At 40.8% G+C, this 121,194-nt stretch overlaps 4 protein-coding genes, 2 long non-coding RNA genes and 1 other non-coding gene across 9 annotated transcripts; 2 read left to right on the top strand and 5 right to left on the bottom strand.

Annotated features, from left to right (window-relative positions):
* Window positions 1-18,809: 18,809 nt before the first annotated feature.
* On the bottom strand, window positions 18,810-52,908 carry trim46b (tripartite motif containing 46b). Of its 2 annotated transcripts, none has more exons than XM_034160557.1 (12): window positions 52,689-52,908; window positions 44,849-45,110; window positions 43,573-43,723; window positions 40,815-41,013; window positions 39,441-39,587; window positions 38,649-38,744; window positions 36,938-37,191; window positions 29,851-29,972; window positions 27,700-28,038; window positions 25,011-25,240; window positions 20,961-21,028; window positions 18,810-19,575 (listed from the first exon to the last, which is right to left on the bottom strand). In XM_034160557.1, the coding sequence occupies exons 1-12, from the start codon at window positions 52,734-52,736 to the stop codon at window positions 19,137-19,139; spliced, it is 2,355 nt and encodes a 784-aa protein (XP_034016448.1). In that variant the 5' UTR covers window positions 52,737-52,908; the 3' UTR covers window positions 18,810-19,136. The 2 variants fall into 2 exon arrangements, with proteins under 2 accessions (XP_034016448.1, XP_034016447.1); XM_034160556.1 differs by lacking the exon at window positions 52,689-52,908 and adding an exon at window positions 52,004-52,107.
* Window positions 52,909-57,875: 4,967 nt separating this feature from the next.
* On the bottom strand, window positions 57,876-60,914 carry LOC117501893. Its single transcript, XR_004558117.1, has 4 exons — window positions 60,784-60,914; window positions 60,584-60,608; window positions 58,518-58,686; window positions 57,876-58,168 (listed from the first exon to the last, which is right to left on the bottom strand). It is a non-coding gene; the product is annotated as an uncharacterized LOC117501893 (long non-coding RNA).
* Window positions 60,915-71,428: 10,514 nt separating this feature from the next.
* Window positions 71,429-74,440, bottom strand: LOC117501916. Its single transcript, XR_004558126.1, has 4 exons — window positions 74,310-74,440; window positions 74,110-74,134; window positions 72,070-72,238; window positions 71,429-71,721 (listed from the first exon to the last, which is right to left on the bottom strand). It is a non-coding gene; the product is annotated as an uncharacterized LOC117501916 (long non-coding RNA).
* Window positions 74,441-93,467: 19,027 nt separating this feature from the next.
* Window positions 93,468-96,221, bottom strand: LOC117501993 (protein S100-A1-like). Its single transcript, XM_034160972.1, has 3 exons — window positions 96,082-96,221; window positions 93,904-94,062; window positions 93,468-93,715 (listed from the first exon to the last, which is right to left on the bottom strand). The coding sequence occupies exons 2-3, from the start codon at window positions 94,042-94,044 to the stop codon at window positions 93,551-93,553; spliced, it is 306 nt and encodes a 101-aa protein (XP_034016863.1). The 5' UTR covers window positions 94,045-94,062; window positions 96,082-96,221; the 3' UTR covers window positions 93,468-93,550.
* Window positions 96,222-104,256: 8,035 nt separating this feature from the next.
* Window positions 104,257-108,051, bottom strand: LOC117501994 (protein S100-A1-like). Its single transcript, XM_034160973.1, has 3 exons — window positions 107,927-108,051; window positions 104,663-104,821; window positions 104,257-104,503 (listed from the first exon to the last, which is right to left on the bottom strand). Exons 2-3 carry the CDS (start codon window positions 104,801-104,803, stop codon window positions 104,339-104,341), a joined length of 306 nt encoding a protein of 101 aa, XP_034016864.1. The 5' UTR covers window positions 104,804-104,821; window positions 107,927-108,051; the 3' UTR covers window positions 104,257-104,338.
* Window positions 108,052-113,585: 5,534 nt separating this feature from the next.
* LOC117501786 (ictacalcin-like) lies at window positions 113,586-119,288 on the top strand. 2 transcript variants are annotated; one of them, XM_034160744.1, is made up of 3 exons: window positions 113,586-113,706; window positions 117,039-117,189; window positions 119,086-119,288. In XM_034160744.1, the coding sequence occupies exons 2-3, from the start codon at window positions 117,049-117,051 to the stop codon at window positions 119,227-119,229; spliced, it is 285 nt and encodes a 94-aa protein (XP_034016635.1). In that variant the 5' UTR covers window positions 113,586-113,706; window positions 117,039-117,048; the 3' UTR covers window positions 119,230-119,288. The 2 variants fall into 2 exon arrangements, with proteins under 2 accessions (XP_034016635.1, XP_034016636.1); XM_034160745.1 differs by having other exon boundaries at window positions 113,677-113,703.
* Window positions 119,289-119,771: 483 nt separating this feature from the next.
* Window positions 119,772-119,844, top strand: trnav-aac. Its single transcript has one exon. It is a non-coding gene; the product is annotated as a tRNA-Val (tRNA).
* The last annotated feature ends 1,350 nt before the right edge of the window (window positions 119,845-121,194 follow it).

Genomic DNA, 121,194 nt, shown 5'->3' with positions numbered 1-121,194 from the left:
TTAATTACTTTACTGATTACTCAATTGGAAAAGTAACTAAGTTAGATTACTAGTTACTTTTTTAGTTACTTTTCCCAGCTGCCGACAACAACCCTCTGCCACCTCAACATGACAACGATACTTGTTTTGCCAAAACTCACTTTATAGTCACCCTTTCTTGACTTCAATGAAAATAAATACTTGTTTTATAAAAAGTAAAATAATCTTTCTTGACCTCATATTTAACTGTTGACAGCACTGTAACAGTAAAACTTGCAATTTCTAACCTACATTGTTTATAAATGTAACTATTAAATTCTTTCTAACATTTTTCTAACATTTAAATTCTCTCTAAACATTTTACTTGTCAAAATTATTATTTTAAGTAGTATTAGTAGTTGTAGTAAAAAAAAAAAGGCTTCAAAACTGGACCTTTAATCTAGGGGTGTTGTGGGGGGGCACATCCCTGCCCCACGCCCCCATTCCATCTGGATTCGCCCCTGCTTTGGCGTTTGAGCACAAAGAATGGATAACATTTATTTATGCAGAAAACAGGACAGATTTACAGGTAAGAAAGTTTTATTGCGTTTTCACATCATGTGGTCCTCAGAAAGAGAGTTTAGGTGCATTTGAGTGGAAAACAGTGTTAGTTGTTGACGCGTCGCGGAGGATCATCTGTTTTTAACGACCCGATACAGAGCGGCTCAGCTCAGCTCTAAATAAAGGAGGGAAAAAAGTATAAAAATGTCTTTGTAAAGCTCAGTGCAGGTGTGCTGATCACCGCGCTTTAAGAGGTGAGGACGAGTCGAGCAGCTGCAAAAAACCGCGGATGAAAAGCTCACAGCTCACTTAAAGTGGGCAGTTCAGTCGAACCCCGACCTCCTGCCCACAGACCAAGTTTAATGCTGCTATCGACCCACAATGAAAAATAATAGTAACGCACAGTGACATGGAGAAGTAACTTTAATCTGATTACTGATTTGGAAAGATTAACGCGTTAGATTACTCGTTACTAAAAAAAAGTGGTCAGATTAGAGTAACGCGTTACTAAGTAACGCGTTACTAACCGGCATCACTGGTGGTGGATTTGGGTTTTTTTGTGTGTTAGAAGAATTAGCACCGTCAATTAGCTCCTTCAAATCATTGTCCGCCAGCAAAACAAACTCCGCTATGTTTAGCTAAATGCCGTCCCCGGTAGTGTGAGCGTTCGTGGTGATCAGGGCGTGCAATAGCACATTTCATATAGCACCAAAACTGCACACTAAAAAAGAACTATTGCACGGTCAATGAAACACAACAGCAAATGGCACGAATAATCCATGTGACATGACATACAACCAACCAATCAAATGACAAGGATCCACTCAGCCGTTATACAATATTAAATATCTTCTGCATGGTAACTTTATTCTGCACAAATACTACAGAATGATTGGCTTTATGTACAGATGATCATGAAAAACTGGGGTCTGTAGTTGTATTTGTCCAAACTTAAGAGTAGAACATAAAGTACTGAGCGTTAAACTGACCATTAATCCTGTTGTGATGTTGATTTTTATCCCCTGCTGGCCGCGCCCAGATGGGGGTAAAGAACCACACTCCACCTGTGCATGTATGCATCCATCCGTCTGTCAAGTTTTTCTGTCAATACTAGAATTTATGAACACGTAATCCAATTCATTCCAAAAATGATGTGCATAATCATATGTTTGGGACTTTGGGGCCATTTATCAGACAGGATTTTTTTACAATGGAGCTTCAAACACTTTGGACTCTGTACATTATTTTACTGTTGAACAATATCTATAACCTCTGATTTATTCCGAAATTTGTATGCATAATCATATAATAGTTTTTCCCAGCCTATGAAATTTTGGGACATCTAGAATCACATTCAGTGAGTTATACAAGAAGGATTCAGTTACTCATATGCTAAGACGCTAGCAGCTCCATTCTGAGCATTTTAATCAAAATATGAAATAATATAGTTTGCTGTGTAATTAATTGTACTAATGGATCATCTAAAGAAGATATGCTCCTGTATTGTCAATGAGTGAAAGTTAAGTATAATTTAATATATATGTGCGCACCGTTGCTGTTAGTTTGTAGATATTGGTAGCTAGCTAACAGCTACAGTGAGAGTACAACAGTTATTGATGCTATTTACTTGCTGGTCACAGATTTGAAACCCTTGTTAGATAACATCTCTGCTACGTCTTTATTTTATGTTAGCTATTAAGTATTTGTGTTATTTGTTTGGAAGTTCTGATAAATATGTTGAGTTTTACTCCATCATGTGTCCATGTTCCACACACAGGGAGAGCTCCCCCTGTTGGTAAGAGCCAGTAACATTAGAAATATGAGACTAAACCACACCCATGTTAACACCCACAAGGTATAAAAAGTGTTGTATGACTCATTTTAGGGGCCTTTCACCAGATGGACACTGTCTGTGAGGGTCCCAGGCCTGATTTCTGACGTGAGCTTGAATAAATTCAAAATGAGGAATACAATGGTTTGGTTTTTGGTAAGGGGTAGAATTTTACATAAAAGAACCAGGGAGAAATAACACCCTCCATTATTAAAGTCAGCATCAAATATGCATTAATCAATCACCCAAAGCTAATTTATGGCTTCTTTACCTCAGATTGCTTGGTAACGTTGAGATAGGAAGGGGTATTTGGGATTATTTGTGCCACCCTGGTTTTGCCTATGGTCCACCTCTTTACCCATTTTTGGGTTGTCCATGAGTTAGGCAGAGTCAGGCGTTGCCAAGATGGCAACACCCAAAACCAACCCTCTTAAGCATCCATTATATATAAGACAAGATCTTTCTTCATTAGTGATCCAAATGGGCAAATTTGCAGTGTCACAGCAGCAGTGAAGTGTGAAAATAGAAGGCAAACACAAACACCTAGACGTGGCAAACCAAGAGAATGAAAACTAGTGAAATACTATGTATAATTGTAAGTGGGACACAAATACAGCATATCATCCACGTGGCCATCCCTCTGTGATGAGAAAGATAGTCTCTTCATCTATTCTCGGTCAGGATATCTATGTACATCCAAGATCAAGCTGGAGATGCCTTTGCGTGGGTTTGTTTAACGTGGGAATGTCATTGCACGCCAACAAGCACACAGCCCTCGACAAATCCTTAACCTAGGGAAATCCTAGATGGTTGGGGTCTGAGGACCTGCTCCAGCCTTCATCTCCCTTCACACCCGTTAGGTGACGAGTCATCACCTTCTCCATCTGGTCCGGCACTGAGGACTTCTTGCTTCACCAGAACCTCATCAACCGTCTCATGTTCAGGGTTCTTGTTGGGCCTTCGTGGTTATCATAGCAACCATGGGGTACACAAGGTCCCTGCCATATTTCACTCCAATAGGCAATCCCCTACTTGATCTATTATCCAGGTGTCACGACATGGACGAGGGGTTGGATTTTCACACCCACAGTCCAGAGTGCATACAGTAAACCAGATTTAACAAAAGTATATGACTGGGAGCAGGGAAGATTGTGCAGTTTAGCAGGAACCAGAAAGAAGGACCTTCAATATGTCTCCTTTAGACACTTGGGGTGAATCAGTCTGTCGCTGAAGGAGTATACTGTCTATGTTATATTCTATAATATGGTAAATGGGAAGGTGTGTCCAAAGTAACTTTGACTGGTAGTTTATATAATATAGGATATTCAGTCTATGGTAATTTCACACCAAAATCTATACAATACAGCTAGTCCAAAAACCAGGTCAGGGGGCAACTTAGTGGGACATGCCAGACGGTCAAGGTCAGGTTGCTCTTGTATGCTTAAAGAAAAGCTGTAAAGCTGAACCCAGATGGGATTGTCGACATCATGCTGCAACATTAAATGCATCGTAGTGTGTGTTCTGTAACGCATCAGTATGAGCAGCTGGGTGAGCACGTGCGACGCTCAGTGGGAACAGGCACATGGGCTTTTTCTCAGTGTGTCTCGCTGCCAGCTCGTGTTTTGTTCCAGTACTCAGGAAACCTGCGCTCCAGTCAGAAAGGCCTGGCAGACACAACACAACAGCCTGCGAGCGGGAGGCTCATGGAAAGCAAGAAGAGGAGGAGAGAGAGAGAGCTGAGGATGTGAGCTCCAGCAATGAAGAGGAGTGACTCTGGACGAAAGAGGAGAGGGCAACTAAGAGGAGCGAAGAAGCAGACGGTGGGGTTGGAATCGGGATTTGCAGGTGCAGTTTGAACAACCGATGACCTTAATGGTGCATTAAATCCAGCTGTTGCTTATCCAGACTTCCCTTGATTCCTTCTAACACCTTCAAGTGTGCAACAGGCTGCGTAAAGCTTCTCGGTTCCCACAAGAAGAGGTGAACAATGCGAGAACAGTGAGAGGGATCGGCTGTGTGATGACGCTAAAGAAGAAAGTTGATCTTCACGTTCAGAAAAGAGGACAGACAGTGCAACTCCATCCAGAGGGACAAGATCAGAAGATAGAAACAGGAACATCAGTAAGGGACAATTGTTGACTCTGTCTTTCCACTTGTGTCAATATTAGTGGAGTGAAAAGGTCCTGATAAGGAGGTGTGGTATTAAAGAGCTAAATGAGGATCAAGATTCAGAAAGATAATGATTGTGTCCGTCTTCAGCTGTGTGAACCAAGATGGGGCCAAAAAGAAAGATGGAGAATTTGCTGTCAGTATGCTGGAAAAATAACAGTAGAGTTTGGATTTTAAAAAAACAGGAATCCTCTGTTTCCTCAGATACAGATCAGACTGTATCGAGTGTTTGGGGGTAAAAGAAAAGCTGAATAAATGTGCATCACTATGTTTCCTTTACAGGTGCACCCAAGGGTGAGAATGAATATTTTCCTATACTCCAGCTAGTTTCAATTTTGGTCTGGGAAGCATCAATTCAGATTAGTTCTGACATTCAATTCTCTTGTCCTTCGAAAAATACAAGGAGCGGTTTGTCACGATGAAACATCTCAAAATCACGGCAACAGCTTCTTAAAGTAGATGGAGGTCCTACGAGAACAAGAACCACCAACAAGGCTGCGTAATCGTAGAGTTTTGCTTTGGAATCAACAATGTTTAAGACCCGATTTCATTAATGGCCCCATTGTCAAAATTATAGTTCAACCAAACATATCAAGGCGCTTATGTGCATATATAACGGAGGCCAGCAGGTGTCGCTGTGCAGATGTAGTTAGAAAACCTCACTCCTAACAGCTCAAAAGGATTCTCTGGTCACAAGGCCAGAGCCCTGGGTTTTAGCCTTCTGGCTAGAGTGGGCGGAGTCAAAACAACGCAATGGCACTTGTTGACTGTCGCTATATAAAGACAAAAACATTCAACTCCTCGGGACATCCGCTGAGTCACACAAGATCCCCCTACAAAATTATGTCTATCAATCTTTTACTTTTTGAGATGTGTTCCATACTAGCAAAACAAACAGTAATCACGTAATCACCACCTTCGCCAGTTGGTTGTTGGGCATAACTAGTATTGTTGGCGTGGAGAGAAGTAAACTGCAAAAACTGATATCTAAGAAAGTAAACAATAACTTAACTTAACTTGTATAAAGAAAATCTGACTTCATTTTTGTATAAATCGAAAAATAATAATGTCAAGCATTTCTTACATAGGAAAAAAATGTCTTATTTGGGAAAAGTTTTTCCAGCTAATATCAAGTTTATTTAACCAGTAACAAGGAAAGGCAATGGATTTGAAATCATCCAAGCAAAGGAACGAGTGTTTTAAGACAGAGGCTAATCTTAAAATAAGAATTCTGTGTAGTTTTAAGGCACATTTTGATTATCCAGTGCCTTTCAAGAGTGCTAACCTAGTAAGTTTTTCTTTAACCCATTGGCGGATTTTTTTTTTTTTTTTTTTTTTTTTGCTTAATACAAAATAATTTGGCTAGATCTCGGATTATTTGGCTTATTTTGAGAGGCACAGTTTTTGCAGTGTACTATACAGAACCTAAGTGAACAAGAGGACTTCTCAGTTATTTATGTCCAACTTAAATATCTGTCCTTAGTAAACGTTAACCGTTGAGTTAACCGGAACTCATTAGGTGACTCTGAGTTTGTGTGTGGGCTATGGTAGCCTAGGAGGAGCCCCCTCACAGACAGACAGGAGGCCTGTCAGACAGGTGAGGTGGCTTCTTTTCAAATAAGATGCATCAGGATGGGACAAACTTGTCAAGAGTCTCCAATTCCAACCAGCACTCTTGAAAGTTTCATGCTCATAAGTATCTTCAAGCCCAAATGATTGAGGGGATCTGAGAGTGTGAAATTGATGAGATAACGGTTGCGGGACCCCTGTTCCATCGGGTTGATGTAATGAAGACTTGGTCTACGACAGTGGCTGTAAGTTCAGAATGTGGTGGGACCAGTCTGATCCATGCGGTTAAGAGCGCTTACCTTAACCCCCAATGCCTTGAGTGAAGACACACCTGTTTCAGATGCTGCTGTGATGGCCACAGTGAGGCAGCGGAGGAATGCGCTGGCCCGACCCCCACCCCACCCCCCGCCTGCTCTCTCTGCCTACAGAATCTCAATGCTGTATTAATGAATCTCATGACACAGCCTCAGTTTGTCCCACTCGTGCTGTTTGTTGACCTTTATAAGACGTCATCACACATTATCTTCGTAGCTTGGTAATTCTGCCCCATAACGGACCCCTTCAACCACAGCCCACAGTGTACATGTCTGATCAAACGCTTCTTGTCAGTGTAACAGCCATTAACAATGAGCAATGGGCATAGGTTTGATGAGCCCCCCCCATCTACCCTCTCTCACCCTGGAACAGAACGTCCTTTAGCATTAGCGGTATTGACAGTGGAACTAATTGGAACATGGTTATGAAACTTCCCTTGGGCCATTATAAACTGGACCACACAATTTCCTTCAACATCAGACAGACGGGTCAGTGCACGAGACCTGAGGAGGTATTGATTATAAATGGTGTTACTGTTTAGAGGGTGATGGTTAGCATAAGACCATGTTCGCTTTAACTCTGCTCAGACTGAATCTGCTGGCGAAAGTTGAACACAACGTTCATCTGCACGTCTTCAAAAAGATCTGCATCCATACTTCAGCTGATACATTTTGTCTTCATTATTAACTGTTGATAACTCTTCATTTAGCCACATGATGCGTTTATCTGAGCATGACCGAGCGTGCAAGTGCCGAAGTGTTAAGGATCGAAATGGCTGGAGAAGACCACGGGGACACTCACGTTTCACCTGGCTGTGGGAGGTTGATGGTTACTTTCAGGAGGTGAGGATGGACCTGTTTTCTGCCTGGGTGGTTACCATCCAAGACTCAGGGCAGTTCCCTGATGTGGTGGAGCAGCGACTCACAGCCACCAGTGCATGCTTCCAGACTTTACTTGCTAACTGCTATATAGCTGTCAACAAAGGTGGGCATGACTGCCATCATGTGGGCATGAGTGGAACTGGCACAGTTCACTGGGCACATCTGATGGATCTGCAGAACAGGTGGCTCTGTACGACACAAGCTACGCTACCAGTATGTAGCCAGGAGGTTGATTCCAGGTGTGTGCGTCAGGCAATAATCTGTATCCTTAAACAAAACACCTCGTCTGCACTGTCCCAGCCCCCCGCCCCAGCTGTAAATGGGTACACCATATGCTGGTCAAGTAACTTGTGATGGGCTGGCGTCGCATTTAGAGAGACCCGTAGACTCTCATGTGATTCACAGTAGAATTTTCTAGGGATAAACACCAACCCGATGGGCGTCAAGGCTGATATACGTTTTATTTCAAGGCAGCTGCTCCACAAGTTTCTTATATTTATTTACTGTTGGTCTTACTGTTGGTCTGGGCAAGGTCCCTTGAGCTTTTCAAGAATAAAATTTTCTTCAATTATAAAAGAACTCAGGCACCTTGATCTGAAATTATGCCCTTGAAACTCACAGTGGAAACAAATCTGTACAACATTACATAAATTAAAGCAAAGTATCAAAGGTAAAATAATGCAAATGATCTTTTTTATATCCAAGTGACTGATTATGTTTTTGACATCAGTTCCATCAGCCCTGGCCAAAATTACCCAAGAGAGCTGTAGCCTACTTTAAAATCTGAAACTCTTTTGTGGCCCAAACAAGCCATCTTCCAACCGCATTGCAAAGTGCCAAACACAGAGTACGAATGTCCCTTTTGGGCTACTGTACCAATATGGTGGTGCACCATATCAGCGAGAGTGCTAATAGCCTCCCTATATCCTGCACACTGTAGCTTTAAAGGGAGAGATAGAATCTAATTATGGTCACTGTCATTATTGTGTTAAAGGGTTCTGATGTTTATTTCACATATATATTTGAACAGAAACTTGTTCTCCGCTGATTGATGCTGCAAACGCTCCACTGTGCTGTATTTTTCACTGCAGTTATCATCGACTTTATGTTAAAAATGCAAAAGGTCAAGGATTCATAGATTATGGATTTGTGGTGGGCAGCGGGTAAGACTCTGAAAGCTGATTGCGGGTGCCTCAGGCGTGCACGGCTGTCTGTCATTGCACATAAATTAACTTGATTAGGTAAGACTGCTGCTCTGTGGGTCAGCCCATGCCCTGGTCTAGACAGCAGCCATATTGTCCTCTGGTCCCCCATTTGTTCCACCAAAGGGCTGCGTGTGCTTCACCTTTCAGAAATCTGACCCTCAGGCTTCTTGCGGCTCCCGGAGACACCTGCCAACCTTCCGCCCTTTTTACTGGGAGAGCATCTGGAAGGAGAGGAGGGACGAAGAGGGAGGAGTGGGTGGGCTGCTGGGAAATATTGACGTGGTAAGAGATAGGACCAAGAGTTATCAGACTTCAGAGACCTTGTTTTTCTTTTCCCACCTCCCCTGCCATCACTTTGCATTCATTCTTTCTCCTTTTTCACTGCACACTCCTATCACGCAGCCCACGATGTGTGCACAGCTGGTCTGGACAGAGCCGTCCAGGAAACGTGTGGTTTACTGATCCCCTGTTGACATTCTGATTTGACTTTCCTTTTGCTTTGCACAGACCTGGAATTTTAAGGGTGCACGATTTGTTATACACGGGGGGCGACGTGGGGGGGGACACCCAGAAAATGCAGAGGACAGACTGGCTTAAAGAATGGATATGTCACATAGAATATAAAGAAGAATAAAAATGACTTTCTCCCCCACGTGCACACCTGCTCACACCATCCGTTACTACAATTCTGTGTCATTAGTGTGACCAAAATGCTATACCACGTTTCAGCTTTATGGAAATGTCTATTAAGTTGCGTGCGGAGTGTAAAAACATTTATTGTAGCCCTAAAGTTACACTGTAGAGCCAAAAATGATTTGGTCCGCTTCACATCTTGATCCAAAAGGCAGGGATTTATGGTTCCAACAGGGACCTCGATCCTCCGTGTTCAAGGTTAAATCATTTTTAAGGTCTTGATACACACAGTTTTCATCTTTAGATATTTTTACAGTCAGTCAGCGTTTCAGTTTATATTGCTAGCTTTATATTCAGTTACTTTTCTTTTCAGTTAGCTTCATATTCAGTTAGCGCTACATTTACTTAGCTTTGCGTTGAGCTTCACAGTCTGTTAATTCAGTTACGTTTTCAGGTAGCCTTATAGTTTGCTAATTCTACATGAGTCAGCTTTATGTTATGTTAACTTTATATTTATTTAACTGTATATTAAGGTCATTTTAGGTCCAGTTAGCTCTTCACAGGGAGGGCCCACTAGACCTAGCATCCATGGGTCCTAACCTCTTTATATTATTTGATGGTTTATATTACAACCCCAAACTGATTTTAAAGTTCACAAATAAATGTAATACTTTCAGATAGCTAACAAACCAGATACAGTTTTGTTCAATTTACAAAAATAAAACATGTAAAAATAAAACACATGATTCTGTTAACATACACCATTAATCTCCTTGATTTGTACTGTCTATAAATCTGTTGAATTGAAAATCAACAAATAATGGTAATTCAACATAATTAAATGGGTTTGTTTTTGTAATTGTCAGGCTTTTGTAACATTACTTAATCTATTTTAGTGCATCATAGGCCTGTAGCCTACCGTAAATGTAAAAACAACTTCAACATGCTCTCCTTAATACTAGGACTAGTGGACCCTAGAACTAGTAGGAAGTTCCCGCTTTTCATTGAGATTTAGATTTAGTTAGCTTTGTGTTCAGTTTTAGCTCTTCACTTAGCTTTGTGGTATGTTATATTCAGTTCATAATACATTGCATTAGCGTTATATCCCATTAATGGTATAAGCAGTTGTAGATTAAGTTTTGTATTCAGTTTCAGATTTAACTTGCTCTTCAGTTAGCTCGTGGGTTTTATGTTCATTTATGTTCAGCTAGGCTTTGATGTATTTTGCTTTGTATTCATTTTAGTTTTGCATTCACTCATCTTTTCATTTAGCTTTACTGTGTTTTACTGACTTAATCTTATGTTCAGGTAACTTCATATTCAGTAGTATTTGATTAAGTTAAAATTTCCTGTATATTAATTTTGTAAATTGCATTTTAAATTGTCGGTAGCATGGCCCAAGCAGAGGGTCACCCATTTGAGGCTGGTCTGCTTGAGGTTTCTTCCTCAAATCATCAGAGGGAGTTTTTCCCTTACCAATGTCGCCTGTGTTAAGGTGTTAAGGTTAGACCTTACTTGTGTTAAGTGCCTTGAGGCAACTTTGTTGTGATTTGGCGCTATATAAATGAAAATAAGTTGTAATTGAAAATTAAGTTAGGTTTTTAGTTTGCTTTATTGCCTGTTTCATTCAGCTAGCTTTTCAGGTGGCTTTTTTTTTTTTTATTTCAAGAAAGAGCACTGTGATGTAGTGATTAGTTTTCTTGACTTATCACAAGAAGACCCTGTGTTTGGTTTCACTAAAATTCTGTTACTTCCTGACTTGAGTTTGCTTTTTCCCCTTGTCTGCATGATTTCATTAAGCATTTTGCTGTTACAGCCTTATTCCAAAAATGAAGTAAAGCCATTTTTCCCTCAAAATTCTGCTCACAGCACCCCATAATGACAACATAAGAAAGGTTTTATGATTTTTTTGCAAATTTATTAAAAATTTAAAAAATGAAGAAATCACCTGTACATAAGTATTCACACCCTTTGCTCAGTACTTTTTTGTTGCACCTTTGGCAGCAATTACAAATGCAAGTCTTCCTGAATATGATGCCACAAGCTTGGTGCACCTATCTTTGGGAGGTTTTTCCCATTCCCTTGTGCAGCACCTCTCAAGCTCTATCAGGTTGGATGGGGAGTGTCGATGCACAGCCATTTTCAGATCTCTCCAGAGATGTTCAATCAGATTCAGGTCTGGGCTCTGGCTGGACCACTCAAGGACATTGACAGAGTTGTCCTGAAGCCTCTCCTTTGATATCTTGGCAGTGTGCTTTGGGTCATTGTCCTGCTGAAAGATGAACTGTCGCACCAGTCTGAGGTCAAGAGCGCTCTGGAGCAGATTTTCATCCAGGATGTCTCTGTACATTACTGCATTCATCTTTCCCTCAATCCTGACCACCACCATGCTTCACTGTACGGATGGTTTCCTCCAAACATGATGCCTGGCATTCACACCAAAGAGTTCAATCTTTGTCTAATCAGACCAGAGAATTCTGTTTCTCATGGTCTGAGAGTCCTTCAGGTGCCTTTTTGGCAAATTATAGGCAGGCTGCCATGTGCCTTTTACTAAGCAGTGGCTTCCGTCTGGCCACTCTACCATACAGGCCTGATTGGTGGATTGCTGCAGAGATGGTTGTCCTTCTGGAAGGTTCTCCCCTCTCCAGAGGAATGCTGGAGCTCTGACAGACTGATCATCAGGTTCTTGGTCACCTCCCTGACTAAGACTCTTCTCCACCGATCACTGTGTTTAGACGGGCGGCCAGCTCTAGGAAGAGTCCTGGTGGATCTGAACTTCTTCCTTTTTCAGATGATGGAGGCCACTGTGCTCATTAGGACCTTCAAAGCAGAACAAATGTTTCTGTACCCTTCCCCCGATTTGTGCCTCAAGACAATCCTGTCTCGGAGGTCTACAGACAATTCCTTTGACTTCATGCTTGGTTTGTGCTCTGACATGCCCTGACAACTATGGGACCTTATATGTAGACAGGTGTGTGTCTTCAATCATGGCCAATCAACTGAATTTATCCCAAGTGGACTCCATTTAAGCTGTAGAAACATCTCACAGATGATTAGTGGAAAGAGGATGCACCTGAACACAATTTTGAGCTTTACTTTATTCTTTATTCATGAACAGAATTTTTTTTTCATGAACAAAAGGAAGATAAATCTTGTATTCTTTGTTCAAAAGATGTTCAATTCAAAAGAAAAATGAAATCCATTTGGCAAAGGCCGTGAATACTTATGTAGTTTTAAAAAATAATTATTAATACATTTGCAAAAATCTAAAAAACAAAAACAAACGTTTTTCACATTGTCATTATGGGGTATTGTGTGTAGACGTTTGAGGAAAGAAGTGAATTCCATCCATTTTGGAACAAGGCGGTAACATAAAAAAATGTGGAAAAAGTGCAGCACTGTGAATACGTTCTGGATGCGCTGTGGTTTCTGCTTTCCTCACACCACCAGAAATATGCACACTAAGTTCCAGGTGGGTTGGTGGACAGATTGGCACTCTAATGATGACAAAACAGGCACTAACATCTCTTCCCTGTTAGGATGCTACAATGCACAAATGTTGCATGTGTTCTTCAGTCTGATCTGATGTGCATAGTCTTTTTAGTCGTACAATAATGTTACATTTGTTGTTATCTGCACTCATGGCTGTAAGTATAATTCCTGGACCATGCGTCATCTGATTTATGCAATAGACTAGGCCTGCATAATCCTTCTATAATACTCCTTGCATCGCAACCGCTGAAAACAAAGCACAGTACACAAATCCAATACAGAATGATCTGCCTCTAGAGTGTAAATGTTAAAGTGAATTAGCCCTGTGTCTTTTCTCACAAATACAGTGCACAAGGTTACAGTCTGTGGCCATATGGGCTCCATCAAGCATTACTGTCACCCCTCATTTATTATAGCGAGGGAAGATGGCCATGCAATGCCCCTCAAATCCTCTTAGCCAACATTTAGCTGATTGATTTTTCTTCCCTTCAACCTCCATTCAGATTATCAATGTGATAAAAGCAGGAAGTTGTATATTATTAATGCTTTTCAGTCTCATGGGTGGATAGATGGATGAGAAAGAGACGCATAAATGTTTCAGCAGTGGCCAAGCCTGAAGAATAATATCAAGGTGCTATTATTGGACTTAAAGCTACAGTGTGTAGAATTTAGTGACATCTAGCAGTGAGGTTGCAGAATACATTATACCGGCACCGGTTACGATTTTGTTTCCCTTCACGCAACATGTGTGATCTTCCACATCCTAGAAATGATGGTTTTTAAACTTGTTAACCTGCACTAGGAACCCGTAGACAGTGTATAGGGGAGCAACCGCTGATTCTTCTTCATTTTTTCTTCTCTTACAGCTGTGCTCTAAAATGGAAAAAAAAGCAAGAAAAGTATGTCCCTTTTAAGCTACTGTATCAATATGGTGGTGCAATAGGGTGGTCACCACAAGGGGGCCCACTCCTTCGTATATATGCAAGATTCTAGGTTTGTTGAAAAAACATCAATTTTTTTACCTTGTTTCCGCTTAAAACTGACTTCAGAATGATTTAAGAGGTTTTAAATTTGTCATCTGATGGTTAATAATCACATTATTCCCTTTGATGACTTTGGGTGTAGAGAGTCTGACTCAGGGAGTCTGACTCAAACGTGCTGCTGTGGCGCTCTGATCGCTTCCTCCGTCTTTTATTATGAAATAATGTTGAATTTATGTGGAAACAATTGTTGTACAAAAGCTTCACATATCTGTCGCTGAGATAGATGATGACTTGAGGCAGTTTGAAGCAGAAACGAGGAGATAATCGGTGAAATGCTGCAAATGCTTCAAAATGACGCATGCGCAGTGAAGGCAGGGCGGACTGATTTTTAGGGGGGTGCCGTTTGGTCAGCGACATCAAATCCCACCCCTGCTACATTTCTACATGCAATGTGGAGTTGCATCAGGAAGGGCATCCAGTGTAAAACTTGTGCCAAATCAACGTGCAAATCCACCTTGAATCTGCTGTGGCGACCCCAAGTGAAAAAACAAGGGAACAGCCAAATGGACTTACTTTTTTTGGTTTGTTTTGTTTTACTGTAGCTTTAAATGCTGACTAAACCAAGTAATAGAAATGAATTATCTGAACCTGATTCAGTTCTTTTGACTGTTGCGTATGGCGATGTAGTAGGTTGCAGGGAAATTAAATTTATCACCTCATTTGATTGTACTGGTTTGTCTCCAAAGACACGAAAATAAAGCAGTGTGATGATGTGAAGGTAGCAGCTGTCAGATAATGTGCTTTCCACAAACACACTATATTTAAGTTCTTACCCAATCCCAGTCCCAGGCCTCCATCACAGCTATGTGAGATAATCACTCTGACTCAACAGAAGAGCATTTTGCAGGTTCCCCATAAACCTCGGAGTCCACTTATGGCAGGTTTTCAAAACAAATCAAGTCTTTTGAACATGTGGTTTGGCTTCATGGCTTTTAAGATGAAGGATTTCCAACATACTCTGTCCTACGTGTTCTCCAGATGGCACAGTGCGCCAACTCTGACAGATAGCTTTGAGATCCCTTAAATGGTTCCCATCCCCCCTTCATTCCCTCTGAACTATCCTAATTGATGATCATGGGATTATGTATTGGTAATTCCTGCCGGGTCTTTAAGAGAATGCCCATGCTGTGTGCTTAATACTCAGCGGTGGGATTATGCAGACCCCCGACATGTGGTGTTGTGGCTGCATACCTCCAGTCAGCCTAAACCCAATCTGTTACAGATTTGAAGTAAAGAACAGAGGTGCAGCATGCGCAAGAGGCAGGGTGGAGGGCTGCACTGTATTCTGTTTTAAACTACATTCCACTTCATCTATATCACCGGGGATCAGATCTAAACCTCCCAGTGGAGTCGGTATTTTTATCTGTGTGCTTTAGAACATTAAGAACCTTTTCTTGGGCAACGCTATGAACTTTATTATTTCTTTTTGTTTCTTCGTTTTTATTTTCCCTCTGAGGAAAACTCAAATCCCCTACAGTTTCCTCTTGAATGTGGGCCCAATTAAATGCATGTGTGTGTTTTCATACTGAAGCTCATAAAAGGTAATCTTTAGTGATCTGCATTTGCAGATTTACATAAGGAATGCTAAATAACTACACACGTGAGGTGTTAATATCACCATCAAAAGCAGATGGGCTTCACTATTCATTTAACTCAAAATGGATTAGAGAGGAAATCTGAAGACATATGTTTGATATGGATGAAACTGCAGAAGACGGGCAAAGATTTCAACATCAGATTTTATTTGGGATATATATATTATTTGGGCTTGAGACTATAAGATCCTCAGTTCAAATCCCAGCTTGACTGGAAAATCACTAAGGGCCCTTGGGCAAGGTCCTTAATCCCCTAGTTGCTCCCGGTGTGTAGTGAGCACCTTGTATGGCAGCACACTCACATCGGGGTGAATGTGAGGCATTATTGTAAAGCACTGTCGGCGTCTGATACAGATGGAAAAGTGCTACATAAAATGCAGTCCATTTATGATCAGTGCTGAATATCTGTTGGTTATCCATTGGTGTTTAACCAGTAGGTGGCATCCATTCTACACCATAAACAAATCCACTCCTAAAAGAGCACATGAACCTTTATTGACTTGGAATGCTTACATACGGGTCAGGTTTGGAAGCACAAACCGGTCCCTCACTTCACCATATTAGCCACACTACAGAACCACCTCAGTTCCTTGATGGCAACAACTCAGATCTCTTGAAAGTAGCCATCTTGCTGTTGCAGCCAGGTGAAATGAGGTGTCCGTTTGGTGCTTTTACAGTTGCTGGGCTCCTCGACAATGAAGCACCCATACATAATGGATTATGCCCAGAGAAACATGCCAAATGGCCATAATGTTGTAACCTCACAATGCAAGTGGTGTGGCTCATCTGAAGGAACCATTTATTTGACAAGTCGTTTCATCTGTCTTCTTAATCTTAGGTCACTACCTAATGAATTCCTAAAGAGACATAGTCGTAGTCTTCATGACTCCATAAGATCTCCCCAGGTGTCTTTCAATCTCAAAGGCACCAGAGATATGTCGGCGCTGAGATAAGTGAATCTCTTGACAAGTTCGACACTTTCGCCAAACACAGATAGAGCTTCTCATGATTGAGCCCAGGACCTCATTGAAAACCTGTATCTTAGTCTTGATCCAGAGAAAACACAAACCCAGACACTATTTTTTGCATTTATCCAAGTCTCTCAACTATTCAGTATGACATGAAGCACCAAAACCCTGAAGACTTGAACCTTGGTTCTTCTGCAAATGTACTGGCATTGACTAATGTAACATTCATGACTTCATAAGCAGTTAGAATTGATTTCCTGAAAATTGGTAGTCATCCATCATTCATGTTACTACCGTTGCGGCTAGGACGATTTTGAGGCATACCTGTACTTGTCTCCAATTGCTACATTTTTCCAGAAATGACTGGATGTTCCAGTGTGGAGCTCACTACTATTTTTATAAAATAATGTTTCATTAATATGGAGTGTTTCACAACAGGCCATATTAAAGAAAATACTAGTGTTAGCATATGCAATTATGTTAAGGTTAGTGTTGTTAGCACAACTGCTACCATAGTGGATATTAACCATGAGTGATGCTAACTTCAGATGTCACTGCTGGATAGCAATTTTTTCATCCTCATTCTAACTTGAGAATTACAACATCCTAGAATTTTTCTAAAACTGTAGAATCTTTAGTGGACTGAGAGATATGAGGATTACTTGTGCTTCATGGATGTTAATGAAACAAGTAAAAATTATCTAAATTTATGTTAAAATCAGTGCTGAATGCATGATTGTATGAAAAAAAAAATCAATGGAAAGCAATGATGGAACACTAAAAAGTAAAAACAGTTTCTAAAAAGTAGAGGAAAGAGTCAAATTAAATGCATAGAACTATAAATGTTTCAAAATAAGTTGACATGCACATTTATGCATTTTAAATATTGTGTGACATGTTCTTAAAATCTAAATCACTCATATCTGCAGGTTTGAAAATATTCCTTCGTGCATTAATCTTCATATCATCTGTATTATTAAAATGGAGGTGGAAAATGCATTTATGCTTTGCTGCCTCCTAGTGGTGAAATCATGTTAAGATATGTTGTCAAAGTTAAGGGATTTAAAATCCGATTGAATTCAATAAACAGACACCGCAGCCAAAGAAATCAGAAAGCATAATGATCATTTAAACAATTTGCATTTATTCAGTGACTTTTCACTCAATTTCCTTTTACTTGGATTGAAATCTGTTAATCATAAGAAGCGCTGCTCATTATCTTGTAATCAAGCAAGGTCACAAAAAAGAAAATCAGAATGTTGTTTGTAAGAAAACGTTTCCCTGCAGCCAATCATTTAATGGCGTTATCAGTGAAACCACACGTGTACAAATGTGCATGGAAATAAAACAAACACGTGCACATCAGATTCATGTGATGTAAAAACAGAACAGCAGAAACCTGTGATTAGCTGTGCAGTAGAGGTATAATTACAGCTTCTAATTATAGTTTTGCCTCATTCTTCCCCTCTACCTCCGATTTAGCGCATTTACATTTCAGCAAAACAACAACTTTGGTTTTAGTCCATGAGCCAAGCAGGTTTTTGATACTACTTAAGGTGATGAAACAACACTTAGATTCCAGCCTCAGTGTATCATGGCCTACACAAAAATGTGTGCCAACCATCCCAGGGTGGTAGCTGTAGCCAGGTAGGGTTCAATGAAGAATTACACAGAGGTCAAAATGTAAAAATGCTCCAATCATGTTAAATTATATCACATTATTTGTCCGATCATCATGATTCCAAAAAGGTATAGTTTGGACTATCTATGACTGAATGTTCTGGAGTTATGGGTTTAAAACAACAAAAATGGTGACAAAGGTCAGTTTGAGTTTGTACAGGGGTCAAAGTTCAACTTGCTCCAATTTCAGAAAAAAATTATGCAAATTATTGGTTGGGTTAATAGGGTTCATGAGGAATAGTTGACACCATGTATCATGCTTAGTTATCATGTTACAGGGTAACATATGTCACATGTCATAGAATCCAATGGACGTCAACCTTGTTTGACCTTTACTTTGGAGACCAAACATTCAAAACTATTTCATTTATTAATAATTTTATTTCAACCAATAATTTGCATCATTTTTACTGAAATTGGAGCAACTTTAACTTTTGACCCCTGTACAAACTGAAATTGACCTTTGTCACCATTTTTGCTAAACCCATAACTCCAGAACATTCCATCATAGATAGTCCAAACTATATCGTTTTGGAATTGTTATGCTCAGACAAATGTGATATAGTTTTCAACATGATTGGAGCATTTTTACATTTTGACCTCTGTGTAATTCTTCATTGACCTCTACCTGGCTACAACTACCACCCTGGGATGGTTATACATTTTTGTGTTGGGCATGGCACACTGAGGCTGGATTCTAAGTGTCATTTTGTCACCTTAGATTTTACCGATTCGGTCAAAACTGATGGCTGGCTCACCTGCTATTTGGATGATAGTAGGTGAACGAGTGACAGTAAACAAACGAGTGCAGTCGATTATTCAAATATTTAAGACGTATTTTACCCACATAATGTTGATGTCGCTGACACATACAAGACATTAAGCTCGATGAGGAGACGTCACAGAATGGACGACATTGCGGGGCGCCGTTTCTACGCTGGCTTTATAAACATATGCCACACAGCCTACAGGTGCAAGCTTCAAATATATACGTACATCGTATGTGTCGGATTTACCACACTCTATTTAAGCAATAATTCTTGCAAAACTGCATGTAACAAAAATGTAAGAAACTTAATTACATTGCATATTTGTTGCTATAGAAACATCTTCTTATATAAATCAACTTAAATACAAAATAAAACCACTGAGGTGTTTAACCTTCTGCTGTAGCCGAGTAAATACTTCACGATTACGGAATACATTCCAAATTTTCACGTAACGGCGGGTCACGCCTCATTTGTTATTCAAATTTGAAACCCGAGCTTGGATGGTTACTCTTCTCACTGGAGTCTGATCGGCGTTACAATTGGCCACCAGCTCCTGCAGCTGCAGCGCACCTCCACCGATAAAACAGAAAGCCGGACAAACGGGCCCGGAACAGTCGATGTGCCCCTCCCAGAGCGGCCGCAGAGAGTGGGCGTCGTAGAAGGTGACGCGAGCCTTCTCAAAGTCAAGGCACACACCAAGCCGGGGTGGCAGTGGGTATGTGAGGCCAGTGGGTGACGAGGGGCCGTTGGCCACAGGGTCTCGGATGTCGTTGGTGTGGCTGCCGTGTTGGTAGCTGTGCTGGGGCAGGTAGATTTTACCCATTCCCATTGTGAGAAAACAAAAGGGTGGAGCGGAATCGAGCGCATCCTCCGCCCCGCTATCGTGACCGCTGTCTGGATCATAGCTGAGGACAGAGAGAATGTATTTTGGCATCAAAATGATAGATGACTCTAGGGTGGTTTGTCCACGTGGCCGCAGCCAGTTTTGGCCACATTTAAAGTAGCAAAATAACACTTGGCCTTCGTCAACAAGTAACTATGTTTGTATATATGTATTTTAGCAACATACTGTATCTTCAGAATGCCTAAGCCAATTTTGATAAACTTTGGCAGGTACATTGGTCCTATGGATGGGAAGAAGTAATTTGACTTTGGTGAACATCACTCAAGGATCAAGGTCAAATTTCGGGCCCCGTGCTAATATACGGACGACCCCCCCGCCAATGACTGTGAGCTCACCTCAATAATGTGCTTTGTTTTGATGCTATTCTGGTTTTTCTGTTTCCTGTTTATTCAGCTTGGTAAAAACTTTGTAAAAACCTTGTAACTGTTAGAATTGCCTAAGCAGCTTGTCACCCCTCTGACTCTGGTCTGCTTGAGGTTTCTCCCTCAAATCATTAGAGCGAGTTTTTCCTTACCGCTGTGGCCTGTGTGCTTGCTCTAGGGGTTGGTAAGGTTTGACCTTACTCGCATGAAGCGCCTTGAGGTAGCTTTGTTGTGATTTGGCGCTGAATAAATGAAATTGATAGGCTATATGTGGCTAATTTTATGGAAATAGGTTCAGATGTTTTACTGTTGGTGAACGTGACTGTTTAAAAGGTCATGTGCTATATTTTATATTTTTCGAGACACCTGATACTTGGACTTGGTTCCTACCCTATAACTCAATAACCTTAGGCCATAGATTGTGTAAACTACTTTTTTCGGAAGATCCTCGCTATAGCTGCCACTCTGGGATGCTTATTGTACTTTTTTCTTTTTTTTTTACTGGCCACAGTATGTTAGACTGAAGTGTGTTGTTTTTCCACCTTAGGTGATGTTAAAATATTAATTTGGACGATGAGCTATTGGGGCATCGATATGTTGTTTCAACAGTTGTTTTTTATTAGTTCTACCTGTTGTGTATTGTATGTGTGAATTAATGATCTCTAACTACTTGGTATTTACTTTAAAACACATATTTGTGCATTGAAAGCAAATTTTGTCACCAACACCAAGAAAAAAACTGCTGGAGCACTGACGTGGTTTCTCCCCCACAGCACACAGTTAAGCTCCTAAAGTGAAGGACACAGTCAGAGCCTGCAGGTGCATGCTGCGCTGGAGCGACAGTGATGCTTAGTTGTGCTGCATGACGCCAAGCTTGCATGTTAAGAGCATGTTTAATATGTATGATTCAGATTTGGGACTGTCATCACAGCGTGACTAGAGTTGTGCTCCAGCCCGTTCGCTTTGTGTATTTCTTTCTTTAAACTTTAGCAATGAATTTCAATTTCACTGTCCAGAGACTCACCGGGGACTGGCCATGTCTTGCGGAAGGTGAAACCACTCCTGAAGTTTAGATTCCAATCCAACGCCCACCTGGAAAAGAAAAGGGAGGAAAATGTGCTGCATATTAAATGAATAGTCCTTAAATTAAAATGTTCCAAAGTAACTGATGACAAAGAGAGAAGAGCAGCTGCTCGTAACACCAAGGTTTCAGACTGTAGAAAACCAGTTTGACACTTTGACCTTAAACCTTAAAACTGCACAAAGCCACCTGATGCTAATTCATTTTCACTGGAACTGAATGCTGCCCAGATCCATATGAGATTATTCATATTTGCACAGATTAAAGTGCAAATGTTTTAGGCACCCTACAAATTTAATGCAAATGCAGCCTGTGGTTGTTTATTTCGTCCTCCATTTGTCAGCAAAAAGGTCTAATGTCAAACATTCTTGTTACAACAAAAATCAAATGTAAGACATTTATTCTGCTGCATTAAAGAGTGGATTGTCCCCTCTGGGTCAGCGGAGAGTTACTGCCCCAAGTGGAGGAGTGGGGGTGAACTGGAGTGTGAGATCGATAGATGGATTGGGGCGTCATCTGAAATCTTAGGGACGCTGTACCAGACCATCACGGTGACGAAGAAGCTGAGCCGGAAGGCGAGGCTCTCGATTTACCACTCCATTTACACTCCTATCCTCATGCTTTCCTCGTGAGCTTTGGGTAATGACTGAAAGAATAAAATCACGGATACAAGCAGCAGAAATGAGATTCCTCCATCGAGGATCTGGGCTTACACTCATGGACAGGGTGAGAAACATGACTAGCTGGGAGGGACTCTGAGTAGAGCCGCTGCTACTTGGCATCGAACGGCGTCAGTTGAGGTGGTTCGGGCACCTGATGAGGATGCCCCCGGGTCATCTCCCCAGGGCAGAGATCTTCAAATCATTCCAGAAAGGGCACAGAGGGTGCAGGTTTTCTTTGCAACCACCCAGAAAATCTGCATCTTCTCTGCCCTTTCTGGAATGAGTTGAAGACCTCTGCCCTAGGGGAGGTCCACCAGGAATGTCCAACTGGGAGGAGGCCCAGGGAAGACCTAGGACACAATGGAGAGATTAGATTTCCCAGCTGGTTTAGGAATGCCTTGGGATCCCCCCGGAAAAGTTAGGACTTGGCCGAGGATAGGGAAGTTTGGGATGAGCTGCTTGCTCTGCTGCCACTGCGACCCAGATAAGCGGTTGAAAATGAATGAATGAATGAATGAATGAATGTATAAAAGAAATTCATTTTTTCATTACCTGGTTCATGACAACTCAAACAACCGACAATGATCACTCAATTTTAAAAAGGGGGGGGGGGGGGGCATAAATTTTACTTCAAACCAGTTTTCTTCTAAATTGTATTAGATCACTGAAAAGAAATATGTAATTTAATCACATAAAATCAAGGGAAAGACTGGTAATACATTTTATTTATGGCTGGTATTTTGTGATTTTTCATTATTATTAAAAAAGGTGACAGATCTTACAACAGTACTGTATGTTTGATTGAAAAGCAAGTGATTCCATGTATTTCGTCATGAGAAATTTAAAATTTTAATCAGTCTTAATGGGCAATTTAGAAAAAGTGACCATTTTTACATTTTTGATCCACTGTAAAACTTAAAGGCTTCTTCTGAGGCTCCTGCCCCACCCCTCCAACATTAAAATTGCTCAAAGCCCCGCCCCTCCAACATTAAAATTACTCAAAGCCCAACCCCCAACATTAAAATTACTCAAAGCCCTACCCCCAACATTAAAATTACTCAAAGCCCCGCCCCTCCAACATTAAAATTACTCAAAGCCCAACCCCTCCAACATTAAAATTACTCAAAGCCTCGCCCCAACATCTAAATTACTCAAAGCCCCGCCCCTCCAACATTAGAAATACTCAAAGCCCCGCCCCTCCAACATTAAAATTATTCAAAGACCTGCCCCTCCAACATTAAAATTACTCAAAGCCCCACCCCTCCAATATTAAAATTACTCAAAGCCCCGCCCCTCCAACATTAAAATTACTCAAAGCCCCGCCCCTCCAATATTAAAATTACTCAAAGCCCCGCCCCTCCAACATTTAAATTACTCAAAGCCCCACCCCTCCAATATTAAAATTACTCAAAGCCCCGCCTGTCCAACATTAAAATTACTCAAAGCCCCACCCCTCCAATATTAAAATTACTCAAAGCCCCGCCTCTCCAACATTAGAAATACTCAAAGCCCCGCCCCTCCAACATTAAAATTATTCAAAGACCTGCCCCTCCAACATTAAAATTACTCAAAGCCCCGCCCCTCCAATATTAAAATTACTCAAAGCCCGCTCCTCCAACATTTAAATTACTCAAAGACCTGCCCCTCCAACATTAAAATTACTCAAAGCCCCACCCCTCCAATATTAAAATTACTCAAAGCCCCGCCCCTCCAACATTAAAATTACTCAAAGCCCCACCCCTCCAATATTAAAATTACTCAAAGCCCCGCCTGTCCAACATTTAAATTACTCAAAGACCTGCCCCTCCAACATTAAAATTACTCAAAGCCCCACCCCTCCAATATTAAAATTACTCAAAGCCCCGCCCCTCCAACATTTAAATTACTCAAAGCCCCACCTCAACATTAAAATGACTCAAAGCCCCGCCCCTCCTTCATTAAAATTACTCAAAGCCTCGCCCCTCCAACATTAGAAATACTCAAAGCCCCGCCCCTCCAATATTAAAATTACTCAGAGCCACGCCCTCCAACATTAAAATTACTCAAAGCCCCGCCCCTCCAACATTAAAATTACTCAAAGCCCCGCCCCCAACATTTAAATTACTCAAAGACCTGCCCCTCCAACATTAAAATTACTCAAAGCCCCACCTCAACATTAAAATTACTCAAAGCCCCGCCCCCCTTCATTAAAATTACTCAAAGCCTCGCCCCTCCAACATTAGAAATACTCAAAGCCCCGCCCCTCCAACATTAAAATTATTCAGACCTGCCCCTCCAACATTAAAATTACTCAAAGCCCCACCCCTCCAATATTAAAATTACTCAAAGCCCCGCCCCTCCAACATTAAAATTACTCAAAGCCCCGCCCCTCCAATATTAAAATTACTCAAAGCCCCGCTCCTCCAACATTTAAATTACTCAAAGACCTGCCCCTCCAACATTAAAATTACTCAAAGCCCCACCCCTCCAATATTAAAATTACTCAAAGCCCCGCCCCTCCAACATTAAAATTACTCAAAGCCCCACCCCTCCAATATTAAAATTACTCAAAGCCCCGCCCATCCAACATTTAAATTACTCAAAGACCTGCCCCTCCAACATTAAAATTACTCAAAGCCCCACCCCTCCAATATTAAAATTACTCAAAGCCCCGCCCCTCCAACATTAAAATTACTCAAAGCCCCACCCCTCCAACATTAAAATTACTCAAAGCCCCACCCCTCCAACATTAAAATTACTCAAAGCCCCGCCCCTCCAATATTAAATTACTCAAAGCCCCGCCCCTCCAACATTAAAATTACTCAAAGCCCCACCCCTCCAACATTAAAATTACTCAAAGCCCCACCCCTCCAACATTAAAATTATTCAAAGACCTGCCCCTCCAACATTAAAATTACTCAAAGACCTGCCCCTCCAACATTAAAATTACTCAAAGCCCCACCCCTCCAATATTAAAATTACTCAAAGCCCCGCCCCTCCAACATTTAAATTACTCAAAGCCCCACCTCAACATTAAAATGACTCAAAGCCCAGCCCCTCCTTCATTAAAATTACTCAAAGCCTCGCCCCTCCAACATTAGAAATACTCAAAGCCCCGCCCCTCCAATATTAAAATTACTCAGAGCCACGCCCTCCAACATTAAAATTACTCAAAGCCCGCCCCTCCAACATTAAAATTACTCAAACCAATACCAGTACACACTAGAGAAAATATTAAATCCTTCTCAGATTTAATAAAATTGATTTTATTCTAATGAAACAGCAAAAGTAATACTTTATATCTTTTTAAGTCCTTTTATATTCCATATACTCCATAACAGTTTTGACTCACCTTCACCAAGTAAGACCCGGGCTCCACAGAACACGCCCAGTAGTGTCGCCCCTGCGTAATAGCCACGTCCCCGACCAGGAGGTCAGAGGTCAGGTGACAGGAGGTGAGGGCGTGGTCAGCGGCCTGCAGTAGAGAGAGACCAGGGACGCTGCGGGCGCACCGCTGCTCCTTACTGACCACCAGGCGGTCGGCGTGGAGACCCCAGCGAGAGTCCAGGTAGAAGTTCAACACTGTTAGGAGACAAGGAGAGACGACCGGGGGGAGTGGCAAAGGAAAGGACAGAGCACACAGAAAAGGGAGTAGAGAAGGAGACATGTGGGTAGAGAGAATAAGACCCAAAAAAGACATCCAGGGTTTTTTCAAAGCGATAGAGGACGCAGGGAGGAAATAGAAGGAAAGGCAAGTGGCCCAGATTAACAGATCAAAGCATTAAGGAGAAGATCAATGAGGAGAAGCAGCAAAGAGGAAGAACAACAAACATGCACCTTCTCCCATCAAAAGAAGAGGAAAGACATATAACACACATCTAGAGGAACATGAAAAACACGAGCCCCTGGGCTTTTACACACGTTCAGTTTTTTAATGGCATCAAATTTAAAACAAAACAAAATAAAAAAACTATCAAATTCAGGCTTCTCTCTATTAAAAGTGATGCCATTTAAATTCACAGTGAGCACAGATTTCTACAAGATATAAATTACATAAAAATGTCAAAGCAAAATTATTCATATATATGGAAACTCTTTAGTTTAACAAATAAATCACCACTTTACTGGCAATTTTCTTTACACAACTCAAGTGACAGATACATGAACATTTCTAAGTCACTAAAATATGTCTTGGACTTCATTTAAGTCAGTAATGAATAAATACAGATAGTATGGTAAATCTGTGTGGAGTAGGCAGGTCTCAAACGCTGAATGACCATGCGAGAGGATGACTACTGAGGGAAGCCACCAAGACACCCATGACACCTCTGAGTATAGGCTTCTGTCGATGCAACGGGAGAAACTGCATCATGTATCTTATATATATGTTGCATCACTAGTCATGGCTACATGGTAGAGCGGAACAGAGAAATGTGATAAAAAAAAAAAAAAAAACAGGTCAAATGTAGGTGTCCATGTGTCTTCTGGCAAATTGTAGCTGAAATTTCTCTCTTTTTTTTTTTCCTTTTTTTTTTGAAAACTCTTCTGTTCTAACTCTACCATCAAGCTGTAACTGGTGATGAAAAAATGTGTCCTGTCTGTACAATCACAGTCACAGAAACCTGTAACTGTTTTTCTGCTGTAATGGGTTTCTTGGTGGCTTCCCTCACCCATCCCCTTCAAGCACATTTTTTTTGAGAAGTGCCTTGTCCAGACAGATTTTTCACAAAGTACCAGACTGTTTATATTTCTTAATTAATGATGGATATAAATAAAGTCAAAGACATTCAGTGGCTTGGAAATGTTCAGGCAGCTCATCTAAAGAAAAAAAACACCTGTTAAAAAATTTTTTTAGTTGTTGTACTAAAGAGCATCCATGCTTATTCACTCCATTACTTTAGCTTTAATATTTCTATTTAATTTATCTCATGTTATACAGGATAGATTTGGTTTTACTATGAGTTTAAAGTGTATCATTTTATAAATTTTAATTATTATTGTTGTTGTTATTAGAGAAAAATGATTAAATGTAAAATCCCAAGGGTGCCCAAACATCTTCATGCCACTGTATAAATATTAGGTTAAAAAGCATAAGGTATCAAAAAGAAGCCCTGACAGCAGGCAGTGCAGCTTTTCCACAGGAGGTTCGTACACGACAGCAGGAGGGGAAAAAAGGCCTACGAAGACACAAGGAGAACACTAACTACTCCAGTCAACTATGAAAAGCCCTGGATCTGAACCCGATCCATGCCGTTAAGGCTGATGTCTTAACAAACCGCAAACGCCATGGTTACGGGAGCAGAATGCAGCAGAGACAGATGCATTTTCTTACATTTACTAGAAGGAACAGTGGTTGGCTGCATGGGCGTAGCGCAGGAGAGGATGACAAAGCTGTGAAATAATAGATGAGGAAATAAAAAGCAAGAAAGTGAGAGTACGTTCAAAGTGGAACAATGTGAAAAAAAGCAGATGGGAGTGGCAGAAAAGAAAGACAATGGATTATTAATTGTTTCTTCATGTGAACATTCTAATGCTTCAACTGATAAATAATAGGCGTGAGGAGATGAATGGTTCTGAGGTGACAGCAGGTCTTCCATAATATATCAGAACAGTTCTTGTGCACATTCATGGAGGACAGGAATAGAAATGCATAAAACCAAGACATTTTTAAATATACACTGCTAAAAATAGTATATAGTGCCATCTAGTGGTGAGATTGCAGATTGCATTATGTCATTGTGTTTTTTGGCTTCTTTGGTGATGAAGGTTCATACTAGCTAGCCTGCACTAGCAACCAGGAGAAAGTGTAAAGGGGACGAACCACATATTACTCTTCTTTTTCTTCAGTCTTGTGGTTGTACTGCAAACGGTGGAGTAAGTACGTCCTTTTTGGGCTACTTTATCACCCTTTTATCTCTATGTTTTTCTTCTTGCAACTCTTTAATTTTGAAGTCCTTCATTAAGTACTGGTCACTGGGGGGAAATAGGGGATCCGATTTATACAGCAAGTCATAACCCAACGGTCCGGTGTGTGTTCTCACCTGGTGCGGGTGGGGTGTGTAGGTACACCTCCTCGCTATACTCTCCATAACCCGCCTTGTTGCAGCCTCTCACCCGCAGGACGTACACACTGTCCATCTCCAATCTGTCAATCACAGTGCTGGACCCGCTCACCTCATCCAATCGCTGCCAGCCCCAGCGGGCAGCAGACAAACCTCCTCTGCTGCCACCTCGGGACGCTCCTCCTGGTACCACGCCCCGACGGCGATACTCGACGGAGAAGTGCCAGGCGGGTGCGGAGTCCTGGGACAGGCGCCAGCACAGGAAGAGCTGGTCGTAGGCCAGGGTACGCTGGGTGTCGATGACCGGGGCAAAGGGAGCTGTTAACGGTTTAAATGAGGAGTGTCTGAGAATGACACACTTAAATACCAACTTTATTTATAAAGTACTTTAACACAGCCAGTGCTGGCACAAAGTGCTGAACACTAAAACATCTATTAAAACACATTTAAATAAATAAATAAAAGTCAAATTTAAAAACTAAGTCTCACTGGGGCGGAAAGTCAAGGAGAAAAAATTGTTTTTTGAGCGAACTTTTAAAATGGGCAGTGAAGGGGCCTCTTTCACAAACAAAGGCAAGCTGTTCCATAGTTTAGGAGCAGCAACAGAGAAGGTCCCGTCCCCTCTGAGCTTCATTTTGGATCTCGGTTCTTCCAGGAGCAGCTGGTCAGCTGACCAAAGAGACCGACATGGTACAAAAGGATGAAGAAACTCAGAGAGGTATGGTGGGGCAATAGGGGAAACCGGGCACACTACATATATATTTGCAGCAGTTCTGCCATATTTTTAAGTTACCACAAAATATCAATGATTTCAAGAATCAGGATGAAATTTTTCAAAGTGTTCAAAAATTTTTGAAGGCTTCAATAAATTGGATCCCGATTTCAGATCTGCTGCTGATGAAGATCGTAACAACTATGTATACCAAGATTGTTTAAGAATGAAAACAATGGTCCAGGAACTTACTACAATGCTTCAAAACATGTTCTGATTTACTATTCAAGATTAAACGGGAAGGAACGATGCGCTGAATAGCCATCTTACTTGCTTCCCCCCCCCCCCTACTCTGGAAATAGCAAAATTTAGATGAATAGACCGTTTCACAGATACCTCCATTTTGGATTTGGCGCGGTGCATGCTGGGATTACTTGGGGACATCGCAGATCGTCTGCCTATTCTAACGTGTTGTAGAAGTTGTGATCCTTCGGTGTTACGTAGTAACATGTCCCCAAGCACAGTGAATGTGACCCGGGTGCATGTGCACAGTGAGTCAGTTTATAAAGTGATTTACTAAGCCCCAGTATCAAGTGGATGACAAATATTACTTGTTGAAGCTTATACATTTATTTTTCCATGAATTATTTCTATAATTTGTGTACATAAACAACTGTTTTCACATTTGAACAGAAATTATGAGAGTTTATAATAGATTCTAAAGGACTTATATCACTATATAAGACACTCACACATTACATACGTAGCTGGTTTGCTGGATTATAGTTTGTATATGCATCAGCATATATTTAATAATGAAGAAGAAATCTTTATAATCAAGTGTTTTTTTCATTATATTATAAGTTGATTCACTGTGCCCCATACACTAATTCACGGGGCACAGTGTAAATTACAATGTAAATTACAGGTGTTTAAAATCGATTTAAAAATCGATTTTAAACACCTGTAATTTATATTTTGGGGAGAAATAAATAACACAGCCTTATAAACACTAACTTGCTGTATTAAATCCACAATAGAATGACCTAAACCTATGCATAATGTGTTTATGCTGCCACAAAACAAAATTCTGATTCACTGTGCCCCGGTTTCCCCTACTGTGAAGAGATTTAAAAACAGACATAAGAATTTTAAAATGTACCCTAAAACATACAGGCAGCCAATGAAGTGAGGCCAACACAGGAGATATATGGTTTCACTTTGGAGTTCCTGTCAAGAGTTGTGCAGCGGCATTTTGAAATGTAGAATTCCGTCATGTTAACATTCACTTGTTCACTTAATTTGATGTCTTCGCTTCATTAGACAGTTTAAGTGGAAACTCGTGGCTTCCTCTCATAGCTACCAAAAAGCACCTGCTTCTCCTGTTCCACCCTCACCCTTCCACCTTTAATCCTCACCCTGGATGAAGTTCAGCTCTGTGAGAAATTTCAACTCTTTGGAGACGTCCAGCTGGAAGTGTCTGAAGGACGGATCAGCAGCCAGAGAGAAATGCTGGAGATTATCAATCGCTTTATTCAACCTGGTGGTGAAACAAAGGGAGGAAAAAAAATAACAGGTGTTAATATGATGCTTCTATCATTGTGGGTATAACACGGTATAGCGTAGATGAGACAGACTGATAAAGACAGAACGGTTAGCTGTAAGTAGAAGGATGCCGATCTGATATTACGGCTCGTATTGGTCCAACATCGGCTAAAATTACTGGATCACATATTATAAATTTAAAATATAACTCAATGCTAAAATACCCTCGGCCGTATGAGCACTGTGCTCTTTATAATTTGCAGTTGTTTATTAAGCTTCTATTGTGTTACGTACAATTTATACATGTTCAAATCAAATCATTTGTTCGTTCTGCAAATCAAGGAATCGTTGTAGATCACCCCCTGTGTATTTGCACATATTAATAACGAGACAAATTTAACTCCTTGGGAAGACTCCCTCAGAGAAATTGAGGTTCCAACAGCATGTCTTAATATGTATATGTCGCAGACATGAACGAGTAAAGTTCTTCAGCATCTCACCATGTTATTTAGGTCTAGGGATGGCATCGATAAGATTTTATTGATATCGATGCCATTATCGATTCTGCTTATCGATCCGATTCCTTATCGACAGTGTTGTATAAAGTAAAATCACACTTAAGTAAAAGTACAGATACCCATTTAAAAAATGACTTTGGTATAAGTTCAAGTCACCGACTGAAATGCTACTCAAATAAAAGTCTTAAAGTATCTAGCATTTATTGTACTTAAGTATGACAAGTAATGTACAACTGAATGTACTCAAGTATTGAAAGTAAAAGTACAAGTAAATGTTAATAATCAAAAGCGGACTGATTTTATTTGATATTACAAAGTTTATCTAGGCTTGTAAATGACTGGTAGTATTAGTCAAAATACTGAAAATTGTGCACATCACACAAAAACACTTCAGAAACAAGGTTTCAAAACCTAAACGAGAGTAGGCTACTCACTAGGTGTTCACAGGAAACAGTTATGGATTTATTTATTTTCATTGTTACACAGTTTTATCTTTTCTGTTGTGTTTTGTTTCATTAGGTTCTTTTTGTCTCTTTCTCTAAAATTGTATTGTAACATTATTAGTCTATTATTGACTATTACTGTCTATTATGGAGACTATTATTGTTGTTGCTATTATTATTAATATATTAATAAAAATAAATTTAAAAATTCCAATTTGACTCTTTTACGACAACAAACGCTGAGCCATTAATTATACAGAAAACAAATCAACACAAACGTGCTGATGCGAACAGCTTAATGCTAACTTTAACACTGAAAACGCCATAGACATGCTAAAGTGTTAGCATCGGTCCCGTTTTTAAGTTATAAAATACATCTATCAACTCTTTCAGAAGACCATAACAGGTCGGTTTAACATAAAAATATTATATATTACTCACAGACATATGCTCTTCAGGGTTTTAGCGGGGAAAAATTAGGATAAAGGGAAAATAACAATGAATCCGCGAATCGTAGATCGAAGCACTGCTTCGACCTGTGAATCACTGCTTCGATTGGTTCAAGGTTCAAAGCAAAGCTGCGCTGCAGAAAAGTTGATTACAGACCCGGTGCAGGTCTGTAATCAATGTAGAGAAATTATCATTTTCCTGACAAACACCCCCCAAGTGTGCAACTGCAAAAAAAAGCCTACCGGACATGCCTCATGACAAATCGGCCTGACTTCGTTGCGGTCGCTAGTAATCAGTGGTGTCTCTGGGTGAAAACACGACTTTTTCGTGTGTTTTTTTTTTTTTTTCCTTTTCTTTTCTTTTTGTAACGAGTAACAGCATGGCGCATAGAAAATGTATCAGAGTAGAAGTATGCAATTAAGGTCGGAAATGTAGTGAAGTAAAAGTGAAAGTAAGCTGAATTAAAAAAAACTCAAGTAAAGTACAAAGTCTCCCAAAAAGTACTTAATTATAGTAGTGAAGTATTTCTACTTCGTTACTATACAACACTGCTTATTGATTCCCTTATCGATACCTCTTGTGAATTTTCTGTGTACTAAAAGTAGACTTTATAAGTTTTCTATGTCAACAACATTTTATTGAGTCTTAAAGTAAATAAATATGAAATTGGTCACTGTATCCTTGATCTCTGGACTTAAATAAAATCTACATGGTGGATCCTTGATCTCTGCACATAAACAGAAATAAACAAAATCTGTCTTTTTGACAAAAGCATTTCCTTTCAGACAGGGAAAAACACGTTTTAGTCGATTGTAGTTTGTTTGTATTACAATGTTTGGAAAGAGGTGCCATTTGATTTAAAAAGACACTTCGGGACCAAACCAGAGTTTTGAGATCTTCTAACCAGTGTGTGCTAGAGGTTCTGAGGTCCAGATACTGCCACTGGGGAGACCGGGCTTTCTCTGTGGCCGCACCCAGACTGTGGAACAAGCTCCCACCCCGAGATCCGCACCCAGTGGCGGCTGGCCCATAGGGGCACTGGGGCACTGCCCTTCCAGATGCGGAAGGGAAAAAAAAGATAAAATGTATATACACTCAGCAAAAATATAAACGCAACACTTTTGGTTTTGCTCCCATTTTGTATGAGATGAACTCAAAGATCTAAAACTTTTTCCACATACACAATATCACCATTTCCCTCAAATATTGTTCACAAACCAGTCTAAATCTGTGATAGTGAGCACTTCTCCTTTGCTGAGATAATCCATCCCATCTCACAGGTGTGCCATATCAAGATGCTGATTAGACACCATGATTAGTGCACAGGTGTGCCTTAGACTGCCCACAATAAAAGGCCACTCTGAAAGGTGCAGTTTTATCACACAGCACAATGCCACAGATGTCGCAAGATTTGAGGGAGCGTGCAATTGGCATGCTGACAGCAGGAATGTCAACCAGAGCTGTTGCTTGTGTATTGAATGTTCATTTCTCTACCATAAGCCGTCTCCAAAGGCGTTTCAGAGAATTTGGCAGTACATCCAACCAGCCTCACAACCGCACACCACATGTAACCACACCAGCCCAGGACCTCCACATCCAGCATGTTCACCTCCAAGATCGTCTGAGACCAGCCACTCGGACAGCTGCTGAAACAATCGGTTTGCATAACCAAAGAATTTCTGCACAAACTGTCAGAAACTGTCTCAGGGAAGCTCATCTGCATGCTCGTCGTCCTCATCGGGGTCTCGACCTGACTCCAGTTCGTCGTCGTAACCGACTTGAGTGGGCAAATGCTCACATTTGCTGGCATTTGGCACGTTGGAGAGGTGTTCTCTTCATGGATGATGCGAAGGAGATGTGTTGCACTGCATGAGGCAAATGGTGGTCACACCAGATACTGACTGGTACCCCCCCCCCCCCCCAATAAAACAAAACTGTACCTTTCAGAGTGGCCTTTTATTGTGGACAGTCTAAGGCACACCTGTGCACTAATCATGGTGTCTAATCAGCATCTTGATATGGCACACCTGTGAGGTGGGATGGATTATCTCAGCAAAGGAGAAGTGCTCACTATCACAGATTTAGACTGGTTTGTGAACAATATTTGAGGGAAATGGTGATATTGTGTATGTGGAAAAAGTTTTAGATCTTTGAGTTCATCTCATACAAAATGGGAGCAAAACCAAAAGTGTTGCGTTTATATTTTTGTTGAGTATATTTTTTTTTTTCAATGTCAGTTTTACTTAATTGTATGTGCCTACATGTAATCTGAATTATTAAAACAACATTTCCAACAACTGACTCTCATTCAACAGAAGCACAGAACGTATCATTTCTCTTCTTGGGCGCTCACTCATCTGCCCCTTGAAGTCAGAGAAATGACCAATTGTGTACGTTGCTAAGGAAATATAATAAATATTTGGCCAATCAGCATTGCCAAATTTAATGGCTTGGGTCGCCCGTGGATGTATCAAAGTGCTGTTCATTTTGGAGGAAACAGAAACCCCACTGACATTTGGATTACTTTTTTTTTTTTTTTTTGTCTCCGTGTGTATTGCTGGAGTAAAGTGAAGAACTTTGGGACTTTACGATTGCTGTGTGCTCCTGGCTGTTATGTCTCGGTGGTTTTCAGGTGCGGATTCGCCTTTGGATCCCGCTTCAGCTCAGGTGAGCTGACGAGCCGTTAGGATTTACTCCCAAATGTTGCTCCTGGTGTGGAAATGAGGATGAAAATTTAAAATAAAACAAAAGTGTTATGTTTGCTTGCTTGTTTGTTTTAGGGGGTCAAAGCTGTGATCTTTATTGGTACAGCGGACCAGTTATAACGGTTAGGGGGGACTGGGCCTGTTTGTAACATTGGACGGGCAGACAAAAAGCCTTTGCAATACCCGATGGCCATATTTTGGCCTCGGGTAAAAACAAAATCCAGTCTGAGCTTTCTATTAGACATATGAGTCATGTTGTGGGTTTTGTTTGTTTTTCCTTCAGGGGAGCAGAAAATTTCACATTTTAACTTGAGGTTTTGTCAGATGAAATGTGCAAAGTACATAACAGGGAACTTAGATACTGAAAGGTTCTAGTATTCATATCATGTTGGACATCAAAAAACACATCCCTATTATAGTGTATGTACAACCCCTGGCAAAAAATTATGGAATCACCGGCCTCAGAGGATATTCATTCAGTTGTTTAATTTTGTAGAAAAAAAAGCAGATCACAGACATGACACAAAACTAAAGTCATTTCAAATGGCAACTTTCTGGCTTTAAGAAACACTATAAGAAATCAAGAAAAAAAGAATGTGGCAGTCAGTAACGGTTACTTTTTTAGACCAAGCAGAGGAAAAAATATGGAATCACTCAATTCTGAGGAAAAAATTATGGAATCACCCTGTAGATTTTCATCCCCCAAATTAACACCTGCATCAAATCAGATCTGCTCATTGACATTGACCCTATGCCATGACATTGACCCTATGTGTCTTTTTGCAAGGAATGTTTTTGCAGTTTTTGCTCTATGGCAAGATGCATTATCATCTTGAAAAATGATTTCATCATCCCCAAACATCCTTTCAATTGTCCAAAATATCAACATAAACTTGTGCATTTATTGATGATGTAATGACAGCCATCTCCCCAGTGCCTTTACCTGATATGCAGCCCCATATCATCAATGACTGTGGAAATTTACATGTTCTCTTCAGGCAGTCAGCTTTATAAATCTCATTGGAAAGGCACCAAACAAAAGTTCCAGCATCATCACCTTGCCCAATGCAGATTCGAGATTCATCACTGAATATGACTTTCATCCAGTCATCTACAGTCCACAATTGCTTTTCCTTAGCCCATTGTAACCTTGTTTTTTTCTGTTTAGGTGTTAATGATGCCTTTCGTTTAGCTTTTCTGTATGTAAATCCCATTTCCTTTAGGCGGTTTCTTACAGTTCGGTCACAGACGTTGACTCCAGTTTCCTCCCATTCGTTCCTCATTTGTTTTGTTGTACATTTTTCGATTTTTGAGACATATTGCTTTAAGTTTTCTGTCTTGATGCTTTGATGTCTTCCTTGGTCTATCAGTATGTTTGCCTTTAACAACCTTCCCATGTTGTTTGTATTTGGTCCAGAGTTTAGACACAGCTAACTGTGAACAACCAACATCTTTTGCAACATTGCGTGATGATTTACTCTCTTTTAACAGTTTGATAATCCTCTCCTTTGTTTCAATTGACATCTCTCGTGTTGGAGCCATGATTCATGTCAGTCCACTTGGTGCAACAGCTCTCCAAGGTGTGTTCACTCCTTTTTAGATGCAGACTAATGAGCAGATCTGATATGATGCAGGTGTTAGTTTTGGGGTTGAAAATTTACAGGGTGATTCCATCATTTTTTCCTCAGAATTGAGTGATTCCATATTTTTTTCCTCTGCTTGGTCTAAAAAAGTAACCGTTACTGACTGCCACAATCTTTTTTTCTTGATTTCTTATAGTGTTTCTTAAAGCCAGAAAGTTGCCATTTGAAATGACTTTAGTTTTGTGTCATGTCTGTGATCTGCTTTTTTTCTACAAAATTAAACAACTGAATGAACATCCTCCGAGGGCGGTGATTCCATAATTTTTGCCAGGGATTGTAGTAACCTGAAAATATGCAAATATATAAGTCATATTACATTGCATTTTGCCTAATTTAATTGAAAGGGAATTGTGTGTGGGGTTTTTTAAGAGGACAAATTTTTAAAATGTGCAAAATAAATAAATTAAACGTTGCACACTATATTCCATCTGACTATGGAGCAGAGGAATCAGTTGAATTTAATTTTGGTGGCAAATTATATGTGGTATCCAAATTTCTAGACACACTAATAAAACTCTGTCAGAAACTGAAGTGTTAAAAAAGGTAATCCTTTGTTAATTCTATGGCAGAAACATTTGTAGTGTTACAGCACTAAAGGACATAATGTAAAAGGAATGAAGGATTAATTAAAAAGGGAGATATTTATGAATAACAGTCAAACAATTTTAAAAAAGAAAATCACAGATTTTGGCCTTAAAGTACTCAGAGATGCCAAGTTTATATTTGCTCCTATTGAGAAATTTATTGAAATACTGAAAAATTCATGTAGTAACCTCTGAACCCAATGAAATGACTCCTTTCAATAATAACTTAGCAATGCCGTTTCATTTTTTTCAAATTTCTAAGATAAATATCTAACAGCTGAATACCACCAGTATCTTTCAACTTATGTTAATTTAATGCAGAAAGCAAATGATTTTGCATGTTGAATTCTGCGTAATGTAATATACCATCAAAAAACTTGCATGCATTTCTACACACTTAAATTTCGACAAGACACCAAGAGCCAATTACATTATTGTCCTAACAGCGCCATCTTCTGGAGAAAGTTACAGATAGGACAATAGCTGAGTAAGTTTTAAAGCTCTTAATAACCCGTCTTAAGAAGAAAGGAAACCAAACAATACTCAACCTGAAAAAATAAAAAGTTAAACCTGTTCAGTCAAAACGGACGGCAACGCCAAAGATAAACAGACAAAACCTGTTGTGGATCTGGCGAGCCGCCTGCACAAAGCAGGGCGGGTCTGTTTCTTTCAGCAGCTCTTGGGTAAATGCCATGAGGCCAGCATGTTCCATCAAGCCTCGCCTCTCTGCTACTTGGGCTGCCAGGGCCTCGCCTCGTTTCTGCCGCGCCGCCTCCAGCGCCTGCATCAGGGAGGCGTGGCGCTCGGCTAGCGCAGCTGTCAGATCCCTAATGCTCTGAGCCAGCTGCTCTCTGGCCGACACGCTGTTTACCTGGAGGTGAAGAACACAGACTGATGACTTCAAACATGCACAAACTAACGGGCCACCCTGGTGATGGTCACGTACTGACTCAGACATGTTCCTCGCTGCTTTCAGCAAAGTTATTTACGAAGGTGGTTAACTGCTAACGAATGTCTCTGACCTCACAAGTGCAGGATAGACAGATTAGTGAGGCACGCTTCATCAAAACATGTAATACGAAATACATTTTAAAACCATATCTTGTAATTCACTGGAATCCCCAGTAAGTTGATGAAAATCACAGCCAGCCAGCGAGTGAGTGCTGTGCGGAGCCAGGGCAGAATCAGATTTGAAATGCTGGCGTTCCTCAGGGATGTGTTCTGGCTCCAACAGTGTTCAGTGCTTACATGGACCTTACCATTCAGAACCAGAACTGAGGCCCTGTTTGCATCAATATTTAGTTGAAAATAACAGTAATTTTTTTGAGAGCTGTAAAAATCCAACCACAATTTTCCCAAAAATGTTGTTTTTCTACATAAAGTTGATACATTGTGTGAAGAATGTTTTTCTGTCCATGCATTGATTGGAGATGGGCAGCACAGTGGCTTATTGGTTAGCACTGCTGCCTCTTTCACAGCAAGGAAAAACAAAAGGAGAAATGAAAGGAGAAAGAACGATGGATGAAGACTACAATTGGAAAAATCAAGGTTCATGAGCAGTTGAGACCTTCAAGCAATGACGGAAGCAGTGGCAGTGATCACTGAAACAAGGGTCTGCAAATTAGCTAATAGTAATGCTAGCCAAGTCATGTTCCATAGCTAATTAAAACTACTTTTGTTTTAGCTTGCTAATTTTACTGAGTTTGGACAGCACCATACAAATCTTTGTTGACTTTGACTGGAGTGTTTTCTCACAGTATTAATGTTAGCTAGTTTGCTAGCTCGGTGGTCCTAGCACTGGTACCATAGTCTCTTATACAAAGAGACTGGTAGCGTGTTTTTGAAAACATGGCTGTGATTGGTCCATCTGATACGTCGGCCGCTATTGGGTATCACGCCATGCTCTGTGATTGGCTGTGGCGTAACCACCAAAAATGTAAGTTGGTTCCACTCCTCCAGAGACTGTGGTGCCAATGCTACGTTGTAAATAAAGGCTGCAGCCAATCAGAATGGCGTGTCTCAGCCAATCAGCAAAATTTCAGAATCCTGACTGTCACGTGACCAAATGACCCGATGCCGACTCCTTTGCACTGGCTGGAAGAGTGGAACCAACTTAAGTGGTTCCAACTGAATAAGGGGACAAAATGTGGCTTGTTAGCTAGCAATATCTAGATAGCGACTCAAGCCTTTGTTGTATTTTCACAAACCAAGTTACATTCTGGTAATGCAGTTGATCTTATGAACTTAAAATAACTAAATAATAAAAAGCTGCATTAATGGAAAATAAAATGCTAGACTATTCACAAATTCCTGTCTGGCCACAGTCACCTCAGTCTGAGTGATGGAACTCTCCAGTTGGTTAATCTGAGCCAAAACTGTCTCCTGGTTAGACAGAATGTAGTTCATTTCCTTTGTAATCTTCTCCTGTCAAGAAATACAAAAACGCACCATGCAGACAACAATTACACAGCAAATAGTTTTAATTATTGAGCACGGCATTTCATTAATGTTGCTCACGTCCACTGACTGCACTGTTAACCTGTTTGTGATATATGTAAAAAATTTATGTTGTGTAGAACATATCCAGATAGATTTAGTGCACAGTAAACAAAACTTTAATTTCTTTCAAAATACTTAGAATCCAATATTGAATTATTTTCATGTGTATTGACATATGTGAGGAAATTAGTCCTATATAGACCCTGAGGCGCACTGGGCTGTTGCTTGTCTCCATATACGTAGCATGAAGTGGATGAGAGTCTACAACTCCCCCTGATGGAGGCATTGTCAGTCCATCTCAGGTTACTTCCCCAGCTCAGGCTGGTACCCATTTACAGCTGGGTGGACTGAGGCAGATCGAGTGTCTTGCCAAACCTGGAACTGAACCCAGATCTATTGTGTGGTAGTCCAACTCCTGTGGTAACAGAGTCACCTGTAAGTACTGTGTACTTTAAACAAAACATTGAAGAATTACCACAAAACTACATTTTACAGTGTAATAAAAATGTAAGACTTAACATTGCTCACATATTGGTGTAGTTTAATATTTAACCTACATTTTTAAGACTACAACTAAATCCTTTAATTTTACAGAAAGATTTTAGGAGACCAGAATCCTACCTTCAGGGCTTGATATGCTTGTGCCACTGGCAGGATTTTGTGTCCGGTGTGAATACGCCGTAATTTGCAGAGAGGACACAACAGCCGCTGGCAGGACCGACAATAGAACTGTAGTTTCTCCTGGTCGTGCTCCGGACAGATCAAAACCTAAGAAAGACACCCATATTACATTAAACTACTTGAATATTAGGCTACGTTAACTGAATCTAATATTATTTGAAAACAAACTGCTCAGAATATAAGGCTAACAAACCTAACTAATCCAACTAAATGACCTAAGATGACTAAAAACATGTTCAGTCTATAAGAATATAAAGCCACTGAGTCTAAAACCCATTGAATAATAACTTCACTATTGAGCTAACTGAATATAAAGCTAACATAGCATGAAGCTAACTGAACATTAAAACTAAGTGAAACAAAGCTAACAGAACTGAAATATAGCTGAATATAAACTATGTAGTTGTCAAATTTATTGAATATCAAGTTAACAGAATATAAGCTAAATGAAAGTGCCCTATTCTAAAACTATGTTAATAAAGACAACTGAATATATAGCTAACAGATGATAAAGCTAACTGAAAATGGAAGTGAGCTGGCAAAGACTAAAAGGATAATTAAAAACAAACCCTAACTGAATGTAAAGTCAGCCCTAAGTTAATAAAGAATTTATAACAAAAAAAATAAATAAATAAGTCTGATATTTTCTGTTCAGATTTGGGCCATGTCCGAGATGGGCCATAATGAGAAATCAGATTAGATTATTTTTGCTGGATAATTTCTTAAAATTCTTATATACTGAATGGGCCACAGATTAAAGTGCAGTGCAAATGTAACATTAATGTGGCATTTGATATTAGTTACTGCAGAGTTGTTACCAGCCATAAAACAGTGTAGCTTTCAAAACTTAATCTTTAATTTCTGCAACAAAATGTAAACAAAACAAATTATCTGACAAAAATGATTGGATTTCTCATTAATGTCTGCTGCAATGGGCCATCTAGGACAAAGCCCAAATTTACTCTGAAAATATCAGACTTTTTGTGTACACACTGCTTTGACACACACACAGATCTGTCATTTCAAGGAAGCAAAAAAGTAAGTACAAATCTTCTAACTTAAAATGTATTAATGTAATAGAATTATTTCTATAGTTTGTGTAATTACTAATTTCTTTAATATATGTAATAATCTCTTTTTTTGAAAATCATAAAATTAAGTTTAGCATCTCAGAGGCGTGTCCAGGGTGTACTGCAGGGATAGGCTCCAGCCCCCGACCTCACCCCACGCATGACCCCTAACTGAAATTAGCGGGTTTAGAAAATGGATGGATGGATGTTGTCATTAACAATGTGCCAGTTACCAAAGACTGACCTTTGGCCTGAAGTTCAGCGTGGGCAGGATGTGTTCGTGCTGAGCGCGCGGCGTCCCCCATGGGTGGTAGAGCTTGAAGCACTCGTTACAAAAATTGGCCCTGCAATCGGCACATCCCTTAGTGGCCTCCAGAGTGTGACGAGGTTTACAGAACTGGCACATCACAGCCACACTGCCCAGGCTCACCGTGTGTCGGTACCTGATAGTCACATTTGAGTCAGGGAACAGAGAGTAAAAAAAAAAGTAAGTGTTTCAGTGTAGATCAGAAAGAATTTTCAGCCTACTTAGTTTATTTGGCAGCAGGATATCTACAAAATACATGAATTTCCAGCAGTTCCATACTATTAGTGTGTTCAAACTAATTTTTAATCAATATGTGTAACCTCTAGGCTAATGAAATAGCCTTGTCTGTCTGTCTATGTGCAGACAGACATACAAAACACAAAACGGATTTTCAATCAAACTTGGTGGACAAACTCAGTGGGTCGTCCTTTCGTACCATAGGTCATGCCCAAGTCATTGGCCAAAGGTTAAGGTAAATTCCCAGGTCACAGTCTAAAATACATGGTGATATCTTCAAAATGGAATGAACAATTTGTCCAAAACTTGTTGGACAAACTCAGTGGATCATTCTCTCACAACACAGAGCAGGTTATGTCAACATCTTCAGTCAAAGGTCAAGGCCAATTCTGGGGCGAATAGTCAGTAATGCATGGGGATATCTTCAAAATGCCAAGAGCAATTTCAATCAAATTTTGTGGATAAACTCAGCACAACTTTCCCTTGCAAAACAGGTCACATCAAGGTCATATATCAAAGAAAAAGGTCAAATTAGAGGTCACTGTCTGAAATACATTAACGACCATATCATAGGTCCCCTTAGTACGAATAACTACAACTCAGGGCGACTCACAGTGAAACAGCTCATATGAGTGAACCACGTGAACATCAAGCCGACAGGCAGGCGTGCACGATCCCGGTGCGATGGTTTGTGCACGCAACAGTGTCTTTCGAACAGGAACACAGTGCAAGCAGATGCACCACATCACGCTGCTGATGTGGAGAACAATAACATAAAAACCAGCTGTATAATTAGTGAATATCACTGGGTTGATATAAAAGGGGGATGCAATACAGAACCCCGTGGTTAAATAACCCTGGTTTAAAAAAATGTTGCTTACAGGCTTCAAACCCATAAGCTCTGATTAACAGACAGAAACATTACCACTGTGCTCCCATTACTGGCCTGTAATCATTGTGGAAAAATGCCTGAAATCAACAAAGACATGGAGATGCGCTGTGTCCGGGTGCTGCAGCCCAGCACAAAGGCGAAAGATGTTTTCTATATTTAAACATGAGGACAGCAGGCAGAGACACGCACCTCACGGAGGAATGTTGTCAGTTCATGTACTTCCAAACACGGGACGTGTTCTCAAGCTGGGACATCCAGGAGCAGAGATCTTTACAGTCGCGGCTGTGTGCAGACACCCCCCCCCCCCACGTCCATTCAACACCCAGACCAACGTGTCACTCTGTGTTATGTGGTCATTCATTTTCATTCTTTATTATGTAATTGGGTATGTCGGTATTGTTGTAATTATTTATAGAACTGTCCTGGCGGTGGTGTCTGTGTTTGTAATGTGTGCACTGAGCTGCCATCCAGCTGTGATCAGCTGTCAGGCCCTCCCTGTGCTGTGTGTGATCAGACCTTGCTGTCCGGCCCCATGTGATCAGATCTGTACATATATAAGAATCTTATGGAAGTGTGCCCCCCCCCCGCCACGCCAGATGTGTTGGAGGGAGCAGTGGGGGGCCACGACACACATACCACATGTGTGTGGCTTTTTGCAACTCCACAATCGTGGGGCACTTAGACAAATTTCACATCCAGCTTGACAGTGATTGTCTGCTGACTGTTTTCGTGATAATAGAAAATGTGTGGCCATTCACACTAAGTGCCATACGAGCGGTGTTACATGTTTGTGTGTGTCAGCTGGAATTTGGCCGACATCTGCCGCAAGAGGGTTCGATGGGCTCTCACAGCGCACACCAGAGGTGGGACAAAGTCATGAGCAAGTCACTCTCAAGTCATGAATCGGCAAGTCACAAGTCTCAATTCAAGTCCCACATCATAATGACCACCAGTTGTTTGCAAGCTGACTTGAGACTTGTCAATTCATGACATAAGAATGACGTGACAGTGACTTCGTCCCACCTCTGGTGCATACGCTGTCTTTCAGCTGCTGGTGTGCTCAAATAGTTGTAGCAACAAGTGTACGAGGTGTTGGAAGCAGCTACGATTTTACACGTTTTGCATACGGTTCCTGCGTCATGCGCACTTCGACCAAATTCGCACTGTGTAAAGGGGCCCTTGGGGACTACATCAGATATCGAAACACATTTTCTGCAGAGATGCTGCTCTCCTGAGGCTAACAAATGTATCACATCTCTGATGTCAATGATATGACATGATGACATCAAGGGAAGTTGGAAAATTTAGCAAATACTCGTATGCAACTTCTTAGGCTTCTTCCACGTGGCCTATGCACTTGTCAGCTTAAACGGATGATAATATTACAGTGATACTATCCTATCACAAAGTCTTTGCATTTACAGTACAGAATCCCCCCCCCCCCTTTTTTTTTTGGTGCATTACAACCTGTAGTTTAAATCTGTAGTTTAAATGGATGGTCCATTTTGAAAAAATGAAATGGAAAATAAAAACTACTGAATGTTACTGAGTCAGTGTGGTGAATACCTCTCCACAATACGCTCCAACGTGAGATTGCGCAGACAGTCGGTGAGACCTTTCTCTCCCAGCTCCACATCTCGGCCACACGGGATACAAGGGAACATCATCACCAAGGGTGGGACCTCCTTACGCCGTCGCCCCGGAGACATCCCGTATCCTGGGAAATGAAGAGTGAAAATGTGGACATGCAAAAAGAACAGATCACCGTGAGAACATTTAAACATTAGACTGTGCACAAAAACAACGTTTATTTACTATTCCATATGTAGATAAATAAGAGCAAATAGTTTCACTCATAAAAGCAGTCAATCACATGACTTCAGCTTCTTCGAAAGCGTGTCAAAGTGCATTGCAAGTTCGGAACTTGTAATACAGCATTTTCCACCGAACTCCAAAAGTTGTCTGTTTACATTTTTAGCTCTTTGTTCTTTCATTGTGAGAGGGTTAGCCTTTTGATCTCTAACCTTTGATCCTGATCACTCAGCTTTTTGTGATTACTCATCTTTGACCTTTAAACATCACCAAAGTGATTATGTTTTGTTACTGTTACTGTTGTTGTTTTCTATATATCTTGCTTTGATCCTGTCATCAAAAATCCAATGAATCAAAGTCGCGATGCAGATCCCGAGCTTAAATCCTGATAGTCCTACAAGAATACTATGACAAAGATCAGGTAGGAATCATGTAGGATTCAAAATAATCTAGAGTTCCTTCATGATTCTATTTTTCATATAGAAATCTAGGATTATAGTATTTTATTTTTCATATAGGAATCCTGCTTGGCTTTGATATGGTATGATTGGATTCATATGAATTGCTACAGATGGAAAATCTGATAAGATTCCTATTGGTATTTCTCCGGGATTCCTTTAAACAAACTGCTGTGAGAATTACTATTGCCATCCTATATGGAAAAGTGTCCAATTTTTGATAGACATCCTAAAGGATTCCTAGGGGATAAAGTAGTTATTGAGAAGAGAGGGCTGAAGAAATCAGGATCAAAGATCAACAGAAGGATCAGCATCAAAGTAATCTAGATCAGAGGTCAAAAGTAAGATAGACTTCTTGATCTGGATCAACACCAAAATCCAAACAACCTTTTCTTGACACAAGGCATACCTGTCCATCAAATTTAACTTAAATTTGTTTATGTCCTTTTGAGATATCCTGATAGGTGGACAGACAAAAATACATACAAACATAAACATAACCTTCATGGTGGAAGTAAAAGGTTATTTTTTACCATGCAGAAAGTTCAGCCAGAGGAAGAATTACTACATACCTGCCCGTAACACACGGTCAAGGGGCCGCTGCTCAGCTTTGGGGGCAGGCCTGCGAGTCTGACGTGGTGAGCGGGTGTTTGGAGTCGAGGCCGGGGAGTTTGGCTCTGGGGGGAGATCTGGAGGCGGGTAGCCGTTGGCCACTAAGACCTCGGAGGCACACATGAGGCAGACACTGTGCTGACATGGCAAAACCACAGGCTGTTTTACGATGTCCTTACACACTGAACAATGCAACTCCTGCTCCAGGCTCTTCATGTTAGACTGTCAGAGACAAAGACATGATCTGTTAGTGTCCAAGGTCACCAAAGCTGTGATTAAAGCTGCAGGACAAATTCCACTTTTTAATCTCCAGCTGTAAAATGGACAATTCCAGTTCCATTTCTCAGTAATGACTGATTTAGGAAATATATTATTCCGTACATATTTACCGCAAAATGTACAAAAAAGGTTCAGTTATTTAAACATAACTTTAACTAAATTTAGGAATAAAATTCAACACATACAATAGGTTTCAGATTTGTTTGTGATTATATACTATGTTAAAGTTAATTGCACCTAATGAGGAATTTGCGAATCAATCCTCAATGATTCGGCATCCTTTTATGGTAGAACAAGTGTTGTGTGGGCCGCCAGAAGAGGAGGTACTGCTGGCCCACCACCAGAGGGCGCCCTGCCTGAAGTGCGGGCTTCAGGCATGAGAGGGCGCTGCCGCCACGGACACAACCGGGAGTGACAGCTGTCACACATCAACTCATGACAGCTGTCACCCATCTTCATTTCATCACTCCATAAAAGCCGGATGTCATCTCCACCTCGCTGCCGAGATATTATCTACCTGTGAAGGTAATATTCTCTGCTGTATCTAAAACTGTCATAGTCTGAACTCTTTTTGCAGCCGTTTTCCTGTGGTGTGCCTTATCTGCTGGATTGGCGTTTGGTGTGAACAGCGACGGCTTCGCTTCACACCCAAACCAGATAAGTGGTTAACAGGAGCTGCACGTGTGTGTGATTAGAGGTGGAGGTGACTTTCCACCTTCTGACTGTTTTTGTTACTGGGTGTGCACACACCCACATCTCACTGTTTGTGCTCCTCACCAGCAGTACCAGATCCGACAGTCGGGGACGGTGATCACCTGGGAATTCGGGACTTGGCGGCTCCAGTATTCTCCGGGTTCTGTGGCGGTGGAAATCGTGTGGTTCCGGCTCTTCTCAGGACAGACGTCTTCTATCCTCGAGCCTGCCCACACATCACCTTGGTGTATTGACTGCTGTCAGATTCTGTGATTGTCTGTATCATCGTTGTGCACATTCACAACATTAAATTGTCACCTTTTGGCTCATCTGTTGACCGTTAATTTGCGCCCCCTGTTGTGGGTCCGTGTCACTACACTTTCCCCAACAACAAGTTCCATTTTGGCCAGCTCTCTGTATCATATATGGGTCTATTATTTAATTTTCCCGTCAGACTCCAAATAATATTTTTGTGTGTAACATGAATTTGCAAGATTATGGATATGGATTATGGATCATTGTCATATTTTTGGCTTCCCTCATCCTAACTGACCTCATTTTAAAGAGAGAACCCCAAACAGATCCAGTAATGTGGCGCTTAGATGTTACATTAAAAAAGCTATTGCTTAACATCCCACTTTAGTTATGCAGAAAAGTTAAATTAACTAAACTAATGTTTATATGGCTCATCAGTTAAACTTAGTCCAGAACTATAGTAAAAATGGGCCCAGAGTAATACTGATTTAAACATTTTAGTTGTCTCATCACGTCTTCAATCGCCGACCGAACAGTCCCCCCTAAAAATCGGTCCGCCCTGCCTTCACTGCACATGCATCATTTTGGAGTGTCACCAGCATCATTTCTGAGCACCAGCAGCGATTTACTGATTATCACCTCATTTCTGCTTCAAACTGCACTCCAGTCAACATCTATGTCAGCGACAGATATCTGGAGCTTTTGTACAACAATCATTTCCACATAATTTCATGCTAAAAGATGGAAGGGCTGATCAGAGCAGCACGTCTGAGTCTGACTTGCTGCTGCATCAACGTCATTTCGGAGCATCAGGAGTAAATCACTGATTATCACCTCATTTCTGCTTAAAACTGACTTTAGAATGATGATTAACAATCACATTATTCCCTTTGATCACTTTACAGAGTCAAACTCTGAGTCAGTCTCAGACTCAAGTGCAGTGAAAGCAGGGCGGACCGTTTGATTGGCGATACCAGGTCACGGGGGCAACAGCTCCAGCAGGGAACCCGAAACTTCCTTTCCCAGGCCACATTAACCACCTCTAATTTGTGGGTACCAAGGTGTTCCCAGGACAATGTGGAGATATAATCTCTCCACCTGGTCCTGGGTCTTCCCCAGGGGCCCCTTCCCAGGTGGATGTGCCTGGAACACCTCCCCAGGGAGGCGCCCAGGGGGCATCCTTACCAGATGCACGAACCACCTCAGTTGGCTCCTTTCAACGCAAAGAAGCAGCGACTCTACTCTGAGTTCCTCACAGACAGTCGAGCTTCTCACCTTATCTCTAAGGGAGACACCAGCCACCCTCCTAAGGAAGCCCATTTCAGCCGCTTGTACCAGCAATCTAGTTCTTTTGGTCATGACCCAACCCTCATGACCATAGGTGAGAGTAGGAAGAAAGATTGACCAGTCGATCGAGAGCTTCACCTTTTGGCTCAGCTCCATTTTATTCACAACAGTACGGTACAGTGAATGCAACACCGTCCCTGCTGCACCGATTCTCTGGCAAATCTCATGCACCATTGTCCCCTCACTCGTGAACAAAACCCTGAGGTACTTGAACTCCTTCACTTGGGGCAAGACCGCATTCCCTACCCAGAGTAGGCAATCCATCAGTTTCTGCTGAGAACCATTTTAGTTGTTAAAATTATTATGATAAGTAGTAGTACTTTGAAAAATGTCTTCAAAAGTGAACCTTTAATCAAGGGGTATTCTGGAGGGCACCCCCACAACACCCTCTTTCTGTTTGGATTCGGCCCTGCTTTGCAGTCTCTGAGCAGGAACAATCAAGAATTTGTGTATTTATGTTGAAATCGCGGCCTGATTGAGAAGTAAGAAGCTTTTAAGAGAGCCTTTTATGTCATGTGTCTTTTAAACAAAAGAAATGTTTGAAAATGTGTTTCGAAAACTCTGCTCTCTGTTCGCTATGTCGTCACCGTGCAGAGACATGCAAACATGCAGCCCCCTCCTGCAGAGTGCAGAGAGAACACAGAGACTCCCTGCCAGGACAGGAAAAAAAAAACGTTATTCTAAAAATCTATTTTTGAACATTTTGAATGCAGTAAATGTTTTATATTGCGTTCAGCCTTGATTTTGCATCAGGACGGCATCAGCACGAACACTGTCTTTTGTCAGTCCAACTGACAGAAATCCATCATGGCGATGGAGAACTTTAATCCCTGCATCTGATATTGACATGATAGTCCTCTTGAAGAACCTCCATCTTTATGCTACAACATAATCAAATCTCAACTTTTTAGATCTGTTTTCCTGAGGTATACACCCCCCCCCCCCCCCCCCAAATCAAGCCAAAGCTAAATTAATATAAAAAATATTAGTGATTAGCAGTAGCTTCGGCTAAATGTTTAACTATTTAGCTAATTTTCAGTTGATGGATTAGCGGTTATCCATGCTAATGTTTAAGTTGGCTGTGCCGCCATTGCAACTGGATTGTAGCAAAGTGAACTTGTCTTTTAAAGGCTTTCACACGCTGACTTTTAGTTATTCTTCTATTTTTTTTTTTTTTTTGCACCTATATTCAGTGGCTTTGCATTACCATAAATGCATCATAATTTTCCAACAATGCACCGAGAATTTTGGCACGAAAATTGGTGTACATCAATTTCCGGTAAAGACGAAGGCAAGAAGGTGCCCTTTTTTTGAGTGGTTCAACCAAAATAACTGGTCTGAGAAGAAGGAAAGTGGTTCATATCGGTCAGACCTGGGCAAACTGTGGCCCGGGGGCCACATGCAGCCCTTTGCATATCTCTGTCCGGCCCTCATGAGGTCTGTGATTATTATTACATATATTAAAAATGTCAAGCTTGTGTGCTGCAAATCATTAGAGAGGTTTATTTAGGTATATTTAAATATTTAGTTATTATTACAATAATAAAAATTACCTATAAAAGCTATTAAATAGGTAATTTTTTGTAAAATTTGTAATGGGAGACAGCTGAGTTATCGATGGTGTGGCCCTCATCATAATTCAGGTTCCCTATTTGGCCCCTTGTAAAAATTAATTGCCCACCCCTGATATAGGTAGTTGTTGTGCTGCTCCATTATGCAGCAACTATTCTGTGAAGAATAAGGTGCTTAGGATACTACAGATTTCCACACAATCACAATGATTACAGCAATTCTCCCATCAAACTGAAAAGTGTCCCTCATGGAGCTTGGATGAAATCATGCAATTGAGATGTTGCAATATTTCGAAATGTGAAGCCACTGGAAAACCCTGTTCTTTTCCCCAAACCCGATTCCTCCTGCCTGCCTTGAACCCATCTCCTTCCTCATTTTGTTTGTGTCTCTTAACCTTCAGACCTGTTCAATAAGGCCATTGCAGATACTCGCTCAGACAGAGACCTCGGCCCATCTCTTATGTCTCTTCCAGAGTTGATCTTTTCTCATAGCTCCATCTTCTATTTGAGCATTTTATGTTGCATAGTACTGATATCATACCAACAATGCATTACTATCTCTGTGCGGTTGTTCACATTCTACAAAAAGTTACAGGAACAGATAGTAATTCGGGACTTGGTGGCTCCAGTATTCACCAGGTTCGGTGGCGGCGGAAATCGTGTGGTTCCGGCTCTTCTCAGGACAGACGTCTTCTATCCTCGAGCCTGCCCACACGTCACCTTTGTGTATTGACTGCTATCATATTCTGAGATTGTCTGTGTAGTCGTGCACATTCACAACATTAAATTGTTATCTTTTGGCTCATCTATTGACCGTTCATTTGCGCCCCCTGTTGTGGGTCCGTGTCACTACACTTTCCCCAACAATCTGTCCAGGCTCGGACTGATAATCTGTGATTTTGGGCATTTTCCCGGTGGGCCGCTGCACGTTTAGACGTGCGTGGGCCGGCCGTCCCATATTTATAGAGATTATGGAAATATACAGTGTTCTCGAACCGCGCGCTGGTGTCAACACGAGGAAAGTCCGTGATCGATGAAGCTACAGCATTTAATCAGCGCAGCTGCAGAACCACTTCCTGAATTTGTGTCAAAATAAAAGTTCTGTAGTGTTTCATACACGACGCAGTCTTATTCTAGGTTTCAGTTTTGTTTCCGTTTGATCACACAACGGAGACTTACATCGAGCACAATGATTGACATGACCAACAGCCAATGACAATGGAGAAGCATACAGGGTGGCCAATCAGATTGCAGGAAGAGCAGGCGGCCGCTCCCGCCCCTGTGAATGGATTGAGTCCTCGGCGCCTGGACTTCTCTCTGTTCTTCTACTGATACAAAGTTGGAATCGTTTCTTTTATCCTAATTAACTGTGCTTTACTTTTGTTAATCTTTAAATGCAACAGCTACGGACTTCAGCTCCATAATTTGCTGCTGTGTGAATCCTAGCAGTGGTTACACATTACCCCTCTCTCTCTCTCTCTCAATCTCTCTCTCTCTCTCTCACTCACTCACACACTTTGGAGACACAAAAACTTTTTTTCTGCTTGTGTGCTTTTGCTTCCGTTTTGTCAGACCCGGCACCAGAAAAAAAAAAATATATCACAGGGGTCGCCCCCCCCCCAAAAAAAGTGCGCACCGGAGGAGACATGCGCTCCTGGAAAGCTTGTGTATTTACGCTGCACCGTTGTAAGAGACTGACTAAGAGTGAAGAGTGGTGACAGTATTTTTTTTTATTATTATTTGAACGTATAGACGCTCGGTCAAGTGATCTCCTGCATTCCACACACAGCCGGTGTTCTGTCGAGATGAGATGCGCCAACCTTCGACACGCTGAGCTGTGACGTACCTTCGCATTGTCCAATAGGAACGACGCATCGGGCCAAAACATGGAAGACTCGTAGCAGAAACCACTGATCTCTACAAAATGGATTGGACCAATCCGACTGGTGCAGAAACCACTGATCTGTACAAAACATTAACGTGTGACAGGACTGCTCATTTATAGAGCAGTTTTCTGAAGAAAAATCATTGGAAATGTTTTTTTTTTTGTTGTTGTTACCTCAAAATTTCTGATTACTGTTAAAAAAAAGTTTAGAACACTTGTAATTAAAACAGGTAAATAAATCAATAAATGGTTCTTTAGAAACCTTTCATCTGTATTAAAACCGCCTGTTATTTCAGATTAGATCATTTCTTGTTTAACATAAGGAACCTCAGACATTTATTTTTAGACAAATAAAATAACATGGAAACTTGTATATTTTTTGAAGTCTGGTAGATTATTTATATCTTATTTCAACCAGAAAAACAAACACTAAATAAATACAAATGTTTATTATAAATGCAAAAGGAAATAATTTAACAATGACAGCAGTGTGATTGTAATGGAGAATTTCTGACATAAACCTCATGATGTTTTATATATATATATAGTCATTTAAACTTGTAATTTCGTCAAAATATGTAATTGCCTTTAATGTTATCAGGACTCCCCCCTCGTGGCGCTGGATCCGCGTTTTGTACTATGATCAAGGTGAAATGACAGTGAAAGTGTGTGTTTAGGTGTGTGCTCATGGTGTTTAGGTGTATAGTATTTGTTCATTGGGGGTTCGGTATGGACGGGTGGGTGTGCGGGTTTGGGGGTGGGCCAATAGTGGGCTGGTCCAGAGGAAAAATGCCAGGGCTGAAATTTGTTCCCAGTCCGACCCTGGATCTGTCTTTTTTGATCAGGCAGGAGAGTGCGCAAAACCTGGACATAAACTGGTGCCACGTCCCCCTCTGTCCGCTTATGATGTATTTCTGAGTCATTCTCCGGTGTCAGTCGCGGCCTCTTTCTGTTTCTCCCACAGATCAGTCACACATTCGCAATGAAGATCAATTATTACGCCTTATTTTTTATCCTTTTTCGCCGTGGGATCTGACACGCATTGCGCAGCCGGCACGCGTGGCGATGCGACAGCGCATCCTTACCTTCACCTGGAACCGAGGCGCCATGACAGCCGTGGCGCGCGTGCACGTTTCAGCATCAAGACAGCGACGTCTTCTTGAGGGGGAGGAGTTTCCACTAATGCACATCATCACGAACACACAGAGCAAGAGCATGAAAAATGGGAAATTTTACGCAGCTCGCCTTTGTGATACAGCGATCCATTTCGTGCACGCGCACGTCCACGGTCTGCTCTACGGAAATTACGCATAAAGTGGCGCAGCTGCAAACGGCCTATATTTTTTTCCTCAGCAGCCTTAAAATTCTGCATCCCGTCTCTATGGTAACCAATCATCCAAAGAGCCCAGAAAAATGATGCGCTTTTCTAGACCTCTCTCGCTGACATTTCGATAGTACGCGTATTTAATCCAGTTCGGAATACGTGTTCGCTTCTCCGTTTGAGTTTAAATTCGGTCACATGACTGAATAAAAGGTTGATGTTCTTGTAAAATGCGTTCTTAGCTCGGTGGCCTGCGCGGTGCCGATGCGTAAAATAAAACAGGCCCGCGCGACCCACAGGTGAAAATGTGGAGATGCTCGATCGAAACACGAGCTCGGTTCAAACACAAACACACACACACACACACACACACACACACACACACACACACACACACACACACACACACACACACACACACACACACACACAGCCAAGTGTGTACTCACGGTGATCCGAACCAAAGCATCCATGGTTTTAAAATCAAGCGCTGCCATTTTAAGCACATCTGCCGCCAGCTGTGGCAATCATCTGGATACAAACCGTGAGGAAATCAGGATAAAGTCCATATTAACAATGCAAAACTGATACGCAGCCTTCCCTTCATCGATGTTAAAACAGTGCGAAACGGTCTTGGTTTGTTTTAAGTGGATTCACATTTTGCGCACAGTGTGAAGGAATCGTTTAAACGTGCGCGCAGCACGCTGTGGTGGCTTTTTTTAATCCCTCCCATCTCGATTCATCTCTTCGAACCATAGGCGGAGTTTAATACTGGATGGGGGGGGCAGTCGTAACAGACATTACAATCAGATCCGGATTGTAATGATATTTTAAAGTATGGCCACAAACTTGAGGAGACCTGCAGAAGTTTGAATGCTAAAGAGCAAAATAAATAAATAACTGAAACTGTAAGTGACAAATGTATGAGTACACATATGTATGAGTAAAAACATAAAAAAAAAAATCAAAAATTATATGCAAACACCTCATAAAAAGAGCAATAACCATCAGATTTATTGTTTTTGACCATCATATATTCAGGGGCGTGTCTAGGCATAACTAAACCAACAAATAACTGGGGAGGCAACTAAGAATTATTTTTGTAAGCAGTCAATCTGTTGATTATTTTTTTTGTCAGTTCATTCGTTTATTAGTTTATCTTTTAGTTCAATACACTGTAAGGTGTATTGTTAATCTTAACAATAAATTATTCCAAAAACTTTCAACCTTGCAACCAAATATATCATCACCAAGAGTACTTATTTTGCAAAATTAAAAAAAAAAAACAACAACAACAAATGCAGGATATAAAGTGTCAAAAATTAAAAAGCAGCAGGGAGAAGCAACCTTTTTCTTTTCTTTTTTTGGGGGGGGGCTGCTGTTTTGTGTGTTTTACAGAAGATGCTGTTAAAATAAATAGTGTTGTCCTTTTTATTATCATTATTATTATTTGTCTTTTTCATGCATTTGGGGGAAGGGGGTTATAGATCTTGACTATGGCCACCCTGACCAGAGACAGTCCTGGGTATATTACTGCAAAACACACATCCAAAGAAAATGATGCATACTCTGTTTATGTTGTGAATTATAAATATGAACTTTGATGGCCCACACACAGTCGAACAAAGTGTGTTATTATGACTTCATCGTGAAGTCACCTATACCGGTGTCACAGATCGAACGGTCCACCCCTACAAATCGGTCCACCTTTTGCATCTGCACATGCATCATTTCAGACCACAGCAGCACGTCTGAGACGGAGTCTCTTCACCCAAAGCAATCAAGTGGATTAATGGGATTATTAACCATCAGATGATAAAGGTAAAACCTTTTAAATCATTCTAAAGTCAGTTTTAAGCAGAAATTCCGTGACGCTTTGAAATGTCCAACGCTCAGTGAACGCATCAGCTCATAGCTTGTTTAGCCGTTTAGCTCTGATCGCTTCCGTTGCCTTTTATGATGAAATAATACTGAATTTATGTGGAAATGATTGTTGTACAAAAGCTTCACATATCTGTCGTTGAGATAGATGATGACTGGTGTGCAGTTTGAAGCAGAAACGAGGTGATAATCTGTGAACCGTGTCATCAGGGGGGAAGGATTTTTAGGGGGACTGTTCGGCCTGCGACACCCGCTTTCATACAAAGTAATACTAATATTTGAAAATATGCACATTTTTATATTATCATTTTCTGCAAAATGGTGTTTTCTATCCAAATTCATCCAAACTTTTGCAGAAAATTTTCAATGTAGTTGAATTACACAAAATAAAGTAGAGCATGTTTCTAAAAAACGAACCCCAGGAAATAGTTTGAGATTTATTGCAGTGGCAGATCTCAACAGCTAGAGGATGCCAGGGCCCCTTAGCCCGGCAACTGGCCCTGAATTGGGCCAGATACTGGCCTCTCTCTCCTCGCCTGTGATTGGTCGGCAGCTGAGATGCTGATGTCAGCCTTACTTTGATAGGGTGTGAGCGCTGCTCTCCTATTGGTCGTTTAGGAGTGGGAAATCTCACTCCAACATGGAGGCCAGTATCCGGAGATTCAAATTAAAGTCCCTTTATTCAGACAGTAGCAACATGACAAGCCAGAAAAGAAACAGCCACGTGACTTGTGGTGCCATCTTGGGGCCAAAATAGTATTTGTTGTTAAGACGTCTGCGTATAAATCCAGCTATTTTATGTATTTATTCGCTGAAAATGTCAGGTTGCTGTGCATTTGGATGCACAAATAGACACAACAAGGGCTTCAAGATTCCCTTCAAATCCGAACAGAAGAAAAGTTTGAGAAAATAAAGTCAGCTGTGTGGGATGCAACTTCATTGTCAAATTTAGTGTTCAGTCCCATGTACAGTAAAACTCGCCTAAACCGCCATTGTATAAACTGTATGTTTTTCCATGTAATAAACACCGTATATAACTGATTTTGTATAACGGAATTTCACTCACATTGGATAAAATGTCCTGTCTGATCACAATGCATTCCCATTAAACAAAAAAACCCCAAGCAGTCTTGACGTGCACAGTAACAGAGGTACAAAACTGAAGTTCAGCGCTGACACTCACACATTCAAGTAAAGTGGGACTGGAGTCATTTCCGTGACTAAAACCCTGACTGTTTATCTTTTTCACACCGTGCTCAGACATGGACCCGCAACCTGACGTGCACCTGTTAAATCACAAAGGGCTGTGATGTTCTGGTTTCACTCTTTCCTTTCATATTTTAATAGTATTTGCAGTGCGCATGCTGATTACAAATCAGGGAAGTGATGGTCTAGTAGTTAAGCATTGGGCTTGAGACCAGCGGATCCTCAGTTCAAATCCCAGCCTGACTGGAAAATCACTAAGGGCCCTTGGGCAAGGTCCTTAATCCCCTAGTTGCTTCCGGTGTGTAGGGAGTACCTTGTGTGACAGCACCCTCACATCAAGGTGAATGTGAGGCATTATTTGTACAGCGCTTTGAGCGTCTGATGCAGATGGAAAAGCGCTATGTAAATGCTGTCCATTTACCATTTACAAATGGATCAAATCTGTTTGATAGAAAAGTCTACAAATTTACAACACGGAGTCAGAAAAAGAGGAAATTGTACACCTTACCTTTGAATTGGAAAGAAAAGCTTGGTGAGGGTCAAATTAATCCAGAATAAAAGCATAGTCCAGTGACAGAGCACTTTAAAACTGTCACGCACGTCGATGTCACTGTATGACACGCAGTTACAGAGCTGCAGAAGCATAAATCAGGCTTTAAACAAATTAAATCATCATAAAATGTAAATTTATATAAATGTGATATCTGAACTCTTTTTATATTTATTTTGATAGTACCTGGATGTGCTGCTGTATGTGGTTAACTGATTTTTGAAAAATACCAAATAAAGTAGTGAAGGGTCACCGCTCATCTGTTGAAAAGGTGCAGGATTTAGTAGAGGCTTCTAAGTAAAAAGGGAAAAAATCTGCACGCTTCAGGTCTGTGCAAAATAGCTTTACTGAAGCTGCAAGCTTTCGGTCTGTAAGACCTTCATCGGGCAGAGTGCATGTTACAAACAGTGCTTGGAGTTAATACACATTTTTTGAACAGAAGTTTGTTTTTAACCCAGATATAAACCCTTTTAGTCAAAAAATCCTTAAATGGTATCATTTCCTGGATGATGTTTTCTGTTTGTTTCAAGGAACAAGTGAAGAACTGTTTGCATTTGGTACATATCTGAATAGTTGTAACTCTGATTTAAAATTTACTCTAGAATATGATCAATCACGTGTATCTTTCTTAGATATGTGGATTATACTAGGTAATGGGAGTCTGACTACCACCTTATACAAGAAAGAAACTGACCGTAATACTCTTCTCTTAGCCACCAGCGCCCGCCCTAGAGCTTTAAAGAATAGCCTACCGAAAAGCCAATTCTATAGTTTAAGAAGACTCTGCCACTCTGACAATGACTTCATTGAGAAGGCAGTAGAAATGAAACAGCAGTTTTTAGAACGGGGCTATGTGGCTCAGTGTGTGGATACGGCATATCAGAATGCTCTTTCTAAGTCCAGAGTTGACCTTTTGAAAAAAGTGTAAAAAAAGAAAACATTTTTCAGTCTCTTTTATTACCACCTACACTCCCCAGGCCCACATTATCAAAAAAAACTATTAAGAAACACTGGCATATTGTAACCACAGATCCAGCCCTGTCTGAACTTTTTCAGGACCCTCCTCTCTTTGTTCACAAAAGAAGACCAAACCTCCGTAATAAATTGATTAGAGCTACCATCTTACCCCATCCAAAACAAACACTGTTAACTCCTATCAAAGAAGGGAATTATCCCTGTGGAAATTGTGCTCATTGTCATAATTCAGTGAGAACAAATACCTTTAAGCACCCTAGAACCGGTAAAAGTTTAAGAATCAGGGGAATAATCACATGCAATATGAAAAATGTTATCTATATGTTAACATGCCCATGTGACAAAATTTACATTGGTAAAACCACCCGCTCTCTAAAACAAAGAATAAGTGAACATAAGAGCTCCATTAGGAGAAAAGATGAAAAATATCTTGTTGCCTGTCATTTTAATGATCTGTCACACCCTCTTATACAACAAGTAACCCTACACAGAGGGGGTGACGTTGACAGGAAATTATGCCAACAAGAACTGTTTGTGCTTTGTTTTATGATGGCCAATGCCTGATGTGTACACAGCATGGACTTGTTCTTTTTTCCCTTTTTTTCTTTGTTTGTATGTTTCATGTCTGTCCTTCACTACATTTCCCATGATGCTCTACTGACTCAGAGTGCTTCACCACTGATTACAGGTGCCACTAATCAAGTGTATTAACTCCAAGCACTGTTTGTAACATGCACTCTGCCTGAAGGTCTTACAGACCGAAAGCTTGCAGCTTCAGTAAAGCTATTTTGCACAGACCTGAAGTGTGTAGAAAAAAATGCCAAAAACATAAAAGGTTCGTTCAGTGGTTCAGCACAATTGGCCCCAAAATGGGCCCACATTTTCAGTTGTCACTACTCTCTGTATCAAGGAACTCTAATCCAAGCTAGCTTTAAGGCAAACTACAGCAGAGCCACTGCAAAATGTCTGACAGAATATGTGACAAGATTAAAAAAATCATTAAAAAAACCACAAAGAAGAAGGCTTGAGCTAGAATGCACCTTTATTTTTTCATTTAAAAATATCTGTACTTTATTACATCTTTAGTTTCACAATTAGGTGTCGTGGCACGCTTCAGTGACAACGCTGTTGCATGCAGTCGCCTTTCTACTTCTGCTACGAGCAGACACCTTTGTCTTTCTTTTCCTTGTACGCTTTGTTCATGCTTTCACAAATTTCATTGTTGAGCATGGCACATGTGCAAAGCAGGCAGGCAAACTCGCAGAAATCCACAGACCCATTGCCGTCCCTGTCCACTGCTTTGAAAGCCTCGTCAGCCTGTGGACATGGACAGCAAACAACATGTGCATTTTGTTTATCTTTGTCATCTTGTTTTTCTGAACATTATTTTGGCAGTATGTGACATAACTCAATATTTATTTGACCTATAATCTCACTTTAAATATTTTCCAAAAAGTGGATTTTCCAACTTATTAGTCGATTCTGGATTCAATCTCTTTGCAGAATTCTAAGTCAACATCGGCATGTTTCTTATTCCAGAAATGTCTCAGATCTGTTTTTACATAATGCCTTGCTCTGTGCAGAGATACATCCTGGTATGGTATAACCGCTACATCAACACAAACCTATCTAATACAATGTTGCACATTATAATGAGTCCACTCACATTTTCAAACATAGGGATTTGCTCCTTCAGCATGGTTTCAAAGGCTGTTTTGCTCATCCTACAGTTGTCTTCTGAGTCGGCATAGCTATTGAAGACAATCTGCTGAATGCACAAGCTCATCTGCAACTCAGTCATCTCATCACACTCCATTTGTCTCAGTGTAGGTCAGCTAGAAAAAGAAACAAAAAATGTATATATATATATATATATATATATATATATATATATATATATATATATATATATATATATATATATACACTCAACAAAAATATAAACGCAACACTTTTGGTTTTGCTCCCATTTTGTATGAGATGAACTCAAAGATCTAAAACTTTTTCCACATACACAATATCACCATTTCCCTCAAATATTGTTCACAAACCAGTCTAAATCTGTGATAGTGAGCACTTCTCCTTTGCTGAGATAATCCATCCCACCTCACAGGTGTGCCATATCAAGATGCTGATTAGACACCATGATTAGTGCACAGGTGTGCCCTAGACTGTCCACAATAAAAGGCCAGGTATATATATATATATATATATATATATATATATATATATATATATATATATATATATATATATATATATATATATATATATATATATATATACGAGGCCTATTAGATAATAAACCGACACTTTTATTTTATTTTTTTAACTATGTGGATTTGAATGACGTGCGATTACACCAATCATGCTTGAACCCTCGTGCGCATGCGTGAGTTTTTTCACGCGTGTCGGTGACGTCATTTCCCTGTGGGCAGGCCTTGAGTGAGATGTGGTCCCGCCCTCTCGGCTGAATTCCTTTGTTTCACACGCTGCTCGAGACGGCGCGCGTTGCTTTATCAAAATTTTTTCTGGACCTGTGAGGAATATCCGAGTAGACACTATTCAAGAAATTAAGCTGGTTTTCGGTGAAAAGTTTAACGGCTGATGAGAGATTATGGGGTGTTTCTGTCGGTGTAAGGACTTCCCACAGAGCGGGACATCGCGCAGCGCTTCCAGGCGCCGTCGTCGGCCTGTTTCGACCTGAAAACATCCTCATTTAAGGCTTAATTCACCCAGGATGTCATGAGAGAACAGAGAAGATTCAGAAGAGGCCGGCATGAGGACTTTATGCGGACATTCCACTGTTTAAGGACATTTTGTAATGAAAGACGTGCACGCAAATTCTGTGAATCTGTGTGCGCCGCGACAGGAAAAACACCTCCGTGTTGAAAATCATTTGTAAAATTAAGGCGGCTTTTGATGGCTTTCAACAATTGTTTAACAGCTTGGGCATGTTCCAACTTGCCCGTTAAGGTTTCCAACGGAGGTGTTTTTCCTGTCGCGACCCCCCGCGGTCAGGTCCGGCCCGACATGCGACTATGCCCGCACGTTCTTTCATTACAAAATGTCCGTTAACAATGGAATGTCTGAATAAACTCCTCATGCCAACTTCTTCTGAAAGTTCTCTGTTCTCTGACGACTTACTGGGTCACCAGAGCCTGAAATGTGGAAGTTTTCAACTTGAAACGGCGAGACGCTGCCGCCTCGAAGTGCAGATCGCTGTCAGGCGCCGTGGGCCGTCCTTACGGCGACACTACCAGACCAAAATCTCTCATCAGCCGTTAAAATTTTTACCGAAAACCAGCTGAATTTATCGAATGGTGTCCACTCAGTTGTGCCTTACAGTTTTGAAAAAATTTTGATCAAACAAAGCAGCAGTCTCTGAGCCATTCCTAAACAATGAAAAAAACGACGAGAGGGTGGGCGACTCCTCACTCAAAGACTGCCCACAGGCGAATGACGTAACCGACAGGCGTGAAAAAACTCTCGCATGCCCACGAGGGTTCAAGCATGTCTGATGTAATCACACGTGATTCAAATCCATATGGTTTTTCAAAACAATAAGGTTGGATACAAGAAGAATAACAATAGCAGTAATAAGAAGAAATTTATAATAACAGTATCTCAAATAATAATACACAATTTACCATATGATACATTGCAGCATCATTTTGGAAGTTTGGTGTGATAACAATAAGATGTCTAGAATTTGTCAGTGTTTTTACATACCTGGTAAAGGAGAATGAATAAGTTCCTGAAATCAGAAATCAGAGTTCATTTAAAGTCAACTTAATGTGTAATTGTAGGTATTCGGTTATTCTTAAGCTAGAACACTTTCTGTGCAAGTTTACGACACCAAAACAGATATAAAGGTCACCAAAGAGAAATTAGCTGTTGACATAAATATTTGGGCTTCACCGTGTTCCTACCTTGAAGACAGGATGAGTCGACACAGAGGTGACAGTTAAACCCTGCAAGAGTTTAAATAGAAGAATGCTTTCCAGCACTGCCACTCCCTGTGTTTGAAGGTATCCAGTCTGACAAGTACAAGGGTGTGTAGTAACGCTCACGAGTTAGAACAAAAAAAATGTTGTTTTAGAAGAATAAACGCTTTGCATGTCCTCTTTTTAAAACTGCATTTGTACTCATTACTTTATTTCTGAATGTTGGAGTATTGTCTTCTTACTTCTCAGTTTCACCAGCAATGAATTTTCCTGCATTTAAAGTTATACGACTTTGCAAATTTCATGAAACTGACAAAGTTTAGTTTCTACAGAAATCCAAGCATCATAACACCGGTTTATTTTTGAAACATGTTTCAAAATTACAGCTCATTTTAACAACGAGAACACACTCACAGAAATATTTACTCTAACTTTTAAGATTTATGTAATTTTATTACATGACTAATTCCCATTTACTTTTTTAGATAATTTTAATACAAACATACCAAATAAACCTTACATGATGCATATTCATTACTGTAATAAATCATACATATTTATTTGAAATGCATAATCCTCAGCTTTATGTATTTAGTATTAATAAAATATAATTACTCTAAATCAATAATAATGACAGCATTTATTTAAAATATATAAAGTACATTGTCTGAATTGCATAATAATTATGTTACCCATACAAGATAAATGGCATAGGTAACATAATTATTATGCAATTCAAACAATATACTTTATGTATTTTAAATAAATACTGTCATTATTATTGATTTAGAGTAATTATATTTTATTAATACTAAATACATAAAGCAGAGGATTATGCATTTCAAATAAATGGGATTAATGAATATGCATCATGTAAGGTTTATTTGGTAGGTTTGTATTAAAATTATTTAAAAAAGTAAATGGGAATTTGTCATGTAATAAAATTATATACATCTTAAAAGTTGGGGTAAATATTTCTGTGAGTGCATATTTATTTGGGGGGATTCCATAAGGAGTATTTTATTTTCCTTTAACACCATCTGCAGGGACCGGAAGCTGACGTCTGTGAGGTGTCTTGTAAATCACTTCAGAGATGTTATCTGGTTACACAAACAACATTTTTAGATTTAGACGTGTTTATTTCTTGATAACTTTTACATAATATATGCGAAGCATGTTAGATTTATACAGACCCACAGGTGTTTCAGAGTGTTTTTCTGGCATATTTGACACCTGGCCAGCGAGAGACCAGCCAGCAGATGTCCCTGCGCTTCTCTACCCTGATTGGCTGTCACCTTGTGCTTCCCAGCATCCCTCGTGCAAGTTTGGGGAAGCCCTCACATGATCTGTGGTGTTGCTAGCATAGACTATATGAGTTGTGACCGTCACTGCTGTAAGTAGTTCAAGGCCATCTGCTCTTTTGAAATTTGTCCTTTGGGGGAACTTTTTATTCTTTTTTTTTCTAGACAAACTGAGTTTTTAATCATAATGGCAGCATCACTGTAATGTTGCCATTCCTTCTCACACCATTTGAAAGACATTTTGGCATTGAGGACACCAAACGATGAAGCATTTCAGGTGTTATTTTTGTCCCATTTCCCTGCAAACACATCTTAAGGTGTGCAACAGTACAGGGATGTCATTACTGTATTTTCATTTCAAAATTCTTCACACACTCTCTGCTGGGACAAGTCAGGAGTTGTCCCACCATTGCATTGTCTTGTTGAAAAATGCATTAAAATGCATGCTTTGCAGTGTCAAATCTCACGCGAAATCAAGTTCTCGCTGGGGAGGCCGAGATTTCGTTGTCAGCGTAAACAATCGTTTGCGGCAAATTGTAGGCAACATTGCGTCATTATGGAGGTGAGTTCAACCAAAATATGTATTTAGGTGTTTAACTAACATAATCGTGAGTCTTTAATGTGAGTTTTATAAAACGCATGTTGTTTTTACGGTTGCGTGTCGGGAACTGGTTCTTTTCGGGTATCCTTAAGAAATTATTCGATCCATTGACATCAATAGCCTTTTTGCTTAACAATTTTCTTATTGGTCCTTCAGAGTGACCGTTGGTTTGGGGGGGTGTTGATCAGGAAAATTATAATTTTTCTACGTTGATTACAGATCCTGCAGTGGGTCTGTAATCAACCGTTTCTGCAGCACAGCTTTGCTTTGAACCTTGAACCAAAGAAGCAGTGCTTCGATCTTCAGTCTGCTGCTTCATTAGTTCTTTGTTTTATCTTAATTTTTCCCCACTAAAACCCTAAAGAGCATATGTCTGTGAGTAATATTTACCTTTCTTATGTTAAACCGACCTGTTATGGTCTTCTGAAACAGTTGCTAGATGTATTTCATAACTTAGTAGGGAAGCTTGAATCTTTGACTGGACTGGGTTGTTTGACGTGAGGACGTTTCGCTTCTAATCGCAGAAGCTTCCTCAGCTAAAACTCTTGCTCTGGTAGTCTGACTTCTGTCTTGACTCGTGTAGAGAAGAATAACAGAAGCCAGCAAAAGCCAGCTGGAGTTAACTCCAGCTTTTTCATGTCAAGCAACCCAGTCCAATTGAAGATTCAAGCTTCTCTACTATGGAAACCACCTGGACAACTGACAGCCTTCACAGAAATATTTTATAACTTAAAATGGGACCGATGCTAACTCATTAGCATGTCTATGGCATTTTCAATGTTAAAGTTAGCATTAAGCTAAGCCATTATCAAACCTCCCTCCCCAGCGCGCAAAGGATTCTGGGATACTCTAAAACTGTGAATAGACATTCCTGGAAAAATGTTGTCTTGAAGGCAGCATATAGCTATAAAATGGTAACTTCCCATTTGGTCTTGTTCATTCTACCTGGTTGTTATTGTAATCCTGTCCCATACAAAGTCATAGTATTCCTCAAATGGAATTTATTCAAAGTCACAGTCTGGATTCCCAGACACGTAGCCCACACAGAGGCTCCATCTTGCGAGAGACCACAAGCAAAGCAAACAAGTAGTTTTTATAAAAGATCATGTAGGCAGTTTAGGCTACAGTGGATGGGTTTTATTCCCACAATGCCTAACCTTATTGGCTCACATAGACAGAGGGGAAACCCTGCCCCTTGTCTTCAGCCTGGCAGTTGTCTGGTACCTGGTGAAACTTAACTACTTTGTTGTGTGCTGAACTTCCTGATCAGATAAAAACCAGTTCAGACCAGTTGACATGCATACGCAAATAACTAAAACTAAAAAAAAAAAAAACATTTAAGCATAGCAAATACTTGATATAGTAAAAAATAAAACATAACAAATAAGCACACAGATATATCTAACAGTCTACTCCCATTTTGTCTATACCCAATTTGACAGTTTTCCCATTTCGTCTTTGTCTAAAAGTGCAGTTTTTATTATTTTATTATGTTTAATGCAGAACAAAGGTGTGAAAGCTTTCATCCTTTGATTAAGCTTTAAGTAATAATTAGATTAAACACATGGGTGTGACTGATAATTATCAAACTTTAGTAAATCACTTTACACGTCTAACAGCGTGTTATTAGAAAATTTCATGTGGCAATATCACTCCTCTTTGATTTATATATAAGTTCAACACCTGTGGTTAGTGGACAAACTAGAAGTAGACAATGTAGGAATAGTGGTCAAAATTAATGAAGATGAAATGGGTGTAAACCAAATGGGAGTAGAACAAAATGGAATTTTGCCTAGAATGAAATGGGAATTTCAGTGTTGAAAAATGGAATAAACCTATAAACATTTTTTTCTGATTTGGAGTTGTGGGACTTAATGCTGGCATATGTCTATTTAATTCAGTTGGAGTTAAAACCCAATGAATTCGTGACTGATAGTAGTAAAGATATCAAATATATGTGTGAGATTCTCCTGAAACACTTCAGTTCAACTACATGACATGCAGGCACTCAAGAATGTGATACAGGGTGTGTCCTCTTTAGGAATGTCTTTTTCACTGAGTTAAATCCTTTTAATCTGGTCTCACACTGCAGTAGACCTGCCCTACAGGTTAAATAAGTTATTATAAGTTATACCATATTGTTTTTGAACAACTTAATGTTGTGGGGGTTTTTTTGGGGGGGGGGGGGGGGGGGGGTTCTTATGGTAATTCTTTTCCATTTAAATTTTCATTTTTGTTGTTGATTCTAGTTTATATTTGTTTTCCATTGTTACCTATAGTCATATAAGTCATTTTCTGTTTCATTCTTGAGGACTACAATGAAAAACTGTTTTAAGTTTCACTGTGTTGTACTCAAAACTATTATTTACGGTGCATCAGAGTATTCACAGGGCTTCACTTTGTCAATATTTTGTTATGATACAGCCTTATTGCACAATGGAGTAAATTCATTTTTTACCTCAGACGTCTACTCCCAACACCCCATACTGACAACATGATTTTTTTATTTTTGCAAATTTATTAAAAATAAAAACCTAAGAAATTACACGTACATAAGTATTCACACCTTTTACTCAATACTTTGTTGATGCACATTTGGCAACAATTACAGCCTCAAGTCTTCTTGAATATGATGCCACAATCTTGGTGCACCTATCTTTGGACAGTTTTGTCCATTCCTCTTTGCAGCATCTCTGAAGCTCCATCAGGTTGGATGGGGTGTGTCGGTGCACAGTCATTTTCAGATCTCTCCAGAGATGGTCAATTAGATTCATGTCTGCGCTCTGGCTGGGCCACTCAAGAACCTTCACAGAGTTGTCCTGAAGCCTCTCCTTTGATATCTTGGCTGTGTGCATAGGGTCATTGTCCTGCTGAAAGATGAACCGTCACCCCATTCTGAGGTCAAGAGCGCTCTGGAGCAGGTTTTCATCCAGGATGTATCTGTACATTGCTGCATTCATCTTTCCCTCAATCCTGACTAGTCTTTCAGTTCCTGCCATTGAAAAACATCCCCACCACATGATACTGCCACCACCATGCTTCACTGTAGGGATGGTGTCTGGTTTCCTCCAAACATGAAGCCTGACATTCACGCCAAAGAGCTCAATCTTTGTCTCATCAGGTCAGAGAATTTTGTTTCTTATGGTCTGAGAGTCCTTCAGGTGCCTTTTGGCAAACTCCAGGTGGGCTGCCATGTGCCTTTTCCTAAGGAGTGGCTTCCGTCTGGCCACTCTACCATACAGGCCTGATTGGTGGATTGCTGCAGAGATGTTTGTCCTTCTGGAAGGTTCTCCTCTCTCCACAGAGGAATGCTGGAGCTCTGACAGAGTGACCATCGGGTTCATGGTCACCTCCCTGACCAAGACCCTTCTTCCCCAATTGCTCAGTTTAGACGGGCGGCCAGCTCTAGGAAGAGTCCTGGTGAACCTGAACTTCTTCCATTTACAGATGATGGAGGCCACTGTGTTCACTGGGACCTTCAAAGCAGCAGAAATATTTCTGTACCCTTCCCCAGATTTGTGCCTTAAGACAATGCTGTCTCAGAGGTCTACAGACAGTTCCTTTGAATTCATGCTTAGTTTGTGCTCTGACTTGCACTGTCAACTGTGGGACCTTATACAGTGAGGAAAATAAGTATTTGAACACCCTACGGTTTTGCAAGTTCTCCCACTTAGAAATCATGGAGGGGTCTGAAATTTTCATCTTAGGTGCATGTCCACTGTGAGAGACATAATCTAAAAAACAATCTGGAAATCACAATGTATGATTTTTTTAAATAATTTATTTGTATGTTACTGCTGCAAATAAGTATTTCAACACCTGTGAAAATCAATGTTAATATTTGGTACAGTAGCCTTTGTTTGCAATTACAGAGGTCAAACATTTCCTGTAGTTTTTCACCAGGTTTGCACACACTGCAACAGGGATTTTGGTCCATTCCTCCATACAGATCTTCTCCAAATCTTTCAGGTTTGGAGTTTCAGCTCCCTCCAAAGATTTTCTATTGAGTTCAGGTCTGGAGACTGACCAGGCCACTCCAGGACCTTGAAATGCTTCTTACGGAGCCCCTCCTTAGTTGCCCTGGCTGTTGGGAAAGTGTAGTGACACGGACCCACAACAGGGGGCGCAAATGACGGTCAATAGATGAGCCAAAATATAACAATTTAATGTTGTGAATGTGCACAACGAACATACAGACAATCTCAGAATATCATAACAGTCAATACACAAAGGTGACGTGTGGGCAGGCTCGAGGATAGAAGACGTCTGTCCTAAGAAGAGCCGGAACCACACGATTTCCGCCGCCCCAGAACCTGGTGAATACTGGAGCCGCCAAGTCCCGAATTCCCAGGTGATCACCGTCCCCGACTGTCGGATCTGGTACTGCTGGCGAAGAACAAAGACAGTCAAGTGTGGGTGTGTGTACACCCAGTAACAACAACGGTGAGAATGCCACCTCCACCTCTCACTCAGAATGCTGAGGTATTTACAGTGATCCCTCAGAGGAAAAGAGTGCCGTCCTGCACTCACTCAGCCTCCACAAGAAGAGGGACCAGTACTCCTGCAAACACTCACAATATACAGCTTATTAGAAACACAAATGCTGAGGATATTACCTCCAATGAAGTATGATATCTCGGCAATGAGGTGGAGATGACGTCTGGTCTTTATGGAGTGAGATGATGTTGAGTAGATGGGTGACAGCTGTCAAGAGGTAATGAGCGACAGCTGTCACCCCCGGCTGTGTCCATGGCGGCAGCGCCCTCTCGTGCCTGAAGCCCGCACTTCAGGCAGGGCGCCCTCTGGTGGTGGGCCAGCAGTACCTCCTCTTCTGGTGGCCCACACAACACTGGCTGTGTGTTTGGGGTCATTGTCATGCTGGAAGACCCAGCCATGACCCATCTTCAATGCTCTTACTGAGGGAAGGAGGTTGTTTGCCAAAATCTTGCAATATATGACCCCGTCCATCCTCCCTTCAATACGGTGCAGTCGTCCTGTCCCCTTTGCAGAAGAGCACCCCCACAGTATGATGTTTCCACCCTCATGTTTCACGGTTGGGATGGTTTTCTTTGGGTTGTTCTCATTCTCTAAACATGGTAAGTGGAGTTGATTCCAAAAAGCTCTATTCTGGTCTCATCTAACCACATGACCTTCTCCCATGCCTCCTCTGGATCATCCAGATGGTCACTGGTGAACTTCAAACAGGCCTGGACATGTGCGGGCTTGAGCAGGGGGACCTTGCTGCCCTGCAGGATTTTAAACCATGACAGCATCATGTGTTACTAATGTAATCTTTGTGACTGTGGTCCCAGCTCTCTTCAGGTCATTGACCAGGTCCTCCTGTGTAGTTCTGAGCTTTCTCAGAATCATCCTTATCCCAGAAAGTGAGATCATGCATGGAATCCCAGACCGAGGGAGATTGACAGTCATCTTGTGTTTCTTCCACTTTCTAATAAATAATCATAACAATTGTTGTCTTCTACCAAGCTGCTTGCCTGTTGTCCTGTAGTCCATCCCAGCTTTGTGCAGGTCTACAGTTTTGTCCCTGGTGTCCTGAGACAGCTCTTTGGTCTTAGCTGTGGTGGACAGGTTGGAGTGTGATTGATTGAGTGTGTGAACAGGTGTCTTTTATACAGGTAACAAGTTCGAACAGGTGCAATTAATACAGGTAAAGAGTGCAGAATAAGAGGGCTTCTTAAAGAAAAATTAACAGGTCTGTGTGAGCCAGAATTCTTCCTGGTTGGTAGGGGATCAAACACTTATTTGCAGCAGTTACATACAAATAAATTATTTAAAAAATATATCATACATTGTGATTTACGGATTTTTTTTTTTTTTTTTAGATTATGTCTGTCACAGTGGACATGCACCTAAGATGAAAATTTCAGACCCCTCCATGATTTCTAAGTGAGAGAACTAAGTGAGGGTGTTCAAATACTTATTTTCCTCACTGGATGTAGACAGGTGTGCGTCTTTCCAAATCATGTCTAATCAACTGACTTTACCCCAGGTGGACTCCAGTTAAACTGTAGAAACATGTCAAGGATGATCAGTGGAAACAGATGGACCTGAGCTCAATTGTTAGCTTCATGGAAAAGGCTGTGAATACTTATGTACATGTGATTTCTTAGTTTTTTTATTATTATTATTATTTTTAATACATTTGCAAAAATCTGGAAAAAAAAAAACCTTTTTCACATTGTCATTATGGGGTATTGTGTGTAGAATTTTGAGGGGAAAAATAATTTCATCCATTTTGGAATAAGGCTGTTACATAACAAACAAAATCCTGAAGAGCAATGACAAAGACCCTCAGAGTGTTGTATGGCTGGGGGGGCCTGGCTGCCTTTTTGTTTCTGTCTTTTGTCCTGTCTTTTGTTTTCCTTCCAGGTGGCTTGCATTTGGGACTGAGTGGCTGTGTAGCTGAGTTTATCAGGACCTCACCCTGATCACCTGAGGCTGATCACCTGCGGCTCGTCAGGACTCACAGCTGTGGTGCATCTACATGGATTGGAACATGGTGGCATTTAAGACTGGAGTACACAGTGTGTATTTGCCAGAGACTCGACCTTGTGACCAGACGGGTGAGATCGTCGTCTCAGGAGCCATCTCATCATCAGTGGATGCAGAGAACTTCCAGGTTTGATGCATGGTCTGTGAAAGAAGAGGGGGGAGGTCTCACGCTCGTCAGCACACTTCCTGAGGTACGTTAGATTTTGTGACTAACATTTATACAGTCAGTAAATGTGGTGTCCCTCACACCTTATTATATTGAGCTGTATGTTGGTCGTGTAATCAGCTCCCACTGCAGTGGAGTTTTGTGAACTGGGTGTTCCATGCCTGCAGGGTGGGAAGCTGATTAGTAATTAAGCCAGGAAGTGTTTGCTGTTTGTGCACCTTTGAGCGTTCTCTCTGTGTGTTGAGTGTGGACTCACATAATGATTCCTTCTTTCACAGACTCGGTTTGTCGCGGCCACCTGGGGGGTGTCGGCGGGGTCCTTGGGTCCGAACCAGTTCTGGCTCCAGACCGTTTTGTGCTGCTGGGAGCACACCGCAAATCCGCCACGCCAGACCGCGCACTTATTTGTTTGTATTTTTTCACATCACTGTTATGTTTATTAAACTCTGTTATCCTTTGTACCGTGCTCTGCTTATTTTATACTGGGTCCTTCAAACGCTGGTCGGTTCTCCGGGCTGCGTCCGACACACAACACAGAGGAGTAGAGGAACAAACAAACAAATGAACATTTCTCAAATTAAACTATAATTTTTAGCATGCTAAAATCATATTGTTTTTGTTTTTCCTGTTCTGGTTCTGGTAGGAATACTGAATTTCTTGAGGGTGACTACAGCCCCCTCTTCTTCCTCTCTTCAAGCCACCTATGGTAATTCACAGAAGTTAATGTCAGAATATCTCACTTTAATTCTACTGTGTGGTGATGGCCCCAGCACTCTGTATACTTTCTTCCAAAACAGAAGGTTCCTGGTTCAAGACCACCTGTGCCCATTCTCCATGTGCTGTGGAAGTGCTTCCAGTGCCAAATCAACATGCAGATACATGCCGGAAGCCAAAACAACTTACAGCCAGCTAAGTCTGCAAGATTACCTTAAAATCCACCTCCACCTCCAATCCACCTTTATTTGTCCAAAGTGCTGGACAACAGATAAAATATAAAAAAATAAAATAAAATAAAGTTAAAATACAGCAGATTAGAAACATATAAAAACAAAAGGAAGATATCAGATAAAACACTAAAAAGATAAAAACAGAGACAGAAGACCACGCAACTCTCATGCAGTATTAAAAGTCGTGGAATAAAAATATGTTTTTAAACGAGATTTAAAAGTATCCATGGTGGGGGGCATTTTAATATGAGTGGGCAGCTCATTCCCTAACTTGGGAGCCACCACTGAAAAAGCACAGTCCCCCCTGGTCTTTTGTCTGCTTTTTGGCACCACAAGACGGAGCTGATCAACGGCTCTCAATGCTCTTGTGGGGACGTAGACATGTATAAGATCAGCAATATACTGAGGTGCCAGGCCATTTAGTGACTTAAAAACAAACAATAAAATCTTAAAATTTATTCTAAAACGTGAACATAAGAGCTCCATTAGGAGAAAAGATGAAAAATATCTTGTTGCCTGTCATTTTAATGATCTGTCACACCCTCTTATACAACAAGTAACCCTACACAGAGGGGGTGACGTTGACAGGAAATTATGCCAACAAGAACTGTTTGTGCTTTGTTTTATGATGGCCAATGCCTGATGTGTACACAGCATGGACTTGTTCTTTTTTCCCTTTTTTTCTTTGTTTGTATGTTTCATGTCTGTCCTTCACTACATTTCCCATGATGCTCTACTGACTCAGAGTGCTTCACCACTGATTACAGGTGCCACTAATCAAGTGTATTAACTCCAAGCACTGTTTGTAACATGCACTCTGCCTGAAGGTCTTACAGACCGAAAGCTTGCAGCTTCAGTAAAGCTATTTTGCACAGACCTGAAGTGTGCAGAAAAAAATGCCAAAAACATAAAAGGTTCGTTCAGTGGTTCAGCACAATTGGCCCCAAAATGGGCCCACATTTTCAGTTGTCACTACTCTCTGTATCAAGGAACTCTAATCCAAGCTAGCTTTAAGGCAAACTACAGCAGAGCCACTGCAAAATGTCTGACAGAATATGTGACAAGATTAAAAAAATCATTAAAAAAACACAAAGAAGAAGGCTTGAGCTAGAATGCACCTTTATTTTTTCATTTAAAAATATCTGTACTTTATTACATCTTTAGTTTCACAATTAGGTGTCGTGGCACGCTTCAGTGACAACGCTGTTGCATGCAGTCGCCTTTCTACTTCTGCTACGAGCAGACACCTTTGTCTTTCTTTTCCTTGTACGCTTTGTTCATGCTTTCACAAATTTCATTGTTGAGCATGGCACATGTGCAAAGCAGGCAGGCAAACTCGCAGAAATCCACAGACCCATTGCCGTCCCTGTCCACTGCTTTGAAAGCCTCGTCAGCCTGTGGACATGGACAGCAAACAACATGTGCATTTTGTTTATCTTTGTCATCTTGTTTTTCTGAACATTATTTTGGCAGTATGTGACATAACTCAATATTTATTTGACCTATAATCTCACTTTAAATATTTTCCAAAAGTGGATTTTCCAACTTATTAGTCGATTCTGGATTCAATCTCTTTGCAGAATTCTAAGTCAACATCGGCATGTTTCTTATTCCAGAAATGTCTCAGATCTGTTTTTACATAATGCCTTGCTCTGTGCAGAGATACATCCTGGTATGGTATAACCGCTACATCAACACAAACCTATCTAATACAATGTTGCACATTATAATGAGTCCACTCACATTTTCAAACATAGGGATTTGCTCCTTCAGCATGGTTTCAAAGGCTGTTTTGCTCATCCTACAGTTGTCTTCTGAGTCGGCATAGCTATTGAAGACAATCTGCTGAATGCACAAGCTCATCTGCAACTCAGTCATCTCATCACACTCCATTTGTCTCAGTGTAGGTCAGCTAGAAAAAGAAACAAAAAATTTATATATATATATATATATATATATATATATATATATATATATATATATATATATACACTCAACAAAAATATAAACGCAACACTTTTGGTTTTGCTCCCATTTTGTATGAGATGAACTCAAAGATCTAAAACTTTTTCCACATACACAATATCACCATTTCCCTCAAATATTGTTCACAAACCAGTCTAAATCTGTGATAGTGAGCACTTCTCCTTTGCTGAGATAATCCATCCCACCTCACAGGTGTGCCATATCAAGATGCTGATTAGACACCATGATTAGTGCACAGGTGTGCCCTAGACTGTCCACAATAAAAGGCCAGGTATATATATATATATATATATATATATATATATATATATATATATATATATATATATATATATATATATATATATATACGAGGCCTATTAGATAATAAACCGACACTTTTATTTTATTTTTTTAACTATGTGGATTTGAATGACGTGCGATTACACCAATCATGCTTGAACCCTCGTGCGCATGCGTGAGTTTTTTCACGCGTGTCGGTGACGTCATTTCCCTGTGGGCAGGCCTTGAGTGAGATGTGGTCCCGCCCTCTCGGCTGAATTCCTTTGTTTCACACGCTGCTCGAGACGGCGCGCGTTGCTTTATCAAAATTTTTTCTGGACCTGTGAGGAATATCCGAGTAGACACTATTCAAGAAATTAAGCTGGTTTTCGGTGAAAAGTTTAACGGCTGATGAGAGATTATGGGGTGTTTCTGTCGGTGTAAGGACTTCCCACAGAGCGGGACATCGCGCAGCGCTTCCAGGCGCCGTCGTCGGCCTGTTTCGACCTGAAAACATCCTCATTTAAGGCTTAATTCACCCAGGATGTCATGAGAGAACAGAGAAGATTCAGAAGAGGCCGGCATGAGGACTTTATGCGGACATTCCACTGTTTAAGGACATTTTGTAATGAAAGACGTGCGCGCAAATTCTGTGAATCTGTGTGCGCCGCGACAGGAAAAACACCTCCGTGTTGAAAATCATTTGTAAAATTAAGGCGGCTTTTGATGGCTTTCAACAATTGTTTAACAGCTTGGGCATGTTCCAACTTGCCCGTTAAGGTTTCCAACGGAGGTGTTTTTCCTGTCGCGACCCCCCGCGGTCGGGTCCGGCCCGACATGCGACTATGCCCGCACGTTCTTTCATTACAAAATGTCCGTTAACAATGGAATGTCTGAATAAACTCCTCATGCCAACTTCTTCTGAAAGTTCTCTGTTCTCTGACGACTTACTGGGTCACCAGAGCCTGAAATGTGGAAGTTTTCAACTTGAAACGGCGAGACGCTGCCGCCTCGAAGCGCAGATCGCTGTCAGGCGCCGTGGGCCGTCCTTACGGCGACACTACCAGACCAAAATCTCTCATCAGCCGTTAAAATTTTTACCGAAAACCAGCTGAATTTATCGAATGGTGTCCACTCAGTTGTGCCTTACAGTTTTGAAAAAATTTTGATCAAACAAAGCAGCAGTCTCTGAGCCATTCCTAAACAATGAAAAAAACGACGAGAGGGTGGGCGACTCCTCACTCAAAGACTGCCCACAGGCGAATGACGTAACCGACAGGCGTGAAAAAACTCTCGCATGCCCACGAGGGTTCAAGCATGTCTGATGTAATCACACGTGATTCAAATCCATATGGTTTTTCAAAACAATAAGGTCGGATACAAGAAGAATAACAATAGCAGTAATAAGAAGAAATTTATAATAACAGTATCTCAAATAATAATACACAATTTACCATATGATACATTGCAGCATCATTTTGGAAGTTTGGTGTGATAACAATAAGATGTCTAGAATTTGTCAGTGTTTTTACATACCTGGTAAAGGAGAATGAATAAGTTCCTGAAATCAGAAATCAGAGTTCATTTAAAGTCAACTTAATGTGTAATTGTAGGTATTCGGTTATTCTTAAGCTAGAACACTTTCTGTGCAAGTTTACGACACCAAAACAGATATAAAGGTCACCAAAGAGAAATTAGCTGTTGACATAAATATTTGGGCTTCACCGTGTTCCTACCTTGAAGACAGGATGAGTCGACACAGAGGTGACAGTTAAACCCTGCAAGAGTTTAAATAGAAGAATGCTTTCCAGCACTGCCACTCCCTGTGTTTGAAGGTATCCAGTCTGACAAGTACAAGGGTGTGTAATAACGCTCACGAGTTAGAACAAAAAAAATGTTGTTTTAGAAGAATAAACGCTTTGCATGTCCTCTTTTTAAAACTGCATTTGTACTCATTACTTTATTTCTGAATGTTGGAGTATTGTCTTCTTACTTCTCAGTTTCACCAGCAATGAATTTTCCTGCATTTAAAGTTATACGACTTTTCAAATTTCATGAAACTGACAAAGTTTAGTTTCTACAGAAATCCAAGCATCATAACACCGGTTTATTTTTGAAACATGTTTCAAAATTACAGCTCATTTTAACAACGAGAACACACTCACAGAAATATTTACTCTAACTTTTAAGATTTATGTAATTTTATTACATGACTAATTCCCATTTACTTTTTTAGATAATTTTAATACAAACATACCAAATAAACCTTACATGATGCATATTCATTACTGTAATAAATCATACATATTTATTTGAAATGCATAATCCTCAGCTTTATGTATTTAGTATTAATAAAATATAATTACTCTAAATCAATAATAATGACAGCATTTATTTAAATATATAAAGTACATTGTCTGAATTGCATAATAATTATGTTACCCATACAAGATAAATGGCATAGGTAACATAATTATTATGCAATTCAAACAATATACTTTATGTATTTTAAATAAATACTGTCATTATTATTGATTTAGAGTAATTATATTTTATTAATACTAATACATAAAGCAGAGGATTATGCATTTCAAATAAATGGGATTAATGAATATGCATCATGTAAGGTTTATTGGTAGGTTTGTATTAAAATTATTTAAAAAAGTAAATGGGAATTTGTCATGTAATAAAATTATATACATCTTAAAAGTTGGGGTAAATATTTCTGTGAGTGCATATTTATTTGGGGGGAATTCCATAAGGAGTATTTTATTTTCCTTTAACACCATCTGCAGGGACCGGAAGCTGACGTCTGTGAGGTGTCTTGTAAATCACTTCAGAGATGTTATCTGGTTACACAAACAACATTTTTAGATTTAGACGTGTTTATTTCTTGATAACTTTTACATAATATATGCGAAGCATGTTAGATTTATACAGACCCACAGGTGTTTCAGAGTGTTTTTCTGGCATATTTGACACCTGGCCAGCGAGAGACCAGCCAGCAGATGTCCCTGCGCTTCTCTACCCTGATTGGCTGTCACCTTGTGCTTCCCAGCATCCCTCGTGCAAGTTTGGGGAAGCCCTCACATGATCTGTGGTGTTGCTAGCATAGACTATATGAGTTGTGACCGTCACTGCTGTAAGTAGTTCAAGGCCATCTGCTCTTTTGAAATTTGTCCTTTGGGGGAACTTTTATTCTTTTTTTTTCTAGACAAACTGAGTTTTTAATCATAATGGCAGCATCACTGTAATGTTGCCATTCCTTCTCACACCATTTGAAAGACATTTTGGCATTGAGGACACCAAACGATGAAGCATTTCAGGTGTTATTTTTGTCCCATTTTCCCTGCAAACACATCTTAAGGTGTGCAACAGTACAGGGATGTCATTACTGTATTTTCATTTCAAAATTCTTCACACACTCTCTGCTGGGACAAGTCAGGAGTTGTCCCACCATTGCATTGTCTTGTTGAAAAATGCATTAAAATGCATGCTTTGCAGTGTCAAATCTCACGCGAAATCAAGTTCTCGCTGGGGAGGCCGAGATTTCGTTGTCAGCGTAAACAATCGTTTGCGGCAAATTGTAGGCAACATTGCGTCATTATGGAGGTGAGTTCAACCAAAATATGTATTTAGGTGTTTAACTAACATAATCGTGAGTCTTTAATGTGAGTTTTATAAAACGCATGTTGTTTTTACGGTTGCGTGTCGGGAACTGGTTCTTTTCGGGTATCCTTAAGAAATTATTCGATCCATTGACATCAATAGCCTTTTTGCTTAACAATTTTCTTATTGGTCCTTCAGAGTGACCGTTGGTTTGGGGGGTGTTGATCAGGAAAATTATAATTTTTCTACGTTGATTACAGATCCTGCAGTGGGTCTGTAATCAACCGTTTCTGCAGCACAGCTTTGCTTTGAACCTTGAACCAAAGAAGCAGTGCTTCGATCTTCAGTCTGCTGCTTCATTAGTTCTTTGTTTTATCTTAATTTTTCCCCACTAAAACCCTAAAGAGCATATGTCTGTGAGTAATATTTACCTTTCTTATGTTAAACCGACCTGTTATGGTCTTCTGAAACAGTTGCTAGATGTATTTCATAACTTAGTAGGGAAGCTTGAATCTTTGACTGGACTGGGTTGTTTGACGTGAGGACGTTTCGCTTCTAATCGCAGAAGCTTCCTCAGCTAAAACTCTTGCTCTGGTAGTCTGACTTCTGTCTTGACTCGTGTAGAGAAGAATAACAGAAGCCAGCAAAAGCCAGCTGGAGTTAACTCCAGCTTTTTCATGTCAAGCAACCCAGTCCAATTGAAGATTCAAGCTTCTCTACTATGGAAACCACCTGGACAACTGACAGCCTTCACAGAAATATTTTATAACTTAAAAATGGGACCGATGCTAACTCATTAGCATGTCTATGGCATTTTCAATGTTAAAGTTAGCATTAAGCTAAGCCATTATCAAACCTCCCTCCCCAGCGCGCAAAGGATTCTGGGATACTCTAAAACTGTGAATAGACATTCCTGGAAAAATGTTGTCTTGAAGGCAGCATATAGCTATAAAATGGTAACTTCCCATTTGGTCTTGTTCATTCTACCTGGTTGTTATTGTAATCCTGTCCCATACAAAGTCATAGTATTCCTCAAATGGAATTTATTCAAAGTCACAGTCTGGATTCCCAGACACGTAGCCCACACAGAGGCCTCCATCTTGCGAGAGACCACAAGCAAGCAAACAAGTAGTTTTTATAAAAGATCATGTAGGCAGTTTAGGCTACAGTGGATGGGTTTTATTCCCACAATGCCTAACCTTATTGGCTCACATAGACAGAGGGGAAACCCTGCCCCTTGTCTTCAGCCTGGCAGTTGTCTGGTACCTGGTGAAACTTAACTACTTTGTTGTGTGCTGAACTTCCTGATCAGATAAAACCAGTTCAGACCAGTTGACATGCATACGCAAATAACTAAAACTAAAAAAAAAAAAACATTTAAGCATAGCAAATACTTGATATAGTAAAAAATAAAACATAACAAATAAGCACACAGATATATCTAACAGTCTACTCCCATTTGTCTATACCCAATTTGACAGTTTTTCCCATTTCGTCTTTGTCTAAAAGTGCAGTTTTTATTATTTTATTATGTTTAATGCAGAACAAAGGTGTGAAAGCTTTCATCCTTTGATTAAGCTTTAAGTAATAATTAGATTAAACACATGGGTGTGACTGATAATTATCAAACTTTAGTAAATCACTTTACACGTCTAACAGCGTGTTATTAGAAAATTTCATGTGGCAATATCACTCCTCTTTGATTTATATATAAGTTCAACACCTGTGGTTAGTGGACAAACTAGAAGTAGACAATGTAGGAATAGTGGTCAAAATTAATGAAGATGAAATGGGTGTAAACCAAATGGGAGTAGAACAAAATGGAATTTTGCCTAGAATGAAATGGGAATTTCAGTGTTGAAAAATGGAATAAACCTATAAACATTTTTTTCTGATTTGGAGTTGTGGGACTTAATGCTGGCATATGTCTATTTAATTCAGTTGGAGTTAAAACTAATGAATTCGTGACTGATAGTAGTAAAGATATCAAATATATGTGTGAGATTCTCCTGAAACACTTCAGTTCAACTACATGACATGCAGGCACTCAAGAATGTGATACAGGGTGTGTCCTCTTTAGGAATGTCTTTTTCACTGAGTTAAATCCTTTTAATCTGGTCTCACACTGCAGTAGACCTGCCCTTACAGGTTAAATAAGTTATTTATAAGTTATACCATATTGTTTTTGAACAACTTAATGTTGTGGGGGTTTTTTTGGGGGGGGGGGGGGGGGGGTTCTTATGGTAATTCTTTTCCATTTAAATTTTCATTTTTGTTGTTGATTCTAGTTTATATTTGTTTTCCATTGTTACCTATAGTCATATAAGTCATTTTCTGTTTCATTCTTGAGGACTACAATGAAAAACTGTTTTAAGTTTCACTGTGTTGTACTCAAAAACTATTATTTACGGTGCATCAGAGTATTCACAGGGCTTCACTTTGTCAATATTTTGTTATGATACAGCCTTATTGACACAATGGAGGTAAATTCATTTTTTACCTCAGACGTCTACTCCCAACACCCCATACTGACAACATGATTTTTTTATTTTTGCAAATTTATTAAAAATAAAAACCTAAGAAATTACACGTACATAAGTATTCACACCTTTTACTCAATACTTGTTGATGCACATTTGGCAACAATTACAGCCTCAAGTCTTCTTGAATATGATGCCACAATCTTGGTGCACCTATCTTTGGACAGTTTTGTCCATTCCTCTTTGCAGCATCTCTGAAGCTCCATCAGGTTGGATGGGGTGTGTCGGTGCACAGTCATTTTCAGATCTCTCCAGAGATGGTCAATTAGATTCATGTCTGCGCTCTGGCTGGGCCACTCAAGAACCTTCACAGAGTTGTCCTGAAGCCTCTCCTTTGATATCTTGGCTGTGTGCATAGGGTCATTGTCCTGCTGAAAGATGAACCGTCACCCCATTCTGAGGTCAAGAGCGCTCTGGAGCAGGTTTTCATCCAGGATGTATCTGTACATTGCTGCATTCATCTTTCCCTCAATCCTGACTAGTCTTTCAGTTCCTGCCATTGAAAAACATCCCCACCACATGATACTGCCACCACCATGCTTCACTGTAGGGATGGTGTCTGGTTTCCTCCAAACATGAAGCCTGACATTCACGCCAAAGAGCTCAATCTTTGTCTCATCAGGTCAGAGAATTTTGTTTCTTATGGTCTGAGAGTCCTTCAGGTGCCTTTTGGCAAACTCCAGGTGGGCTGCCATGTGCCTTTCCTAAGGAGTGGCTTCCGTCTGGCCACTCTACCATACAGGCCTGATTGGTGGATTGCTGCAGAGATGTTTGTCCTTCTGGAAGGTTCTCCTCTCTCCACAGAGGAATGCTGGAGCTCTGACAGAGTGACCATCGGGTTCATGGTCACCTCCCTGACCAAGACCCTTCTTCCCCAATTGCTCAGTTTAGACGGGCGGGCCAGCTCTAGGAAGAGTCCTGGTGAACCTGAACTTCTTCCATTACAGATGATGGAGGCCACTGTGTTCACTGGGACCTTCAAAGCAGCAGAAATATTTCTGTACCCTTCCCCAGATTTGTGCCTTAAGACAATGCTGTCTCAGAGGTCTACAGACAGTTCCTTGAATTCATGCTTAGTTTGTGCTCTGACTTGCACTGTCAACTGTGGGACCTTATACAGTGAGGAAAATAAGTATTTGAACACCCTACGGTTTTGCAAGTTCTCCCACTTAGAAATCATGGAGGGGTCTGAAATTTTCATCTTAGGTGCATGTCCACTGTGAGAGACATAATCTAAAAAACAATCTGGAAATCACAATGTATGATTTTTTTAATAATTTATTTGTATGTTACTGCTGCAAATAAGTATTTCAACACCTGTGAAAATCAATGTTAATATTTGGTACAGTAGCCTTTGTTTGCAATTACAGAGGTCAAACATTTCCTGTAGTTTTTCACCAGGTTTGCACACACTGCAGCAGGGATTTTGGTCCACTCCTCCACACAGATCTTCTCCAAATCTTTCAGGTTTGGAGTTTCAGTTTCCTTCAAAGATTTTCTATTGAGTTCAGGTCTGGAGACTGACCAGGCCACTCCAGGACCTTGAAATGCTTCTTACGGAGCCCCTCCTTAGTTGCCCTGGCTGTTGGGAAAGTGTAGTGACACGGACCCACAACAGGGGGCGCAAATGAACGGTCAATAGATGAGCCAAAATATAACAATTTAATGTTGTGAATGTGCACAACGAACATACAGACAATCTCAGAATATCATAACAGTCAATACACAAAGGTGACGTGTGGGCAGGCTCGAGGATAGAAGACGTCTGTCCTAAGAAGAGCCGGAACCACACGATTTCCGCCGCCCCAGAACCTGGTGAATACTGGAGCCGCCAAGTCCCGAATTCCCAGGTGATCACCGTCCCCGACTGTCGGATCTGGTACTGCTGGCGAAGAACAAAGACAGTCAAGTGTGGGTGTGTGTACACCCAGTAACAACAACGGTGAGAATGCCACCTCCACCTCTCACTCAGAATGCTGAGGTATTTACAGTGATCCCTCAGAGGAAAAGAGTGCCGTCCTGCACTCACTCAGCCTCCACAAGAAGAGGGACCAGTACTCCTGCAAACACTCACAATATACAGCTTATTAGAAACACAAATGCTGAGGATATTACCTCCAATGAAGTATGATATCTCGGCAATGAGGTGGAGATGACGTCTGGTCTTTATGGAGTGAGATGATGTTGAGTAGATGGGTGACAGCTGTCAAGAGGTAATGAGCGACAGCTGTCACCCCGGCTGTGTCCATGGCGGCAGCGCCCTCTCGTGCCTGAAGCCCGCACTTCAGGCAGGGCGCCCTCTGGTGGTGGGCCAGCAGTACCTCCTCTTCTGGTGGCCCCACAACACTGGCTGTGTGTTTGGGGTCATTGTCATGCTGGAAGACCCAGCCATGACCCATCTTCAATGCTCTTACTGAGGGAAGGAGGTTGTTTGCCAAAATCTTGCAATATATGACCCCGTCCATCCTCCCTTCAATACGGTGCAGTCGTCCTGTCCCCTTTGCAGAAGAGCACCCCCACAGTATGATGTTTCCACCCTCATGTTTCACGGTTGGGATGGTTTTCTTTGGGTTGTTCTCATTCTCTAAACATGGTAAGTGGAGTTGATTCCAAAAAGCTCTATTCTGGTCTCATCTAACCACATGACCTTCTCCATGCCTCCTCTGGATCATCCAGATGGTCACTGGTGAACTTCAAACAGGCCTGGACATGTGCGGGCTTGAGCAGGGGGACCTTGCTGCCCTGCAGGATTTTAAACCATGACAGCATCATGTGTTACTAATGTAATCTTTGTGACTGTGGTCCCAGCTCTCTTCAGGTCATTGACCAGGTCCTCCTGTGTAGTTCTGAGCTTTCTCAGAATCATCCTTATCCCAGAAAGTGAGATCATGCATGGAATCCCAGACCGAGGGAGATTGACAGTCATCTTGTGTTTCTTCCACTTTCTAATAAATAATCATAACAATTGTTGTCTTCTACCAAGCTGCTTGCCTGTTGTCCTGTAGTCCATCCCAGCTTTGTGCAGGTCTACAGTTTTGTCCCTGGTGTCCTGAGACAGCTCTTTGGTCTTAGCTGTGGTGGACAGGTTGGAGTGTGATTGATTGAGTGTGTGAACAGGTGTCTTTTATACAGGTAACAAGTTCGAACAGGTGCAATTAATACAGGTAAAGAGTGCAGAATAAGAGGGCTTCTTAAAGAAAAATTAACAGGTCTGTGTGAGCCAGAATTCTTCCTGGTTGGTAGGGGATCAAACACTTATTTGCAGCAGTTACATACAAATAAATTATTTAAAAAATATATCATACATTGTGATTTACGGATTTTTTTTTTTTTTTTTTTAGATTATGTCTGTCACAGTGGACATGCACCTAAGATGAAAATTTCAGACCCCTCCATGATTTCTAAGTGAGAGAACTAAGTGAGGGTGTTCAAATACTTATTTTCCTCACTGGATGTAGACAGGTGTGCGTCTTTCCAAATCATGTCTAATCAACTGACTTTACCCAGGTGGACTCCAGTTAAACTGTAGAAACATGTCAAGGATGATCAGTGGAAACAGATGGACCTGAGCTCAATTGTTAGCTTCATGGAAAAGGCTGTGAATACTTATGTACATGTGATTTCTTAGTTTTTTTATTATTATTATTATTTTTAATACATTTGCAAAAATCTGGAAAAAAAAAAAACCTTTTTCACATTGTCATTATGGGGTATTGTGTGTAGAATTTTGAGGGGAAAAATAATTTCATCCATTTTGGAATAAGGCTGTTACATAACAAACAAAATCCTGAAGAGCAATGACAAAGACCCTCAGAGTGTTGTATGGCTGGGGGGGCCTGGCTGCCTTTTTGTTTCTGTCTTTTGTCCTGTCTTTTGTTTTTCCTTCCAGGTGGCTTGCATTTGGGACTGAGTGGCTGTGTAGCTGAGTTTATCAGGACCTCACCCTGATCACCTGAGGCTGATCACCTGCGGCTCGTCAGGACTCACAGCTGTGGTGCATCTACATGGATTGGAACATGGTGGCATTTAAGACTGGAGTACACAGTGTGTATTTGCCAGAGACTCGACCTTGTGACCAGACGGGTGAGATCGTCGTCTCAGGAGCCATCTCATCATCAGTGGATGCAGAGAACTTCCAGGTTTGATGCATGGTCTGTGAAAGAAGAGGGGGGAGGTCTCACGCTCGTCAGCACACTTCCTGAGGTACGTTAGATTTTGTGACTAACATTTATACAGTCAGTAAATGTGGTGTCCCTCACACCTTATTATATTGAGCTGTATGTTGGTCGTGTAATCAGCTCCCACTGCAGTGGAGTTTTGTGAACTGGGTGTTCCATGCCTGCAGGGTGGGAAGCTGATTAGTAATTAAGCCAGGAAGTGTTGCTGTTTGTGCACCTTTGAGCGTTCTCTCTGTGTGTTGAGTGTGGACTCACATAATGATTCCTTCTTTCACAGACTCGGTTTTGTCGCGGCCACCTGGGGGGTGTCGGCGGGGTCCTTGGGTCCGAACCAGTTCTGGCTCCAGACCGTTTTGTGCTGCTGGGAGCACACCGCAAATCCGCCACGCCAGACCGCGCACTTATTTGTTTGTATTTTTTCACATCACTGTTATGTTTATTAAACTCTGTTATCCTTTGTACCGTGCTCTGCTTATTTTATACTGGGTCCTTCAAACGCTGGTCGGTTCTCCGGGCTGCGTCCGACACACAACACAGAGGAGTAGAGGAACAAACAAACAAATGAACATTTCTCAAATTAAACTATAATTTTTAGCATGCTAAAATCATATTGTTTTTGTTTTTCCTGTTCTGGTTCTGGTAGGAATACTGAATTTCTTGAGGGTGACTACAGCCCCCTCTTCTTCCTCTCTTCAAGCCACCTATGGTAATTCACAGAAGTTAATGTCAGAATATCTCACTTTAATTCTACTGTGTGGTGATGGCCCCAGCACTCTGTATACTTTCTTCCAAAACAGAAGGTTCCTGGTTCAAGACCACCTGTGCCCATTCTCCATGTGCTGTGGAAGTGCTTCCGGTGCCAAATCAACATGCAGATACATGCCGGAAGCCAAAACAACTTACAGCCAGCTAAGTCTGCAAGATTACCTTAAAATCCACCTCCACCTCCAATCCACCTTTATTTGTCCAAAGTGCTGGACAACAGATAAAATATAAAAAAATAAAATAAAATAAAGTTAAAATACAGCAGATTAGAAACATATAAAAACAAAAGGAAGATATCAGATAAAACACTAAAAAGATAAAAACACAATAAAAACAGAGACAGAAGACCATGCAACTCTCATGCAGTATTAAAAGCCGTGGAATAAAAATACGTTTTTAAACGAGATTTAAAAGTATCCATGGTGGGGGGCATTTTAATATGAGTGGGCAGCTCATTCCCTAACTTGGGAGCCACCACTGAAAAAGCACAGTCCCCCCTGGTCTTTTGTCTGCTTTTTGGCACCACAAGACGGAGCTGATCAACGGCTCTCAATGCTCTTGTGGGGATGTAGACATGTATAAGATCAGCAATATACTGAGGTGCCAGGCCATTTAGTTACTTAAAAACAAACAATAAAATCTTAAAATTTATTCTAAAACGGACAGGAAGCCAGCGGAGAGAGGCGAGAATGGGGGTGATGTGATCATGCTTACGAGTGCCTGTTAAAAGACGAGCAGCCGCATTTTGGACTAACTGTAAGTGGGCAAGGGAGGACTGGTTAATGCCAGTATACAGTGGATTACAGCAGTCCAAACAGGTCGAGATAAAAGCATGAATCAAACGTTCAAAATCATTAAAAGGTACGGCAGATTTGATTTTAGATAAAAGCCTCAGATGATACAAAACTGGTTTTAACCACTGAATTTCCTGAAAATGATGCACTTCAAACTAAAAATGGATGCAACCACAAATATATTTTTAATCTGATAATAATCTATATACACTCAACAAAAATATAAACGCAACACTTTTGGTTTTGCTCCCATTTTGTATGAGATGAACTCAAAGATCTAAAACTTTTTCCACATGCACAATATCACCATTTCCCTCAAATATTGTTCACAAACCAGTCTAAATCTGTGATAGTGAGCACTTCTCCTTTGCTGAGATAATCCATCCCACCTCACAGGTGTGCCATATCAAGATGCTGATTAGACACCATGATTAGTGCACAGGTATAATCAAAATCAAAAAACAAAAATAATCATTTTAAAAAATACACCACATTATTTCTCTGATCATAAATATTCCAAAAAGGTATAGTTTGGACTATCTTTGACTGAATGCTATGGGGTGATTCTTTAACTACGGGCACTATTGGCCTTGTAAATGTAATTTCCACCACACCATTGCCTTACAATATAAAGCGCCTTGGGGCAACTGTTTGTTGTGATTTGGCGCTATATACATGTTTATCTCCATAGAAACTACCCAAACAATCTTTCATACAAACTGTTTAAAGGGACATTACAGTGTTGTGGTGGAAATTACGGCAATAGTGTGGGACAACTACATTTTGTTTAACAAAATCACAACAGTTGTATGACATTGAATAACCCAATTATGTTTTGATTATTTTACTGATATTTTATTCAGAGATATTTTAAAACATTAGAAAAAACATTTCTTTACCATTCATTTTTATCATTGAAAATCAAAAGTCTGGGTGTGGGACAAGCACAAAACGGCAATATTTGCATATAATGATGCTGAAAAAAGGTGAAAAAGTCATCATAGACTACTAGAACAAATTTCTTAACACACTATAAAAATGTGAAATTTCCCCTTTTTTTCTGTTTTTCATACAATATGATCAAAGGACATAATAAGTGCCCATAGTCTAAGAATCACCCTATGGAGTTATGGGGTAAAAACAGCAAGAATGGTGACAAAGGACACTTTTTCAGTTTGTACAAAGGTTAAAAGTTAAAGCTGCTCCAATTTTGGTTAAAAAAAATGGTGCAAATTATTGGTTGAGCTAATAGGATTAATAAATGGAATAATTTTGATTGTGTTGAATGTTTGGTCCAAAGTAAAGGTCAAACAATGTTGTCGTCCATCGGATTCTATGGCATGTAACATATGTTACTCCCCAACGTGATATCTAAGCATGACACATGGTGCAAACTATTCCTTTTTAAAAGCTTATTATCTCAAACAATAATTTGCATCACTTTTGACCAAAATGTTGTACAGTTTGTACATGGATCAGTTTTGACCCCTGTACAAACTGAAACTGACCTTTGTCATCATACTTGCTGTTTTAACCACATAACTCCAGAAAGTTCAGTCACAGATAGTCCAAACTATACCTTCTTGGAATATTTATGATCAGACAAATGTGGTGTAGTTTTTAATATAATTGGGGCATCTTTTATTTTTGACCCCTCTGTAATTCTTTAGTTGACCTATAGAAAATCAAGTGGCCACTCGGTTTTGTTCAAAACAGTAATGTCTGAGGAGAACTTGTGACAATTTTGCTGCTTATTTCCAGACATGAACGACTATTACAGTTATCTGCTCCACTACTACGAGGGGAGGAAATAATTAATTTATATTTTCTAGCAGATGGCGCCAAATCACTAATCGAACAGGGTGACCCACTTCAAACATATTTTTTTTTAAAGTAAAAATAACAAATCTCAGCCATTTCACCTTTGAAAGGACAAATGGTCATTTGTGGATGCTTACGCTTACAGCTTGAACTACAAGTTTAATCTGAAGCACTTGGATGTCTTGTGTAGTTTTCAATTAGTTTTGCAGCTCATCACCCAGTTTTAAATTTGAAGACTAAAAAAGAAGCCCAGTTACTTTTGATTCCAAATTGGGTCCTGTGGGCCATAATTGGCCAGCATTCCTTTAGTTTGGTCCACCTTAGCGATTGACAAGCTCTCTGCAAACTAATAAATTATTATTAAGCAAATTAAAGAGTTGTGTTTATAATTATATAAAAATTGAATTTAACATTTAGAATGTTAATTTTCAATCAAATATAATATGTAGAACCTTCATCACCATACAAGTTTTTGCAACAACTTTGCTCACGGTGTAACATGAAGTACAAGATTTGACTGTATCACACCGGTGGTGACCTCTCTTCAATGGCATCCAATGAAGAGAGCGAGAGTGAGGGCGGGACTTTTAGGTTCTACTCTTGATGTATGACATTTTAAATGGCTATGCACTGTCTTACTGAATATAACTTATCGAGCCTTATGTACCCCCTCATACGCTCTGTTCTCAGACTGTAGGTTTATTCCTAAGGTTAAGATTTGTAACGCTTTTGCATATCATGCTCTCATTTTATAGAACCATATTCAATTTGGTAATTTGATCATAATTTGTTATATGGTTGTTAAATTTTATCACTGTTGTTTTGATACTTATGTTCAGCATTTTGAAATTTATAAACTGTAAAGTTCTGTGTAAATTAATATACTGTTAATTATATTATATTACCAGCGCATTGACCGTGGGCATCCACAGACTCTATATTTGGTAGTGTTTATAAAATAGGAAGCTGACATTTTTCAAGGGTGGTAATAAATTATGAAACGTTTCTATAATGAGTTGGAATGGTGTGTGAGCCCAGAATGCTTTTAGAACCTTATAGACCTCAACAGTTTTTTGAAGAACTCAATCCTTTTATTTCCTGTTAATTACTTATTTTTTAATGTTAGTGTTAAGCATATTTATTAGGGCAAAGCAATGTTGATCAGCATCCAATTAGATTTATATGACGTGATGACGTCAGTGACCATGTATACGCCCACGCGCACCACCACCATTTTTTGTTATGTTCGAATAAAAGGCTGACTTACCAGTTTTTGTGAGTGTGCCAGCCAACGGAGAAAATGGTTGTCGAGCGTTTCTCTTAGCAATGCTAGTCGGTAAAGTTTTTCCACTGTGGTAACTCTAAGTAAAACGCAAGTGCTGCTGCGCAGGGATGGCGAATATCTCCACAGTTAGTTTACTGTTTTAATGTATTTATTAATTGTTTAGGTTCTTGTTATCATATAGACACACTATTATTATTATTATTATTATTATTATTATTATTATTATTTTATTATTATTTACTTCTATTTTGTCATTGATTTTTAAATGGACCACAATGGAAATAAGTGTTTTCACTTTCTTGTGTCATCCATGTATTTACAGTTATATTATGTACTTAAATCAAATCAAATCAATTTTATTTATATAGCGCCAAATCACAACAAACAGTTGCCCCAAGGCGCTTTATATTGTAAGGCAAAGCCATACAATAATTACGGAAAAACCCCAACGGTCAAAACGACCCCCTGTGAGCAAGCACTTGGCAACAGTGGGAAGGAAAAACTCCCTTTTAACAGGAAGAAACCTCCAGCAGAACCAGGCTCAGGGAGGGGCAGTCTTCTGCTGGGACTGGTTGGGGCTGAGGGAGAGAACCAGGAAAAAGACATGCTGTGGAAGAGAGCAGAGATCAATCACTAATGATTAAATGCAGAGTGGTGCATACAGAGCAAAAGAGAAAGAAACACTCAGTGCATCATGGGAACCCCCAGCAGTCTAAGTCTATAGCAGCATAACTAACGGATGGTTCAGGGTCACCTGATCCAGCCCTAACTATAAGCTTTAGCAAAAAGGAAGTTTTAAGCCTAATCTTAAAGTAGAGAGGGTGTCTGTCTCCCTGATCTGAATTGGGAGCTGGTTCCACAGGAGAGGAGCCTGAAAGCTGAAGGCTCTGCCTCCCATTCTACTCTTACAAACCCTAGGAACTACAAGTAAGCCTGCAGTCTGAGAGCGAAGCGCTCTATTGGGGTGATATGGTACTATGAGGTCCCTAAGACAAGATGGGACCTGATTATTCAAAACCTTATAAGTAAGAAGAAGAATTTTAAATTCTATTCTAGAATTAACAGGAAGCCAATGAAGAGAGGCCAATATGGGTGAGATATGCTCTCTCCTTCTAGTCCCTGTCAGTACTCTAGCTGCAGCATTTTGAATTAACTGAAGGCTTTTCAGGGAACTTTTAGGACAACCTGATAATAATGAATTACAGTAGTCCAGACTAGAGGAAATAAATTCATGAATTAGTTTTTCAGCATCACTCTGAGACAAGACCTTTGTAATTTTAGAGATATTGCACAAATGCAAAAAAGCAGTCCTACATATTTGTTTAATATGCGCACTGAATGACATATCCTGATCAAAAATGACTCCAAGATTTCTCACAGTATTACTAGAGGTCAGGGTAATGCCATCCAGAGTAAGGATCTGGTTAGACACCATGTTTCTAAGATTTGTGGGGCCAAATACAATAACTTCAGGTTTATCTGAGTTTAAAAGCAGGAAATTAGAGGTTATCCATGTCTTTATGTCTGTAAGACAATCCTGCAGTTTAGCTAATTGGTGTGTGTCCTCTGGCTTCATGGATAGATAAAGCTGGATATCATCTGCGTAACAATGAAAATTTAAGCAATGCATTACAACTTACATTGAACTTACTAAATAAAATCACGCACACATGCTGTATGCTACAGATAACAGGATGTTGAATTTTCTGGTGGTGTTGTTTGAGGGTGGGGGGGCTTTAGCCGTGTCAAGGCTCTCACTAGAGCTGCCCATGACCATGGGATGATTGATGTTTACTTTAAAAGGTATATATTTGCTAATGTCATAGTTTTAAGTATTGAACCATGGCGTGGTGACACCACACGCCAGTGTTGGTGTGTTCATAAAAGCAGAAAATGTTCAGCAGCTCAAATGGTTTGTGCAGAGGCTGTTCTGTGTGCAGTCACGAAGGTGCGGTACGCCTTGTGTTTGTCAGCCAGTACACACCTTCCCAGAGAACCAGAACGATTAGGAAGCAACCTTACTGCACTGATCACACTATGACAGCCTCCTGGAGTAGTTTTTAGTCTATGTGCTGTGGCTTCAAGTCGTTTTGTTGCTTCTAGAGATCAGTGACTGTATCTGACACAACATCAGACATGTGTGTTGGAAGATTCTCAGTGATACGTTCTCACCTGGGGGTGGAAGAAGCCTGTGAGAAAGCAGTAAACCAGGAGCGTCTGGTTTAGTCAGCCATGGGTCACATGGGCGACTGGGTGTGGCCCTTGTGTAAACAGGTGTCAATACAATTCCATCACACCATGCAGGCACATACTTGTCAGGTAACCAAGCAACTTGTGTATTTGTCCTGTAAGCATTCTTGTTGGCAGGCTGCAAACTCAGAGCCACCCCTGCCCAAGGAGGTGTTTGTGCAGAACTTGAAGATCGTGGGACTTTCTTTACCCTGAGTTTAGCCTCTCAGGATCCACATTGAACCCAAACCTACAAAAAATACTAACAACTAGTGTTAAAGAGTATTATCATTAGAGTTTGATAAAAACGCAGCAACAGCAGCAAAGAAAAAACAGTTTTCTTTGTGTTCAGGGAGGGAGAGTGAGGGCCTGAGGTTATCCTGCTCCTTTTTTCCCCCCCAATTTTATGGAAAAACACTGGAGCTGCTGTACTCTGTGACTCAGACTTTAAGCATTTATCCCCCCTCCCTCACCGCCAACCCATGTCTTAGTTACAGTCAAATCAAAAGTGAGAACAATCTCAAGGCTAAGTTCTCTGCTCATGAGTGCACGGTGTTGTGCACAGTTACATTCGTCACCACACAAACAGGGAGCGTTTCCTTAACACACCCAGGTCACATCACAATCATGGCTGCAGTTCCCAAGAGCTGGATTTTGATCATTGTAAAAAAAAAAATTCTGAAAGCCAAGTCTGATTTAGAGTTTGCTGCCATTTAAAGTGATCACAGCATGCAAAAATTCCCATTCAAGCCGCTGCGGCACATCTGACATCATTCCAGAAAGATGTCTCTTCGATCTGTTTGAAAGCACAGATCCTAGACCTCTGAGATTGCTGAGAAAGGGTGGCATTCCCTGTGTGGGGAAAAAAAGCCTTGTAGTAGCATTGTATCTGAGTGTTCAAATGAGAGAGACAACAGACAGAATGTGAGCGAATGTGAACAAACATGGGAAAGATACAAATTGGATCTACATTTGGAATTTTTTTTCTGAGGATCGCTTCACTTGGAGGAAATGGTAAATAGACTGCATTTTTATAGCGCTTTTCCAGCTGCATCAGATGCTCAAAGCGCTTTACAATAATGCCTCACATTCACCCCAATGTCAGGGTGCTGCCATACAAGATACTTACTACACACCGGGAGCAACTAGGGGATTAAAGATGTTGCCCAAGGGCCCTTAGAGAATTTCCGGTCAGGTTGGGATTTGAACCGAGGATAATCTGGTTTTAAACCTAAGGCTTTAACCACTAGACCATCATCTCCCATGCTTTCTTCTGAAATGGGAATGATTATAACAAGTGGTAAGTGATTTATGGTGGGCTGGATTGGGACACAGCGTCTCGGCTCGGTCGGCTTGTATCAGCCACTGTGGTTTTTCATGTGAATAGAAAAAAAGATTTTTAAAGAGTGCTTGTATAGACAAGATATATTTAAAGAATGAAGGTGGAAAATCCCTGTTGAAAACATAAAATAAATATAACGTAATGCTAAAATACCCTTGGCCGTATAAGCCCTGTGTTCTTTATAATTTGCAGTTGTTTAATTAATTATTAAGATCCTGTTGTCTTACATACAATTTATACATGTTCAATGAAGCCCTTCTATTAATCAGCCAATCAAAAACAATTTTTACGTTTTAACAGCATCTGCGGGAGGCTTAGCTTGTGTGTGTGTGTACATGAGCTTTTGACCAAAAGCGGAAGTTATGCAAATCAATGAATATCTGTAGCTCACCCTCTGTGCATTTGCTGGTACTAATGAGACAAATTTAACTCCATAGGAAGTTAGCTTTGAGTTAGCGGAGGTTAGTGTGCATGCTAACGCTGCAAAATGTGTTATCAGGTTACAAAAACGGCGTTTTCAGTTTTAGAAGTGTTTATTTCTTGCTGTCTTTTATATAATACATGACAAGAGGATATATTTACACACAAATGAAACAGAGTTTTCCAGCTAGCTACCAACCTGCGACATCACCATGCTAACGTCCGCAAAATAAGTTCAGAGGTGTTAAGTTACAAATGTGGCATTTTCAGTTTTAGAAGTGTTTATTTCTCGCTGTCTTTTACATAATACATGACAAAGAGGATATATTTACACACAAATGAAACAGAGTTTTCCAGCTAGCCACCAACCTGTGACGTCGTCATGCTAACGTCCGCAAAATAACTTCAGACGTGTTATTAGGTTACAAAAATGGCGTTTTCGGTTTTAGAAGTGTTTATTTCTCGCTGTCTTTAACATAATACATGACAAAGAGGATATATTTACACACAAATGAAACAGAGTTTTCCAGCGAGCTATCAACCTGTGACGTCACCATGCTAACGTCCGCAAAATAACTTCAGAGGTGTTATTAGGTTACAAAAATGGCGTTTTCGGTTTTAGAAGTGTTTATTTCTCGCTACCTTTTACATAATATGTGAGAGACATGCATATAAACAGAAAGCAAAGCGGTATTGAAGAGACCAGCCACTGACGTCACGGTGCAGCTCTACTGTGATTGGCTGTCATCCCCCGCCACTCAAAAACAAAGCAGAACAGATTCAAACAGAATGTGACATTTTGGTAACCTCTTAAGATACCTTTTAAAATATGTCAAGGTCATCTTTGAACTTGTCCAAGTTCGGTAGCTCAGAATGAGAGAAAGTCGCGTGCCACCGCCAAAATGGGTGAATTTAAGCTACCGTACGAAAGTATTGATGTGGATTCTGATACAGAATTGCCATTTCACATTTGATAGATTTGATGGATTTTCACATTTGATGGATTACACCGTGCCCTGACCGCTGTTGGAGAGACGCTCACTGCTTCACGGTAAGCCTCGCCGACCGAATTACCTACAGAAAAATAAACCGTGCAAACGATGGAATTGGATTAGAATGGGAATAACCCCCTTATGTTTGATGATGTGTCGGACGTTCATGCTGTTATATATGGTAGAAAATATCTGTTTTAAAGGATCTGCTAACGCGTTGCCGGTAAAGATCTGTTTTCTACCGTATATCCCAGCATGAACGTCCAACACATCATCAGACACAACAGGGTTATTCCCTAATTAAATTTTATTAATATGAATGACCCCTTATCATTAGTATTATTATTAATATTATTAGGACATGGCGATCATGTGGAATCTGTTACTTGCTCTCTTTTATATTTGCTTCAGATTAAGTACTTTGCCTCAAACCTGAAGTCTGATCACTAAATCTAACTGCCAACAGGTCATCTTCTGTGTTAGTGTTTGAAGCATCTGTCTTATGCAAGCATTCACACTGACAAAATAACATTTTTTCACAGAGCTGCTTGTGGAGATTGATGTACCCCTTTAATTTCAACTGCTTTTGGCTTCACAAGCTCAAACAGTGAAGCTGTATGGTGTAGTATTTGGGCCAAATAGTGTGTTTTAAGATCACAGTTCAGCCATTCATTTTTTTTTCAAGACAACAAAACCCATTATCATAAAATAATGTGAATTCACACCAATAAAACAACAAAAACGTCTGTTGCACTTGAATATCTGCCATTAAAACATGATCCCCTCTTAGTTTAGTGGTGAAAATGTGCACAATATGAACCCATTAAAATGTGCAAACCTGTGTCAAACACTGATGCACATTTGTGTCCATATGAGAAGAAATGTGCTTACAAGAAGGAAAACATGCACAAAGAACATCACTTTGGAATTCCACAGTGTTTTTAATAGACAATGTGATCTTTGCAAAATTTAAATGTTTTCATCTTTTCATCTCCTCTGGTTCTAACATTTCTTCCCAGTTTTTTTCACACACATTTGATAGCACTGCTGGCACGCAACGGAAAGTCCAGCAACTAAAGCAACAAACTCCTCAAAGTCCACTTGGTTGTCACTGTTGGTGTCCAGGTCTTTCATAATCTTGTCTACTGCAGCAGGATCCTTCTGAGCCTGTATTAAAGGGATGCAAGGGAGAAATTAAACACATTAAAATGAATCAAAATGAATGAAACACTGGTGTGCATGTTTTAGACTGGATTTTTTTTTTTTTTTTTTTTTTTTTGTGAGATAAGACACATATGACCATCAAAACCACAGTCACTGATTCAGTGACCCAAAAATTTAAAATACTTTCTCACCTGTAGGAAGCCTGAGAGTTCGTTCCGCAGTAATTCTTGGAATTCTTTCCGACTGAGTGTATCGGAGCTACCTTCTTTAGAGGCATAACGGTGGAACACCGTGATCAGTGACTGCATGGCTGTCTCCAGTTCTGACGGCATGACTGCTACCTGTTAAGACTGAGAAACAAACACACCACTGTTGAAAATGAACATTACTTCAATCAGCATCACTGATTTGGCTGCAATTCTTACTGTTAAAATATGCAAATTAATCGACATGTATGAAAAAAAGCACCTATGTAAAGGATTTGCTTGTCTTAGTCTGAGACTAATCAGGCCATATTTTTGCCTGAATAAAGTTAGTTTTCTGACGATCTGTCAGTGGTGCAATGTCAAAGCTGTGAAATTAGTTCAACTTAAATATTTTGAGGAGACTGACCTCATAAACAAAGCATATTCAAAATAAACTTGGTTGATTTGTGTTAACTGAACCTAAACCTTTTGTTGTTGTTTGTTTGTTTGTTTTACTTTGAATTACTGTGTGAGCTGGATTAAGTTGCCGACATTCCGGCATGATTCCGGCTCTTTTGCTTCTTCAAAGCAGATGCTGGATTAGTTGTCACGGTAACATATGTAGAACACCAAACCTGCTTACCAGCAAGTTTGTTCATTGTAAACAGGATTAGATGGCGGATGTTACAGGCATCATTTCAGGAAATGAGCCCAAACATCAGCAGCACTGTTCTCGCGGGAGGCGCCATTTATGATCAGTGCAGTAATAATAACAATAATAATAATAATAATGACAATAATAGAATTCCAAGTAGAGAGGATATTGCACGATCATACGTACCTAACTCACTAAAAAGCTACTTCAGGGAGAGAATAATTATATATTTTATTATGTTATATTATAATTTTTTGTTGGTCTAACAGGACGGGAGTGACGGCAAAACTGTGCTTTCTTCATGGTCTTTGTTTGTTTATTTTGAAATCACTCACATGTACAATAATATTACAACATAATCACTGGTTTTTGGATGAAAAGTTGAACCCAAAAATAGAGCCTTGGTTGAAAACTATCACAGAGCTATGGCTAAATCTTCACATATTTGCTGCTTTAAATTAGTCGATAGACTTTTCTGAAAAACTGCATATACTAACTATTAAAAATATTAAGATAGATAAGGTAAATTGAATTATTACGTCCACCATGGACATAATAAAATCATCAGCATCTGTCTGTCCGTTAACAGGATTGCGTAAAAAACTACTGCACCGATTTTGACGAGGGGTTTTGGAGGTGATCCAGATCTGGATTCTGGATCAAGAATTCACTTTATATAGGCTTTGTAGGATTACGTCGAAACTACTTAACAGATTCTCACAAAATTTGCACCACAGATAGATATTAGGTCATGGAAGACTCCACTGAATTTTGGAGGTGATCCGAATCTGGATTGGCGGACATCAGAACTCTCTAATTGCTCTTGTTATAATTTACTTTACGAATGTTAATTTACTCAAGTTTTGATTTAAATTGATTTTGTTTGAGGTAATCGCTTCCCCCAAACTGTTTGAGTTGGACTAATCAGGTCTTAGCGTGTTTGTGATCCTTTGATGGCACGAAAAAGCATCCAAAACGCTGTTGTTTTGATTTTGGGAAACAGCCAAATTCCTCAAACTGTAGTCGGAGCTGTGTGATCTCAATGGTGAAAATGGAGAAGTAGGAAGGGAAATGTGTCCTCTGTGTGAGAGGGAATAGAGAGATGTGCTGAAAATGGTTTGATCTGATGCAGCGAATGAGAGGGTGAGGTGAAAGAAATGTAGGTCTACATGTGGCTGCATGTCTGTGCTCCAACCCCTCCCTATGGCCCATTCCTACGTTTACACGCATGATCTCCTCTAGGTTTAAAATACAAGACAAACAGGACTATTTTAGGAAAAGTCAAATTTGTTTTCACGACAGCCTAAAACTTTAGTGAAATGATTTACAGACAAAACATAGTTTAATCATATAAAGAACCCAAAGAGACTGAAAGTTCCAAAGCAAGTTCGTCCTTTCCTTCAGAAATTAAAAAAGTATCTATGAGTACGATTTGGCTACAATTCCTCTCACACCCAAAGCATTTCAAGATTATGAAATTCCACACAAAGCCATTCCAGTTAGAGAGGAACAGTACCATTAATTCTTACCGTGTTGTAGTGGGAGGAAGAAGCCTGCAGAGGAGAGAGACGGCTGGAATGTTCAGAAGTTGGGGGAAAGTGCCGCAGAGTTTTTATAGTCAGGCTCCACCCTGTCTGACATGCTGTCACACAGACAGTAGTCTTTAAAAGGGCATCCTAGACAGTAATAACGTCTATCAGCTATAATCACATTTACACTGGCTTAAAATGTCCCATTATTCATTTTGCCTTTTAATTTTAGTGATTCCTTAAATACCAGAAGACTTTTTAGACACTAAACGGACTGATAAGAAACCAGCAGGTAAACAGTAGCCGTAAAGTGATTTGTTTTGAGAATGTCAGGTAAAGTCGATCATGTTGAGCAAATAATGAATGTTGTACCATGAGCGCAATGGTGCGAATATTTGCAAGAGCTGAAAGGTGGCGCATTCCATCCAACGAGGGGAAGCTGAACTGAACGATGCATTCCGTCTTTCACCGAATGAAAATGTTTTCCATTCCATGAATGGAAAATATTCATTATTTGTTTTATATTACACCTAAAGAGATGTGTGTCATTTGATCTTTTAAATAGATAGGTGTTTCTTCTCAGAGCAAGAAGTTGATAGCAGCAGGACACCGAGTTGTTTGTGTTGTGTGGGCCGCCAGAAGAGGAGGTACTGCTGGCCCACCACCAGAGGGCGCCCTGCCTGAAGTGCGGGCTTCAGGCACGAGAGGGCGCTGCCGCCATGGACACAGCCGGGAGTGACAGCTGTCACTCATTATTTCCTGACAGCTGTCACTCATTCTTCATCATCTCACTCCATAAAACCCAGACGTCATCTCCACCTCATCGCCGAGATATCGTACTTCTATGGAGGTAACTTTCTCTGCCTATATTGATTGATTCCAAGTGCTATTGTGTTGCAGCTGTCAACCAGAGGACCAGCGTGGGTCGCGACTGTTTCATCCTACGTCAGATAAGTGGTTACACAGACGCTGCACGAGTGTGTGTTAGAGGTGGAGGTGGCATTCCCACCGTTGTTGTTACGGGGTGTACACACACCCACACTTGACTGTCTTTGCTCTTCGCCAGCAGTACCAGATCCGACAGTCGGGGACGGTGATCACCTGGGAATTCGGAACTTGGCGGCTCCAGTATTCACTAGGTTCGGTGGCGGCGGAAATCGTGTGGTTCTGGCTCTTCTCAGGACAGACATCTTCTATCCTCGAGCCTGCCCACACGTCACCTTTGTGGATTGACTGTTATCAGATACTGAGATTGTCTGTATATTCGTTGTGCACCTTCACAACATTAAATTGTTACTTTTTGGCTCATCTATTGACCGTTCATTTGCGCCCCCTGTTGTGGGTCCGTGTCACTACACTTTCACAACAGGATATCTCGGCCAGCGTCATGGATCCCGAGGGGCATCACCCATCTGTTGGACAGCCAATGGAAGAGCAGGGTGCACAGGCGTCTGCAGGAGGCGTGCTCGGTGAGTTGCAGCAAATCCTCACCACCTTTACCGCTCGGCTGGATTTGATGTCCGAGCAAAACGTCATCCTTAATCGCAGGATGGAGGCTCTCACCGCACAGGTGGAAGCGCGCGATCAGAGCGCTGCTGCGGCTCCTCCTCCTGCCGACCCAGTGCCGGATATTAACATTCCACTGGTCGTTCAACGAACCCCCCCACCATCCCCTGAAGCATACATAAGTCCCCCAGAGCCGTACGGGGGTTGTGTGGAGACGTGCGCGGACTTTCTGATGCAGTGTTCGCTTGTCTTTGCACAACGACCCGTGATGTACGCGTCTGACGCTAGCAAGGTGGCTTATGTTATTAACTTGCTTCGGGGTACGGCACACGCCTGGGCTACGGCGCTCTGGGAACAGAACTCACGGTTGTTATCAGCATACACTGGGTTCGTGGGGGAGTTCAGAACAGTGTTTGATCACCCTAACAGAGGAGAGACTGCTTCAACAGTGCTGCTGTCAATGCGACAGGGGCGCCGGTGTGCAGCCGAATATGCAGTCGACTTCCGCATCGCGGCTGCGAGGTCCGGCTGGAATAACGTTGTGCTCCGCGCCGCCTTCATAAACGGACTGTCATCGGTCCTGAAGGAGCATCTGGTAGCTAAGGAAGAACCGCGGGATTTAGATGGGCTTATCGATCTCGTTATACGGTTAGACAATCGGTTGGAGGAACGCCGTCGGGAGCGAGGCGAAGGACGTGGCCGGATACGCGCCGTCCCTCTCCCTTCCGGGTTCGAAAAGGGGCCGCCCTCCCCACGCTCCACAGCCGCAGCGCTCCGTTGGGCAACAGCTCCCCCTGCTGACGTTGTTAGGGAAACGCACAGGGCCAAAATGAGGAGGCTGGTCCGCGGGGAGTGTTTTCTCTGCAGCTCAAAGGAGCACATACAGAAAAACTGCCCCAAACGGCCACAACGACAACAACCGCCCTTAGAGACTGGGCTAAGGGGGGGTCATAACATTCACGTGGGACACACACAGATTGCCACACGACTCCCAGTTACAATCCTGAGCGGGGATTTAACCCTTCAAGCCCCAGCACTGATGGACACGGGGTCAGAAGGGAATTTGCTAGACAGCAGATGGGCAAGGGAGGTAGGGCTCCCTCTGGTGGCGCTTCCTTCGCCATTGCAGGTGCAGGCACTAGATGGCACTCTCCTCCCTTTAATCACACACAAGACACAACTAGTAACTCTGGTGGTGTCTGGAAACCATCGGGAGGAGATTGAGTTTTTTGTAACTCCTTCTACCTCCCGCGTGATTTTGGGCTTCCCATGGATGTTGAAGCACAATCCCCGGATTGATTGGCCGTCTGGGGTGGTGGTTCAGTGGAGTGAAACCTGCCATCGGGTGTGTTTAGGATCCTCGGTTCCTCCCGGTTTACATGCTAAGGAGGAGGTCAAAGTCCCTCCCAATCTGACGGCAGTGCCGGTTGAGTACCACGATCTTGCTGACGTCTTCAGCAAGGATCTGGCACTCACCCTTCCCCCGCACCGTCCGTACGATTGTGCCATTGATTTGGTTCCAGGCGCTGAGTTCCCGTCCAGCAGGCTGTACAACCTCTCACGACCTGAGTGCGAATCAATGGAGACCTACATCCGGGACTCATTAGCTGCCGGGCTGATCCGGAACTTTTGGATCTTAGAAATGCGTATCACCTGGTTCGGATCCGGAAGGGAGACGAATGGAAGACGGCATTTAACACCCCGTTAGGTCACTTTGAGTACCTGGTCATGCCGTTCGGCCTCACCAACGCCCCCGCGACGTTCCAAGCCTTGGTTAACGACATCTTGCGGGAGTTCCTGCACCGATTCGTCTTCGTATATCTGGACAATATTCTCATCTTTTCTCCGGATCCTGAGACCCATGTCCAGCATGTACGTCAGGTCCTGCAGCGGTTGTTAGAGAACCGACTGTTTGTGAAGGGCGAGAAGTGCGAGTTTCATCGCACGTCTTTGTCCTTCCTGGGGTTTATCATCTCCTCTAACTCCGTCGCCCCTGATCCGGCCAAGGTTGCGGCGGTGAGAGATTGGCCCCAACCAACAAGCCGTAGGAAGCTGCAACAGTTCCTCGGCTTCGCTAATTTCTATAGGAGGTTCATTAAGGGCTACAGTCAGGTAGTTAGCCCCCTGACAGCCCTGACCTCTCCAAAAGTCCCCTTCACCTGGTCGGATCGGTGCGAAGCCGCATTCAAGGAGTTGAAACGACGGTTCTCTACTGCGCCAGTTTTGGTGCAGCCCGACCCTAGCCGCCAGTTCGTGGTTGAAGTGGACGCCTCTGACTCAGGGATAGGAGCTGTGCTATCCCAGAGCGGAGAGACCGATAAGGTTCTTCACCCGTGTGCCTACTTTTCTCGCAGGTTGACCCCGGCTGAATGGAACTATGACATCGGCAATCGAGAACTCCTTGCGGTGAAAGAGGCTCTTGAGGAGTGGATACACCTGTTGGAGGGAGCGTCTGTGCCGTTCACGGTTTTCACTGACCATCAGAACCTGGAGTATATCAGGACCGCCAAGCGGCTGAACCCCAGGCAAGCCCGCTGGTCACTGTTCTTTGGGCGTTTTGACTTCCGGATCACCTATCGCCCGGGACCAAGAACCAGAGGTCAGATGCCTTGTCCCGGGTACACGAAGAGGAGGTCAAAACTGCACTGTCGGATCCACCGAAGCCCATCCTGCCTGAGTCCACTATCGTGGCCACCCTCACCTGGGACGTGGAGAAGATCGTCCGGGAGGCCCTGGCACGGAGCCCGGACCCCGGAACTGGTCCGAAGAACCGTCTGTATGTCCCACCAGAGGCCAGAGCTGCTGTGTTGGACTTCTGTCACGGTTCCAAGCTCTCCTGTCATCCAGGTGTGCGAAGGACCGCGGCAGTTGTCCGGCAGCGCTTCTGGTGGGCGTCTATGGAGGCCAACGTCCGGGAGTACATCCAGGCCTGCACCACCTGTCCCAGGGGCAAGGCAGACCACAAAAGGTCCCAAGGACTTCTCCAGCAGCTTCCTGTGCCTCATCGCCCCTGGTCCCACATCGGCCTGGATTTCGTCACGGGCCTCCCGCCGTCCCAGGGCAACACCACCATCTTCACAATAGTGGACCGATTCTCCAAGGCGGCCCACTTCGTGGCCCTCCCGAAGCTCCCAACAGCCCAGGACACAGCAGACCTCCTGGTCCACCACGTCGTCCGTCTGCATGGGATACCTACCGATATCGTCTCTGATCGTGGTCCCCAGTTCTCCTCACACGTCTGGAGGAGCTTCTGCCGGGAACTGGGGGCCACTGTGAGCCTCTCGTCCGGGTATCACCCGCAGACCAATGGACAGGCAGAACGGGCCAATCAGGAATTGGAGCAAGCCCTGCGCTGTGTGACGTCCGCACACCCGACGGCCTGGAGTGAACATCTGGCCTGGATCAAGTATGCGCATAACAGCCAGGTGTCCTCTGCCACCGGCCTCTCCCCGTTTGAGGTGTGTTTGGGGTATCAGCCCCCATTGTTTCCCGTGGTGGAGGGAGAGGTCGGTGTGCCCTCGGTCCAGGCCCACCTGCGGAAGTGCCATCGGGTGTGGTGCTCCGCCCGTTCTGCCTTGTTGAAGGCCCGGACGAGGGCGAAGACCCATGCGGACCGCCGGCGATCCCCGGCCCCTGCTTACCGGCCCGGGCAGGAGGTGTGGCTATCCACGAAGGACATCCCCCTCCAGGTGGACTCCCCGAAACTCAAGGACAGGTATATTGGACCGTACAGAATCCTCAAAATCCTCAGTCCTGGATCCGCAGTGAAGCCGGGAGTTGGAGCTTCACTGCGGATCCATCCAGTCTTTCATGTGTCAAGGATCAAACCGTACCACACCTCACCCCTCTGTGCTCCCGGCCCGGCGCCGCCTCCTGCCCGGATCATTGACGTGGAGCCTGCTTGGACAGTGCGCCGGCTCCTGGACGTCGGTCGAATGGGCCAGGGGTTCCAATATCTGGTGGACTGGGAGGGGTATGGACCCGAAGAACGCTCCTGGGTGAAGAGGAGCTTCATCCTGGATCCGGCCCTCCTGGCCGATTTCTACCGTCGACACCCCGATAAGCCTGATCGGGCGCCAGGAGGCGCCCGTTGAGGGGGGGGGGTCCTGTTGTGTGGGCCGCCAGAAGAGGAGGTACTGCTGGCCCACCACCAGAGGGCGCCCTGCCTGAAGTGCGGGCTTCAGGCACGAGAGGGCGCTGCCGCCACGGACACAGCCGGGAGTGACAGCTGTCACTCATTATTTCCTGACAGCTGTCACTCATTCTTCATCATCTCACTCCATAAAACCCAGACGTCATCTCCACCTCATCGCTGAGATATCGTACTTCTATGGAGGTAACTTTCTCTGCCTATATTGATTGATTCCAAGTGCTATTGTGTTGCAGCTGTCAACCAGAGGACCGGCGTGGGTCGCGACTGTTTCGTCCTACGTCAGATAAGTGGTTACACAGACGCTGCACGAGTGTGTGTTAGAGGTGGAGGTGGCATTCCCACCGTTGTTGTTACGGGGTGTACACACACCCACACTTGACTGTCTTTGCTCTTCGCCAGCAGTACCAGATCCGACAGTCAGGGACGGTGATCACCTGGGAATTCGGGACTTGGCGGCTCCAGTATTCACCAGGTTCGGTGGCGGCGGAAATCATGTGGTTCCGGCTCTTCTCAGGACAGACGTCTTCTATCCTCGAGCCTGCCCACACGTCACCTTTGTGGATTGACTGTTATCAGATACTGAGATTGTCTGTATATTCGTTGTGCACCTTCACAACATTAAATTGTTACTTTTTGGCTCATCTATTGACCGTTCATTTGCGCCCCCTGTTGTGGGTCCGTGTCACTACACTTTCACAACAGTTTGTCCCCGCCCAGCAGTTTACTCTGCCCCATGGGCTAGAGGGCAACACACTCGCTGAGTTTACCGAGCATTGCTGAGGAGCTCAGCTATGTGTGTGGAAGAACACGTCTGTCTTCTTACACACAGTAAAAAAACTGCAGTAAGATGACCATTCAGAATAAGATTTAAGCCGATCAATAGATTTAAAGACAGAATCGAGTGATATATTAAAAGACAACATCCAAGTGATGCTTGGAAGGGGCCAGCCTTCGATCTGGTGAGTTGTCCTATGTGGGTGTTGGCTGCACATGCCGTCTCTCGCAGTGATGCTTTGGACTCTCTGATGTTTGCTGTGGCCGTGGGGCTCTGTCCTGGTTTTGGGGCTATGTGGCTCTGATGTAGCGCTCTACAGTCATTCATATTATCACACACCTGTTTTCTTTTGAGTTTTTATGCTCAGCATGTATGTTTATGTAAGTCCTCACATATGAGTTTACTGTGATGACTGCTACTAGACTGACCACCTCATCTATCAAACATGGCCCGTCTTCTGTCTTTGTCCTCTCTCTCTCTGTTCTTTGTTAGCATCTCGTTGTTGTTACAACCTGTCTGTACTTTTAGTCTGCACTTTTTACAATCATTGTCACTATTTGTTACATTGTAGTTTTGAGTGTCATCCCTATAATTTTGGGGAAAATAAAAGGGGACAGCTGCTGCCATATTAAAAAAAATCTATATATTCTTCCTGGTATGAGCTCGCTGTGACCAAAGCAAACAGAGTAATGGGAAAATATATAAATTTCATTATGTAAATGGTGTCAACACGTGGGTTCTATAAGAACTCAAGGTGAATATGCACTCCCCCCCCCCCCCAATTCCATGTACCAAAAAATAAAAATCCTTGCCAAATGCTCAGCAACAAGTGACTCAGCTAAATACATTTGTACCAAAGCATGACTCAGCAAGGTGTAGCAAAGGTATTCACTGTTTTAGCCCCAGACATTTCAAATGTTCTTTGTTACTTGCCATCATAATGTCATAACATCACATTCTAGATTCTAAGTTCAAATTAATAAAAAAAAACAGGTTATAAAGTTTAACCTTTTCTTTGTGGTGTATTTTGTGGTAAAACATGCACCAAAATGCAGGAAATGGCACCTACAAATTCACATCTTACTCATTCGCAAATCCACACCCCCTCTTTACAAAATCCTGGATCTGCCCCTGACTATAGTAATGTATAAAATATTATCTATACCATCAGTTATATCAGCCTTGAAAACATGCAGTGACCTCTATTGGTTTACTAGTGAAAATGTGCATAACACGACCCCTTTAAAATGTGCAAACCTGTGTCAAACACTGATGCACATTTGTATCGAGATGAGAGGAAATGAAGCACAGTGTCAATTCTACTGGAGGACTCACCATTCACCGTGTCTCACAATCAGCTAATTGTCTCCAGCCACGCACATAATCCTAAACACATGCTGCTGTTAATCATCACCATAAAGCAGTAAGACAGGCACATCCTTTAATAGCTTCAAAGTCTCACTCACCGCTTGCTGTTTTTCAGTTTTCTGCCCGACGCGCCCTCCACTGCCCCACCGCCACCAGCTAGTCTCTGTCTGCTGCGGGGGGGTGGGATGCACCCCTGCCTCCTCTATCGGCAGGATTTGAAATCCTCTTGGCTCATCCCACTGCCACGATGCGGACCGAGGACGAACCAAATTTACAACTCTATATTCACTTCTGTAAGAATTTTTTTCTTTAACCCATTGAGTCTTTTGGTAGAAATGTGCTTACAAACAGGAAAAGATGCACACAAAACATCACTTTGGAATTCTTCAGTGTTTTAATAGACAATGTGAGCTTTACAAAATTGAAATGCTTTCATCTTTTCTTTTTCTCCGGTTCTAATGTTTCTTCCCACTTTTTTTCATGTGCATTTGATAGCACTGCTCGCAGGCAATGGAAAGTCCAACAACTAAAGAAACAAACTCCTCAAAGTCCACCTGGCCATCGCCATTGGTGTCCAGGTCTTTCATAATCTTGTCTACTGCAGCAGGATCCTTCTGAGACTATATTAAAGGGATGTAAGGGAGAAATATTGACAAGAAAATACATTAAAATGAGTTAAAACCGATGAAATCCTGACGTGTATGTTTCAGGCTTATACATTTTGTGTGATAAAACACAGAAATTGACACGGATTAAAAAAAAAATTAATACTTTCTCACCTTTAGGAAGCTAGACAGCTCATTCTCCATTAATTCTCTGAGTTCTCTCCGACTGAGTGTACCAGATCTACCTTCTCTAGAGGCATAACGGTGGAACACCGTGATCAGTGACTGCATGGCTGTCTCCAGTTCTGACGGCATGACTGCTGCTTGTTAAGTCTGAGAAACCAAACACACTGCTGTTTAAAATGAACATTACTTCAATCAGCATCAATGATTTGGCTGCAATTCTTAATGTCGTTTGAGAATGATAGGTAAAACTTCAGAGACAACACCACTCACACCCGGTAGTTCCCAACTTATAAGCATTACAACCAACACTTGTCTTTTATATACATTTATTAACTTCATCAGAAAAAAGTTCCATACGTTAAATACAGAAGGTAAAATAATTAATGAAAATGCTAGATTCTGTTCCTTAAATGATGAAAAAAGAAATCAAATTACACAGTCATAGCATAGCTTAAGGTTCAGTCATCAGTCAACAATTGTATAAAGTCATTCTTTTGGAAATGCAGCACGAGTGTGCTAAAATGATCAAACTTGTGCTGTTTCCTAATGGTGTTAAGAATTTTGTACATTTTAATCATGTTATTTTTAGTTTTATTGTTTCACGTTCTGTATTGTATTGACTTAGAATAATTAATGCCATGATTCCACACATTCTGATACAGTAGGTGGCAGTATGCTCTTATAAAGCTGGCGTGTAACCCGTCAATAAACACAAAGAAGAAGTTTTTATTTTTTTTTTTATCTATTTATAAGTTTAAAGTTTATTTTCAGACATTGGCTGATGACCTGGCCAAGGTGAGCATCTTAAAGTAGTGATTTATGATGATGGACATTTTTTAATCATCTTTTAGAACTTGCTAGTAAGCAGCTAACATTAATATGAGTGTTTTATTTCACATCTTGAACAACACGACTTGGTGTGCGGTTAATTGTCTGAATAGATAATCTAAAAAGTATGTGCTCCAGTATTTCAACTGAGTGAAATGTTCTTGTAATTTAATTTATACCTAAAATTACCATGTTAGCGGGTGTTGTAGTTTAGGGTTAGCGTTAGGATTAGTGTTTAGGGTTAGTGTGTAGTGGTGCTAATGTTAGCATTAGCACCACTACACACTAACCCTAACAGTTCACAGTAATCTAGTCATAATTTTTAATACCTCACCAAAGCCACCACCCAGTCCAAAAAATATGATTTAATAAACAACAGTGACTCCAAAACCATTGTTATTCTGTTAGCTTTGTTTGGTAACTCCAAAATACAGGCGTGTACATCCCAACCAGGTCACATGGGGCCTTAATTGCCCATGCTCCACCTCTTTACCCATATTTGGCTTGGCAATTTGGGTTAAACTTGCAATAAAACATATTTTAAATATGCCTAATAGGAGCCCAGTGACCCACACTATCAGCGCACCACATTTGATGTAGATAGGATCAAAACAACAGATTTCTATAAACATCACACACACAGTTTCATATATTTATATACAGGCACCATGGTGGCCAAGTGGGTAGTGCACTTATTTCTGGTTCAAGTCCATCCCTGGCTCATTCGGAAGGGCATCCAGCATCAAACTTGACCCAAATCAACATGCAAATCCATATTTTACCTGCTGTGAGAAGCCAAAAGAACTTACTTTTTATATTGATTTGAATATTTCTGTATTTTACATTAACCTGGTCTCCGATCCTTGGTGTACTGGTATTTGCTCTGAATATTAAGAAATAAATGAGACTGCATCAGTTACAAGACTATTAATGCATTGGCCACAAAAAGCACTAAACAACTCCAAGGACACCCATTTGTCACACAGCGTCTCTTAGCATGGACACCACACATGTGCACATTTATCTCTGTAAATATAAAGTAATTTTTTAAAACAATGGATTATACAGCTACCAACGTACTGAAACTTAATCTTCTTCTCAGCTAAATCCATACGATTGGATCATCAATGACAGGCTCGTTGAAGCTCGTTTGAGCCCCGCATACACTCTAAAAAAATGAACCACTGTCTCAACAAAACAAAGTGATGTAACAATTTGCATAGATTTTTTTAAGGTTATTTCAACTTAACTGGAGAAGTCTTGTGGCATTAACTCTGAAAGTTGAAATAAATAAGTTGAAATAACTTTTTAAAAATATATGCAAATTGTTACATCACTTTTTCTCGTTGAGACAGCAGTTCATTTTTTAGAGCGTAGACAATCAACTATCACATAAAGCAAATGGAATTATTACCATTCACTTTGCATGCCGTATTTTGAGGAGTAGAAGTCGCACCGGAGTATAAATCGTACCTGTAAAAAAAAAAATAGAAATGCCTCTTAAAGAAGAAAAAGCCAAGTTGCACTGGAGTAAAAGTCGCAATTTTCTGTGTTATGAGCTCTTTAATTTGGAATTTTTGTGTATTATTGTAGTGTATTTTTTGTTATTGGAATTTATTCTTTTATTATTGGAGGTTAGTTTGTTCAGTGCTTTGATTCTTGGCAAAGTTCTATATAGATAGTCATTATAATTGCTATTATTAATAACAAACTTGTGAATTTTTGATATATAAGTCACACCAGACTATAAGTCGCAGGGCCTCCCAAACTAGTAAAAAAAAAAAAAAAAAAAAAACGCGACTTATACTCCAGAAAATATGGTATATGATTTGTTTGGTGTAATCATTTTCACCAAACTGTTTGATTTGGACTAATCAGGTTTAAAAGTTTTGGTGATCCTCTTACAGCATGAAAGTGCATCAGAAAAAGTACTTTGGTTCCTCAAACTGTAGCTGGAGCTGAAAATGGAGAAGTAGGAGGGAAAATGTGCCATCTTTGTCAGAGAGGGAATAGAAAAATATGTAGAAAACGGTTGGCTCTATTGGAGGAAATGAGAGGGTGCGGTGGGAGAAACCCTTATGATGTGCCTTGAGGGGACTTGGAACTATGCAAATAAATTAAATTGAACTGAAAATTGAAGAAAAGCAGGTCCACAGTCCGACCACACCCTATGTCCTGTCCGTATATGTCACATGATCTCGACATAAAACTTTAGTGAAATGTTTGAGAGATAAAACAATATAATCACATAAAGAACCCAAACAGACTGTACGTTACAAAAACAGATCATCCTTCCCTTTAGGGGAAAAAAAACCAACTACGAGTAGGATTTGGCTAGAATTCCTCTCACCAAAGCATTTCGAGATTATGAAATTCCACACAAAGCCATTGCAGTTAGACAGGAGCAGTACCGTTAATTCTTACCTTGCTGCACTGGGATGAGGAAGCCTGCAAAGGAGAGAGAGGCTGGAATGTTCAGAGGTTGGAGGAAAGTGCAGCAGAGGTTTTATAGTCAGGCTCCACCCTGACTGCTGTGCTGTCACACAGACGGAGGTCTCTGAAAGAGGATCCTGGACTGTAATAATCTGCGTTATACATCAGATATAATCAAATATTCCCTATAACTCGTTTTGCCTTTCAGTTCTTGTGCTACAAGAAATCCCTAAAGACGTATTAAAAACTAAACAGGCTAATCAGAAGCCAGCAGTTAAACAGTAACAGTAAAGACATTTGTTTTGAGTTCAGAATGACCCATAAAGTCGATAATGTTAAGCAACCTTTGTGACATAAAAGCTGTTAAAATGCAACACCCACGTAAATCATTAATCCACACAGACTATCGTCTTCAGCAAAACACAGCCCAGGAGCAGACATGCACACAAGATACTGCTTTCAACTGTTAGTTTGCATTAACATCAAGGCTGTGAAGGGGTTGAAAGAACAAAATCCAGAAATGTTATATTTTATAAACATTCCAGAAAAGGAACTTTAAAAAAAATGGCAACCAGTTATTAAACTAAGACCCTTTGGCTGTTCCTGTGTTTGCACTCGGGGTCGCCACAGCAACTCTCAGGTGGAGCTGCATGTTGAATTGGCACAGGTTTTGCCCTTCCTGACACAGCTCCACATTACATGGAGAGATGTGGCAGGGGTGGAGTTTGAACCGCAAACCGCCCACACTGAAACCAAGTGCACTAACCACTTGGCCCCATTCTTTTATTTTGTCCTTTTATTGCAAATTAAAATATCTACTGCGTGCAGTAACTTGGTGCTGGAGTTCACTTACAGTCTTCCTCTGAGCATTTGTTCACATCTTTACATGGCAGAGATAAATTTACTGGCATTTAAATTCAAATGTGGTGTGGTTTCCCACTTTCCAACCAGAGGAGTTAACATTGTGCACTCTACACCAAATTAATTAAAAAGATAAAATTGTGTAAACTCAAGGTTTTAAGAAAATGTTTGACTTACTTAAATATTTCAAGTTTGTGTACCGTGGTCTTGCTTTTTGAGTAAATTAAACTCAGAATTTTTGATTGATTTGAACTAATTCTATATTAAATAAGCAAAATGTCAAAGTATAACTTAAGCACAACTTAAAAGAATTAAGTAATTATATATGAAAATATTTGAGGTGACTTAGTGAATGCTTTAGGGGTGGTGGCCAAGTGGTTAGTGCATTTGGTTTTGGTGCAGAAGGTTCCTGCTTCAAGCCCCACCCCTACCATATTTCTCTATGTAATGTGGAGTTGCGTCAGGAAGGGCATCCGGTGTAAAACTTGTCAGCTCAGCATGTGGTGAATCTGAGTGGAAAAACAAGGGAGCAGCTGAAGGAACTTACTTTTACTTAATGAACACTTTAATTTAATTGTAATCATGAGGTACAAGTAGCATATAATCAAAACTTTTAAGTTCTGGAAACAACTGACTTTAGTGGTGCGGCATAGCAAAACATTTGTTTATTTTGTGATAAAAGCATGGAATTTGGCACACATATTCTAAATTACTAATGTTTATTTTCAGATATGAAGCCATCCGGGAGCTGACCTCTAATGAGCTACAGGGGTCAATAAAGAATTACACAGGGGTCAAAATCTAAAAATGCTCCAATCATGTTGAAAACTATACCACATTATTTGTCTGATCATAACAATTCCAAAAATGTATAGTTTGGACTATCTATGACTGAATGTTGTAGAGTTATGGGGTAAAAATGGCAAAAATTGCTCGATAATCCGTTGTAGACGCATCCTGATTATGGCATGCCGCAAGTTGTCTGAAGCTGTGTGATGCAAATTATATGCTTTTTCCTCAGCATCATGGTCCTTCCAGTTACAATTTTACCTTTTGTGTCAATATGTTGCTGGTGTTGAATGCCATAATGTGGCTATGAGCATGTGACAGAAGCAGTTTTTGATCAGTTCCCAACATTGCTGTTAATGGTCCAGCCCCTCCCCCTAACCTCTCGCACATGGTCATGTCCAACTACCATGTGGGGAACATCTGATGGAGTGAACTTGTGCTCAGTTGTGAACTCATGGGCATGTTGATTTTAAAGTGAGGTGTGGTCGGGCACAGTGCTGGTGTGTTGTTATTGCAAAGCACCAGAAAGTGATTGTGAGACTAAGTAAAATCAGATCTAAAGTTGTGTACAATTTTTCTTCTATTTATATGGTGCAATATTCAGAAACAACTTCCATAGTTGGGTTCACAATACACATGTACTATGTTTACGCACACAGAGATGCACGTTAGCACATCAAACTACAACAAAACTGAGTTTAACACAAAAACTTTAAAGGACATAAAAGTAAACACTAATGGAAGAATCCAAAACTTTGCTACTTCCCTGCTTCACCTCAGGCAGCTTTGGTAGAGCTAGAAAACCTCACTTGATTCTGCCATCTGAATAGTAAAGTGCCAGGTGTGAGCACACCCAGCTCTTTAAGGTTATGACAGATGATAACCTGATTGATTTAAATCCTGTTACACCTTAAGCATGCCCATCAGTATGTAATTAAGAGACTACCTACTTTTTAAATAGCAAAGTGCATGAACGCCCAATCCAAATGCACTTGCTTCTTTTAGACACAGTGCTATATTATATTATTATTATCAAAATAAGGCCTTATTTTTTCCCTGTAGCAATATAATGGAGTACAGTTTATTTTTGGATACTACTAAGCCTGAAAGTTAATTAATATTACTTTTTACAGACTTACACTGGCCTGTGTAGTTACATTTTTGCAGATGCATAAGCTATGGCACACACATCTGCAGGCTATGAAGTGGACATAAATGCTGGTGTTATTTGGCACACAAGCATCCCGGAAAAATGAATTGGAGGGCTCAAATAGGATTAACATTTAAAATAATAAAGAAAAGTGAGATGCAGTGCCAGGATTCAGCACTTTCATCATTGCTGTGGGGAAAGTGTGCCTGGAGGCCTTTTTGTAAACTCCTGCCTGCCTTGTCTAAACATGCACAGTTTAAAGAGTGTTATCATCCTGGAGTGATGACATAACATCTGATTTCATCATCTTATTACGCTGATTTCATCAGCACCTGGATTCTCTGCATGATGTGACACAAAGCACCTCACTGCTGTTCCCCTCCGAGGGCTGACTGCAGGGGAGAGGCTTTCGTTCTTCCTCTGTTTGACCACTAGATGGGATAAACATGTAACTTGCTTTGCGCATTGACCACAAAAAGAGATATTTCTGCTCCAGCTGTACAGCTCATAGTTTCTGATGAATCACAGCTGGGTATCGGTATTTGCCGTTTCCATGGATCCTGACTGATTTGTTGTTATATTTGCATGAGTAGCAGTCTGACTAATATTTTCTGCACAGTGTACGCTGCAAATCTCACACTGTGCTTGCACTATAAAAGTTCTAGAAGACTTTACTCTGAGGGTAACTTGACTCATGGTCCCTGATCTGCATAATCTGCTTCACGGGAGTTTATTTAAAGATCTTAGGCACAAAACAAGAGCGACACTATCAGAGAAGACGCACACGACCTTTGAGATGTAACTCCAGGTCAGCGAACAAACAACACACTCAGAGTTGCTGCAGTGCCCATTTATATGCCTCTGAGGTCTGAGCACTATGACTCATGAGCTCAGGGACATGACTGTGAGTCACGGCCTCCATCACCAAATTACAGAGGGAGAAAACACGGGACTCACTCGAACCCATAACAAAGTCACCCGGAGACCAAACACCTGCACTTTTTTGACATAGAATCCTGCAAAATATTTCTTAGTGCTTCATGGTTTTGTGTGGTCTTGACATTAGATCATTTATGTCCAAAAATAAAGCATTTTATCATCCTTGTCGAACATGCAGCCCATCCATGTTTAATCCATACTGGGTTCAAGGCATTTAACAGTTATTACCTTGTGTTTGAACTTTCAAGGTCAACCAATGTCAAAGATCATGATTCTAATCAAACGATAACCTTCTTTCTGACATCATATTAATGTTGAATAATAACCACAGTCATATCTTTTACCAGTTCCTTAAAATTGCCGTCATTGATGAGTTTGACCTTTCAAGGTCACCCAAGATCAGATGTCATGACTAATGGAAAGGTAGCATACGACCTCATAATAGCTTTGTTTCATTAAGGAAGTCCTTGAAAAAGTCATTCTAGATGAGTTTGACCTTTCAGGGTCACCCAAGGTCAAGGTTTCATGTGACCATTGGAAAAGTGGCACATAATTTAATATTAGTGTCATTTCTTTTCTTCAGAATAACCATTCTTGATTAGCTGTTCATTGTTTTTGACTTTTCTTAACTGGAAGAGATGAACTAACTTATAGTGCCCTCCAAAAGTGCTGGAACACTTGGTATTTCACATATTTTAATTTGTTTATGCCATTTTAAATCAAATAAAATAACAATAATACAAAAATACAAAACTATAAAATGTCTAAAATTATCAATATATATCAATCAATTATCAATATATAATATTGGGTTTAATGAAGGAAAATGCAAAGTTCTCCACATTGGTAGAAAAAATCCATGTTCCGGTTATTTAATGAATGAAAAACAATTAGAAGCGGTTTCAGAAGAAAGAGACCTAGGAGTGTTGATTTCTAAGGACCTATCCTTTTCCCACTACCAAGGTTGGGTAGGATTACTTTGAAAGAATACATCTGTATTACATGTATGTATGTACATACATTTGGATTACTTGTAATCTGATTACTTTTGGATTACATTTCAAAGTAATCCTACCCAACCTTGCCCGCCACATTGCTCTTTCGGCGGCTAAGGCCAATAGAATTCTTGGGATGATAAAAAGGGCCTTTTTGTTTATTGACAAAGACTCCCTTCTTCTTTTATACAAAACGTTTGTTCGTCCTCACCTTGAATATTGTGTGCAGGCATGGTCATCATATTTGCAGAAAGACAAAAATATTTTAGAGAACGTACAGAGAAGGGCCACTAAGTTGGTTCCAGAATTTAAAAAATTTGCCTTATGAGGATAGGCACTTGCAACTGGGTCTCACAAGTCTTGAAGACAGATGAACCCGAGATGATTTGATTGAAATATATAACATTTTGCATGGCTTTGAGAATGTTGACCCCACTGTATTTTTTGAAATGAGAAGGTATACTGGCCTTAGAGGCCATGAATTGTGCTTGGAAGTTAACAGATCTAGATTGAATGTGAGAAAAAAATTATTTAGTAACAGAGCAGTAAAGATTTGGAACAGTTTGCCACCTGAAGTGGTCTTATCCTCAAGTATAGATATTTTTAAAGCAAATTATGATTTGTACTATAGTATAATGAATGCCACCAGATTTTAAAATGTTAATCGCTGTTTTTATTGTTATGTTATGATGTGTTATGATGTGTCATTATATACAATCATGCATACAAATATTTTACACAATAAAATGAATTATGAATTATCTTCCTTGAACTCAAACTCAAAGCACATTTTCCAGGGCAGATGCAAGATGTGGCATCTTCCCCATGCAGGCAATAATATTTAAATACAGTTTGCCAAAGGAAAGCGAAAAATGCTTAAGGATAAAGAAATAGAAGGAGTGAGAGACTGATGGAGGGGTGGAGGGAGGTATAAAGTCTGCTGTCATGTATAGAACATCACACACATCACTTTCTCCTTCAATACAATTCCTTGAAGGTGCACCTTCATCTCGTTATTTTTGAAGAAATCAGCTGTGGTGAGTAAAAAATAATAATTAGAGTGATTTTTTTTTTTATCTTTGTTTGTATTATTAACTAATTTCAAAATGTCCAAAAAAAAATTATGATGTAAAATTATATTTAAAGTACTGATGTTTATCTCATTTTATTGGGTTTTGTTGTTGTTTTGTTTTTAATCACATTCACATACCAGATATTTAAATAACCTTTTTGAACATTATGATCATAATCATTTAAAAATACATTTGCTTTTACAAAGATTATTGTTTTCAAAAATTGGATAAGTTTTGCAGCTATTTAAAATATACAGATAAATAGTGTCAAATATTGCAATGTTACAAGTATCTTTTAAAAACATGCAAGCAATTGTGTTTCCAGACCAAAAAAAAAAAAAATCACAAATAGCAAATTTTTTGCTGTTCAAATCCAAGTTCCAACATTTTTTTTAATTGCTTGTGAGATTTAACATTCCGACAGATTTGCTCATTTATTTGTTTAACTGTAGCCTACAGACTGCTGTCACACATAATATGTGCTGCACATCTAGAGTCTATTACGCTGCTCTCAGTTTGGGCCAGAAACAGTAACACAAACTGTGTTCACATTGTGCTGTCTTCCTCTGCCAGACACATCAGTCTGTAGGTTCCACTTCATCCTACAAACCCTCGATGTTCTTTATTCAGTGCAACACAGGAAGCGACGCCACACCAAGCAGAATGTGACTCTGTGGGCTTCATGGAAATAACTGTCTTCAAACATATAAGAACAGACCCCACGACTGGGATTTTACTCAAGTCTTAACTTGATTCTTTGACTATAGTTCACTTAGGCAGCTGCCATAACAGCGATGCCCCGTGGCACCCAGGAGGAAGCGGCCTTAGAGACGGGTAACACGGGAGAAGTATCTGTGACGGTGTTGTGGTGGAAACCATCTATTTTTATGCTTCTCTTTGGAAAATCCAGACAAAACACTGGCAATAAGAGAAACAATGATGTCACCAACTGCAAATTAAACCAGGAGTAGATACAGAGAGCACCCAGTGTTTATAGTTTGCTCTTTTCTGATGTGCAATTGGTCCATTTGATCTGAACTTTAAATGCAGATCTGCAATAAAAACTAAAAAAATTCACAGATCTTATCACTGTAAATATGTTTGCATTGTTTTACATAAAAATCATCCATTCAATGTAATATGTTAATAAATTCTAGAGCTCACAATTTTAAAGCTACAATGTGGATGATTTAGTGTCATCTAGTGGTGAAATTGCAGATTTGCATTATGATGTCACTGAATGCTATACTTCATTTCTGCTAATAAACACCCCTAAATCATACACACTGTAGCTTTAAAGAAAGTTATTTTAAAATATATATATATTGGATTCACTCTTTGATCCAAAAAATCCTAGATTCTTCACTGACCCATGTTCCACCCTTCCACCAAGATTCAGGAAAATCAGTTTTATAGTTTTTTATGTATAGTCCTGCTGACAAATTAACAAATAAACAAACTGTAGTGGAAGCATGGCCTCTGTGATTAAGATAAATAGCCTGCAACTCATTTTACTTTATCACATTTGCCATAACATTTCAAATTCTGCAGAAATCTGCATGAAATAGAGGGCAGCAGAGGAGATTATTTGGGCCAGACTGCCAACCACTGGTGAAGTGGCAGAACAGTGCTGCTTGTCCAGGGAAAGAAGCGCTGTTCTGTCCGTTTGATCCAAAATGTCCTAGATTCTTCAGTGACCCATGTCCCACCCTTCCATCAAGATTCAGGAAAATCAGTTTTATAGTTTTTTATGTATAGTCCTGCTGACAAATTAACAAATAAACAAACTGTAGTGGAAGCATGGCCTCTGTGATTATGATAAATAGCCTGCAACTCATTTTACTTTATCACATTTGCCATAACATTTCAAATTCTGCAGAAATCTGAATGAAATAGAGGGCAGCAGAGGAGATTATTTGGGCCAGACTGCCAACCACTGGTAAACTGGCAGAACAGTGCTGCTTGTCCAGGGAAAGAAGCGCTGTTCTGTCCGTTTGATCCAAAATGTCCTAGATTCTTCAGTGACCCATGTCCCACCCTTCCACCAAGATTCAGGAAAATCAGTTTTATAGTTTTTATGTCATCCTGCTGACAAATGAACAAACAAACTATAGTGGAAGCACGACTTCTGTGGTGAAGGTAAAAAGCCTGCAACACATTTTACTTTATCACATTTGCCATAAAATTTCAAGTTCTGCTGAAGTATGCATGAAACTGGGAGCACCAGAGAAGATTATTAGGGCCAAGCTGCCAACCATTGGTGAACTGGCAGAACAGTGCTGCTTGTCCAGGGCAAGAAGGATAATCAGGGATACTTCACATCCCTTTAACAAACTGTTTTCCCTCCTGCCCTCAAGTAGACAGTACCATACCTTAAGTTACAAAACACGCAGATTCAGGGACAGCTTTTACCCAACCGCCATAAGACAGTTAAATACAAATTGATAGAAAGAATATTTGCAATATAGAATGTAGGACATAGAATACACTGTAGCATCTGGTAGCAACTTTATCCTTGTAGCATCTTCATATGTGCAATATCCCGTGTCCTTTATTTATTGCATTTTTGTATACACAGATACAGAGAGTTATCGATAGGTTTAAAAAATAAAAAACTATTTATCACTGTCACACACCTTCAACTGATATTCTGTGCTTTATTCTGTGTTCTTATCTATTTGTGCAGTGTATTGATATTTCATTCTGTGACAGTATCTGTGATGTTTTTACTGAATGACAATAAAAACAAGTCTAAGTCTAATGTTTATAGTTGTGATCCCCTGGTGGGCCATGAAAGTACTGGAAGTGGAAATATATCCCAAAATATTTTGTATAATTTTTAAAATGTGATCACAGGTGATAAAACAAAGCCACTCCATTTAAATTATGTTTTTCTTCAGTGACCTGAGTTTTAACACAAAGTGTGAAAATACTTAGACTCGTGAAACATGGAGAGAAGCAAAATCACGACCAGCGTTGGCATATTTCAATCTGCATCACCACTAGATGGGTGTAAACTCTACATACTGTAGCTTTAAGTTTGGAAATGAGCAGTTACTTTTAACTGGGCCTGTTTGATGGAGTCTGCCTGCCGGAAATCTGTTTCCTCCCTCACACTGTGGAGTGAGGGAATGACGTCCTTTCTCATTGTGATCTGGTCTTGGGCCCATCTGTGCGAGTCGACCAGTCTGGGCTGCACAAAATATTAGAATGCAAACACACAGATCACACACACACAGCGCACGTTAAGTCATATCTGATAGCAATGTGTCAAATATCTTTTCTTTTGTGTTCAGAATATCTTCCATGATGTCTGACATTGAGAAGGCCATGACTCTCCTCATCAGCTCCTTCCATAAGTACTCTGGTAAGGAAGGGGACAAAATGACCCTGACTAAGGGAGAACTGAAGGACCTACTCGAGAGTGAGCTTGAAGGCTTCATAGGGGTGAGCGAAAACCTGATCAGTCTGAATTCGTCTTAACCATCACAGTACGTGGTTGTGTAAGTAGATGGTCAATAATTCAGTCAATCTGCTGCAGCTCCTGCTTTTGCGCCTTTAGATGTCACTGGTGGTGTTCCATAAATCATTCATCAGAGGCGGCTGAAGCAAATTTAATTGGGGTGGGGGCTGAATGAAGTGGTTCAATGTATCATTATAGTAGTATCGTGAGGTGGTCAAGGAGGAGGTGGATCCTCAAGGCATTTTTTAGATTCTGGTAAATGGTGCATTCTGACATGGTGTATGTGTGTTTCATTTCATCTTTTTTTTAATGTAGATATTGTCAACTGCCTCAGCTTTTAGTTTAAAGTACTCACTATTTTTAACAAGAAAGGTATAAAATGTGTTTTATTTCTGGTTTACAGCCCTAATCCATGGGACGCCGTTCTACTACGATCGCCCACAATCCAAAAAAGAGCAAAAACGAGATGAAACAGCTTGCTTCTAACAGGCTGGCATATAAAGTGCCAGCCTGTGTAAAATGAAAGAAATGGAGATGCGATCTCGGCCAGAAACACAACAAATGCTGCTTTGGTTTCAAGTTTTGAAGCTGGCAGAGCACGATCAAAGACGTTTCAGGTCATAGTCACTACGAATACCCCGTTTAAGACGTTCAAACATGACTGAAGCTATTAAGCTACAAATACCCAGAAGTTACCACAAAATATCAATGATTTCAAGAATCAGGATGAAATTTTAAGTGTTCAAAAATTTTTGAAGGGTTCAAAAAATTGGATTCTGATTTCAAATCTGCTGCTGATGAAGGCCGTAACTACTGTGTATATGAAGATTGTTCAAAATTTAAAAAGATGGATCAAGAACATTCTACAATGCTTCAAAACATGTTCTGATTTACTATTTGTGATTAAACGGGAAGGGACGGTGCTCTGAATAGCCATCTTACTTGTTTTTTTCCCCCTACTCTGGTAACAGCAAAATTTAGATGAATAGACCGTTTCACAGATACCTCCATTTTGAATTTGGCGCGGTGCACCCTGGGATTGCTTGGGGACATCCCGCATTGTCCGCCTATTCGAATGTGTTGTAGAAGTTGTGATCCTTCGGTGTTACCTAGTAACATGTCCCCAAGCAATCCCAGCATGCACTGCACCAAATCCAAAATGGAGGTATCTGTGAAACGGTCCATGGGTGAGCACACAAGTTTGTCCATCCCAGCCAGCTTGTGTGGACAATAACTCAGAAACAAGACATGCTATCATTGTGTAGCTCACCAAATTTAAAAAGTTCACATAATGAGGGCCAACTGGTTAGTTTGGGATTAACTATCACGAACCAAATCAATCGCAAATGCAACTTTGTTGTACCTACCTCGTATATGATAACTCCGGCGTTCATTTAACATTAGCTAATGAGTAGAGTTAAGCTAGCAAATGCAGAGAGAAACATGACGTACAGAATTTTAAAAACTTTTTGATGCCTCTAATTTTTCCTACTGCAAATTCGAGGTGCTAATGAAACATTGCTTCAAAACTTTGAAACACCCATGTTACAAACATCACATGTTGTATTGCCAACTAGAAAACAGTGTCACGTGCTGGGCGAAGTTCATATTTAAAGGCTACAGTCACTGCTACATTTGTATATGTATGTATATATATTACCATATTACCACATTGCTTGTGTGCTTTGTATTGTCTTGATGAGTTGGTGTTATGTATTCAGATAATATTCTGCAAATATAAAGTGAAAGACCTTTCAGCCAGCCCCCATAGTCAGTGATGGGTGGGCTGGGACCCCGCTGCTTCCGCCGCCTATGCTTAATGTTTGCACTGTCAGTCAACATGTTTGATCAGTTTTGCTTTCTGTTTTTTACACACACAGAAATGTGCTGACAAGGCAGCAGTTGACCAGCTTTTCGAAAAACTCGACAGAAACCAGGACAACACTGTGGATTTTAGTGAGTTTGTGTCGTTGATCACCTGCCTGACTGTGGTGTGCCACGAGGTCCTCAACTCCAAGAATTAGCTCCTGAGCACCACCTGGAGGCCAACAGGAGCATTTCACCGCTGAAAGAGGAAAAAAGATCCTTCTTGCTGCTGCTGCGTGGCACATACTCAGTAAAAGACCTAATAAATTCAGATCTGATGATGTTGTAATACAAACGTCAATAAACTTGTTTAAACTCATTTTAATGGTTTTTGTGTGTAATGAATGTTAATTCAAGTAGCGCCACTAACTGAACGGTCGCACTGGACAAACGTCTTCGAATTTCGCTTATGACGTCTCAGAGAGTTCGATAGTGTTTAAATTACATTAATTGCGCTCATTTCCCAATATTACTAACATCTGATACATTTTAAATGGTTTTGTGAAGGGGTGCGACGTGCGCGACCGATTTATTTCAGCTTCTAAAGGGGGCAACGGTCGACATAAATTAGATGAATTAAAAAGTATATCAGAATAATTACATCTCTCCGTCAATGTAGTTATCGAAATCGTGAAGATTTTCAATTTTTCTGTTGGAGTTGATCTTTAAATATAATGGGGCAAAGTCAATCTAGTACCTGGTTTCCGTAGTGTAGTGGTTATCACGTTCGCCTAACACGCGAAAGGTCCCCGGTTCGAAACCGGGCGGAAACAATGTTTTTTATTTAGTTGAATTTTTTTCGTTGAATAACTTCATGCAGAAATACACCAGTACATTAACATGCATAAATAACTATTAGACGGGCTGTGTCAGCTGTACACAGGACCTCAGGCGTGGTTTGCAAGCAGCGAAGTTACCATCTAATATATTGTTTGTTTATGACTGTTAATATGCTGAGGACCACAATGGAAACAGGTTTTATGTTTTACTGTGCTATCCTCGGCAATTTTATGTGCTAAATGTATTTATGTACGTGTATTTTTTTTCTTTTTTCACACTTGGTGAACGTAATTATTGCGTATTTATTTGTCTGTCTGTCTGTCTGTTAGCAGGATTATGTAAAAACTACTGCACGGATTTTGACAAAACTTTCATCACAGATAGATATTAGCCCATGGAAGACGCCATTAAATTTTGGAGGTGATCCAAATCTGAATCCAGATTCTCAATCAAGATTCACTTTATGTAGGCACTGAAGGATTACGTCAAAACTACTTCACGGATTCTCACCAAATTTGCACCACAGATAGACATTAGGCCATGGAAGACCCCATTAAATTTTGGAGGTGATCCGAATCCGGATTCTGGATCAAGATTCACTTTCTGTAGGCTTTGAAGGATTACGTCAAAACTACTTCACGGATTCTCACCAAATTTGCACCACAGATAGACATTAGGCCATGGAAGACCCCATTAAATTTTGGAGGTGATCCGAATCCGGATTCTGGATCAAGATTCACTTTATTTAGGCTTTGAAGGATTACGTCAAAACTACTTCACGGATTCTCACCAAATTTGCACCACAGATAGACATTAGGCCATGGAAGACCCCATTAAATTTTGGAGGTGATCCGAATCCGAATCCAGATTCTCAATCAAAATTTCACTACTTCACAGATTCTCACCAAATTTGCACCACAGGTAGATAACAGGGCATGGAAGACTCCACTGACTTTTGGAGGTGATCTGGATCTGGATCCAGATATGGTTTCTGGCTCAAGATTCACTCTATGTAGGCTTTGAAGGATTACGTCAAAACTACTTCACGGATTCTCACCAAATTTGCACCACAGATAGAAATTAGGCCATGGAAGACGCCATTAAATTTTGGAGGTGATCCAAATCTGAATCCAGATTCTCAATCAAGATTCACTTTATGTAGGCACTGAAGGATTACGTCAAAACTACTTCACGGATTCTCACCAAATTTGCACCACAGATAGACATTAGGCCATGGAAGACCCCATTAAATTTTGGAGGTGATCCGAATCCGGATTCTGGATCAAGATTCACTTTCTGTAGGCTTTGAAGGATTACGTCAAAACTACTTCACGGATTCTCAC

The sequence above is a fragment of the Thalassophryne amazonica genome, chromosome 20 (genome assembly GCF_902500255.1).
Source record: "Thalassophryne amazonica chromosome 20, fThaAma1.1, whole genome shotgun sequence".
Lineage (NCBI taxonomy): Eukaryota > Metazoa > Chordata > Actinopteri > Batrachoidiformes > Batrachoididae > Thalassophryne > Thalassophryne amazonica.
Note: the sequence above shows the minus strand (reverse complement) of the source record. Positions and strands in the feature narration are given on the sequence as shown.

What these genes read in the sequence shown, in the direction of transcription:
- trim46b (XM_034160557.1), bottom strand. Translation starts at nt 52,736, where the DNA reads ATGGCAGCGCTTGATTTTAAAACCATGGATGCTTTGGTTCGGATCACC. An exon ending in ATGCTTTGGTTCGGATCACC is followed by an intron (nt 45,111 to 52,688) that starts GTGAGTACACAC and finishes TGTCTCTGACAG; the next exon opens with TCTAACATGAAGAGCCTGGA. An exon ending in ACACACCCCACCCGCACCAG is followed by an intron (nt 25,241 to 27,699) that starts GTGAGAACACAC and finishes GTCTCCTAACAG; the next exon opens with TGTTGAACTTCTACCTGGAC.
- LOC117501993 (XM_034160972.1), bottom strand. Translation starts at nt 94,044, where the DNA reads ATGCCGTCAGAACTGGAGACAGCCATGCAGTCACTGATCACGGTGTTC. An exon ending in AACTCTCAGGCTTCCTACAG is followed by an intron (nt 93,716 to 93,903) that starts GTGAGAAAGTAT and finishes CCTTTAATACAG; the next exon opens with GCTCAGAAGGATCCTGCTGC.
- LOC117501994 (XM_034160973.1), bottom strand. Translation starts at nt 104,803, where the DNA reads ATGCCGTCAGAACTGGAGACAGCCATGCAGTCACTGATCACGGTGTTC. An exon ending in AGCTGTCTAGCTTCCTAAAG is followed by an intron (nt 104,504 to 104,662) that starts GTGAGAAAGTAT and finishes CCTTTAATATAG; the next exon opens with TCTCAGAAGGATCCTGCTGC.
- LOC117501786 (XM_034160744.1), top strand. Translation starts at nt 117,049, where the DNA reads ATGATGTCTGACATTGAGAAGGCCATGACTCTCCTCATCAGCTCCTTC. An exon ending in AGCTTGAAGGCTTCATAGGG is followed by an intron (nt 117,190 to 119,085) that starts GTGAGCGAAAAC and finishes TTACACACACAG; the next exon opens with AAATGTGCTGACAAGGCAGC.